Source organism: Myxocyprinus asiaticus, chromosome 22 (assembly GCF_019703515.2).
Source record: "Myxocyprinus asiaticus isolate MX2 ecotype Aquarium Trade chromosome 22, UBuf_Myxa_2, whole genome shotgun sequence".
Lineage (NCBI taxonomy): Eukaryota > Metazoa > Chordata > Actinopteri > Cypriniformes > Catostomidae > Myxocyprinus > Myxocyprinus asiaticus.
This window is the reverse complement of record NC_059365.1, coordinates 37,312,200-37,456,378: the sequence shown is the minus strand read 5'-3', so window position 1 is coordinate 37,456,378 and position 144,179 is coordinate 37,312,200.

Sequence of the window (144,179 nt, the reverse complement as noted above, 5' to 3'; positions counted from 1 at the left end):
GTAACAACAAAACAAACCATGACAGGTAGTTTACATGTCTCAGTCGCTTCACATGCAAGCAGGCGATTTTCTGCCAAATGGGAAAATTTATCGCCCGATGCTGATAATTAAAAAAGTCAGAATATTGGCCGATTTATTGGACTCGCCGATATATCAGTCGACCACTAATTTGGATGAATTAAAAAATATTATTTATTATCACTTTTATGTAAAATAAACAATTATCGAGATATACATTGAATGTCGTCAACAGACTAAAATATATAAATATAATTTTTGGAGCCATATTGCCCAGCCCTAGTCTGACGGCGAAAGGGGGTCCTTGTTTGGATGATTGTTTTTGGGCCTCAGAAATCTTAGCCCTGATTAAGATACCTTTTGGAACAGCCTTACGTCAGGAGTTTACTTCTGATACTGCTGACTCTTTTGTCCTCTCTGTTTTTATGTAATGCAATTTTAGATGCATGACAGCATATTACCATGTGTGGATAATGGATTCCCTTCCCCGTGTCATGTCACAGAGAAAAGGTATATTGTGACTCATTGAAACAAACAGATGTGATAAGCACCTTGGCATATGTTTCACTTTGCTGAGCCCCACAGTTTGTGTTCACTTTGAACCTGGGTACACATACAAAAAACAACTAGCCTCAATAGCAACAGACTGGCCTTGTTTTTCATTTATTTATTTATTTTCTAACATCTCTTGGTAATGCAGTGAGCAAATAACATTTTGTATGAAAAGAGTGGCAGACAAAGGAAACCCTGCTGGTGTTTGTCTTTTTATCTCCTTCGTTTAATTGGATTTCTTTGAAAGTTCAGATGAACCTCATGGGGCTCTCCACATTTTGCACCTTCACACTCGTTTTTTTACCTGACTCTGACTGACTGAAGCTGATTAAATCGTGGAGCCTTGCTTTAGGGGCCAATCCATGTGTGTCATGTCAGAGACAGCTATGATTGATTGTTATTTCTACAAACACAGAGCTAGGGCCTTTACTGGAGATCCAAGAATGTACATAATGCTTTTTACTGCATTCATTTCAATAACATTTCATTTTGAAACATCAGTAAACATTGTGCAAATTGACTGAGAAAGAGGTGTAAGCATTTTTTCTCTCTCTCATGGAGCTGTTGCTAACCTGAAAGGCCCACGCTATGAATATATTTCATATAACAATTTGCATATTGCTCAGGGCAAAAAATATATAAAAAATGAGTAAATACATTAAAACAAACTGGCAACTTAATTTAAAATGTACAACTAATTTAAGCTGACTTAATTTAAGCCAAAGTGTATTAAAGACCCCATGAAATGCCTTGTCGTGCAGTTTTCTTTACTGTGCTGATGTATTTACTATTGAAACAGGGAATTTACGTGGGAAATATCGAAGGGCCCAAGACTTTTTTGTTAAATACAGGTTTAGCTAAACAGCCAGTAAGACACATCCATTTGCTATCTGTTAGTCAGTTGTAAGTACATTGGGGAGAGACTTTTATTGTAGATAGCAGTGGATTTGGAAAAAAATTTTTTTTTTAAATGCATTCATCTGCTAAAAGTGAATTATGTCATGTAACCTAAAATGTGCATCTTATCATAACATATAAATTAACTGGCAACATATAGGAGTAAGCTAGACTATAGATGGCCACAGAGATAACACATATGGTCTAAAAACCACAAAAATATATACAGTTGTAACAGATCAGGTTCTTGGGGTGGAAAGGAGGAAGTGTGGAACGATGAACTTCAACTCAAAAAGGTATGTTTATTTTCACAACTCAAACAAAAACTTGCTTTCCAACACACTCATGCCACACAGGCTCAGCGGGTGTGTGTGCAGGGCTCTCTCTCTCCTCAGAGGCATCTGGCTCCCTCTTAAATCCGTTTCCAACTCACTGCAATGACAAACAGCTGATAGAGACAATCATTGCCAGGTGATGATTCTTACTTTTCTCATCTCCTCATCTCGCTCTCCATTCACAAGTCAGTGCTCAACCATGCCCCCACCACCACAATAGTATATAAATTATTTTAGGTTTTCTTTGTAGACACCTCTCAAAGACTTTCTTTCTTAAGTGAGTACAACTATCTGTCACTCACTCGAAGTTGTGTCGATGTAGTCACAATAGGGGTCACACTTGGGAGCCCCAAAAACCTCTGCTTTTTTGAAAAAAGGCCAGTGAGAATTGGCGAGTGGAATTTGCATGCCACTCCCCCGGACATACGGGTATAAAAGGAGCTGGTATACAACCACTCATTCAGATTTTCTCTTCGGAGCTGAGCGGTTCTATTCATTGAGCTGAATTCATCCGCCGAGTTCACTCACCTCTCTCTGCTGGATCTTACGGTGCATTTCAGCGGCTTCTCCCCCTCTGCGTCTGTGGTTTGCAGAGAATGCCCCTGGGCACTTCGGCAGAACATTTAAAAGAGTTTTTCTTTCTGAAAGAGCGGCACACACGGAACGTCTTTTTAAAGACACGTCTTTTTGAAGATGCCTTTCCCTTTGTGTGTAATTCCTGGTTGCGGTCGTTATCTCTCCGCTTCCGACGGCCACGATCGCTGTCTTACGTGTCTGGGCACTGCCCATGCAGAGACATCATTCGTGGATGAGTCATGTCCTCATTGCGAGAACATGACCATGGTCGCGGCTTGCTTTCGTAAGAAATTGCAATTTGGGAACATCAATGGGACCACCTCCGCTGGGTATCCCCCCACGGACCTCCCATTCCCCAGCACACTCGCTTGCCCTGATCAGGCTCTCGCACGAGACCGGCGGCTCATCTCAGCATGAGTTTGACTTCTCATACGGAGCTCCGGAAGACAATGAGTTATCGAGTGAAGCATCGGAGAGCAGTCTCCTCCAGTCTGATGCAGAGGCTTCGGCTCGGCTTTCTCCTTCGGGAATGGTCGCCCAGCCTGCACGAGGGTAGTTCTGACTCGGGATTGATGCAGGAACTGCGCTCAACAACCGACCTCGCTCTCCAGGCAACGAAGGTCACGGTGCGGTCTCTCGGGCAGGCGATGTCCACCCTGGTGGTCCAGGTGCGCCACCTTTGCCTCAAATTGGTCGAGATGGGAGAAGCAGACAAGGCATGGTTCCTTGATCCCCCCATTTCCCAGGTTGGCCTGTTTGGCGACGCCGTCAAGGATTTGCACAGCAGTTCTTGGCGATGAAGAAGCAGATGGAGGTTTTACAACATATCCTGCCCCGGCACGGCTTAAGACCCCGCACCCTGTCTGCTCGTCGCCAAGAGCGTCCTCCTGCAGCAACAACACCAGCTCCGCCGCAGCCCACCCCCGTGGCCCGGCTCCGGCATGGACCGAAGCAGACGCCACCTGTCTCACGGCCGGCCGCTAAGAACCTGAGGAAGGCTTCAAAGCGCCCCCGAGATGGGTGACCCAGGGGCGAGGAGATCCACTTCTCTGGGGCTGGTCGACAGACAACTCCATCTCCCGGTGGAGGGCCGGGAGGAGAATCTTTTGTCGCCGTATGCCCAGGAGGCTGCGGCACCCAAAAGTCTGACAAAAGAATGGTTCCCTTGTCTCCTGGGTCAAATATCTGGTGCGCACGGCCCATTTTGGCAGGTATAGCGCACAAACACGCCCACACGGGATTGGTTCCAGTGGACTACGGGACGAGATTCCTCCTCCCCCCTCCTTGACCAATCTTATGGTGGGCGGCAGGAGCCAGGTAAGTGCTTCGATGTCCTTGGACTCAGCACGGCCATGGGGCTCGAGTCCCCTTGACATGGCACCTTGAGCTCTGCCCCGCAGCGAGGCCCCACCCGCTGGTACGTCCGATGTGATCGTTCCCTTGGTCCCCCTCGTCCGGAGTTTGGCCGCATGGCTCGCGCTTTCCAACCCGTCGCGATGGCTGACCCGGACTGTCCGACTCGGCTACGTGATTCAGTTCGCCAGTTGCCCGCCCAGGTTCAGTGGCGTCTGCTTCACCTTGGTGAAGGGCGATAATGCCGCTACCTTGTGTGCGGAGATCGCTAACCTTCTGCGCAAGGGCGCGATAGAACCTGTCCCTCCAGCCGAGATGAAGAAAGGGTTCTACAGCCCTTACTTAATCGTACCGAAGAAAAGCAGTGGGTTGCGACCAATCCTGGACCTGCGAATACTGAACCGGGCTTTGCACAGACTCCCGTTCAAGAGGCTGATGCAAAAATGCATTCTAGCGAGCGTCTGACATCTAGATTGGTTCGCGGCGGTAGACCTGAAGGACGCATACTTCCACGTCTCGGTCCTACCTCATAACAGACCCTTCTTGCATTTTGTCTTCGAGGGTCTACGGGGAGCTCCCTTTGAGCCCTTGGAGTCAGCTGAGCTTAAGGCACTCTCTTTGAAGACTGCCCTCCTGACTGCGCTCACTTCCATCAAGAGGGTAGGGGACCTACAAGCGTTCTCTGTCAGCGAATCATGCTTGGAGTTCGGTCCAGGTTACTCTCACGTAATCCTTAGACCCCGACCGGGCTATGTGCCCAAGGTTCCCAAGACCCCTTTTAGGGATCAGGTGGTGAACCTGCAAGCACTGCCCCAAGAGGAGGCAGACCCAGCCTTCGCGTTTCTGTGTCCGGTGCAAGCTTTACGCATCTATTTGGATCTCACACAGAGCTTTAGAAGCTCCGAGCAGCTCTTTGTCTGCTTTGGGGGACAACGGAAAGGAAGCGCTGTCTCCAAACAGAGGATCACCCACTGGGTCATTGACGCCATCGCTATGGCAAATCAAGCTCAGGATGAGCCACCCCCTGCGGGGTTACGAGCCCACTCTACCAGGAGTGTGGTGGCCTCCTGGGCCCTGGCCTGTGGCGCCTCTTTGGCAGACATCTGCAGAGCAGCGGGCTGGGCAACACCAAACACCTTTGCGAGGTTCTACAATCTCCAGGTTGAGCCGCTCTTTTCCCAAGTAGTGGCAGGCATGAGCAGGTAAGTTCCGGGACAACTGGCCAGGTGTACCGCTTGTGCATAGCGCCTTTCCCCTCCCTTGAGGGGAAGACGTGCACTCTTGACTCCCTGTAGTGTTCACAGACTGTGATCCCTGGATGACTTTCCTCCTTAGCCCTGAATTTGTGGAGAAACTCGCTGCTGGCTCAGTAAGTAATGAGGCCCTGTACTGAGGTAGGTGCTCCGCATGTGCTGGTTCCCCTGAAGGCAACCCTGTGTGATATTTTCCACAAAATCATTTCCCTGTCGGTAAACTGTGTCTTCCTTGGGCAGGGGCCCCTCTGCCCCCGGTCGCTATGCTTTGTATAAACTCCTCCCCCTTTGTTTAGGACCTACCATGGGACCTCTCCACATGTCATACTTCCGACAAGGCTCAGTAAAGACCATGTGACGTATTTCCACTCAAAACCCCCCCCCCCCCTTATCTGGGCGGGGTGTGGTCTCCGCGGTGTCTTCCCCTTGGGAGGGACACCCCTTGACGCAGACACTTATGGCTCCCAGTCAGTTAACAAATTCCACACTTTTTGGGGAGTAAAGAGAGGGAAAAGAGGCCTCGGCTGGGCTAGCCTGTCCCTATAGTTGGGCAGTCGACTTGTTCCTGATGGACCGTTCGATGCTCATAAGAGCGTTGGGGGAGGTTACGTGACGGCCTGGTGCGCTGGCTACAAGGCACACAGAAGTCTGGCCGTCACACACCGCCAGTTCACGCAACACATTTCAGATAGTTGTGGCATTTTGTATAGGGACCCCTAGTGTCACTACATCGACACAACGTCGAGTGAGTGACAGATAGGGAACGCCCTGGTTACTTTCGTAACCTCGTTCCCTGATGGAGGGAACGAGACGTTGTGTCCCTCTTGCCACAACACTGAACTACCCGCTGAAATGGCTGGGACCTGGTCTCGGCTCCTCAGCACAAAACCTGAATGAGTGGTTGCATACCAGCTTCTTTTATACCCGTATGTCCAGGGGAGTGGCATGCAAATTCCACTCACCAATTCTCATTGGCCTTTTTTCAAAAAAGCAGAGGTGTTTGGGGCACCCAAGAGTGACCCCCTAGTGTCACTAAATCGACACAACGTCTCGTTCCCTCCATCAGGGAACGGAGGTTACGAAAGTAACCAGGACGTTCTCATGGCTTTTCAATATTTAACATCTGTAATTATCTTGCTCACAATTAAGTGTTATGCTCTCGTATTTAATTTAATCCTGTTAGGAAGAAGATCCATCTTTTTATCTTCAATTTTTTTTAACTCTCTGAGCAGCAGCTATTAATCTTCCGTTGATTAGACACAAGTGTCTCTCAGAGATATCTGTACAAAACAACTGATCTCCTGAGAGAAGTTATTCTCTGAATCTTCCAGCATAATCAAAGTCATGAAGAAACAGAGATATGGGATGTAGCTGTTTAACTTAGACATGTGTCTTAACAAAAAGGCAAGCTAATACTACATATATACAGTTGAAGTCAGAGGTTTACATACACCTTAGCCAAATACATTTAAACTCAGTTTTTCACAATTCTTGACACTTAATCGTATAAAACATTCCCTGTCTTGGATCAGTTAGGATCACTACTTTTTATTTACTCTAGAATTATTTATTATATTACACTACTCTAGAATTATTTCTTTCAGCTTTTATTTCTTTCATCACATTCCCAGTGGGTCAGAAGTTTACATACACTTTGTTAGTATTTGGTAGCATTGCATTTAAATTGTTTAACTTGGGACAAACGTTTTAGGTAGCCTTTCACAAGCTTCTCAAAATAAGTTGCTGGAATTTTGGGCCATTCCTCCAGACAGAACTGGTGTAACTGAGTCAGGTTTGTAGGCCTCCTTGCTCGCTCATGCTTTTTCAGTTCTTCTCACAAACTTTCTATCAGATTGAGGTCAGGGCTTTGTGATGGCCACTCCAATACCTTGACTTTGTTGTCCTTAAGCCATTTTGCCACAACTTTGGAGGTATGCTTGGGGTCATTGTCCATTTGGAAGACCCATTTGCGACCGAGGTTTAACTTCCTGGCTGATGTCTTGATATGTTGCTTAAATACACTACCGTTCAAAAGTTTAGGGTCACTTACTCATTCTTTATTTTTTATTTTTTTCAAATTTTAGAATAATAGTAAAGTTATCACAACTATGGAATAATAGAAATGGAACTATGGGAGTTATTTTGTGACTAAAAAAATCCAAAATAAATCAAAACTGTGTTATATTTTAGCATCTTCAAAGTAGCCAGATTTTGCAGAAATGTACTCCTAATGTTTTACCAACCAACTTCTTGAAGTATCACCCTGGGATGCTTTTTAAACAGTATTGAAGGAGTTCCCATCTATGTTGGGCACTTAGTGGCTGCTTTTCTTAATTATTTGGTCCAAGTCATCAATTTCAAAAACGTTTTATTTTTTAATTTTTTATTAAAATGTAGTTTTATAATGAAATAAGTTAATATGTTGGCACAATTATATTTTTGTCTACAAAACTCATTTGAAACATTTAAGCATATGCCTTCAGATCAAAAGATTTTTAAGATCATGAGAAACATTTCAGGCAAGTGACCCCAAACATTTGAACGGTAGTGTATATCCACATCATTTTCCTTCCTCATGATGCCATCTATTTTGTGAAGTGCACCAGTCCCTCCTGCAGCAAAGCACCCCCACAATATGATGCTGCCACTCCCATGCTTCACGGTTGGGATGGTGATCTTCAGCTTGTAAGCCTCACTCTTTTTCCTCCAAACATAATGATGGTCATTATGGCCAAACAGTTCAATTTTTGTTTCATCAGACCAGAGGACATTCTTTCAAAAAGTAAGATCTTTGTCCCCATGTGTACTTACAAACTGTATTCTGGCTTTTTTATGGCAGTTTTGGAGCAGTGGCTTCTTCCTTGCTGAGCAGCCTTTCAGGTTATGTCAATACAGGACTAGTTTTACTGTGGATATAGATACTTGTCTACCTGTTTCCTCCAGCATATTCACAAGGTCCTTTGCTGTTATTCTGGGATTGATTTGCACTTTTTGCACCAAACTGTGTTCATCACCAGGAGACAGAATGCATCTCCTTCCTAAGCAGTATGATGGCTGTGTGGTCCCATGGTGTTTATACTCGTGTACTATTGTTTGTACAGATGAACGTGGTACCTTCAGGCATTTAGAAATTGCTCCCAAGGATGAACCAGACTTGTGGAGGTCCACAATTATGTTTCTGAGGTCTTGGTTGATTTCCTTTGATTTTCCCATGATGTCAAGCAAAGAGGCACTGAGTTTGAAGGTAAGCCTTAAAATACATCAACAGGTATACCTCCAATTGACTCCAATTAGCCTATCAGAAGCTAATTGGCTAATTGCCTAAATGCTTGACATCATTTTCTGGAATTTTCCAAGCTGCTTAAAGGCACAGTTAACTCGGTGTATGTACACTTCTGATCTACTGGAATTGTGATATAGTTAATTAAAAGTGAAACAATCTGTCTGTTAACAATTGTTGGAAAATTACTTGTGTCATGCACAAGTAGATGTCCTAAATGACTTGCCAAAACTATAGTTTGCTAATATCTGTGGAGTGGTTAAAAAATGAGTTTTAATGACTTCAACCTAAGTGTATGCAAACTTCTGACTTCAACTGTATATATATACATGGGCGGATTATGACTAGCAAGGGCCCCGGGGCCAGTTTTATTTTAAAGTTGAGATCCACGCAATCAATTTTCAATCACACAGCATGGATGTGGTAAAGAAAGCGCTCAACCGAAACACATTTGCAGAACAGCAACTTTTCTTAAAGAGAAGGTACCATTTTAATTTTTGTTATACATAATGTAAACTCAACAATACTTGTAAATACTACAAATTATGCATACAAAAAAAACAAACAAACAAAAATAAAACAAGCATGTAACAAAATGTGTAATAAATGTTTAAACGTGCATATATTTAAAGTGGCAATAATGCATTATGAAATACTTAACTTCATCAAGCACTTTAAATATTGAAGAATTTATCAAATAGGCTACTACAGCATCTACGCATGAGTTCAGGCAGTTCTGGCTCATGCTGCCATATCTTTTCTACCTCATCTAAATGATGGGGTGCTTTCCATTCAGAAGTAATCATCCCTACACCCTTAAATTTCCTTAAAAGACTTTATCCTCCATTGTGAGAGCTTTGAAGGGCTGAAAGGTGAGTGGCTCAAAAATAATGGTCTTTTGGTCATTTTACTGTAAATTCTGTTTGCAATTACCCTACAGCTTGGCCACCATTATTATTCTTCCTTCAAAAAAGCCATGTGACGTCATCATTTATGCCAAAATCTCCTAGACTACATTACATGTTCATGATTTCACACTTTAGCTGTCAAAACTCACACACAAGCCATTTAATTTGCTTTAAGATGCTCTCTTCTTTCTTTCTTTCTTTCTATGTCTACAGTAAGACCTGTAAAACTTTCTAACTTAAAGCATTTAAAAGTATTTTAATTGTTCAGACAAGGTTTTGTCAAACCAACATTATAGTTTGTCTCAACAAACTTTACGTAGCAAGTTTAATCAATACCTTTGTACCACACAAAATAAAATATCAATATCTTCATATTCCCAACCACTTAAGCCCAGTTATTTTTTGTAATGTAAGGCAAACTTGCAGTTGTAGCAATGAACAGTATAATAAATGTTTTTGTTCGACAGCACTTTTCATACAAAGCATAAAGCTTAATCCTATAAAGCCTAACATATGAGATAATAGTCAGAAAATATTTTTAAACCTATTTAAACCAATTTTTCTATATAAAAAAAAAATGAAATTTTAAGTAAGCACATGTTGCTTCAATTCAATAAATACTCATTTTGAAATATCAGTAACAATATAAACATTATTGTTAATTTTACTTTATCAAAATCAGCAAAGATTTTACATCAAAAAGATGAGTGCATCACAATATGAAGGTAGGCATTTACAAAATTATATTACAAGGTCTTCTACTTTCACCAGGAGGCAGTAGAAATCTACTGCATTAAATAGAAAGTCATGTATCAAATATGCTATGCATCAAAGGATTAAATGAGTGGCTTAAAAAATATACTTTGAAACAGTAATGCAAAATGGTCCTATAACAGGGCTGGGGGCCCTCATAATTAAAGGACCCTATTGAGGGGGCCTTGTATAAGCTGTGGGGCCCATATATTCAAGCGTATATTAAACATTTGTTTTCAAAGTTGATAGGCTGCGAGAACTTACAACCCAGCCAATCGTATGGCAGCAGTGCAATGCATAAAATCATTCAGATATGGGCCAGGAGCTTCAGTTAATGTTCACATCAACCATCAGAATGGGGAAAAATGTGATCTCAGTGATTTTGACCGTGGCATGATTGTTTGTACCAGATGGGCTGGTTTCAGTATTTCTGTATCTGCTGATCTTCTGGGATTTTCACACACAACAGTCTCTAGAGTTTACTCAGAATGGGCCAAAAACAAAAAACATCCAGTGTGGCGGTTCTGCAGATGGAAACACTTTGTTGATGAGAGAGGTTAATGGAGAATGGCCAGACTGCTTTGAGCTGACAGAAAGGCTACGGTAACTCAGATAACCACTCTGTACAATTGTAGTGAGCAGAATAGCATCTAAGAATGCACAACACATCAAACATTTAGGCGGACGGGCTATAACAGCAGAAGACAATGTCGGGCACTTTATTAGGACCATAGTGTTCCTAATAAAGTGCTTAGTGAGAGTATATAAAAACTCAGTAACTAAATGTGAAAACAACTCACATGATCAAAGATTTCAGGAATTCCTTAAATATCTGATGAAAAATATAAGCAAAAATAATATTTTTTTATGTAAATGCACAAGCAAAAATCACATAAAATAACTTCACACTTCAGCAATTCCAAATCGATGTAGTGCTGTTCCTTTAAAACTGATACTAGCTCAGCTGTTGTCAACCCATGGTTTTGTACATTCCTGATATGATTTGCTTGTCAGTGACACTACACTCTAATTTCCCACGTCCCATCTGTTACTGACATTTCAACCTGGCTCTCAAGCTCACTATTGACAAAACTGAGCCCCTTCTCCTCCGGGACAACCTCCCCCACCACCACTACCACCAATTTCTTAAAGGGATAGTTCACCCAAAAATTTAAATTCTCATTATTCATTATTCACTTTACTCATTATTCACTTACCCTGATGCCATCACAGATGCGTGTGACTGTCTTTCTTCAGCAGAACACAAATTACGATTTTTAGAAGAAGATATTGCTCTGTGAGGTCCTTATAAGCGAAGTACATGGGTGCCAGCACTTTGACTGTCTAAAAGTCATATTAAGGGAGCAATTAAGTAATCCATGCAACTCCAGTAGTTCAATGATTGTCTTCTGAAACAAATCGATAGGTTTATGTAAGAAACAAGTCGATAATTAAAACATTTTTAACTTTAAATCTGCGCTTCCATCCAGGGCACTGTTTGAAATGGCTGAACTCGCGAGTGATGTTCGTTCTCACGTGAACTCACCAATGCTCTTACGTCATGCTTCGTGTCAACTGCTGGAAGGAAGCACTTTTTCAAAGTTAATAACGGTTTGATTAGCGATTTATTTTTTACGCACACATGTCGATTTGCTTCAGAACACATTCATTGATCGACTGGAGTTGCATGAATTACTTTATTGCTGCCTAAATGTGACTTTTGGACTGTCAGAGTGCTTGCACCCATGTACATCCATTATAAGGACCTGACAGAGCTCTATCTAATTCTAAAAATCTTCATTTGTGTTCTGCTGAAGAAAGACAGTCATGCACATCTGGGATGGGATCAGGGTATGTGAATAATGAGAGAATTTAATCTCTGTTGAAGGACACACTGTCATTGCTTCCTACTACGTTAAGAGCCTAGGAGATCTCCAAGATGACCTATTGACCTTCACTGATAGCATTTGACTGTCAGACTAAAGTCTTGTCACAACTGCAGCTTCTAGACTTTTTTGATGACGTAAACAAAACAGAATTGTCAAAACAAAATGTCTTGCACATACCTTTTAAGTGTAGCTAAAAAAGAACTAATGAGATATATATATACAAAAATGTAAAAGAAACAATGAGGTGTTGTTACTGGATCCTTTAAATAAGACTTTGAGGCAACAATTTTTCTCAAAGAACATCAGACGTTTCCCTAAAGTGACTTATCCAGATGTACACTGTCATGTTGAAACTAAGCTTGTCTACATGAGAATGGCAATAAAAACAGATTGCGGTATAGTTGCTTACAATTTTTTCCTCAGTGAAAAGGTCAGGAATATTTGATTACTCCCATTATAATCAATGAAGCTGTTAGCATTGCAAGCACACAACTTGCAGCTTCATTCATTAATGGGAGCGATTTACCATATATGGTCACTTTTAGAGTCTGTACAGAAACACTTTGATTTAACTAGCCAGCTAGACTCTACCTATTAAACTTACAGTTTATTGACAACATTTCTGTTAACTTACCAGAGATCAAATGTGCTACATATCCCACAGTTTTTAGTACATATCCAGCTGTCTCGCTTCAATGCTGCAACCCAGGCATCCATTTGTGTTTTGTTTTTTGGAAATCTAAACATTTCAATTTTCATTAGTTCCAGGCATTCAGGAGCATCCAGCCACTGAGCAACATGGTCAAAATTTTAATGTTGACATTTAATGACAATCATGTCAACGTATCCGCTACAAGTCACAAATTAAGTTCTTAATGTGTTCAACTAACTGAAAATATTCTAGGAAGATATCACTTCCTAAACCAACTCTTTGAATTGGCCTATTCCAGCCAAAGAACTGCCCTCTTAGAGAGGAAGAGACCAGGTGTGTCCAACTTCATGCAGTGCGTGCAGACGAATCGGCACCGGAGTTCCGCGCACGAGGCATTAAGGACATACTTATTAATATTATGCCCTTACCCAAACCAATTATCTAAACTTAACCAATCAGTAGAGCGTGTAAACATGATAGGAAGCTGTTGTGTGTGACAGAAGCAAGTAATTGTCATGTATTAGATGGAAATGATGTCCAGCGATGTCATTGGCTGTAGTGAAAGTCGTAGGAAATCAACCGAGTGCAGTCGCATGATATCATATGAATTAGCCAAATTTAGAAAAGTCGTATGAATCCTGACAATTTTGCAGTGAGAGTGTGTTGAGTAGTATGGTATGATATTACCAAGGTGTTTATTCTGACACCCTCTGTTTCGCTCTCACAAATCCATGTTCTTATTACAGTACATCATGTTTATATTATGTTATATTATAGCAATATCATGTTTATTCATAAAAACAATTGAAAATTAATAAAAATACTGTCTCCTTTATTGTTATTAAAGTAATACACTCTTTTATTGGACTTTCTTCTTGTACACACAGCAGGCACTGTATCAAGCACCACATAAACCTTTCAAATGGCTAATGTTTCTGGTTATTATATGTCAAATTCAAACCTCTGTCTATCTGAGGCTACATCGACATTAATCTGGACACATCTGAAAAAGGCGTTTTCATTTTCGAAATGCTCTCTATCCACATTGCCGTTTTCAAGCATTTTCCAAAAGTTGCCCATCCACACTAAAATGTATGAAATAGCTTAAATCCCCTTACTATGCCTGCGAAAAATTGTTGTTCAATTAATGGGCAGAGGTTTGAATTTGACATATAATAACGAAAAACATTAATCATTTGAAAGGTTTATGTGCTGCTTAATACAGTCCATGCTGTGTACAAGAAGAAAGTCCAATAAAAGCCTGTATTATTTTTATACAATAAAGAAGTCTCAGTGTGGACGAAGGGCCAAAACGTTAAAAAGAGAAAGATGCATTTTCAAACTAAAATTATTTCACTTCGGCTGCAGCAAAGAAAGCAAACATTGTGCAATCTTTCATGACTGATAGCTTCAGCAGATGACAGGAAGCACAAAGTGTCTGGCTTGACTGCTCTCTTTTGCAACCAGCAAATCTCGCCAAACGGTAAGTCGAGGTGCAGAAAGCACCTACCATCTTTGCGACATGTAAAGCGACCAACCACAGATTGTTTTGTGTTTACATGCCATTTAGGTGCATGTAAATCTAAAATTGAATACACTGTAATCAGTGTTGCGTGTAATCTAATTACAAAGTAATTAAGTATTGTTATCGAATCACAGTACATTCTAAGTAAAACTGTAGGGAAGTGCATTCTAATTATTGTAAACTGATTACAGTTGCTGACTTTCAATTAACTACTTTTAAGTACATTACTTGGGTTACACATATTTCTAAAATAACAGTATTTATGTATAATACATTTAAAACATGAGTTACGTTAATATGTACATTTGTTTGCATTTCTGTGAAAGCTTGAGGGCATGTGCCCCATAACAATCAATGAACAAGTAGGAAATATAGACATTATTTTGAATTTGTTGAGCGGAAAAACCTTCAGTAATTTACCCAACACTGACTGTAATAAAAAAAAACATTTTCAACATTTTGTCTGTATAGTATTTGTCTAGTACAATTCTGCTCATGGATATCTAATTTCCTTGCTACTATACTTAGTACCTCAAACAAAACTATTGAGTATCTTTAAACATTTGATTCCTCTAACCTAGCAAATCCAATATTTAATTTGTCTGCAAAAGTGCATTTTGTAGCTTCTTGTAAATACGATTTTGACTTTTTTTCTTGTGGAAGGTTTCTAGACTCGTGGAAATAATTCTGTAGCCAAGCCATCGGGCAATATGACTGGAGCTTGTAATTTTTCAAGTGCTTTCAAGTTCTGTGTGCAATATGCATCAGATGGTCAGTGAAGGGACTGCAAGCAGTCAACAAATAGCCATAAATGGGGCATGATACTCAGACTTGACTCAGACTTGTCCTCGGCCACCCGGATTGAGGTGAGTAACCGCGCCACCACGAGGACCTACTAAGTAGTGGGAATTGGGCATTCCAAATTGGGAGAAAAGGGGTTAAAATTAGAAAAAAAACAAAAAAAAAAAACATTAATGTGAAAGCAGCACAAGATGTCCCCATTGTAACCCGCTCTCTGAGAATCACTTTAAGGGCCAAGGGAAGTGAGAATACTACAGCTTATTACTTATGCCCAGAACATCTCAGCTAACACTGCAATGTTTTGATGTTGTTAACAAATACTCTTGCAATGTTAAAGAAATCTCACTTAATAAAAGCTAAAAAATTAAACTCCAGTGTATATAAGTAATTTGCTGTTCTGAAATTAAAATATGTCAAGGCTATTCAATTTATGTAAAAGTGAATAACTGACTTGTTACCAGCAATCTAGTTGTATTTATTTATTTATTTATTTTTTATTAATTTTTTACTCACATTATTTTAAATGTTTAATTCAAATGTACTGTACATATTACGTTATTTTAAAACCTAAATAAATGAGCCACAAATGTTGCAGTTTGGTGGAGGTTTTTATGGTAACTTAAGGGTAGGTATTTTCTTTTTTTGAAAACCTTTTATTTCGTTTAAAAAAAATATTTTTATGATTATTATCATTTGAGGAAAAATTTTGTTCCCCTGCAGTGTTCTGCAATCAAGATGCTATGTGAAATGCTGCAAAAACATTTTGTTCTTGCTAGAAGGCACCTCTCTCTCTTTTGCTCTCTGTCTTGTTTACGAGTGAAGTTCACCAGTTCATTGATGCTCTTGGCAGAAGCCTTCTTACATAAGCAACAAACAAGAACAATTTGATAAAAATGCAATTTAATTAGCTTTTTTAAGGATAAAAAATCTATATAATCTCTAACTAGCACATGAGGAGATGAAAATCAATAGCAATTTGCAATTCATACACTATGCGCTGTATAATATTACTGAAGACATAAGTGAATATAACTGCTGTTACTAAAAGAATTTCAAGCAAAAAAGTTTCTAACAAACTGCAACTTCTCACATCATCACACAACTTAAAGACCCAAAAGAATCAAAATTGGAGTTTTGTGTCTTTTAACCACTTTTTCAGCCTTCTTGGTTCCGGAAGTATTTTTCCCATTCATTTCTTCAATAGGGATTTCATGAAGTACTTCATAACAGTTCTAATCCATGAACTAAACCAAACACCAATGAGTGAATCACAACATTAAAAACTTTAATTTGAAGCAAAAAAGCTTTTGAAAATAGGACATATAAAAGACTGTGTATTATGTCTTTCATGAAGGAATGAACTACAATCTCATGAAGCATTGCGAATTACATAATGAATTAAAACAATGGAAAAATATAAAACTATTGATTTAAAGTTATTGATTACAAGTATAAAAATGATATATTTTAAGTTTATTGCAAAATATTAATATATACATTACATATATACAGTATATATTTGTGCTTTTAGTTGTTTAAAATCTTTAATTGCGATTAATCCCAAATTTTGATAGTGCTGAAATTTTACTCTATATATACTTCTTTTTCTGTCAAAATGCATTTTGTTACTTCTTTGGAAAGAATAAATAAATAAAAATATTTACATTTTCCAGACAAAGCCTTCCTCAGTATAAAGATAGAAATGCACTAAAACAAGTTAAATTCAAGTAACATTAAACATTTTCCAAAGTCTAAGTAGGCGTTTGACTAATTAAAATAACTAGTCCTCATAGGTTGCGTATTTGTTGCAATGTGCAATAAATCTCTTAAACCTTCATCCTCCACAATATTAATCAGCTGGCAGGTTGTGGCTGTACACTTTGCCACAGCAGTTGTGAACCCACATTCACAAAATTCACGAGGGCATCAACGCACTGCTCAACGCCAGCATTAAGCCCCGCTTTGAACTCCACATGAAAAGCCCTGCAGAGAACATCCAAGTTCGGAATGGCATCCATACTACTCTGTGCTTCTGCCATATCTTTATACAACCGTTTGAAAGATCAGCAGTACTGGGTAAAAGTTGAAATTGTGAGCGGCACTTCAGCAGGTCTTCCACTGGAAAACTCAAACAAGCTAGCCGGTCGCAGCAGCCATTTATCATGTGTTTGGCTTTTGGCTGATAATTAAGACTCTATGTGTTTCTGTGGTAATTCAATTACAAAGGACGGAAAGTACTTTATTTTTGTCAAGTCCCATCTGGGTCCTTTTTTCTGTTACTTGATCACTAACCTAGTTTCCATCCACTTTTTGCACTGTTTTGTTATCGACAAAGTGAAATAGATGTCCCTAATTTTTTCACCCCTGAAGTTTTGGTAAAATGGGGAAAGTATTGAGACTATTCATTGAAATTAGCCAGCTTACTGTCATTTTTTTTTTTTTTTTTTATAGCAATTTTTGGCAATTACAGTGATAGTTCAGAACAAATAAATTTAAAAAGAAACAAGACACAAAAGGGAGGAAGCACATATAACATACAGGTTGTACATATGGAACCTCCACCTAAATCCCTTATTTGTATTCCTTGATGTGGAAATCTGCTCATTGTACATATCAAACTCTAAAAGAAGGATAAATCACAGGGTACACAATCAATATATACCAGTCAGAGAAAACTTTAAGGGATATGTGTGTAGATATATAAATGCCCACAGGTGCTCATACACACATATCCATACATACATAGTACATAAGTAGATAAAAAAAAAAAAAAGAAGAAATAGAACGAAAGCACCAAAATCAGAGATCCAATCTATTAATCTGGCAATAGAATTCTGTGGTGAATCTAGATAAATAAGGATGTCATCTTCGTAGAGTGAGATTTTATGGACTTTTTTCACTAAGAAAATCCCCTTAATACCAGAATCTTCTCTGATAGCAATCACTAATGGCTCTATAGCCAGTACAAATAATAATGGTGACAGCGGGCACCCTTGTCTAGTACCTCGGGATAAAATAAATTTAGGCGATCGGACACCATTTGTAATTATACTAGAAGTCGGGAGTGTATATAAAATCTTGACCCAATTGACAAAAGTACTCCCCAAATTAAATCTGTCTAACACCGAAAATAAATACGGCCACTCAATCCTATCTAATGCCTTCTCGGCATCTAACGAAATGACTATACCACCTTTTGCGCAAAGACCTGAATGATTAATAATATTAAGTAACCTCCTGATATTATGGGATGAGAATCTCCCCTTAACAAAGTCCGTCTGATCTGTGTTTATCATAGTGGGAAGCACCAACTCAAGATGAGTGGCTAGAATTTTCGCTAGTATTTTAAAATCTACATTAAGCAAAGAAATAGGATGGTACGATCCACACTCCTCAGGGGGTCTGCCCTTCTTTAAGAGGACACAGATATTACCTTCCAACAAAGAACTAGGCAGATTACCAGAATCATAGGAGTACTGTATCATATCGTGCATAGAGGCAACCAAACAGTCTTTAAATGTTTTGCAAAATTCCACCGTGAAGCCATCCGTCCCAGGTGCTTGCCCATTAGCCAGTCCCCTTAAGCAGTTAAGAATTTCACTGATTTTGATTGGCCTATTAAGAACCTGCCTTTGCTCATCAGACAGTGTCAGAACAGACAAATTGGCAAAGAACTTATCTAGTAATTCACCTGGATCTGACTCCAGTTGGGAGGTGTAGAGTTTTTTATAGAATGCCCTAAAGACTCTATAGATTGCTTCACTATCGTGACATAAATTCCCAACATTGTCTTTAATAGTGGAAATAACCTGAGCCTGAGAGCACCGGCATAAAAGGTTGGCCAGATACTTATTCTGTTAATTCGCAAATTCATACAACCGCTGCCTTGCGAAAAAATTATGATTTCTCCGCCTTTTTTGTAAGAATTGCCTCAAGGGAGATTTGTATAGTTTTAATTTCTGCCAGCAGTTCATCAGAAGGGGAGGAGCTGTATCTAGAATGACGATCGTGAAGCTTCACTTAAAGTCTTCTTTGATCTGCCAAATTTTTCTTTTTCAGGTTTGAAACATGTTAAATAAATAACCCCTAATATACGCTTTTTCAGTGTCCCATAACAAGTTAGGAGAGATCCCAGGGGTTTTATTGTCTATGAAAAACAATCCGATTTGTTGCTTGAGTTAAGATTCGAAATTTGGGTCATGAGCAAGCCAGGAAGGGAATTTCCAGGCACCCATGATATTTGACATTAGAAACGGTTAAATTAAGGACTATGGCCACGTGATCAGATATGACAATATTGCCAATCTCACAGTCCAAAATATTATGAAGGGAAGCTTTAGGTGAAAAACTATAATCTATTCTACTGCTGGTTTTATGTTCTCTGGAAAAAAAAATGTATTCCCTCTCCCCAGGGTGTAGAACCCGCCACATATCTACCAAACCCAGTTCCTGACATGTCTCATCCAGGACACAAGCCCCTCCAGATCGTCTTTCTTTCGAGGAGGTGGATTTATCTAATTCAGGCAAAAGAATACAGTTAAAATCACCGGCAATTACGCTACGCTCGCATTGCCATTCAGCGAATTTACAAAAAATTGTGTAATGAAATCATTAGATTGAATGGGTGGTATATATACATTCATTAAGGTGATAGATTCTCCACTGAGCCCCCCCTTTAAGCAACACATACCATCCTGAACTAACAGCCTTGACTCTAACACTTGAAAAAGGGACATTTTTGTGAACGAGAATGGCCTTCAGTCTCCCCTACTCTTACTATTAAATGATGAACAAAATACTTGCCCAACCCAGTCACCTTTCAGCTTGGCGTGTTCACTTGCTGTCATGTGCGTCTCCTGCAGAAAAGCAATATGTACTTGTTCTTTTTTTCAGATAATTCAGGATCAAATTTTGAACCCCCCTTACATTCCAGCTGCAAAGTTTCAATTTCAGATTATTTGTAGACATAGCAGCTATATAAGAAGTTAACAGCACGTGTATTATCCTGTATGTAAAGTACCCTCGGATTAGCCAGTATTATATTGTGATGAGTAAAGAACATAAAGCCATCAGATTAGAAGGGGTAAAAGAAAGTTGAGTTAAAAAGAAAATAGAAACACATTATTGAATACATATAAAAATAATACAAAAATAAATTTTCCTGCATGCCGTACAAGAAGTTAAAATTATTTACACTCCTCAAAACAAATACAATTATGTAAATCAAAAGACAGAGCCTGACGCCGGTCAGTTTCATATAAGAGATCCATGGGTAAACAGCCCCATGTTCAATAGAAACCTCACAGGACCGGTAAGTACAGCAGATAGCCGGTTCAAAAATTAGAAAACATACAAGTAACACAAATACAAGTTGTGCAGTCATGGATGTTAAAAAAGCCGGCAACAACGGTAGGCCCCGCCATAACAGTTAGCCCTTTACGGGTATTCAAAACATATTTAATCAGACTTAAGGCAAAATATTATAAAAGTCAAAATAGTCTTCCTTCTTCCTATCGTCTCTTAATGTCCCCCATCAGTTTGTATGTAACTCTTACAGAACAGAAGATACAAAAGATAATACTGTGCCTGGCTATCTGCACAGGTAATATATATTGGCCAGTCCTGTCTCATTAACCATCACAGAAGTGGGCATCACTAATGTGAAATTGGGAAATCTTCATACCTTATTTCCACTGAATAATCAAACTTCCTTACGTGCAGAACATTCGGGTCCCTTGGAAAAATATTAGCTTAGTTTGGTTTAAGAGTCATTCAGCCACTTCGAGACAGGATGTATCAGTCTGGTGAATGGGAGTCGAGACAGGCAGGTTAGATAGAAAATGCTCCACGTCACTCGGCTGTTTGAAGAACTTGGCACCTTCATACTGCACTCTGAGGACCGCCGGGTAGATCATGGCAAAGCCCACTCCCTTCTCGTGGAGGTGTTTTTTAACTGCCCCGAATGCCTGCCTTTTCCTAATGATCACAACCGAGAAGTCCTTGTAAATGGAGATGGTATGTTGCTTGTACAGTAACTTTCCGGCAGCTCGAGTAGCTTGTAAGATGCGGACTTTATCCTGAAAGTTGTGAAGTTTCAGGATCACAGCGCGGGGTCTCTCATCTGGGGCAGGTTGGCGCGTCGAGATGCGATGAATGCGTTCTATTTTAATCTGGCCATGCTTAAAGTCAATATTCAGCAGGCTAGGCAGCCAGGATTTGAAAAACAGAACAGGGTTAGTACCTTCCTCGCCCTCGGGCAGGCCGATTATTCTGATGTTGCACCTCCTGCTTCTATTTTCCAAGTCATCTATTTTGTCAAAAGCAGCCTCAAGGGTCGCCTTTAACTTGACCAAATCAGCATTATCTTCGGCAACTATGTCCTCCATCATGGATATCTGTGACTCAGCTCCGGCAATGCGGTTTTCTACCTCCACGAAATGCGCCATCACGACAGAAAGCTTCTCCATCAGTGGATCAATTTTGTTTTCAAGCGCTTTGTCTACTCCTGCGAGGACTTCCGAAGTAATACGCTTAACTAGCGCGTCCATTTCGCCAGTCGTTAACGATACATCCGCCATTTTAGGTATATGCACGGGAGTCGATAATTTCGATTGTTTTCGTCTTCTGAGCGTGTAATTTAGATTCAGTCTTTTCTCTGTCATATCTTGCATCCACCACGCCCAAATTTTCCCCGATTAAGGAAGACTACTCAGTCTGAAAAAGTTAAAATCAAAGGGCTCCACTGCAGCTCGGCAGAAATATGACTACTCCGCCATCTTGGGTCACATGACTCCCAGCTTACTGTCATTTTAATTTTACAAATAAATGCAATCAGAAGATGAGTCCTGATGTTGCGCCTATCACAGGTTGCCACCAAAAGCGAATCATCGTGGCCCTGTTCAAGCTGGAAACCTGGTAGTGAGAGAATCTTTCGGTCTTAGTAAAAGGACCATCCATCGATGTGTATATGCTGTGTGCACAGCTATTAAACAAAAACTGATGCGGTGTATTATCAGAGTTTACATATGATTCCTTCCTGATATTCAATAGACTATTTTGAACAAACATCTAATCTAAAGTATTGCCATCACAACTGCATTATGTCCCGCATATTTGTCCAGCAACCTTTAACGACCAACTGAACTTGATTGTCATCCAAAATTAATTTTAGCGTCATAATGCAGTTTACATTTTCTGAAGAAGCTCAGCAAATGTGATCCAAGGTAAAGAGGGTTAGATTTAAAATATTTAAAAGTTTTAAGATATTCAGAAGCTCATTTTCTGAAAGTGAACTCAGCATTGGACAAATAGTTCTGATAGTTTGTAGTCTTGAAAAAAGTGTAGAACATTCTGAGAATGTCATTCAGCCCACTTTTTCATCTACAGATCAGGGTAAGACTAATTTAAGTTTGTGTAAAGATAAGGCAAGTATATAGGCCTAACAATATTATTTTTTCATTTGGTAATTTTTTAATTTGTAATTTTTTTTTTATTTAATGCTTTATTCGTTTGGTAATTTATTTAACTGAATACGGGGAATTTTGCCAGCATTTTTTCAAAAGTAAGCTACACAATAATTTTCTAGATTTGAGGGTAACACTTTATAATAATGGTCCGTCATTAATATGTAATTATGCAGGCATTAATGCAGGACAAATGAGTTGTACTACATTAACACTTTAGTTACTACTATTAACTAATATGGAAACACGATTAACCTAATCAGTAAGTAATAGCGAATTGATAACTGAGGTAGTTCCCACTTAGGTAAGCAATAATTACTGAATTTGATCTGCCTCATTGAGAACTATTAACTAACTATGGCTAATTTAAAATAACTACTAATTAATTACAAATCAAAACATTAACATATGTCTAAAATGTGAATATTATGTTTTTATTGTGAACAAGATCATGCATGGGTTCTTTATGGGAATTAATTTATGAATTTTACAGGTCACTAAATCAAGGCTACAGTGTCTGGTAGAGTATCATAGTCAAGGATGTAACCACATAATACGAAATACGATACGTAATAAAACAAGATTTAATTAATGGTATATTTAGCCTATGTAAATAACAATAATTAATATCTAAAATGAATAAGGGGCAATAAATAAATAAGTACTAATACAACAGGCTTGAAAAATAGACATTTATTCATTTTAATATCTATTTTGTATGTTGAAACTTGACACTGGGCGGCGTACATATGAAAGTGCATAGTTAGATCGGTTTCATGCTGAAGAAGTACGTTTTTCACATAATGTTTTCTCCCGTCAATTTAAACACGTGTTATGTAACATCATCATATATGTCTAAAGGACTGAAGTCTGTCAACCAAAACATGAGCTCATTAATATCATTAAATGAGTCTGCTTTTTTTCCATCCGTTACTCCTGGTCGGAGGCTTCCATAAATGTTTAGTTTATACGTAGGGTTACATCCTACTTAAGTTTAATGGTGCAACGCTCAAATATTTATTAGTGCGTAAATTGTGACTTAGTGCCCATTTACGCCACAGTTAGGCTAAGTTGTAAGGTACATATAGCTGGTGCATCCGGCCCCATGACCATTATTCTAAAGTGAAAACACATTATAAACCATTAATTGTAACTGAGGTGTTACTTGTCAGTTAGTAATGAATACTCAAGTGTTTGCTACTACATTTTATTCATTTAATCAAACAGATAGTTAACAAACATTCACAGACACTCAAAAAAAAAAAAAAAAAAAATCTGGCATTGAATAATGAATCATTGAAATAATTGAACATAATTGCATAGGCTACAAACCTTTAGCAGGATAATGCTTTTAATTGCTGGTGCTCACGGTTACTACATGTTTTAAAAGTCTTTTCTCTTAACATAAAGTAAAATAATAAAATTATGTGTCTAAAGGACAAGTGTGTTGATCATAAGACTTCAATAGAAAACGGATGGAAAACCGGTGTGCAGCATGAGGGCGATTCCACATATGTACTTCCACCCTAGACAGTACACTCTGTAAATATGTACAGTTTTTTATCAAATTAATTTGACATGTTTCCTCTGCCTATGTTCGATATGAACAGAACAGAATGTATGTTAAAGTTTACCGCTTGCAGGCGGATCGACGGGAGGGCAGAGCAAAATCACACTCGCTCTTCTTTCAGTTTCAGCGCGAGCATTGAATATGGCGAACCCTGAATGGATTAGAGGCTTGATGGACATGACACTCATTCTTTTTTTTAATTGGATCCATTAAGTTACTCAGAAAAAAAAATGCACTTCACATAAAATTAAACACTTCTTGTAAGATTAACCTACAGTATCTATGATAAAAAAAAAATCATTTTAAAAATGTTTTGTAAAAAAAAAAAAAAAAATGTTGTGTATATTCAAGTGTGTATTCATTAATTAATAATGCATTATCATGACCCTCACTTTAAAATAATTAGTAATTCCATGTATATGTGGTAACACTTGACTCATTACTTATGGGTTACCAAAATTATTTTAAAAAGACCTCCAGCAATATCAAACCTGCTGAAGTTAATAATTTGTAATGAACAGAAGAGATATACCAAGGAATACACAGGTTGGGCACATACACCTGTATGCTGACTATGATACTCTACTAGACACTGTAGCCTTGATTTAGAGAGCTGTTATGTTCATAAATTAACTCCAGCAAAGAACACACATGAGGCGCATGTTTCTTTGAAGGTGCATTTCATGATCTTGTTCACAATTAAAAACATAATCATTCACATGCTAATATTTTGATTAGTAATTAATTAGTAGTTATTTTAAATTAGCCATAGTTAGTTATAAGTTCTCAATGAGGAAAATCAAATTCAGTAATTATTGATTACCTAACAGTGAATACCTCAGTCATCAGTTCGCTATTACTTACTGATTGGTTAATCATGTTTCCATATTAGTTAATAGTAGTAACCAAAGTATTAATGTAGAACTACTCATTAATCCTGCATTAATTACTGCATAGTTACCTATTAATGATGGACCATTATTATAAAGTGTTACCGAATTGGGCTATATGTTAGTGTTCCAAAAAAGCACACTGATGCTTTTCTCCTAGTATTGTGTGTTTATTTTTAATTTAAAACATCTTTGTGCACATAAATGATCTGTTTTTTGTATTGTGAGCTAATTCCATGACTGCCATCTATTATTTTGAATGGTGTGGAAAAGCAATTTTAATAAATAAACGGATGGCTACCGTGATTAAATTAATCAAAAAGAGTGGCCATTCATTTGTTCTCCGTGCACTTGTTGATGACAGGTGCATGATACGAGATATTTGTGTTGGCACTCCTTGAAGTGTCATGATGTGTTTGCAGTATCGGATCTGTGCAGGCATGCCATTGAGACCAATCTATAACAGTGCGAGTAATGCTTCACGTACAATAAATTGGCCTTCAAGAATGTATATCTTGTCGTCATGATTAACACAGGCTAACGATTGGGGTAAATTCTGTCATGTGACACTATATTTTTGCATTAATACCTATTTTCTCAACAAAAAGTCTTTCCAAACCAGTTTTTCGCATCATTTGAAGTATCGACATAGAGTTTATGCGCTACAGTTAGAAGAAAAAATATTATGCCGACACTTGTGAAAATTTTGCGATAATTTGCATTTCCATCAGCTATATAGGTAAACTATTTGATGCGCTACACTTTTTGTTGCCAAAAAACCCTTGGATGGAAACGTAGTTAGTGTTAACAAACACACACGGAATCGCTGTTATGTGTGTATTTGTGGTGTGTACATCAGTGTAAATGACTCTGGACACATTGCAAAGGTTCCACCCTATTCAAACCAGTGTTCAGAACTCACACAGATAGTTTTTATATACGTTAATCTTGTAAAAAAATAAATAAAATAAAATAAAAACAACAACAACAAAAAAAACATATTTTACATTTTAAAGTATTTGCATGAGTTAACGCGTTAATATTTATAGCTCATATATATATATATATATATATATATATATATATATATATATATATATATATACATTAAATCTATATGATAAAGTTGTTTGAGAGTGTAGGGAGGCTGAAGATACACTCAGAGCTTTTTTGGCCATGGTTATCTGATTGGTGGATTGTTTCTCTTTAGGATTACTGGTAGTGTAGTTCTTCAGCAGAAATTCTGCTATTAATTCCTTTAAAAATTATAATAACATGGACAGTTGGCTTCAACAGAAGCATTACAAGTTATTGTTAAACATGCATTCCACTATGGGTTTTTATTTTTTGTATTTTTTTTATTTTTTATTTTTTTATTTCTAGAATCAGACTTTTATACTCTTACATTTGAGGCTCCTAAAATTACTCCTAAAGTTGACAAAACAAATGTTTAGGAGACATACACATTTAAAAATTACAGTCTTTGTCTGGGAACTGAGTGCAGAGGCAATTTCAAAAAGGCTTTACTGATATAAACAAAATACAAACATAAACTCTCACGAGGGAGAGGAACAACAAAGCACAGCAATAAACAAACTATAAAATGACAGAGGAACGGGAACAGAAACTACATTTCACACATTCACAAACTTTACAAAACAATCTGGCAGAGACATGAGGGAAGAACGCACAATATATAGGGAGGAAAGCACATGAGGAGCAGGTGAAACTAATTAATACAACAAGGACTAACGAAGGAGAGTGAATAGGGAAATGAGCAGGGGTGCACTGGCCATAGGGAGAACCGGGACTTATCCGCGAAACGTTGCCGAACGGGCGACGATAAGCTGAAATGTTTAGGCCAGTGACCCCCCACCACCCTGCTCAACAACTTTTGTGCCAGCGACACAGCGAAAAATTACTCATATTGCCGGACACAGATTTTTAGTGCAATAAAATGCTCTCTAGAATTAGAAAATACCTCCTTTTAATACAGTACAACCTGCAAGTACAGCAGAAAATCATGGTTCATGGCTTGACATAACTAAAGCTCATAGGCAATTTATTTTTTTTTTTTTAAAGAGATGATATCTCCTGCCCAAACTTCAACGTTTCAATACGAATTGTCAACACAGTAGAGAAAACTCAGCTCATTAAGTGATGTCGTGGGGTATTTAATGTTGTTAAACCAGACTGATCTCACAGTGAAACTGGAAAATAGACTTTTCCTTATCTAAAATCGATCTGTGCTGCCCCCAGTGGCCAAAGCAGAAAGTGTTGTTGGGAGTATGGGCATGTGTGAGCTACATTTTCTGGGTGTAATGTCCATGTAGGGGCACCAGAAGCAAGTTGTGAAGAGAGTTGTTTTCAGCTGTAGAGCGAATGCAACCTGGGAACTTGGGAACTGATTATGCGAGCACAATTACTTTTTGGGTCCAACGCGGGATCCAAACCGGGTGTCCTACGCTGCTGAAACAATGAGCTTTCGGTTACGTCACAAGCTGAAGTAAACACACTGAAGTCGATGTGTAAATGTCTGATGGGAGATGTCAGTTAGTCGACATAATGTGTCCGATCTAGGGTTCTAGAACTCTTGGAAACAACATGCCGACTTCCTGTGTGATCAAGTTTGTTTGAGAGGGGATTTTCTAACCATAGATTCTGCACCTGTGGAACGCATAGCTTCCACATTAATGTGTTGCTGTATCTCATTAATTTTGGAGCATCACACTCTGTTGGGCTCCAGATTTCATTTTGTTCTCCATGCTGAAATATGACAGCTGCCAAGAATCTAAAAAATCACAGGGTGGAGGAAATCCCTGTGCTCTGTTGTTTCAGTCTAAAAAAATCAAGAAAAGAAAGAGAGAGGGAGAGAGAGAGAGAGAGAGAGAGAGAGAGAGAGAGAGAGAGAGAGAGAAAGGGGGCAGGGGACACATAACCTAGACCCCTTTTTTCTCGAGAGTGAGGAGATGAAATTCAGAAGTAGAAAAGTAGCAACAAACACTACAAAGGTTATTAGATAATATATTTTTCTGACTTGGGTCATTAGTGACAAATGATGTTTGCAACAAACTGTGGGAGAATGAGAAAGACACAAAATATATGCGGGTAATTTCCAAATAGTACACTTAGTTGTGTCCTACATTTTGCGCTCAAACCTTTTACTTGGTTTTTAAGCTATTTCAAAAAATGAAACATTTCTTAAATTGTGACAATTCAGCCCAACAAATATTCCCACCCCAAACCAATGTTGAAACAGAATCCCAGTTTCAACTGTTGAATAAAAGATTCTTTGTGAGTACCTAAAGGACCCACTCACTTCCCATGAATTAATTAGATAAAAAAATATATGATATGTTCTGTATAAAGGTCAATGGCATGAATCAGAAAGGCTATTTTCGGTCAAGTGCCCTTTATGTAGGAAGCATGAAGGACACCCTCACATTTGCTCCAAGTGAATATGATTTACATTCAAAGTAAACACAAACAGGGCACTCAGAGAGACAGATCGAAAGGATTCTTATTTCTGGTAGCCTGATTCCAGCCCACTCTCTTTCACCCCTCTGCTGTGAGAAAACATAATTCTTTGGCACCAAGATCAAGGCTTTGTGACCTCCATCTTGAAGTGAGCTTTCAGTTATCCTCTTTCTAGTTGCTCTGTCTCTTTTGATATTTTAGCACAGTGTCACACAGATCACTGCTAACAGAGCATGTGAGCTGAGTGGTGATAATTCCACCTGAGCGGAGAGCGCCTTTTTGAAGATTCCACTCCGCTCGCTTAGGCCGCTCAGCGCCGCTCACTTAACCCAGAATGCACTTCGTGATATGCTGGTTTGGGAACCTGTGAAATAAGCAATAGGCCTGAGGGAGTTCAAAAATTGTTTTAGTGAAGTTGCAAACCTTATAGCCTACATAAATGCGAAGTATAAATCAAAGTTAAGAACGAGGAAATCGAAAGGGAGTGTGGAGAGACTGTGAGAGTTAGCAAAGATTCCTTAATCTTACACGTCGCATTGCCAGAAAGCATGAGGATGTGCTACGCAAACATGGCAGCAAAAGGTGAGCTAGTAGGCTACACTACCATTCGATAAAAAATTAATAGATAAGTAGATAGTAAGGAATCTTGTTGTTTTGCAATCATATCAGTGCAGCAGCCAGCTTGATGCAGGGTTTGACGTTAGAGCACCCTCAATGAATATGTAAGCTTAATAATAGCTTACTGTATATTGGCAAAGCATATTTCCTTGAATCCTGGCAAACACACACAAAAGATCCCTGCATCAAAACTAATAAACATGTATGATCTTGCAGATCAGTGTGTCCTAATTTCAGGCACAGCATTCTGCTTTCATGCCTCCATTGTACAATTGAGCATTTGATTGGTAAAGATTTACAATCTCACACAGGGAATTTCATAGCAGAATTATCTCACTTAATCGACCGCCTGTTGCTGTCGTTCTGCTTCGGGATAAAGTGGCACATAACTGCTGGGCAGTTTCCCAAAGCCAAATCCACACCTTAACGATGAGCGATCAGTCTGGGGTGGCACAGAAATTTTTGGGCAGCATTTTCATATCGTGGGCAGCATTCACGTATCGGAGGTGCATGGATACAGTGAAGGGGGGCATATGGTATCTACTAATATAATAATTATTATATAAAGAACCACAGTCCTTTAGACTGCATATGATTCGTACATATAAAATTGTAGGGAATATTATTAAAGCAACAACACTGAATAAGAGAAAAACATTCACTTCTCTTTTCTGGATAACTTAATAAAACTGAACACAAAATTAGGATGAGATATTGCTCATGTTAATTTGGGTAGCTCAGTGGTAAAATACACTGGCTACCACCCCTGGAGTTCGCTAGCTCGCTAGTTCGAATCCCAGGGTGTGCTGAGTGACTCCAGCCAGGTCTCCTAAGCAACCAAATTGGCCCGGTTGCTAGGGAGGGTAGAGTCACATGGGGTAAACTCATCATGGTCCCTATAATGTGGCTATAATGTGGTGGGGCACGTGGTGAGTTGAGGGTGGTTGCCGCAATGGATGGCGTGAAGCCTCCACACACACTATGTCTCCGTGGCAACACGCTCAACACGTGATAAGATGCGCGGGTTGATGGTCTCAGACGCGGAGGCAACTGGGATTTGTCCTCCGTCACCTGGACTGAGGCGAATCACTGTGTGACCATGAGGACTTAAAAGCACACTGGGAATTGGGCATTCCAAATTGGGAGAAAAAGGGGGAAAAAAAATAAAAAATATCAAATCTACAGTAGCCTAATAATCATTCCATGGAGGCAACTGAAGAATAATTCTGAATTTCACTTTTATCTGTATTTCCTGATACCAGTCCATGTTTTTATTATTGCCATAAACGACTCAAACAAACTTTAAAGTTGAAAAGGTTGTGTTTTTCTGGGTTGATTGTGTCACTCAGATCCAGTTTAAACTGAAAACGCGAATTTGTGCATATGCGAGTTTCTGCGCCACCGCACACGTTTTATCACTTGTAGAGGCATGTTTGATGACTTGTTTAAGTATATAAAGGTAATTTAAAACTGAAAAAAATGTTAAGGCATTATTTGAAGATGTTCAATGGCATATGTTCTAACAGAGAAGGTCTGGTACACCCGATTATCTAACAGTCGTTGTAAACCATTACAAAATAAACAGCCAGATTTTATATATATTATATTTTATAATTTCAGATGTGTACGTTACTAAGCAGTTGATAATTTAATAAATATCGGCCTATAGCCTATATAGCCCCACGGCCACTGAAGTCAATCCCCCACCGCTCTGCTTCGCTCACATGCTCTGACTGCTAAGTGGTTCAAAAGTAAAGTATTCCTTTGAAACATCTCTAACAGCTCAAGATTTCTCTTACTTACAAACATACAAAAAGTTCTTAACCAGAACAGCTCAAAAAGAAAAACAAACATTAACTGCATCCTCATTAAATGGATCACGCTCCTTTTATACAGATGGAAAATGTGGTTCAGAATATGGATGTAGGCTCCGTTTAACTACAGAAAATGTAAGTATTATTAATAATATTAATCTGCTGACACACAAATCATGGCTAGTATTAACAGTGATTTTATCGGTACGCACTTCACTTCTTATACCGGACAATTTTGATTTAAATTATTTATTTATTTTTATAGAAACAATAAAAAAATTCTACCAAAAATATTTCTTAATTCAAATTACACTTCAAACTAAAATGTAATCAAATTAATGAAGTGGCAAAAAAAAAAAAAAAAAAAAAAAAAAAACATCATACCAAATCCAAACATTTTACCATCAACATCTGCCACCGGCCCATTTTGAAGTGATTTAAAAATCACTCCACGACAGCAGGTGGGAAAATACCAACAAAAAGTTTGATCATAAATACAATTGTAAATATAAAAATAATAATAACTGAAAAATATGACCTATAGATAGTTTAAGACAAATCCCATAATTTTTTTTTTTTCATAAAACAGCTACTGTCAGGGAAATAATTTGATGATCCACCATATTTTCAGTGTTTGAACATGAACTTTATTACCACCTGCTGGTGAAATCTCCAAACTGCAAATGCAGGGACTGAGTTTAGAATTTGCCCTGAAAACAGCCGTAGTATTGAAACGTCTTAGCGAAATGACTTATTTTCAGGAAAATAGCTAATTTTGCATTGCACCACTTCATTACCATACAATACACAAACAGTTTGTGCTCATACACCCACTGATAGTGCACACACTCCCACCCACGCCCACTTGTGATTTGCGCTGGCATTGCACATTGCGCTCTCATGGAAATTGGATAAGGCGTAGCGTACGGTCGTAGCATGTAGCGCTGCGCTTACGAAAATACAGACCCAATGCGGTTTTCTTGTGTTGTTTATTGATTGACTTCCTTTTTAGCTGATATCACCATGCCCTCTTATTTTTTAACTCCTCCCCTCCAGTCACCTTTTCATCCAATCAACTGCAATGAATACATCCATTTTTTTTCTCTCATTTTCTTGTTTCATTCTAAAATATGTCCCACTACAGAAGTAAAATGGGATGCAAATGCTGTTTCAACACTGACTTTAAAAGAGTTTTTATAATGAAATGGATTTTTGATAGTTATCAGTGTTTTTTTGTACATGTACTGTACATGCACTGTTAAGCCATTTCAACATTTTCTGTAATTGGAAAAACTATACAAGGCTGCTTTTTTAAATGATCATAGCCACTGACCCTGATTTTAAATTGACAATGGCGTGTGCAAAGACCGCTGTAAGATAACAAATCACAGTCATTAGCAAACTCATCTGCGGCAGAAAGATGACACTATGAATGTATTGAACATCTCATCTCATCCATCATTCAGAGCAGCTTCAGTGTGTGTCTCCATTAGACGGTGAGGGCAGACTCCTGTTAGAGAATGACGTTTGGCTTTAGTAGTCCGTCTCCCAGGATTGTCTTTCTCCTCCCGCCTGCCTCTCAGGTATGAGTCTGATGAGCAGGATTACCAGTGAGGCGTGGAGAGCAGTGGATCATGAAGGACAGGAAAGCATTACTTTCACTTCTTTCTTCTATCTTACATCATTGTGACCTCTTCTCTTCCCCATTTTCTCCATTCCAGAGGCTGTGGCCGGTTAGCATGACACAGTTAGCCCCTGCTGGTATATGCTGTAATTACACCATTTTGGGGGGCATAAAGCATCTTTCTGGCTGTGTCTAGAAGGTAACTACTGGGCAGTCACAGTCTCTTGAGAGTCTCATTCGCTGTTACTAATGTTAGAGTTAAGGTTTGATTTAGGGGTAGGGTTAAAGGTTAAGTTCACCCAAAATGAAAATTCTCTCATTATTTACACACCCTCATGCCATACCAGGTGTATATGACTTTCTTCATCAGAACACATTTGAAGAAAAATATAAACATATTTTAGCTCAGTAGGTCCTTAAAATTCAAGTGGATGTTGAACATTTTGGTGCGAAAAATATAAATATTTAAGTACTTTTTAACTATAAACATCACTTCCGGTCAGCAGAAGTACGCGCATGTGACGTAATTGCATTGGCATCTACTTGCATTTTAAGGACCTACTGAGGTGAGATATTTTTCTGTTTTTCTTCAAATGTGTTCAGCAGAAAAAAGAAAGTCATACATATCGGGGATGAGGGTGAGTAAATGATGAGAGAATTTTCATTTTTGGGTGAACTATCCCTTTAAGATTAGGGTTAGGTGTAGGGGTAGGTGAATTTTGGGACTCCAAAATAAACACAATAAAATGTGTGAATATAAACTTCTAGACCCATTTTTCTCCATTGACAGCCATTCCAATTTTCTGAGAATATTATTTTGGAAGTAAATCAAAAATATTTCATTAAATAATAGTAGTTATTTACCAGTGACCAATTTAATCTACTGTACATAGCACTATGCATGCGCATGCAAGAACTGCATTGTATTCAGTGCTAAACAACATAAGTACTCTCATAAACATGCGAGTCACTATCGCAAGCCCTTTCGACATTTAATAATGTCCATAGGTCCATAGCACCCCCAGCAAATGTGTGTAACAGCCAACAGATTATCCTCTGTATGAAGATTGTATGAAGAAACCATTTCATGACGTGTGTACCGTATTTCTGTCGCCTGTTTAGAATCAGAGCAAGTGAGGCACAATTTACGAATGAATTACTCATTTGAGTCGATTCCTTCAAAACAATAAGTCAAACGGTTTAACAAAATGGTCAGAATCATTCAACAGCTCACACACTGTATCGTATGTAGCATTTCTCTCTCTGTAAAAAAAGAAATAACATAAATAGAACAGAAAACAATCAAGTGGAATATTTACTGTCATGATACACAGAGCAGATGAGGAGGTAAACTTAACTGTTGAAACTTTATTAAGCACACTCACTCCAACTGCATGTCTCACAACAACTCTCTCTCAGTAATGGTGGAGCAGCCCTCATAACCTAACAACCCCGGACCCTGCTTTGTAACAACCTGGCCCTTCTACCAAGGTGAACCTGCACAGTTAGCTAAAAAAGCATAATGCAGTGGCCCCATAGACATTCTTTTGGCAGTTCACTGGCGAGTAGACAAGATACAAGTATAATAAAGTGCTTTTGTAAGGAAACAATGCATAACATAATGAACTGGCAACCTGTCCAATAATCTTCAATATGTTTTACACTCAACAATCCTACTGGAGTGATCAATGTGTGGAGTTTATTACAGTTTCATAAAAATGGTTGTTTTTTTTTAAGAGAAGTCACAGACAATTTTGAAACATGTAGGTGTCAGTTTATAGCTCTCCCCTGTTCATGCGGTGACGGCAATATTTTGAATCAAAACCTGCAAGTGCATCCTTCGTTTGACAGCGATGAATAATGTCTTTATTAAGTTCAACACCTGCATGTGCAGCTTTTAAACAACTCAAGGTAAAGCCATTTTTCCAACCAAACATGTATCAAAAATTATCATTGCGTGTTTTTTACATGTACATTGGAGTGCTATGTAAATACCATGGTGTACATCAATGCACCGCAGTATCACCATCTGATGCCATCACAATACCATGGTCCTGCCACAGCAGGCAATTTTTGAAATTTTGTTTTAAAGGTAGTTGATTTTGAGAAACTTTAGCTAGTGCCGGATGTGCTGTTCGAATAAGGGTAAGTTTACATGACAATGATGTACTAAAAACAGAAAAGATTTTCCTTTGCGTTTTTGAAAAGTTTGACAACATTGTCAAAACGATCCTCAATCACACGGATCCACGAAAACGACTAAAAAGCTGTATTATGCATGCCAGGCCAGAAGTTGGCGCTGTCACTTTGTAAAGAAACACTACGTGCCTGCGCACATAAGCAATCTTCCACAGAGCGGTGAATACAAACAATGAAGATGCCGATCACTGATCGTAGTAAATCTACACTTTGCTGGAGAAGCGTCAATAAACTCAAAATCTTGAGCAGCACAAACACAGTCCTGTAGTCCGCCATTGTAGTTTTGAATGTCTCGTGCATTGTTTTGAAGTACTCGCACGCATGCCTATAGACTAAACAAGTAATACGCATGCGCATGACGTCATTGTTTTCCAAAACTTGCACTTTGAAACCCGTTTTCAAAAGTTTGCGTTTTCAGGCCCCAAAATGCTGTTGTCGTGTAAACAAACAGCCAAAACGCATAAAAAGTTCCCTATCTGTCACTCACTAGATGTTGTGTCGATGTAGTGACACTAGGGGTCACTCTTGGGAGCCCAAGACACCTCTGGTCTTTGATAAAAGGCCAGTGAAAATTGGCGAGTGGTATTTGCATGCCACTCCCCGGACATACGGGTATAAAAGGAGCTGGTATGCAACCACTCATTCAGATTTTCTCTTCGGAGCCGAACAGTCACGCTCACTGAGCTGAATACTACTGTTCATTCACCTCTGCTGGATCTGATGGCGCATTTCAGCGGCTTCTCCCCCCTCTGCACTGGTGCACTGCATAGAATGCCCCTGGGCACTTTGGCAGAAATAAAAGAGTATATTTCTCTAAAACAGTATATTTCTCTAAAAGAGTGGCACACACGGAACGTCTTTCTAAAGATGCATCTTTCTAAAGATGCTTTTCCGATTGTGTGTTATTCCTGGTTACGCTTGTTATCTCTCGCCTTCTGACGGTCATGATCACTGTCTTTCGTGTCTGGGCACTGCTCACGTGGAGACAGCATTCGTGGATGGTCATGTTCTCATTGCGAGGATATGTCCATGGCAACATTGCGGTCGCGGCTCACCTTCGTAAGAAAGCAAGCCACCCCAGAGGCTCCCCGCCTCGGTCCTTTTACCCACGGGTATGAGGCCAACGCGGCTAGCACTGGGGGCGATTTGGGGACCCCAATGGGGCCGTCTCTGCCGGGTATTGCCCGCGGACCTCCCATTCCCCAGCACGCTCATATGCCCCGATCGGGCTTCCGGATGAGTCCGCCAGCTCGTCTCTTCTCGACCTCTTATTCAGAGCCCGCGAAAGTGATGAGCTCTCGAGCGCAGCATCGGAGAGCGGGCTCGTCCAGTCGGAAGCCTCAGCTGGGATCCTCCCTTCAGGGATGATTGCCCAGTCACAGGCTGATGCGGAGATGACGACATGCTTTCCCAAGCAGCCGTGAGTGTCGGCTAGAGTGGAACTCACTGCTATTCCCTGAACCCTCGCGGCTCGGTGATTGGTTCCTGGGCTCGCGGCACCGCTCAAAGCCACGCCCCGCCCCATTTCCTTTCTTCCCGGAAGTGCATGAATAGCTGACAAGGTCGCGAGAGGCACTTTTTACTGCCCGGTCCCGATCTTTTCAGCTTCCCCACCCTCACTACCCTCGATGGTGGGGCGGCCAAGGGCCATTCGGCAATCCCCCGGTGGATAAAGGCGCTCGCAGTGCACCTATGCTTGCAGAGCGCCGCCACCTGGCGTGGGTGCCCAAAGTCCCCATCCAAGGCCTGTAGGTTGACGTCATCTCTGACGGCCAAGGCCTACGGTGCCGCTGGACAAGCCGCCTCCGCCCTGCACGCCATGGCTCTCCTGCAAGTCCTGCACAAGGGTAATTCCACCCCGGGACTGATGCAGGAACTGCGCTCGGTGACCGACCTCGCTCTCTGAGCGATGGAGGTCACGGCGCAGTCTCTCGGGAAGACGATGGCCACACTAGTGGTCCAGGAGCGCCACCTTTGGCTCAACCTGGTCGAGATGGGCGAGGCCAACAAGACACAGTTCCTTGCTGCCCCCATTTCCCAGGCGGGCCTATTTGGAGACACCGTCGAGGACTTTTCCCAGCAGTTCTCGATTGTTGGAGCAGTAGACAGATGCTAGCCAGCATATCCTGCCCCAGCGCGGCTCAAGATCCCGCACCCCGTCTACTCATCGTCAAGGGCGTCCCCCTGCGGTGACTGCACCGGCTCCGCCGCAGCCCGACCCTTCGGCCCAGCCCCGGCGTAGAGCCCACTGCAGGAAGCAGACGCCACCCGTCTCGCGGCCGCCCAGAACCCGTGAAAGGCTTCAAAGCGCCCCTGAGATGGGCAACACAGGGACAACGAAACCCGCTGCTCTGGAGCTATTAAGCAGATCTCTCCATCTTGTTACCTTTTGCATTTAATTGCGCTGCATGCCCAAGTGGCTGCAGTACTCAAGAGCTCAGCAAGAGCAGTTTTCTTGTCCCTGGGTCACATATCCGGTGTGCACGGCCGTCATCATGACCGTCATCCACGGTCCCTCTATTTGGCAGGGTTGGCGCTCCAGCGGCGGTCTCCCGCCCCTGAGCACCCAGCTGTGGCACAAATCTGCCCCGATGTGACAATCTCCACGGGTCATGAGGACAGGCCTCTTCCTACCCCATCCCAGGCTGTTCCGGAGGTGGTCACAAGGAGCCAGGTAAGTGCTTTGATGTCCTTAGACTCAGCACAGCCATGATGTGGTGTGGCACCTCGAGCTCCGCCCCGCCGTGAGGCCCCACCTGCCGGTACGTCCGATGACGTTGTCCCTTTGGTCTCCCTTGCGTGGAACTTGGATGCATGGCTTGCGCTTTCCAATCTGTCGCGAGGGCTGGTCCGGACCGTCCGACTCGGCTATGCGATTCTCTTCGCCAGGCGTCCGTCCAGGTTCAGCGGTGTCCACTTCACCTTGGTGAAGGACGAAAACGCTGCTACCTTGCATGGAGATCGCTACCCTCCTATGGAAGGGCGCGATAGAACCTGTCCCTCCAGCCGAGATGAAGTGGTTTTTCAGCCCCTACCTCATCGTACCGAAAAAAGGCGGTGGGTTGCGGCCAATCTTGGACCTGTGAGTACTGAACTAGGCTTACACAGACTCCCGCTCAAGATGCTGATGCAAAAACGCATTCTGGCGAGCGTCCGGCATCAAGACTGGTTCGCGGCGGTAGACCTGAAGGATGCGAACTTCCACATCTCGATCCTACCTCGACACAGACCCTTCCTGCGGTTCGTGTTCGAGGGTCAGGCGTATCAGTACAAAGTCCTCCCTTTCGGCCTGTCCCTGTCTCCTCGCATCTTTACAAAGATCGCAGAGGCTGCCCTTGCCCCGTTAAGGGAGGTGGACATTCGCATTCTCAACTATCTCGACGACTGGCTAATCCTATCTCACTCTTAAGACATGTTGTGCGCACACAGGGACCTGGTGCTCTCACACCTCAGCTGACTAGGGCTTCGGGTCAACTGGGAAAAGAGCAAGCTCCTCCCGGTTCAGAGCATCTCTTTTCTCGGTTTGGAGTTGGACTCAGTCTCCTTGGCGGCGCCTTACGAACGAGTGCGCCCAGTCGGTGCTGGCCTGTTCAAACAGAGAAAAGCGGTTCCACTGAAACTTTTTCAGAGGCTCCTGGGGCATATGGCGTCCTCGGCGGTGGCCAGCCCGCTCGGGTTGATGCATATGAGGCCGCTTCAGTACTGGCTCCAGACTCGAGTCCCGAGATGGGCATGGCACCACAGGACACATCGTGTGGCCATCACGCCGGTCTGTCGCCGTCTTTTCAGCCCTTAGACCGACCTCTCCTTTCTACGAGCAGGTGCTCCTTTAGAACTGGTCTCCAGGCGCGTCGTGGTCATAAGAGACGCCTCCAAAACGGGCTGGGGCACTGTTTGCAATGGGCACGCAGCTGCCGGCCTCCGAATGGGTCCGCGACTGCATTGGCACATCAGCTGCCTCGAGTTGTTGGCAATTCTGCTCGCCCTGTGGAGATTTCGGCCGTTGATCCAGGGCAAGCATGTGTTAGTTCAGACAGACAACATGACTACGGTAGCATATGTCAACCACCAAGGTGGCCTGTGCTCTCGTTGTTTCACAACTCGCCCGCCGTCTCCTCCTCTGGAGTCAGCAGCACTTCAAGTTGCTGCAAGCCACTCACATCCCGGGCAACCTCAACACTACAGCGGATGCGCTGTCATGACAGGTTACCCTCAGGGGAGAGTGGAGACTCCACCCTCAGGTGGTCCAGCTGATTTGGAGTCGATTCGACAGGCACAGGTGCACCTGTTCGCCTCCCAAGAATCCTCCCCACTGCCCGCTCTGGTACGCCCTGACAGAGGCCCCACTCGGCATAGACCTAAGCGGTGGTAGACATGATCAATCAGGCTAGGGCCCCCTCTATGAGGTGCCTGTATGCCTTTAAGTGGCGTCTGTTCGCTAAGTGGTGTTCTTCCCATCGGGAAGACCCCCAGAGATGCGCAGTCGGATCAGTGCTTTCCTTCCTGCAGGAGAGGTAGGAAGGGAGACTGTCCCCTTCCATCTCAAAGGTGTACATTGCCGCCATAGCAGCACACCACGACGCAGTTGACGGTAAATCCTTAGGGAAGCACGACCTGATCATCAGGTTCCTAAGAGGTGCCAGGAGGCTGAATCCCTCCAGACCGTGCCTCATTCCCTCATCGGACCTCTCTGTAGTTCTTCAGGGTCTACAGAGAGCCCCCTTTGAGCCTTTGCAGTCAGCCGAACTTAAGGCACTCTCCTTGAAGACTGCCCTCCTGACTGTGCTCACTTCCATCAAGAGGGTAGGTGACCTGCAAGTGTTCTCTGTCAGCGAAACGTGCCTGGAGTTCGGTCCAGGTTACTCTCACGTGATCCTGAGACCCTGACCGGGCTATGTGCCCAAGGTTCCCACCACCCCTTTAGGGACCAGGTGGTGAACCTGCAAGTGCTGCCCCAGGAGGAGGCAGACCCAGCCCTGTTGTCGCTGTGTCCGGTGCGTGCTTTATGCATCTATTGGATCGCACGCAGAGCTTTAGGATCTCTGAGCAGCTCTTTGTCTGCTTTGGTGCACAGCAGAAAGGAAGCGCTGTCTCCAAGCAGAGGATCGCCCACTGGCTCATTGACACCATAACTATGGCATATGTCGCCTTGGACATGCCGCCCCCTGTAGGGCTACAAGTCCATTCTACCAGGGGTGTAGCGGCTCCCTGGGCCCTGGCCAGGGGTGCCTCTCTAACAGACATTTGCAGAGCAGCGGGCTGGGCAACACCCAACACCTCTGCAAGGTTCTACAACCTCCGGGTGGAACCGGTTTCATCCCAGGTAGTGGCACGCAACACAAGCGGATAAGCCCGGGATAGCTGGCCGGGTATATCGCTTGCACATAGCGCTTTCCACTTCCCTTGGAGCTGAAGATGTGCGCCATTAATTCCCAGTAGTGTTCACAAACTTTGTTCCCTGGTTGACTTCCTCCGAGCCCTGTGGCAGTCGAGTTTTCAGAGAGACTCGCTGCCGGCCCAGTACACACGCTAACTAAGAGCCCTGTTCTGGGGTAGGTGCTCCGCATGTGGCGGTTCCCTGTAAGGCTAACCCCATGTGATTATACATCTTCTGCTAATTCGTTTCCCTGTTGGCAAACTGCATCTTCCTTGGGCAGAGCCCCTCTGCCCCAGTCTCCATGTTTGTAGTAACTCCTCCCCCATTGGGCAGGATCTACCTTGAAGACTCCCCACATGGTTGGAAAGACCATGTGACATATTTTTCCACTTAAATATCCCCTCCTCTCTTTGGGCGAGGTGTGGTCTCCGTGGTGTCTTCCCCTTGGGATGGACACCCCCCGACTAGACCTGGCGGCCCAGTCGGATAATCCCCCTTCTTTTTTATGGAGTGGAAAAAAAGAAGGGGAAAAGAGGCCACAACTGGGTAAAGCCTGTCTCTATCTTTTGGGTAGTCGACTTGTCCCCAAAAAGGGCCGTTCGACACTCATAAATATGTTGGGGGAGGTTACATGTCGACCTGGTGTGCTGGCTATGAGGCACACAGTAGTCTGCCCACCACACACCGCCAGTTCACGTAACACAGTTACTAGGGCTTTTAGGGACCCCTAGTGTCACTACATCGACACAACGTCGAGTGAGTGACAGATAGGGAACGTCATGGTTACCTGATGGAGGGAACGAGACGTTGTGTCCCTCCTGCCACAACGCTGAACTACCCGCTGAAATGGCCGGACCTTATATCGGCTCCTCAGCATAAAACCTGAATGAGTGGTTGCACACCAGTTCCTTTTATACCCGTATGTCCGGGGAAGTGGCATGCAAATACCACTTGCCAATTTTCATTGGTCTTTTATCAAAGACCAGAGGTGTCTCTGGCTCCCAAGAGTGACCCCTAGTGTCACTACATCGACACAACGTCTCGTTCCCTCCTTCAGGGAATGGAGGTTACACAAGTAACCATGACGTTTTCCGTTTTTAGTTGAAAAAGTTGTCGTGTATAAATGAGTCTTTTACAAATTCTTTGTAGCCCATAGTTACATTAATTGCTACATGAGATATATACTTGTGAAAAGGTAAATATCCTGCTCCTAAAGTCACCAGAATTAAATGCTTTAGTGCCATTTTTGCTAAAAGTTTCTCCTGGGGCAGCATGTCCCCAGACCCCCAAAAAGGGTACACTGTTTTATTGGACCTGTGCTTCAGACAATACTGTAAAAAGATGAAAACACCCCTGAAAGTGTGTTGCCTGTTATATTGAGGCTGCAGCGTAGAGATTTCAGTTCTGTTGACCCCACGTGCAAACTGAAGTTAATAAAATCACTTGGCCATGCCGGGTTTTACACATATTTAGTGATCAAAGCTCAGCTCCCCCTGCCAATGATTTAGCACCTCTTCAGCACCAGCAATCAAAATTGGCTGGTGCCTCCCCTGGCTTGATGTGAATTAAAGATATTTACAATTCAGTTTTCACTAGTTTAAAAGGCTAATTCTTGATATCACCAATAGAATTACTACTAGTAATAATGCTAATGTTTTATACCAGTTATTACATTTGCATTTTGAACAGGAGTGATAGACAGATAATAGTGAAATTGTTCTAGTAAAATTGCAATTACAGATATCAATAATAGTGTTTAATACAGGTTAAAATTATATATATATATATATATAAATGGGCATTTAGGTGAGTTATTACTTAATTTTTTATATCAAGAAATAAAATAAAAATTACTAGTGCAAATGTAATTACTCATATCAAAAATGAGCATTTTTACTAGTAGTAATTTCATTGCTAAAAAGGCTGTGCAATAGAGCCACTATGACCAAGTTTCTCTCATGGCGCTCATGAACGTGCAAGGGACGTCAAGATTTTAACTGAAAATTGACTTACATTTTGGGTTGTATCTCACCAAAACCTTTTGTATGCAGAGCCATAGCAAGGAATTCTGGACCCTCTGACTGTATATTGCTCTGGGCCCCTTACCAGGGGTGTTTCTAGGCTCTGTGGGTATTTGGGGCTTAGCCCAGACCACTGTGGATACGTAAGACCACCTTTGATGAAATATTGAAATATAAAACACTTTATAATAAAAGTTTAAAATGTTACATCTGCGAAGTGTCATTAATATAATTAATATTTAAATATTTCTGAAACTAAAAATAAAATGTCCTATTAACTTTTGTCTTAGCCTCAGATATGCTGCCCAAAATCAGAAACTGTGCACTTTTAATACTATGTATTTTAAAATGTGGTTATTAAATTAAATTAAAAACACTATTTTGTCCCTTTTACCTTTCCATAGTTCAATGCACATTGTGTACAATGGACCATTTTATGGCTTATTATTGATTTGTCTGGTGTTTTCAGCTTAGTTTAGAAGATAACAGGCTGTAAATATGCTAAAATATTTCACAAAAAATATTTTACATTTTTTTTTTTTTTTTAAATGTTGCTAGATTTGGCAAAGTTTTCGAGGTTCATGGCATTGTTTTTTTGTTTTTTTCATGAAAGAGTTTTGCAAAAAACACAAATGTCCTGGCTCGAGACTTAAAGTTAGCAAATTCCTCAATCACACATACAGTATATTACTCTTTGTTTTAAGGGTTATATATCTAAATATTTGTAACTGACCAGAGTAATATTGATAATAACAGCTTATATTGTGTGTTTAGTCCTCACACTGGCTTCCAGTTACATTTAGAATTGATTTTAAAGTACTACTACTCATTTATAAATCACTCAATGGCATGGGCCTTAAATACATTGCAGATATGCTTGTTGAATATAAACCTAACAGACCTCTCAGATCATTAGGATCAAGTCAGTTAGACATACAGAGGGTTCACTCAAAACAAGGTAAACAGCATTTAGCTATTATGCCACTCGCAGCTGGAACCAGCTTCCAGAAGAGGTTAGATGTGCTCCAAAAGTAGCCACATACAAGTCCAGACTGAAAACACATTTGTTTAGCTGTGCATTTATTCACTGAGCACTGCTGCACTTACTGATTGCTCTGTATCATTTTATTTCTGTATTATGTATTATTTTATTCATTTTAATAATGTTTACTTTTTTAAATGTATTTTTTTTTGTTGTTTTTTTTTTTTTACAATTTGTTCTTATTTCTTGTTCTTAATTGATTTTAACATTAATTTTATCTTGAATATTGTTTAGCATTTTAATGCTTCATTCGTTCACAAGCGTCGAGGAAGTTAGCTGTCATTTATACACTGTATATGCCTCGGGTTTTACTGTCTCCAGCCTAAAGCTGCAATGGAACAACATTAACCTACCACAAATAGTCTACCAGGGCTAGATGAACCTCGGGGCTGGGGCTGCAGCTGCCCGAACCCTGAGGAGGTTTTTACTGCTTCTTCATCCTTTTTCTCATAACACGAATTGCGTGGTGTGTTTTTTAACAAAACTGTCAAATATACATTTTAGATTGCCTTATTTCTCCAATACCCTCTGCTTTCAGTTTCTCACTTAAATACAAGAGAATGATGGATGTATGCGCCAGTGTCCCATACTAGCATACTACTCTTACTAGTTCGGCCGATCTATATATTGCAGAACAGTAAGAGTAGCATGTTTGTATGCTGCTGTGAACACAGCCACTAAGTCCGCACGGTGGCAACTTTCTGCTTGTATGGGAGGATGCGATGCCACAGCTCCAAGCAACCATAGAGAAAATATTAGATGCATGGCTCAGCGACGGCCTCTGAGTTGTGGCCTCTTTTCCCCTTCTTTTTTTCCACTCCCTAAAAAAGAAGGGGGATTATCCGACTGGGCCGCCAGGTCTAGTCGGGGGGTGTCCCTCCCAAGGGGAAGACACCGCGGAGACCACACCTCGCCCAAAGAGAGGAGGGGATATTTAAGTGGAAAAATACGTCACATGGTCTTTCCAACCATGTGGGGAGTCTTCAAGGTAGATCCTGCCCAATGGGGGAGGAGTTACTACAAACATGGAGACTGGGGCAGAGGGGCTCTGCCCAAGGAAGATGCAGTTTGCCAACAGGGAAAGAGTTAGAGAAAAATTATTCAGGACTATAGTCCCAAAAGCCCAGGGCTAACTACACCTCTGCCCCTTACCTTTTTAAAAAATACAGTTTAAAATTTGTTGTTGGCCACCCTGGACCTTTGGGCCCCTAGAATTGTTACCACCTTTCACCACACTAGCTACGGCCCTGTTCGTATGCCTACAGAAGACTTGGAATATGATGCAGGAGTCATTTTACCTATTTGAATAATTCCTTTAGTGATTCACGCACTAAAACAATACAGACCGGGTATGCATTTTAACAACGTGATCTATGCAGGGCTACAGACTGTGACTAAAATAGTCAAAAATATGACCAAAAATAATTAATTGCAACTATTTAAAAACTATTTGCCATTGGCGATAGTCGGGAACACTTTCAGTAACTCACAAGATGATACTGTATCTGACCGAACCACATATGAACAGGACTTTGATAAGTGTGTGTTCATTTCAAAGTCCCTGTTAGATATCAATCTTGTGAGAACTGAATTACATTAGTGTCTTCTGCTGCTTTTCAACTTTTCTGTTGAGATGAGCTCATTGAACGCAAAAACAAACACAGCACAAGCCATGTGAAGATACATATAGTTTTCTTTTTCTTGAAATGAACTAATAAATGGATCCAATAAGTTATGAAAAACATTATTGATTATTGTAGAGCAAAATGAATAAGATGACTTGGGAGATTATTTAAATAAACTTTATTGATTGATGAGATTATGTTGATTTTGACTGGTGGTGTCGCTTGAAAAAATAAAGGACAAGGTCTGTTTAAATAATAGCGGATTACTGGAATACCAGACATTTTTGACATGTGATTTCTAATAATCTACTGTTAATAAATTACTGCTCATTTTGTTATATAAAAATGCTGACTTTATAGTGTTTATATTGTAATATATTGTTAATGACTGTAAGAGTGCCTATTCTGTTTCCTTTATCTGTTTGTGTAAGCTAGGACTGGAACTGGGAATGCAGCAATGTCAAAATAAGAGTCCCCATTGTATTTCGGGCTTGTATATAATTAAAAAATGTCCTGCATTATGCACCAAATCTTATTTTTATTGGGATTTTGGTTGCACAGTAAACTGCAACTGGGATATAATTTAATTCTGAGTCTTGCAGCCTCTGTGTCTGGCCGCCCTGTCACAGTAAAAAAAAAGACTAACAATATTTTTAACACTTTATGTTAAGTAATTTTAAAAACCAATCGTCCGATTAATCGGTTATCAGGTTTCTTTCTTTTCTTTGGCTCTCTATCTTGCTTCTGAATAAACATCTAAATCGAGCAATTCAGTAATTTGTCAACTAAAAGCATCCATTTGGCTCGTTAATTATTCGTTTTAGGAGCCAATGGCTCCATAGTCAGGGCTGGAGCCCTGCTATGGAAGTGCAGGATAAAGAATGACTGGCGTGACAAAGCCTACAACACCAAGTAAGGACCAAAGCCTGGACTCGCAAAGAAATTCATGCGGAGTAAGAAACCTTGAAGATGACTGTCATCTACATATGACCTTCAGCTGCTCTTTCTATTCCCCACAGACAGCGTTTAGACAATACCATTCCCGCAGGAAGCTTCTGATTTAAAAAGCTTTAACGAATACAACTGAAAGGTCACACTTGAACTAGAAGTTCAGTTTGACAATTTGTTAAACTAATAAAGGTTAATAAATGTGTCACAAATGCACTAGCCCAAGGATAGCTCCAGCTTGCCTGTGCGATTGTTTGTGACACAATAAAGGCTTTTTCACCTCTGATATATTTCCCGATGTTGCCATAATTTGGAAAATTGGCAATTAGCTAAATAACAGCAGCCTCTTACGGGTGGACAGCGAGATTTAATTAGCCCGGCTACATACTACTGTGTTTGACCACACCACATGGATAGTAAAACCTGAAATCACATACATTGTGTGGAGCAGAAAACAGTCCCCACAAGAAAACTGATCATTAAACATAAAGAAATAATGTTTTAATTAAAATCTGTGAGGTTTGGGGACATACAGGGACATCCTCAATTGGAAATACGAGTCATGCATAAAATAATGTTTGTTTGTTTTTTTTTATACTTAAAATGAAAAAAAAATATATATATATTTTAAGGTTAGGGTGTGTGTGTGTGTGTGTGTGTGTGTGTATGGGTGGGTGTGGGTGTGTGTGATTTTAGCATCTGCTATGGAGTTGGTCTTTTATGATGGATGGAAGATGGTTAAGATCAGCCCTGTTCCTCCTTTAATTTTATGCCTCAGCCCCTCCCTGAAATTGGATATGCAGACAGACAATGATGTCATGCCTCGATGAAAATGATCGATGCCACTGCGGGTTTGTGGCCAGTTAAACCTCAGTGCTGGCAGGATATTGTGACTGTATGTACAGTATATATCCATATCTAAAACTGACATGATGCAGCATGTGATGGACATATCACACTGTACTACATGTCTCACACTGATTCATGCTGTGATAATCATCTGACTGTAAATTCACCTAAAAACCCCTTCAAAGTACATATGTCAACAAAACAATAATGCACCGAATTTATGCTTTAAAGGGGTCATGACATGAGGAATACAAATTCCCCTTGATCTTTTGACATTTAAGGGGTCATTGTACTATAAAATCATTCTGTATGTTTCAGAACTCAAAACTTCCTCCTTGCTGCAAAAAGAGCATTTATTGAAAACAAGCTGCCAAAACGACTTATATACCAATCATCTGAAAGGTCCTGCGACTTATAGTCTGAAGCGACTTATATAAATAATTTATTCCTAGATAATTAACGTCAGCCATTCAAACGCATGCTCACTAAAACACATATGCTTACACACAAACAGATGAAAACATCTACCAAATCGAAGGTAGCAGTGATTTAAAGGGGCCAATTCAGAGTATTTTGCCTTTAAAAAGTATTTTATGCGACCAGCTTAAATATTCTGTCCCAACAACATTATTGTTCTAACAAACTCTAGAACACTGTCAAACACAACTCCTCACGGACGTATGCCATCTTTGGGAGCTCAATTCCGGAATCAGGTGTCAGGTTACCAATCACTTAAAAAAATATAAGTCCATTTCACGCTGAGCCCTTCAAAAACAATCTGTCCCTGGAAAAAGATGGACCATAATGTAATTAAAGAATCAGAGTTAATCTTTCTTGGGGGAAAAAATATATTATTTTGTCAGAATACACAGCTACTTTTGAATGGTAGTCAATGGGGAAACATGCTTTTTGCCTTCACCAGGTTTAGCTCCAGCATCTAACAACAGGTGCTAACAGGGACCTGCTAACCAGCTAATTCCTGACCCCTGATCACGGCACATATTTCTGGAGTTTTTTGTCAACTGGATTTCTTTTGGCATATTTTTAACAAATGATCGACACAAAGATATTAAACAGTACAACCCATTCATTAGACTGTACATCTATCCCACACAGCCTCATTTTAATTTGTGGGGGAAAAAAATTGCCCTGACTAATGTTCATTGTTGAATCTCCTGTATGTTTAAGTGAGGAGTGCTATTTGTGTGCCACATGGAGTTACTGCCTGTGTAGAGCATTCCAAATCAAGGTAGAGCATTCCATCCCTGTTAGGATACTGCCTTAAAAGGCAGCTGCCTGTGAAAGCAGTATACAGCATATTTTGGAACAGACCACCTTCTCATCTTCTCCATGTTTCTGTCTGCCGTCTGACCTTCCAGCTTTACATTTTGACTTGCGAGAGACTTGTCAGTTCAAAAGGAATATAACTACTGGAATGACGCTCCTTGCTTCCCAGTGCCCCTGCTGCTCCTGTCAACAAAGACTCAGGAGATCCAGGGAAACAGGAAGTGAGGTGACAGGCTCTCTGCCAAAGAAAGCTCCTATATGTGTGTGCCACAGCTTCTGTCTGAATATGTGTGTGTGTAATCATGCTTGGCGGGTTTGTGGGTGCTGTCAGAGCCCAGCATATTGTGCAACAAGCCACCCTTTGCCAAAGACAGGGGAGGAGATGACACAAGGTGGGGGGTCTTTTCTCGGCACATGGGTCGGCTCTCAGTCCTGGGGCTTTTGAGTGTACAAACACAGAGCTGACAGTGGCACTGAAATGACAGACACAGCCAATGAGCCAGCCTTTTTGCCATGGCTGATTTTGTCCCCACCACTTTTTGAAATAGTTTGCGGCAGGGATTTGTGTAATACAGAGGAAAGATCTCCAGCTCTGAAACAGGAAATTGTTAGTGTGTAGTAGTTTGTTTGCATTTTGCATATGTGTGTGTTGTAGTGAATGGCGATCTGGCACTGGAATGTGTTATTTGTAGAGCTGTGAATCGATTACATTGTTTATTGATTAATTAATTGGTACGCCGATTAATCAATCAAAATAATCGCAATTAATCGCATACATAAATATTTGCTGAGAAAGCCCCTCACATAACAATAATGCAATGTATAGTATAATGATTAAATAATTATAAATAGTTATATTTAAACAATTATAAATAACAGCTCTGGAAAAGAGACCACTGAAAAATTATGTTTCTCTGCATTTACTATTTATAGGTATGTGTTTGAGTAAAATGAACATTTTGTTTTATTCTATAAAGTACTGACAACATTTCTCCCAAATTCCAAATAAAAATTTTGTCATTTAAAGCATTTATTTGCAGAAAATGACAACTGGTCAAAATAACAAAAAAGATACAGTGTTTTCAGACCTCAAATAATGCAAAGAAAACAAGTTCATATTCATTTTTAAACAACATAATACTAATGTTTTAACTTAGGAAGAGTTCAGAAATCAATATTTGGTGGAATAACCCTGATTTTCAATCACAGCTTTCATGCGTCTTGGTATGCTCTCTACCAGTCTTTCACATTGCTGTTGGGTGACTTTATGCCACTCCTGGTGCAAAAATTGGTGGTATTTTGAAATGTTTGCACTTCACTGCTTCCATCTGCTCATTCAAATGTGCATTCCTACAATAATCTATAATGTATTATATTATAAAAAAAATTTCATTCAGTCATATTTCATCAACATTACATCATCATCATCAACAGTTGATCTTTAGTGATAGCTTGTCATAAATTTCTGACAGGGCTTAATGATTTTGAAATCACTCACAAGCCCCTCACGTGCTTGGAGAAAATACAACAGTGCCACATTTTCACTTTGAAGGATGCAGCGCGTGCACTTATATAATAAATCATATTCTTTTGAAGTCTGATAATCACATTAGGACATATCACGATCCCTGTCTTTCCACCCCCAAATTTAAGACCTCTTTAAATAAAAATTAAGAATTGTGTGGTATCATTTAAGATATTTAAGACTTTTTATGACCTTAAATTTGTGAAAACTGAATTTAAGACATTTTAAGACTTTTTAAGGATACACAGGAACCCTGTAAATCGACAGCCCTAGTTATTTTTAATGCTGAGTGATCATAAGGGTTGTGGAAAACAAGGGAAATGTTCTCTTTAGCACACAAAGCGAACTCACAGTCTCGCATTTTTCAATGGATCGCTATTTATTCTATTTGTTAATATCATTCTAGACATTCGTTCTTTTTGTATCTATAATTGAGGATGATTGAGGATTGATTCTTATTGTCTGTATGAAATGTTTCTATATTTTGTACAGAGCCCCTTAGAGGACAGGGTGGGAATTTGTTTATTTATTTTTTTAAATAGTTTTGCGTTCCATCACAAAATATTTTGGATTAATTGTTAGAATCAGTTTTATTATAGTGAAACCATGGTCATTTTTGTAAGGGCATGTTTTTTTTTTTTTTTTTTTTTTGTGGAAATCATGGTTCTAAAAAACATGATAGGCCTACAAGTACCACAAATTAACAATGGAACATGAATTTTATTACCATAGTTTAAATATATATAGTATTAATACTAGTACTATAATTACTACTATATCATAGGTCAACTATGGTTACTGTAATAAAACCATGGTTAATTTCCATAAGGGATGTATAAAGGTATTGCAAGGGAACCTAAAACTATTTCAGAAAATACATTTAAATCAGTGGTGTAGTAGTGTCTGAAGAGGTGGGCATACAGTGAATTTATGAAGGAATACCCCCCCCCCCCCCCCCCGTACATATACATATACAGTACATATGTTAAATGTGTAAGAAATATATTTTTCCAATTAATAAAATAAAATAAAAAAATACATTGGGTGTTGTAATTATAATCCCACATGAACAAAATGTATATCAGAGTAAGTTTCTTGCTGGCATGGTGTACAGTACACTACTCTGAACCATGGTATGGTAACTTGATGTTAAATATGTTAGATTAATAGGTGTCATTAATGTTCCTTTCATTAGGCTACTATGAAAATTGTTAATACTTTATAATGACTCTACTTAATAAACTAATACATACATAATACACAATAAACTGTTAAGCATTGTATAGCTAATATGAGTGTAGTAATGTTCACGTTAAAACATTATCTTGTATTACCATATGTAGCTTATGTAAAATGAATGGCTATTTGTTTTATATGTGTACTATAATGTGCTTTTCTGTGTATAGTGAAATTGTTTTCCTATTTAGAAATATAAATTGAAATGATTTGATATCATGAGAAAAAGGCACCACCGAAAGCAGTAAAAGGCAAAAGAAAAAAAAAAGAATAAAGAAAAAGACATTTGATGTAATAATTACAGGACACAGTTGTCCAGCATCTTTGAAGAGAATCAAAAACTAGCATGAAAAAATTCAAAAGTTGTATATGTTAACATTATTTAATGCACTATGAACTAGCATGAACTAATAATGAACAATTGTATTTACATTAACTAGGATTAGCAAAGATCGTGGTCATTGTTAGTTCACGATAATTAACTAATGTTAACGAATGGAACCTTATTGTAAAGTGTTACCATTTTTTTGGGCATAACCTCATTAATATTCATGAGCTAACCCTTCACCATTCGATTTTGTGAGATCACAACCAGCCCCCCTAACTGTTCCTATACCACTTTTTAAAACAAAATGATGCCCATGGCACCAACACAAATAGAGAAAACTTTCATTTGGCTCCTGATTAGACCCCCCTGATTTCCAACAATGTCACGCTGGGAGACAGCAGATAATTGTGGGTCAATCACAGCATAGAGACATCTAAAAATACAGCTCCACTGCCAGTCTCTGATGCTGACATTCAAGTGTCGTGAAGCAGCTCTGGCCCTGGTGCCAGTCGGCACAATAAGGGTTTAGGGGGAGTTGTGAGTGCCACAGAGACATCAAGGGTTGATTTCTTCCCACCAGCAGACAGGGAACGTTGTCCATCTGTCTCTCAGAGAGACAGAAACAGCATGCCACAGTGCTACAGAAAGAGACCATGTCCCTCTGAGATAATGAGCCTGGATTTATAGGCTCTTTTAGAAGGAAAACCTCAACCATACAGGTCTGACATATAGGTGTGACCAGGGCTAGATGTCACATTTTTTACTCCAGTGAATATTTCTTAGGGTAGGATTACTTTTGAATGTCAATTTCTGTATAGCCACATACCTTAAAGTCTTGGCTACAAAAAAGCATTTGAACATATTCACTGTTATTGCCCAGGAAAAAAAGATAAGAGTTCACTGAACACACATTGACCATTTGTGAAAATATGCCACAAGGTAATTTGTCATGATGGGAACCTGTCATTAAATAGTATATTATAGTTTAATCATCAGAACACAAAAACACGAAACAAATCATGTAAAGAAAACATTAAAAATGGAAAAGGTAACATACTGTAACAAGGTTTAAAATGAGCAAGGAGGAGGACCCGGACGAAGCATCAAAGTAATATTTTAATGAAAATTAAATAAAAAGACACAAAACACAAACACACACATGGCAGCTGTGTGCGGCTCTCTCTCCCGAACTGCCGCATCCGGCTCGGCCCTATCCCTCTCCTTGGCTGATTAGCCCAATTTGGGGCCGGCCGTGCAGACTCACGGCCCGGCCCCGCCCTCCTCCTCATCACACTCCTCCCTCCTTTGCCTCAGGCCGGGGAACTCCCGGCATGACGTACAACCTCCCCCCCTCCTTCCAGCCGCACCTGCTGGCAGGCTTTCTCCACATTTTGAGACCTGGGAGGGAGACAAGGGGAGGGAAAAGAGGTGAGGGAAAGAGCGAGGTGGAGCGACAGTGAGAGAGAGAGAGAGAGAGAGAGAGAGAGAGAGAGAGAGAGAGAGAGAGAGAGAGAGAGAGACACTCTGTCGCCTGATCCTTGACCACTCCTCCACCTTCTGGTGGATGACAGCCGCTCCTCCCCGGCAGACCGGAGTGAATCCTCCGACCCCTGGCGAATGGAACGCCCCTCCGCGTTCTGGTGGCTGGTAGCGAGCCCCTCAGCCCCTGGAAGCGGCTCCACCGCTTCAGGCGGCTGGCAGCGAGTCCCTCCTCCCCTCACGGATGGCGGCCGTTCCTCTGCGTCCAGGTGGCCACATGGATTTATCCTCCGTCCCCCAGCGGACGGCCACGGCTGTTCCTTTGGGCGGATGGCAGTGGTGAGGACTCCACTACAGCACATCCCTCCTCCTTCCTGGGTTTCGGCACCAATGTAACAGGGTTTAAAATGGGCAAGGAGGAGGCTGGAACCGGCTGAACAGTCAAAATAATGTTTAATGAAAACTTAAAAAGACACAAACATCAACACATATGGCAGCTGCGTGTGGCTCTCTCTCTCCTGAACTGCTGCATCCAGCTTGGCTTTATCTCTCTCCTCGGCTGATTAGCCCGATTGGGGGCCGGCCATGCGCACTCACGGCCTGGCCCCGCACTCCTCCTTGTCACTCATATAAAAGCAACACCCAATTATTAATAAACTGTATTTATTACAACATATAAAACACATTTCACCTTGCAAAAAAAAAAACCCTGACATTTATGAAAAATTACCTTGCCCTGAGCAGTGTTGGATGTAATCTGTTACAAAGTAATTAGAAGCTGTAATCTAATTACTTTAAGTCAAAAGTAGTGCAATGCATTACATTTTAAATTCTTATAGTCAAATTACTGACTTTCTGTGACAATGAACAAGGAGAAAAAATTATATATTAGGCTATTTTGAATTTGTTGAGTAGAAAACCACTTAATTTTTCAGTGAAAAGTGTTTAAGAAAGTAACTTAAAAGTAAAGTAACTAGTAATGTGATTACTTTCTTTGCCATGAAGTAATTAGTAAAGTAATCTGATTACAACTTTAGAAAAGTTTTTTTGTAATTTGTTGTGGATTGCTTTTTTGAATAACTTAACCAACACTGGTGCTGAAAACACCAGTTTAACCTTTCAGGTAGAATCTACCTTCATTATACTTCAGTGAGCCAAAACTTTTTGACCGCTCACAGATGAATCGAATAACGTCGATCATCTCCTAACAAGGCCACATGTTAAGGTCTGGGTACATTAGATGGTAAGCGAACAATAAGTTCTCGTAGTCAACATGCTGAATGTAGGAGTAAAGACTAGAGCAACTTTGACAAGTGCCAAATTGTTATGGCCAGACGACTGGATCAGAGCATCTCTGAAATGGCAAGGCTTGTGGGGTACTCCCGGTCAGCAGTGGTGAGTACCTACCGACAGTGGTCCGAGGAGGGACAAACCACAAACCGGAGACAGGTTGTTGGGCGTTCAAGGCTCATCGATGCGCTAGGGTAACGAAGGCTATCCCATCTGGTCCAAACCAACAGAAGGGCTACTGTGGCACAAGTCACAGAAAATTGTAATGATGGTTACAGTAGGAATATGTGTCACAACACACAGTGCATCCCTCCCTGCTGTGTATGGGGTTGCGTAGCCTCAGACTGGTCAGAGTGCCCATGATGACCCTTGTCCACCATCGAAAGTGATTACAATGGGCACGTGAGCATTGGAACTGGACCTTGGAGTAGTGGAAGAAGGTCGCCTGGTCCAATGAGTCCCGTTTTCTTTTACATCTCGTGGACGGCCGTGTACATGGGCACGGTTTACCTGGTGAAGTGATGGCACAAGGATGTACTGTGGGAAGATGATAAGCCGGTGGAGGGAGTGTGATGCTCTGGGCAGTGTTCTGCTGAGATACCCTGTGTCTGGCCATTCATGCGGACGCCAATTTGACACGTGCCACCTACCTAAATATTGTTGCAGACCAGGTAAACCCCTTCATGCAATGGTATTCCTAGATGGCAGTGACCTCTTTCACTATGTGTGTGACTACGCACGCCTGGCCCCCAATCAGGCTAATCAGCCGAGGAGAGGGATAAGTGCAACGGGATGTGGCAGTTCGAGAGAGATAGAACCACATGCAGCTGCCGTGTGTGTGTTTGTGTTTTGTGTCTTTGTGTTTTATTAAATATTACTTTGACTGTTCAGCCGGTTCCCGCCTCCTCCTTGCCCATTTGAACCGTGTTACATTGGTGCCGAAGCCCGGGCACTGTCGTGGAGTCCTCGCCATTGCCATCCGTCCAAAGGAGCAGCCGCCTGCCGGGGGACGGAGGAGTCACTACCGGCCTCCTGGATGCAGAGGAAAGGCCGCCATCCGCGAGGGGAGGAGAGGCTTGCTGCCGGCCGCCTGGAGTGGTGGAGCTGCTGCCAGGGGCGGAAGGGCTCCCTATCGGCCGGCAAGATGCGGATGGGCGTTCCATTCGCCAGGAGCTGGAGAACATGCTCCGGTCCACCTGGGGAGGAGCGGCTGTCATCCACCAGCAGGTGGAGGAGTGATCGAGGACCAGGCGATGGCGGGTCTGGGAACCGGCGAGCAAGTTTTTTCTCTCTCTCCTCTCTCTCTCTCATTGTCGCTCTGCATTGCCCTTTCCCTCTCCTATTTTTTTTTTTTTTTACCTCCCCTCGAGAGGTGGGGAAAAGCCTGCCGGCAGGGTTCCCTGGCCTGAGGCAAAGGAGGGAGGAGTGTGACAATCGGGCTAATCAGCCGAGGAGAGGGATAAGTGCAGTGGGAACCAGCAGTTCAAGAGAGAGAGAGCTACACGCAGTTGCCGTGTGCGTTTGTGTTGTGTGCCTTTTTGTTTAATTAAAATATTACTTAGACTGTTCAGCCGGTTCCCGCCTCCTCCTTTCCCATTTTAACCTTGTTACACACACATTGTTCGGGAATTGTTTGAGGAACATGATGAAGAGTTCAAGGTGTTGCCCTGGCCTCAAATTTCCCAGATCTCAATACGGTTGAGCATCTGTGGGATGTGCTGGACCAACAAGTCTGATCCACGGCAGCTCCACCTCGCAACTTACAGGACTTGAAGGATCTGCAGCTAATGTCTTGGTGCCAGATCCCGCAGGACACCTTCAGGGGTCTTGTAGAGTCCATGCCTCAGTGGGTCGGTGCTGTTTTGGTGGCACACGGAGGACCAACAGCATATTAGGCAGGTGGTCATAATGTTTTGGCTCATCAGTGTATATCTAATGCCTGAAATTATGCCATGGTTTTATTTTCTTTACGTTTACCCAATAATTATTACAAAAATGTAACATTATTGGAATATTGGAATGCAAAATCACTGAAAACAAGCATTTGTGTAACTGGACTCTTGATTCAAAACTTTATAGTTACTAAGATATAGCCCTTGTGACAACTTCCCTGTGTGATAGCTAGCCCCAGCCTCCTCTATTGGAGATCTAGTGATATTTTTAGAACTTTCAGAATAGTTTTAAATAACAATCATGACTGTGCTTTTTGAGTGAGTATTGAAAAAGCATGGTATACAAACACCTTTTTGATAATCATCTTCTCACCTTCTACACACACCTTTTTCAATAGCACCGCTGCTCCATTTGTATGGTGTTTCAAAGCTGTTCTTTTCAGTCTATTTGTAATAATTTGTGTGCAGCACAACACAAATACCTGCCACAAGCACAGCATATTTCTTAAGAGTGAAAAAACCCCTTTGTGGCATTTCTAATTATCAATCTGTTGTTCTTCTACCCTTGTTAATCGACTTGGACTATGTTCGGAATGGAATACTTGCTTACTATGAAGACTTACCAGTATGCACTGTATACTCAGCAATATACTCTGTATAGTACTTCCTATTTTTCAAAAAGTAAACATTATTCCATGATAAACGTTTCAAACCATCATACTCTTATGACAACTCATAATAATTCATACAAGACACCAAAATCTTATTACATTACATACATTTATGCATTTGGCAGATGCTTTTATCCAAAGCAAATTACAGTGTACTTATTACAGGAAAAATACCCCTGGAGCAACCTGGACTTAAGTGCCTTGCTCAAGGACACAATGGTGGTGGCTGTGGGGATCAAACCAGCAACTTTCTGATTACCAGTTATGTGCTTTAGCCCACTATGCCAACACCACTCCATGATATTGTACAACTTGGCTCGTATGAAAAGGACCGATTTGTTTTCCCATACTCACCAATCAACAAACAGAACTTCAAATTGATACAATACAGGCATCAAATTTTATCTAGCATCATTTTCAGCAATTTATTTTAAGGAAACATCAGTGAACAAATTCCATTACTTTTTCCATATTTATGCTATACAAATGACTGATGTATATGTCTTGTAATACGCTCCCCTCATCTCATTCCAAACCACGTTTCTTTTTCTTCCATGGTTCAACAGTAATTTTCCTATTAAATTCATGGTTAGGTTTAGGTTTGGGTTAGGGGTTAACCTCGTGTGACCCCGCGTCCACATGTGTGGACATATTTTGGCTTCACTATAAGCAACGCATAATTTAACTTATTTAACCAACTGAATACTGTTCACAAGACTCTAGACTGTCATGTAAGGGTTACATTTCTGGTGCAACGAGTTACGTGAAACAACAACATGACATCGATTTCCGTGAAGCGCTTCTATGGGCGCAGAGCCAACATAAGTGCCTCTGGTAAGAAACCTCTTTAGGTTTTTTCATTGAAACCTGTTTGGGTGAAAAGAGTAGCGTCTCTAGTTTCGTTTGATATGCCGCTTTAAAAAAATTTATTATTTTTTTGTGTGTCAGCACACTGATAAACATGATGTCCACATACGTGGATTTTGGGACATTATTCCCTCAAAAGTTAAAAAAGCATGTTAGTAATTTTGAATAATTTTCAACATTAACACATCTGTGGGTCATTTCACTTCATTTTAAGATACATTTTGTTATATTTAATTTTTTTTATAACTCTACAATACAGTTCTATTCATTAACATTAGTAAATGCATTCCTATATTCACTGTGCATTTTCACATTGAGAATCAACTGGTTAATCCAAAATCTAAAAAATGTTGTTTTCAGAGGCTTTATATGGAGTTAGGATGAAAATAACATGCATTTCGAACTGTTCTGAGACCAATGCAGACAGACAGCACACTGGAGGTTAAGTCATTCACTAAATAGGGTGCAAGGGAGAAAGTGCATTCACTTCTAAAATTCGACCAAAAGTCCTGTTTCAGGCTGCAGATTATGTTTGGACCACTCAGGTAGACATGGGACAATGGTAATCAGCATAGTTTCAGAATTTATACAGTGATTGGATGATGCCGGCCATTACTTTGAATCAGAATTAATTTTGATAATTTCTGATATAATGTCTGTAATGTCTCAAAAACATGAAAAACCAACACTTCTGGGAACATAATAAACAATCTGATGAAAATAAAATCTGACCTTCTATAGCTTGGTATTATTTAAATTTCACAAGTTCACACCGAAGCTGAATGTGGCCCAAATCAGATTTTTTTCACTCACATGTGATTTGTTAATTGGATGAACATGTGAACAGCCAAAAGCGCTTTGAATCTGACATTTTCAAATCCAGTCTGGGCCACTTTTATATGTGGAAATAAATATTCATCATTTGCACGTTTGATTTCCAGTGTATATAAACTTGATATATTTTAAAACTTTTAAGTGCGAGTAATATCTGTCTAGTTAATGCATTCATTTTCTTTTTAAGGAATGAAAATAAGTAATAGGATAAGTATAGGCTTCAACAGTTGGGTTCAGTGATTTGCTTGGATTGGGCATTAAATATGCATATGAAAATATACAGATGTAGATTTATTTAACGACGCTCTTTGCTTGTGTCACTCGCTCAGAAAACACTTATTCTATATTTCTCAAACTGTATCAAAATACGAATGTAAGCCAGTCAATGGAAATATGAAATAAAGATAACTCTTTTTACCTTACATATATGTAATGCCGTTTTTCCTGCTGTCTTTCGATTACACATGTAATGCATGTCTTTAATATTACACATGATCTTCGATGATTATTTAATTCCACCTTTCGAAGGCAAATGACCACATGAAATTACTTTCTCCATCACTCATGGACATATTATCAGATAGGAATGTGTCCGGATAATTACATTTTTAATTATAATTTTATTCATTATTCATAATATAATGATACATGCCGGAGCAGTGGTGGAAAGAGTACTGATTTTTTTTACTTAAGTAAAAGTACTGCTACTGAAGAAATAATTAACTTGAGTACAAGTAGAAGTACTAAGAAATATTATGACTCAAGTAAGAGTAAATAAGTAGTTTGCTGAAAAACTACTCAAGTAATTACATTACAAGTTACTTTATGAAAATTATATTATATATAGCATATACGCTTCCATTTTTAGAACACAAAGACATTTTTGTTCTTGAAAGAAACTTATGCTTCCTTTCACCAAGGATGCATTAAATTTATCAAAAATACTGCCAATATGATTACGGTTTGAAATAATTGTTTTAAGTGATATTTATTAATTTTTTTCTTTAACCATGATGGCAAACATATACTGTGTCACCTATTCCTTACAAAAGGAATTCTAAAAGGACTAGCATTCTAAAGAGCTAATATGGTACTCAAGAAAATTTTCTTATTATTAGAGCAATTGAAAATGATTGCGCTACCATGTGGAAATCACAATACAGTGGGGGTTTTTCCCTATTTGCTGAGGTATTGAGTTCTTACAAGTTGTTTTACACTTGCAAGTCAAATTTTGGTTTTAAAAATAGGCAAAAAGAAACTCATTTCTCCTGAAATTGTATTTTCTCCTAAAGTCTATTGTTTTAGAGAGACTGTGACGAGAAGGAGGGCAGGGCCGGGCCATAACTACACTAGGCTAATCAGCCGAGGAAAGGGATAAGTGCAGCGGGATGTGGCAGTTCGGGAGAGAGAGAGCCACACGCCGCTGCCGTGTGTACATTTATGTTTTGTGTCTTTTTGCTTAAGTTTAAATTAAAATATTACTTTGACTGTTCAGCTGGTTCCCGCCTCCTCCTTTCCCATTTTAACCTTGTTACATTGGTGCCGAAGCCCGGGAGGGAGGAGGGATGCGCTGTCGTGGAGTCCTCGCCGCTGCCTGGACGCGGAGGAACGGCCGCCATCTGCGAGGGGAGGAGGGGCTCACTGCCGGTTGCATGGAGTGGTGGAGCCGCTGCCAGGGGCAGAGGGGTGTTCCATCTGCCAGGGGTCGGAGGACTTGCTCCGGTTCACCCGGGGAGGAGAGGCTGTCATCGGCCATAGGGTGGAGGAGTGATCGAGGACTAGGCGATGGCGTGTCTGGGAACCGGCGAGCAAGTTTTGGTGGGGTAAAGCCTACTGACAGGTGGGGCTGGAAGGGCTATATATCGATGCGCTATTGTTCTATAATAATAGAATGTATATGTTTTCTGTATAACCAAGTTACGTTACACTAATAAATGGGTCTTTTTGCATTATCTTGAACACTGTCTAGCATTCATTTCATGTGTTATTGTAGTTTAGATAAAATTACACAGATCAATCCATATGGCACTATATTTCACATGCTTTGCAGTTATGTAAACTTACCTGTCCAATAAGAAGAACGCCAATTCAGGGTCAGTTTTGATCCCCAAAACCGAATGAAGGACCCTCCTGGAATCAAATGCCCTGCCGATGTTCACTCTAGTTTTCGCTCGACCACGATCACATTCCTGCTTAACCAGATGGGATTCAGTAGATAAATGTCTTTTTTTATTTTTTATTGCTTACTCAGAGTTTGTGTAGGAGTCAGTGTTGTGCTGGGAGCCAGACGTTTGCTGGATTCCATCTCTAAGATAACGTTACCTAGTGTTGCAGTTTGTTGTCGCTGTTAAATAGTGGAAGCACTGAGGCAAGGCTCTCGGGAGCGTGCATAAACGTCACACCCTTTGGATTTTCCCGGCAAAACCGACCCACTCCCTTCACATAAAAATCAGTCTATAGGCTTTAATAGGCAACCTAGGAAGTCCGGGAAGGGCTCATTTTTTAAGTTGCGTTACAAGCTATTCACACACTGGCAAAAAAAAAGGCGAATAAAACATGAAAATTGTTACATATTGTACCTTTAAATAGAAATAGCCATTTGTAACATTCTAAATGTCTCTAAATCGTCTATAAACTACATAATGTGCATTGTGACAGAAACACATTCCTATTTCAGGTTTATTTACATCCACGTATGTCTTAGTATTTTGGCTATTAAATTAACATACTGTACATAACTAATATAATGCAATATCATAGAGGAGGAAATTTATCCTATGATATTGCAGCAATTATCCAGATATGGAATGAGATTATTAAGCAAACTGTTATCAACTCCTACATGCCAACTGAATAAAATATGGCAAAAATTCATTTCACACAGTGTTTAGTGAGAGATATGATGGATTCAAACATTAAAAGTGGTTGTTCTGTATATGTATTATTGTATTACAGTTGTAATAATAAAGTCTTAATTAACATTATGGTTATTTAACATATTGAGATATTATTATTATTAAGTAAATTGTAGCATTTGGTTACATTATGTTTTGTGATTTCTCATTCCTTCTTTATATTACATCCAAAAAAATGGATGTAATATAAAATTATGTTCAGTGAAAAGTCAAAAGAAGATCGTAATGTATGTAACTGTAACTATATCAGATATTATTAATAAAACACGGGAATTCATTGCGTGGGCATTTTTTGCCCCCATATTTTGAATTTCAGGGATATTTTTGTCAATTTCAGCGGCATTTTTGCCTTGAGTCCCCGTTCATTTCCGACACTATTGGCATTGTATCTTTCTAAGGTATATGAAAATTTTTTTTTAGACATATAGTAGCAAGTAAACAAGATATCCCCACATATATGTCAAACTACATTGTGTTAAAGTTTGACACAGTTAAAACATTGCCTACCTTAAAAACAAGTGAAGTTTGATCAGTGGTTAAACGTGTTCAGACGGTTCCCTCGTACCTGAATGAACGGCTCCTTTCCAGAATAAAATGAAATATGCTGAAAATCACAGTATACAGTTCTTGTATAGTGACAGGGCACAGTGGAGGTTCTGGCTTACTTGGTGCCCTAGGCAAGATCGGACGTGGCACCCCCACCCCCCCACCCCACCCCCCATGCCCCTTTTATATATATAAATAAATGGCACATTCTATTAACATTGACATTATATACAGTACATAACTTAAATTGCACAATTAAATTATAGAGTCAATAAATAAAGTATATGGCAGAATTCTTACAAATTGCTGCTACTCTGTACTATTACACCTAATCCCTAATTTAAAATTGAACCCTCCCCTCCAAGTTCCTCCTCCCAGCAATCACATGGTTGATACTAATTATTACAAGACCACTAAGAAGATCCTATGTCATGGTGTAGCCTACCTATAGACCTACTGTTTATCATGGTTATCTTATGTTTGTTCATAATGTAAGAATACATTATGAACATCCATAAACCTAACCATATAGAGCCTTTAAGGCTGGGAAGCCTGTCGGGGCACCTTTCTCCCATCATGATCTTGCAAGCCAGGGGCGGGGCGGGGCGGCACAATTCGGGACACCTTTCTCCCATCGCGATTTTGTGAGCTCTGTTCAGAGGCGGCCTGGCAGGTACCCTGTCGTGCCGCCCCAGAGAGCGTTGCCACCTTAGGCGCCTGCCTATATCGCCTATGCCAGGATCCGCTACTGACAGGGCAGAAAGTCTCAGAGAAGCTAGAGAAGAGAGGATACCAGCGGCAGTTTATGAGAGCTGCTGTACCCTGTGGTATTCCGTCATGCCGCGCACAGTGTGTTTTAGTTTATAAACAGATTTAGCGCTTAGATTGTATTTTTTTTGTACTTTGTTATTATGGTGAAAAACAGTTGTAGCAAAGTTGAATACTTCATTTTTAATCAACTAGTAAAAGTACTATTATTTATTTATACTTAAAAAAAGTTGAAGATTTTTAAAAATTTACTCAAGTACTGTAACGAGAGTAGTTGTAATTCGTTATTTTCCACCTCTGTGCCGGAGTTTGTTATACACATGCTCAAGGAGTGCTACATGCATGCGGGTCAGTTTAGGAGTGTTGGCTGTTCAGACCAGTGTCTGATATGGGCTACATTTAAAGTGTCATGTGAACAAGCTAACAAAGAAAATCGGATTTGAGCAAAAAATCAGATCTGGGCCACATTCAGCTGTGGTGTGAACATAGCATTAGTCCTGCTGTCCACATATTTGGACATCCATTTTTAGGAAAACTATTTGCTCTAAAAAAAAAAATTCTTGTTTATTAGGTGCTACTAGTTACAAATAAAAAATGGAAAATGCACACAGCAGTCACGCTCTGGTCATGTGAGGTTAGACTTAAGAAAAACTGATATAACATTGTTCTTTTCTTTGTCATGAGACCGAGTTGTTTCAAAGAGTAATGTTTCATTGCTGTCACATGACCTCATCATTTTACATGTTTAATTAAGCATTTTTTTGTCATTTTGGAAATAAAAATGTTAATTTTATGTATAAATGTTGTAACTTTTGGCATGCAATAAAATAATGAGATATGTTAAAAATCGTGGATGTTATTACTTCTGGTTATTTTGTCACACATGGAAATGGAAGGCGAATTGCCTAGAAGGATACATAATTTCACAGAGCTCAGTCGCACAGTATACTGCTCATTTTGACCAATGTAGTAGGGCATCTAGGTATTCTATACAGAAAATTTGCATACGATTCACAGTATATTGTACATACTATATACAGCAGCAATACTGAAAGTAGTACTGTGTGGTAGAGACGCTTCTTCATACGCCATCGCTCCATTCTGATGTTGACTGAACATTTTTTAGACCGTAATTTCTGCAGCAATTTTAGACACCTTGCCCTTAGGAATGTTTACTCTGTGAGTGGCATCAAAATAGAGACACACTTCCTAGTGGATTTGCATCAGGCTGCCAGACAAAGTTGATAAAAGACAGAGAGTGAGAAAGGCCAGACGAAACTCTTACACTTTCTCCTCATCAGCACTCAGACTTCTCCAAAGCGTTCAAACATCTAAGACTCCCCAAAGTACACGTCAACCGTCTCTGAGTACACAAGAGCGAAGATGAGCAGAAATGTACAGAATGTTATGGCCTAGTTGAGGCGTGCAGTGAATAAAATGACAAATTTATACCAGGAAAAAAGGCTCGTCTCTTTATAAATTGTATTACATAAAATTCAGTATTTGTCACATTCGTGTGAAGTTGATGCATTAGGGATTTTAAAAAAAATTATAATTTAACAGGTCAGACTATGTGCAGCCTATTCTTATTCGTTATGGGTATATTCATTGTATCTAATAGATTGAATAGAAGTTGTTCTGTAGGATCGTAGGATCTAATACAAATCAGGTTATAATATAACTAATGACTATTATCTCCTGAAGTTTTATCAGACTATTTTATCTATTGGATTTTTAAGGTATGTTCTGAAGATAAAAACAGCCTACTTTATATGCATTTTTGTCTTTTAAGTGATTACACAATGCTTTGAATAAAAAATATTCTTAAGGCCCTGACATACTTCTGGAGAAATTCTTTTTCATTCTTCATTCAGGGGTAAAAAGAAGTTCTAAACAGCCGAGCAACGGTGTACTGTTTGCGAACATTCACACATCCACCACACCACTGAGGGAGGCGTTTAGAAGTACATTTAAATATGAGGATGCTCTGTAGAAACTTAACTAATGTGACATTAAAATGTGTTATCAATGACTATATGCCTTATTCTATGATTATAATTCACACCAGATCAATAAAAGATGCTTTTTTTAACCATTCGATGATGATTTAAAGTATAATACGTATATATGCGTAGAAAATGCACAATTTGTCTTGTTTACATTCTGAACTCATGACACTAATACGCTAACACTCTATACGTGGCCTATAATATGCGCCAGTTACACTCTATTATTGTAATTGTACTACTGCAAAGATTGGTGTATAAAAGAGTGTTAATGTTGAGAATACAGACAAAAGAATGATAATAGGCATATCTTACTTTGGGCAGATGTAGATCATACAGATGAAGGTAAATTTGCACCAGCTCGCTAATAACTGCACGCCGGTGTGTTTGTAACAGGAGCCAGCTGGTACGTGATAACTGAGGCACACTAGCGACTGACGATAGAGGCTGTAGCCTTCAGGTCACACCTACCAATGACATGGACCAATAGTAGTAAGAAAGTGTTTAGCAGCCAGTAAGTTTTGCTAAAATTTCGCCTAGGCGAGCTGTTACAAACCACCAAAATGAACGCAAAAACACCTTTTTGGCCAGATTTTGTTCTAAATAATGTCACACTTGTTCGTTCTTTGATTTCATTCGAAGTATATTGGGGCCTTTATGTCTATCATCCCAGTTTAAACCAGCCTAAAACCAGTGATTTGCCTTTCTTAGCTGGTCACAAGCTCCTTAGGCTTTATGGTTATAGAGGTTTTTGGGCACTTGTCAGCTGGTAAGGCTAGAAAACCAGCGAAACCAGCTTCAACCAGTTAAGACCCACAAACCACCTTAGGCTATTGCAAGCCCTTTTGACATTTAATCACATGCAGGATATGAATTTTAGATATCAACAATCAATTTTTACTAGTTAAAATGCTAATTCTTGATATCATGAATGTAATTCCTACTAGTGAAAGCGCTAATTATTGATAATTATTAGTGAAAATGCAGTTACAGATATCTGATATCAAGTCTACTGAGTGTCACAGCTCACCGTAAGCAGTGTGTCACAGCTGCATGCTGCCCAGAACTGGAACTGTTTAATACTGCCTGGTAACTGCCATCGAGACCGAAGCCCCAAAACCCTGAGTGTATTCCCACCACCGCTGCACTGAGGGAATTTCTTTCATCTCAAAGACTTAAACCTATTGTTCTTTGATCTGTACATTGACTTCTCAAAGGGAGACTTAAAAACATGTCTTTACATGTTTTCTGTGGGAAAGAAAATTATTTGACTTCCAAAACTCTTTAAATAACTGATAATATGTGAGGACATTTAGGATGCAAAAAATACATTTCTTAACATTTGTATTTTTGCCTTGTTTTCCAGTAAAAATATGTAAACATCATTAAAACAAGATATACTTTAGAAGCAAAAAGTTAGGCCTAATAAGCATAAATCTCACTATTTTTTTATTTTTTATTTTTATTTAATTTATTTATTCATTTATTTTTTTAGATTTATGTTTAAAAAACACACATGTTGGTGCAGCTATCTTCTCCATAGATATAATGATTTTTATACTGTACAAACTATAGATTCTATCACCTAACCCTACCCCTAAACCTAACCCTCACAAAAAAACTTTCTGCACTTTTACATTTTTAAAATAACATCATTTAGTATGTTTTTTAAGTGATTTGAATTATGGGGACACTAGAAATATCCTCATAAATCACATTTACAGTATAATATCCTTGTAAATACCAGTTTGTAACCTAAAAAATGTCTTCGTAAACCACCCAAACCCGCCCCCCACACACACACACACACACACACACACACACACACACACACACACATACACACACATGTTGGTCTTCCTATCATTATGAGGACTTTCCATTGACATAATGATTTTTATACTGTATGAACTATAGATTCTGTCTCCTAACCCTAACCCTACCCTACCTGTTTAGTTTGTTTTTTAAGTGATTTGAATTATGGGGACACTAGAAATGTCCTCATAAACTATATTTATAGCATAATACCCTTATAATTACCAGTTTGTAACCTAAAAAACCACCCAAACCCACCCACCCACACACACACACACACACACACACACACACACACACACACACATACACACACAAACTATTTGCCAATGGGGTATGACATGTAAACTTAATTCAAGATATATTCCAATAATATTCTCCAAGTCTTATTATCTTATGCAATGTTGCTTCTCATGTATCGTGTTTAAAATGAATTTTTACTGCATAACTTTGCTAAGTATAACAGTAAATCAATTAATGTCAAGAAAATATAGTTGCTTTACCATTTACCAAACTGAATTGTTTAAGTTTTAATGATTATGCACTTCATTCATTTTAATTAAATCCTTCTCATTTATTTGAATTCATAATATGTACAGCATTTAAAGATTAATCAATTAAATTTTATGGAAATCTGTCATACAATTCAAATGTGTAAATCTTAAAACAGACCCCTTTTTTTTTTTTTTTTTGGAGTGCAGAATTTGTTTTCTTTGATTACACTCTTAGGAGAAAAGGTTCCATATAGAACCCAAAAGGGTTCTATCGCTAGCTTCATTTCTCAACCCCTAAATGGTTCTTTGAGCCAGGTGGAAAGTTTTTATATAGAACCTTTTAGGTTAGGTTGGTAAGTGGTTGGTGGACATTGCACAGAAACCTCCAAACTCCCTGAAATTGACATATGTGACCCCGTCTGTGAAATCCCGGCTAAAGTCGCATAATCTAATTATGAGATTAAGAGCGTCAACGTAGTCATAGCCATAAAAATGACAAAAATAGGTAATGTGTGTTTATTGCTGTAAATGATATATTATACCAAGGGATTTGAGATAAAATACACAAATTTTCATTTATAACATGATAAATACTGAAATTACTGATTTTATTGACAGTACGTTTTATAATTTTGGGAAACAAAATACAGAATGTGGGTTTCCTAAACATTGATTTCAATCATCTCTGGGTTTATTTCGGCACAAAAACACCTGCTGATTCTTGTATCATTCGGTTCAGGAACTTCTTTTCTACCAATAGAAAGTGTACATAGACCTTAATATCAATCCGCATGAGCGGCAATCAGGTCAACACTAGTTAAGGCAAAAAAATCTGACTTAAGCCAGGTTCCAATGTCTGTGGAGATTTTTTCGTGTCATCGCTGATATTTTAAGAACAGCTAATTTGTTTTGTAGCTCAACATTCTGTCAATAATAATTATCTTATTTTAAGGACATTTTTAGTCCTGCTACGTGTCAAAATAATTAGTTTTCTGGATGCTGATGCGTTGGGTTGATGATTTAACTATCTGACATGGCACCTATGAAGCGCGAACAGGAACAGAAAACAGCTGATTGCTTAAAAAGCTTGTATGATATTAATCTCGGTGGAATTGCCCCAAATTATGATATAACCGGTTTTATAGCGGATTATTTTCTGGAGGATGATGGTTCTGTGTATACAAAGTTTGAGACTGACCTGTTAAAGGTATAGTTCACCCAAAAATGAAAATTCTGTCATCATTTACTCTCCCTCATGTTGTTCCAAACCTGTAAAAGTTTCTTTCTTCTGTTGAACACAAAAGAAGAGATTTTCTACCGAAATTTTATATATTTATGAATTTATATATTAATGACATTTTCTACTGATATTTCATTTTACTAATAAAGTTATACAAATCATTCCACTGAATTGACTTGGTAATTGTTGCTACAATCAAGCTCTTGTGGTACCCCCATTCATTTCATTGTTTTTATGCTTGTTGGACATGCGCATCATAATAAATAGGCCTATTTTACAAAACTTTAATAATTGTCCCATAAATGTGTCATATATCACTGAAAATCGGAGAATCTCAGCTTTAATGTGGTTTATGGGACATAGTCAGGATAATTATAGTTCAACTGTGTTGCAGTTTTAAAAATAAGCTTGTTTTTACATTGGAATTTCTCAAAAACCTGATTTTCTGAGCCCGAAATTCAGCAAATTTTTGACATAGCCTTACTCAGTCAATATTAAAGATATAAAGGTTATATTTTCACAGAATGTTCTTTACATTATGTAGGATGAATTTATGTAGAAAACAGTGAATCACAAAAAAAAAATTACTTTAGCCGGGATTTCACAGACGGGGTCACATGTGCATTTTGGATCAGTGTCCTTGGACAGCGTCCAGAGTTCCGCGACATTTCAACCTTTTTTTACACATATTTGGCCCATTTAGGGATGGTGTGTCCATAAATCCATTATGAAAAATGCATTGGTTTAATGGGAAAGTGGGACGTCTAGAAAGGAGGGGTCAAAAGGTCACAGGGTTTGGAAGTACGGGATCCTCGTAGTTTTGGCAGCCCCCAATCAAGACCCTAAATTTGGAGTCTCTAGATGCTCGATGAGCATTATGAGCTCTGATGAAAACTCTTCTGCACAAAGGCCTCACAGGCAGAATGTCTCAGACTCCTCTGTCAGACATAGAGATCCATTGAAAATTATGAAAACTACTCCTCTGAGTATGTTGCTAAGGGGCAGTTGACGTGTCACAGTGTGAAAACTGGGGTCCGTGGAACCTCACGGAGTGACGCTAGAGTGAATCCCATGTACAATTTATACCACTCATTTTCTCTAGCAGATTGGTGGACACTTTAGCTTCTCAGGGGACCCTTAGTAAGTGTGCAAAGTTTGAAGTCTGAATGACTTTGTTAATGCTTAATTGCCTGACTTATAAATGAAAAGTGACAGTTAATGTTTCTATAATATTATCCTTGATTTTTTTTTATAATAACTTCCAAATCACTGAGAGATTTTTAATAGGTTATTTCTGAGGGCCTGACGATAAAGCATCCAAAGCCCCCAGGTCTTAGCACCAAATTTAAGGCTGTCCATGAAACCCCTCTGGAATTGCATTGGTTTAACTGGCAAGTGGGATGTCTAGAAAAGGGGGTTCTGAAGGCCATAGGACCTTGACATTGGACTTCTAGAACCTTCCTGAGTGTAGATCCCAACCCTAAACCTAGTTGTCTCTAATCTAATTCAAGAGGATCTGTCAAGCTGAATGCAAGTGGCCTGTGTGAGAGAATCTTGCATAAACTCTAAAAAAGACTTTTCCTTTTTTCTAGAGCCTCGTGCTCTCAATATGTCTTTTGAGGGACATCGGGCTACCACCGTGTGAAATTTGGGGGCCGCGGGACCTTCCTAGAAAAGTCCCACCTGCAATTTATTCCATTCGTTTTTGGTAAGTGATTGGTGGATGGTGCTCAGAACGGTCCAAATGCCCCGAAATTGACATATGCTTCTTGTTATGATGCTCTTAGGCCATGTCCAGAGTTCCGTGACCCTTTGACCTTTTTTTACACTTAATTGGCCAAATTAGGGATGTCGTCCACAGACTCTTTATGAAAATTGCATTGGTTAAATGGGTGAGTGGGATGTCTGGAAAAGAGGGGTCAAAAGGTCGCAAGAACTTGAAACTTAAGATCCTCAACTGTCAGGGGCCCCCAAATCAGGTTCTAGAATTTGGAGGTCTAAGTATTAAAGTCTCTGATGAATGTACTGCTGCACATGGGCCTACATGGCAGGCTGTCTCATTGATTGACAAGCAGGGAGATCTAATGAAAATAATGAAAAGTACTTTTCTGTATCCTAGGCCTTAGTCCTCTTAACATGGTGTCGAGGGGCACTCATGGTATCACGTGTGAAATGTGGGGTCTGTCGGACCTCTGGACATGCTGCCAGGGCACATCCCACATTCCATTCATTTCTATAGGTGTTTCATGGACACCCCTCAGAAAGCTCCAAATGACTCCAATTTGAAATCTATAGCTTCTCAGGAGGCCCTTAGACAGTGTGCAATGTTTAAAGGCTGAATTAATTTGTTAAGTGCTTAATTAGCTGACTTGTGCACCTAAAATGACAATTATTTTTCCAGAAGATTTTTTTAAGTATTTCCCAATTGGTGTGTTGTTTATGAAGGCCCAAATATGAAGTATTTAAAGCCCCCAGGTCTTAGCATCAAATTTAAGGTTATTTTCACTAGGACACACAGGAAGTGCCCACGTGCAATCTATTTCAAATCAAATCAAATCAAATCACTTTATTGTCACACAGCCATATACACAAGTGCAATGGTGTGTGAAATTCTTGGGTGCAGTTCCGATCAACATAGCAGTCGTGACAGTGATGAGACAGTACCAATTTACAATAACATCAAATTAACACAGCACAATTAAACATCTGTTATACACATAAATACACTCAACAGTATACAAATAATAACATACACTGTACAGTATACAATACGCACTATATAGATACACATTAATCAATAAAAATAAAAAATAAAAATATATAAAAAAGTATATATATATATATATATATATATATATATATATATATATATATATATATATATATATATATATAGAATGTACAGTATTGTACTGTATTGACATTCAGGCTGTCGGTTGATAGTCAGTTGTTAAGAGAGAATATAATATAATAATAATATAATTTATGATAGTCCGGTGTGAGATATAAGAGTAAGGGGAATAAAGTGCAGTGCTGATGTATTTGATCGTGGGAGATCAAGAGTTCAGAAGTCTGATTTCTTGGGGGAAGAAGCTATCATGGAGTCGGCTGGTGCGGGTCCTGATGCTGCGATACCGCCTATCTGATGGTAGCAGTGAGAACAGCCCATGGCTCGGGTGGCTGGAGTCTCTGATGATCCTCCGAGCTTTTTTCACGCACCGCCTTGTATATATTTCCTGGAGGGAGGGAAGCTCACCTCCGATGATGTGTCTGGCAGTTCGCACCACCCTTTGCAGTGCTTTGCGGTTGTGGGCTGTGCTATTGCCGTACCAGGCGGAGATGCAGCCAGTCAGGATGCTCTCTACAGTGCAGGTGTAGAACCGTGTGAGGATGTGGCGGTTCATTCCAAACTTCTTCAGCCGTCTCAGGAAGAAGAGGCGCTGATGAGCCTTCTTCACAACGACTTCAGTGTGGATGGACCATGTGAGTTCCTCAGTGATGTGGACACACAGGAACTTGAAGCTGCTGACTCTCTCCACCGGTGCTCCATTGATGGTGATGGGGCTGTGTTCTCTGTCTTTTCTTCTGAAGTCCACCACAAGCTCCTTTGTCTTACTGACGTTGAGGGAGAGGTTGTGCTCCTGACACCAGTGTGTCAGAGTGTTCACCTCCTCTCTGTAGGCTGTTTCATCATTGTCAGTGATCAGACCTACCACCGTCGTGTCATCAGCAAACTTAATGATGGCACTGGAGCTATTGTGTTGCCACACAGTCATGTGTGTACAGGGAATACAGGAGTGGGCTGAGAACACAGCCCTGTGGGGCTCCAGTGTTGAGGGTCAGTGATGAGGAGATGTTGCTGCCTATTCTAACCACCTGGCGTCTGCTTGACAGGAAGTCTAGGATCCAGCTGCACAGGGAGCTGTTTAAGCCCAGAGCCCGGAGTTTCTCATCTAGCTTGGAGGGCACTATGGTGTTGAATGCTGAGCTGTAGTCTACAAACAGCATTCTCACATAAGTGTTCTTTTTTTCCAGGTGGGAGAGAGCAGTGTGTATTGTAGATGCAATGGCATCATCAGTGGAGTGGTTGTTGCGGTAAGCAAACTGCAGCGGGTCAAGAGAGAGAGGCAGTACAGAGCAGATGTAATCTCTGATTAGTCTCTCAAAGCATTTGCTGATGATGGGGGTCAGAGCAACAGGACGCCAGTCATTTAAGCAAGTTATTTTTGATTGTTTTAGAACAGGCACAATGGTGGATGTTTTAAAGCATGTGGGGACTACAGACAAAGAGAGGGAAAGGTTGAAAATGTCCGTAAAAACACCAGCCAGCTGGTTCGCGCACGCTCAAGGCTGCCAAATAGGTGGTTTGTGGAAACTCATTTATTTTTGTTATTTTTTATTTTTTTGCTAATTATACCTTTTTCAAAGTTGTAAGTTACATAAATGCATTTATAGGAGTGCCCTGAGTGTTAAACATGAAGTTTGATTGATAATATTACATGAAAATGGCAAGAAAAGCAATAAACATGATTGTCCACAAACCACCTATTTGCTGCACTTCAAATAAATTGCACGTGGTCACTTCCTGTCTTTTTGCTTAGTCTTGTAGGAAGTGCCCTTGTCCAAATTATTTTAATGGATGCAAATACATGGTATGGTGGACAGTCATTTTTTTAAGCATATTATACACATTTATGAGTTACAAATTGCATAGATATGTTACATTTAGTATCTACCTTATTTGCAACTGCACTTCACCTGCATCTATATTTTATAATATATTACAATTTGCACTTCTGGCTGGATGCTAACTGCATTTTATTGGCTTTGTACTTGTACTGTGCACAATGACAATAAAGTTTAATCTAATCTAATTTTGAGAAAAACAGCTGTACGGCACTCAGCACATCCCCCCGGTGCTATTGCACCCAATTACAAATCGTAAATACTTTAACGTGGTCAAAGTGGACAAATAATTTGTTCTTGGACAGTCCCACCGCCTCCCAGACACACACCGAGTTCTGAAGTACCAGAACTTTGACTGAAGGGAGATCTTGGCACTCCTGTCTCCAGCACCAGGGGGAAAAAAACATCCAAAAGTTAACCAAAATACACATTTTTACCCAATCAATAAATCCACACAGCACTCCCCAAACCCAAATAGGCCCAAGTTACAATCAATAAAATGCCATTAAATGATTGACTTGCCAATTAGTAAAAAGGCCCACCCAAATATTCCAAACCTACACTAATACAATACCTCTCACGTAATGTGTTGTGAAAAAAACAAATATTCCCAAGGGCATTACTGACCTGATCCCAGCTACAATCTCAGACTACGAGCCCCCATATGTTACAAACCACCCGGCTCAAGGCACAGTAACATGAAGGGGACACACGTGGATACAATTTAAACAAAAAATATTATTTAGTTCAAAGTAACAATCAAAATACGTAATAAGAAAAAGAAATGAAAAGAAGAACAATAAATCAGAAAAAGCAAACAAATCAAGGTGTTGGTGAGGGGAGGCAAAGACATTGGGGAGAAGAGCCTTTTTCTAGGCTGTTCATTCCAGCTCTCGTCTCAGGTAATTCAGAACACCTGCTCCTAAACTCCACCCTGGAAGAGATAAAGCCATCTGGTCGACAAAAATGTACATCAACACCCAGGGCCGTAACAATACATACTCACATTAAGCAATTGTCAGCCTTTTTTCTGTAAATCTTTGTAAATTTGTAAACTTTTTGGCATAAAGGGTTATTTGGAGCTGAGTAAAGAACCCTATGGTTCTAATATATAGAACCCCAAAGAACCTTTTTTTTTCTAAGAGTGAGTTTTTTCCAAATTGGGGTCTGCTTTAAAAGTTGTCCAGAGGTTTGGATAGGGTTGCCACCTTCAAAGTTGAAAAATATAGGACACCCCCTCCAGTGGCACTGGCATCCAGGGAGGGGTCCCCCTTCAATGTATAAAACCATGGTCAATCTGGGCCCGGCTTAAAAATACAGGACAAATCGTGTCCTGTATGGTTCACCATTTCACCTTTAATTACGGGATGATCCTGTATTTTACAGGAGGGGTGGCAACCCTAGTTTCTCATCGATCATTTGAACTCTGATATGGTTTGGAATTGGTGTGAATGCAATCCGTCCTAACTCAGAAATAGAAACCAGTATTGATCTCATATAATCAGGGTTGAGAGGGTTACTTTTGAAATGTAAAGATCACTACAGATTACAGAATACATGCTGTAAAATTTCATTTGTAACATATTCCATTAGATTACTCAAGGTCAGTAACGTATTCAAAATACTTTGGATTACTTCTTCATCACCGGTAGATTTTTTCACTTGTTTTGACTATAAAAACTCTCTGAAACATTCTCTGAAAAACCTAAATATCTTATGCAGTGTTGTTTCTAAAACAATATAAATCAAATTGATCTTGTTTAAAGGATTTTTAGATATTTTTACAAGACAACAATGCAAAAATTATTATCAAGAATACGATTTTACGGTCTTACTAGAAAAAATAAATTATGATCCAACGTGAATTTTCTTGATAAAAAAATATGAACGTGCCTGGTAACATGTGCATGTAAAATGGCTAGAAATAGCATTTTAGCTTAGCGTAAAGCTGACAATTTACACAAGGTTTTTTTCTATTTCTTCTGCTCCAAACTTACTTCAAACTTACTTCTCTGTCTGCTCGTATGAATGTAACACATCATAAGAAAGTGTTTCACTGCTGTTCAAATGCACTTTGGATCGCATCAGTTATATGTATACATTTTTCCATCAGAAATGACTAAATATTAAATGAAACAAATTACAATAAAATGCAAAATAATCTCTTCAGTAATCAAAATACTTTTTTAAATGTAACTGTATTCTAAATACCATTGATTTAAATTGTAACTGTGGTGTAATACAGTTACTTATATTTTGTATTTTAAATACATAATCCCGTTACATGTATTTCATTACTCCCCAACTCTGCATATAATGTGTAGCTTAGAATGCTGCAAGTCACACTTATTATTGTATAATGCATTTGCCATAGCTGCTTGTTTAGAATACATTGTTTAGAGTGCAGCTTGCATTCTTCACATCTCTTGCAATGGCTCTGTGGCAGACAAAAGTCTTTATGTGCAAAGTTTTGTGGTAAATCCAAAGGAACAAGTTCCTCAATTACACAGTGAAACATTTTTTTCCACGTGAGTGTGTAACAGTCTAAGGACAGGCAAGGAGGAGGCAGGAACCGGCCGAACAGTAAACATAAACTTTAATGATTTAAATGAACTTAAAACAACATAAAACATAAGGACACAGACACACATGCAACGGGGCTGTGTGCGTCTCTCTCTCTCGAACCGGCATCTCCGGCTGCCCCTTATCTCGCTCTCCTGCTGATCAGCTGATTCAGTGCTGGCCGTGCTCCAACACGGCCTGGCCACGCACTCCTCCTCATCACAGAGTGGTAGCCTTCAGTAGCTATATAGTGGTAAAAAAGATACTGCTAGTTCTCACATTGATGAAGCAAGCGTACCACAGTTCTGACCCAAATAATACAGTGTGAAAACAGCCTTTGGTTAGGCAAGCAACTTGCTACACTTGTGCTAGCTGTGTTTTTAGCATCAAGGAATTTTGAAACCACATTCTTTTTCAAATGATTTTCTCACTCTAAATGGTGTCATATTTTTCCCCATCATGCTTTTCATGAGCAAGATGGAGAACATGGTTTGAAAGACTCATGCAGACTGAGGAACAAGAGAATACGTGTGTAACAGACTAAATAGATTGTTCTAGGGAATACATATTATTACGCACAGAGGGAACCTGTCTGAATAGCAAATCCCACACACCTTCACAGTAATAGCAATGTATGTTTTCTACTCCTACAAATCGTCCACGGTGACTGCATGGAAATCTTGCCATCTAATTCCATGTGAGTTGATGTATAGTTATGTGAGGACATGTAATCTAATAATGTACAACAGATAGCATATATATGTATTATTATTGCTTATAGAAACCACATTGTTTTCATTCATGTGCAACCTAGGAATAATATAATGTCACCATATGAAAAAGCAGTAATATCTATTCAGCCATATTCCTTAAATTAGATAAGATCACCAATAATGCCAACTGAAGAGTATAACAATACCCCAGCTTGGTGAACATCTTGTCATGACAAAAAGAGAGCTCTCAACCATCATACGGGTTAAGGTCTGGGCTCTCAAAAAGTTGGATTTTCTTTTTTTAAGCCATTCTGTAGTGGATTTATTTGATGTTTAGGGTCATTGTTCTGCAGCATCACCCAACTTCTTCTGAGCTTCAGCTGGCACACAGCCACCCTGACATCATCATGTAGGATATCTTGATAAACAAATTTTTCCCTCGATGATGGCAAGTGGTCCAGGCCCGAAGCAGCAAAGTAGCCCAAAATCACGATGCTCCCTCCACCATACTTCACCGTTGGGATTATGTTTTCATGTTGGTATGCGGTGCCCTTTTTATGCCATACGTAGTGCTGCATATTCTTCCCAAACAATTAAACCAGAGTTTTATTAGTCCACAAAATATTTTCCCAGTAGCGTTGTAGAGTGTCAAGGTGGTCTTTGGCTAACTTCAGGCGCGCAGCAATGTTTTGTTGGAAAGCTGTCCTGCCATGGACACCGAGCCTGTTTAATGGGGCCCGGCCCCACCCTCCTCCTGGTCACACCATCCAGCCATTACCCTTACATTAAATTGAATGGGATCACAAATAATGGCAACTGAACACCTTGTCAAGACATCAACTGAGCTCTGAAACAACATAACTGAGATCATAAAAAAAAAAAAAATCCCACTTTCATGTCATTATTTGTGTTGTTCTGACAAACTATCCAATTTCTGAGCTCATGTTACAGGCCAAGGGTCTCTATAATGAATCTGGTTATGAATGCAGTTTAATCAAGGGACTTTGCAAAAAGATGATGGCATATGTCTATAAAGGGCTGACAGATGGGGCCCATGGGAGTTCCTGAGACAAACCGTGATAGAAATAAAAATCGTGATAGATGGCGGTGCATACCTCTGAAAGCTTTCGGTATGGAGAGAAGAGAAATTGGAAAGATATATGGGAGGAATTATTCTTGTTTACTTGCAATAGATTTTCCAAGAAACCAATTGAGCTCCACATTAGAGCTTTTGGAAACATGGCCAGAAGGTTGAGTACTTACAATGCAGCAAAATGGAGCAGAGAAAGTAGATGTTAAAAAAAATCCACCCAGTTACCTTTTTATTTACTCTGCCACAGCTGCAGATCACGTTTCCATTTCAGGGAGCATCTGTCAGATATTTCTCCAGTGCCAGTTTGATCAAATACTCACTGGCCAAATAAACTCCTTTTAGCTTTGATATAGAAAACAGCTCTTTTTTTAAAGGAGAGTAAAATACCATGTTCAAATATAGGGGCTCAAGGTTTTGACTGAGGTTTAGCTGTAGATAGCATCAACTGACAGTCGAGATACAAGACCTTTGATGTGCCAGAACTGTCAACTCTGACACTCATCTAAAGTCTTTTAACTTAAATCCAAGGACTTCAAGTCAGCCATCAAAGCCACTGTCTGTTTGGGAGACACTCTCATGTGTGCAGAAGAGAAGGACTTGGGAAGAACTAAATCGATGAGACAAAGCTGCACTTCAATCATTAAGATAAATCCAGGAGTGTCTACTCTAAGAAAAGCCTTGCGAACAATTGGAATGAAATTGCATGACCCCAATTTTGCATGAATATTTCAGGTCAATGTCCTCTGTGAGGATTTTAGTACCTTTTAGTACATTTAAGTAACTTGACACTTTGCATTTATCACTTAAATATTAAAAGTCTATAGGTGTAGGGGTTGTCATATTTAAGGTTGTCCCCACGGTTGGACTGCAGTAGTCAGCTTGACTAGTTCTTGTCTATTGTGCATTTTGATCTCTATAGTGCATCCATTTCTCATTACTTTGTACAAAGGAAATATACAAACAATAATATGCTTAATTGTGATTGTATAAAAGAACAGCAATGGAATCTCCAACACTGCTTCCTCCTGTAATGTCAGTCTATTGGGATTTTTATTTGTACTCTAAAAATAGCACACCTTTTTCAACAAGACATATGTATATGCACAAATGGTGAAAGACTAATTTTGATACAGTTTTCCTTCAAATGTCATCATATATGTTCAAACTAATAACAAGCCAAGTAGCAAAATGGTAATGTAGTTCAACCTGTTGGAAAGAAATACAATTTGTTTTAAAAATGCTAATATGCTAATAATAAATGCTAATAAAGACCATTCAAGTTGAACAGAAATATAACTACACATGAAATATTTGTAACACTTACATGAATGTTCCCTTGTTTAAGGGTTTACTGTATAAAGGGGTTCATTAATGATTAAGTCTTGTACAAATAAATTATGATTCATTTATATGCAGTTATAGCAACATGCGTAAAAAGGGAAACTTTCATTCGAAACTTGCCAAATAGTGAGATTTTAACTTGCAAGTTATAAATGCTTAATAAATACACTTATCCATACTTATTTTAATCAAAAACATAAAATGCTCTAATTCATGATTTATGTCACAATACAGCAAAAATAGACTGTTATTGTGAGATAAAAGGAGGGATTATGTCAAGCTGCAACATTCTGCTTTATGTTTATATTAATAACTGTAATGTCTTGACTCACTTTTGTTGTCACTGTTCTTATCACTTTGATGTCAAAAGAATGGTGATACTCTGACTGCTTTTTACCGAGTCCTAGTTACGTAAAGTCCTCTGCAAAACACTTTTCAGGTCTTCATGCTCATTCACAGCATTTTTCATATAATAAAGCCTAATGACAATTAAAACATACTGAATTGTATGTACACTGCTGTCTACTTTATATTGAGGTATATTTTCATTGGTTATTATTGTTAAATAAGTGTCATTAAGCATTTGTAACATGGTATGTACATGTAAAATGGCTCACTATTTGGTAGGTATTGCATATAAGTCACCCTTTATGTGTAATAGAAAAGCATAATGTAATTACTGCACATTATGTTACAAGTTTAATGTAATACATTTTCAAAATATTATAATTTTCTCAAAATGTAATAAAAGTACATAATGTAACAACATTTTTGCATAATGTAATAAGGTAATATAATATGGAACTCACTGTAGCAACTAATGACATAATCACAGTACAACAGTGCATGTATGTGAAACATAATGTTTATAATATCATCTTTTTTTCTTAACATTATAAAGTTTTAAGCACAAAACTTAATAATAGTTTTGTGTCAAATGTAATAGGTAACTGCATTAAGAAAAAAGTATTAGGCTACATTGTAAACTCACCAGAAACATTTTCACAAAAAAATTATAATTTTGTGATTATGACCTGCTCCATCATTTTGGACTCTCTAACCAACCCTATCACACGATAATTCACCACAATAGTACAATGTGGCAAATTCGTACCAATTCGTTCAAGCTCATTCATACTAAATCGTATGAGTTATACAACAACCAATGAGAAACACTTTCCTCGTGTTCTTGTAGTTCCCGATGTTGTGTTTGTCCTGTGTTGATTAAAATGTGTGTTTTCTTAACTTTAACCCCTAACCTAAACCCCATCCCTAAGACTAACCATATAGTGTAACACCTTACCGTACCCAGAGCATAAACATAACCATGATATTAATGTTAAAATGTCTGATGTGTAATATGAAAGAAAGCGACACTTCCAGGACACTTTGTAAAGTGAATGTGATTGCTTGGTGTATAAGTCGTACTAATTAAATTGCCACCTCATAGTATTGTGACAAATTCTCGAGAGACTATGCTCCTCTAACATATCTAACAGTACTGTGCAAAAGTTTTAGGTACTTCAAAAAAATTTGCATAGTGAATATTTATTAAAAAATAATCCCATAAAAAGTTTTAATTTCACTTCATACAAAGTCCAATAAACAGAGAAAAAGTTAAATCAATATTTGGTGTGACCACCTTTGCCTTTAAAGCAGCACAAATTCTTCTAGTTACTACTGGACACAGGTTTTCTTGATTGTTGGCAGATATGTTGTTTCTTGGAGAATTCTCCACTATTCTGTATGGAATACCAATGTTTTTTTTTTTTTTTTTTTTTTTTTTTTTATGATTATAAAAGGATACTATTGTTTTTTGTTTGTTTGTTTGTTGCAATATGACAAAATTATACAAATTTTCATGAAAATGTTTTTGGCGAGTTCATAATATCATATATTTCTCATAATCTATTACATTTTGCATAAAAACCTTATTACATTATGCTCTCACAATTTTATTATGTGTTGAGCAAATTACAAAATTATGAACATTAATAACATTTAACTTAATACATCATATGCAGTTATTACATTATGCTTTGTTATGAGTTCCTACAGCATATTAATATGATTTATAATGCATTTGTAAATGTATTAATAATCAATAATTAAAATCCCTTAATAAAGTCAACATTAATGTTAAGTGTTACCATAGACCATAAACATTATTTAAAAAAATAATAAATTAAAGAAACTGAATCACAGTTTATCACTCTTGGAACAAAGATACTCTTCTACTGTTGGCACACACATTCAGTTCAGTACACAGGCTAAGTGGGACAATGTAATTCATGAATACCATAAATGTACATTGTTCTTCTCACATTTGACGGACAAGCACATAAATCAATGTTAACTAGGTGGAGTCATGTCGGGGTCAGTTTTTTGATGAAACAGCAAGTTCTGTTGGCTAAGAATTGTGGCAACTTTCAAACAGACTTCTAAAAGCAGTTCACCCTGTTCTAACAAGGACAAAATGACAGAGCACACTAATTAAGACCACTGTCATTTAATATAGAGTTGTTAAATGCTTTATTGACTTTATGACTTGCTGTCCTCAGCTGACTCAATTGTTAAGACCAGATCTTCAATGTGATTCTATTTCTGCTACACAAAATAGAAACAAAATAGAAAAAAATGAAAGGAAAAGAGGGTAACAGCATTGAAACATCCCTCAGGTAAATAATGATGATCTCTCCCATCACAGCTGCAGATGCACACCTGCGTGTCTCTTTCGAGAGAGAGAGAGAGAGAGAGAGAGGGAGCCCAAGGATGCTTTTCAATCGAAACTGAAATAAATGTAGGATATTATAGACATTGTTTGTCATTCTTATCCAATGTACTTAACCAGTGTCTTTGTTTTAATTGATTATTTTGTTGTGGTTGCCTGTAGGGCTCTTTGAAATAACTGAAATAATTTGGCAAAGTGATGTGGAACTGTTATGTGGTCAAGACCTGGATCTACTTCATAGCCGTGCATTTTCTTGAAAAATAATTACACACCTTAGAACGTCCATCAACCAATCAGAATCAAGCATTCATCAGACCCATAGTATATATATATATATATATATATATATATATATATATATATATATATACACACACACATTACCAGTCAAAAGTTTTGAAACACATACTCATTTTTATTTTTTTCCTTAACATTTTAGAATAATAGTAAAGTCATCAAAACTATGGAATAACATAAATGGAATTATGTTGTGACTAAACAAAATCCAAAATAAAACAAAACTGTGTTATATTTTAGCATCTTCAAAGTAGTCACCCTTTGCCTAGAATTTGCAGAAACAACCAATTTTCTCAACCAACTTCTCGAGGTATCACCCTGGGATGCTTTTTAAACAGTATTGAAGGAGTTCCCATCTATGTTGGGCACTTATTGGCTGCTTTTCTTTATTATTTGGTCCAAGTCATCAATTGAATTTTTTTTTTTTATTATTACATTTTAGTTTTATAATGAAATAAATTGATATGGTGGCACAAATATATTTTTGTCTACAAAACTAACTTCAAACATTTAAGCATACACCTTCAGATCAAAAGATTTTTAAGATCATGAGAAACATTTCAGTCAAGAGTTTCAAAATATACAGTTGTGCTCAAAAGTTTGCATACCCTTTTGGAATTGGTAATATATGTACCATTTTGAAAGAAAACATGAGTGAGCAGGTAAAACACATTTCTTTTATTTCTTATGGTGTTCATATTCAACTGTAGGTTATAACAGAATGGCACAATCATAAAACAAAACATGGCAACAAAGAAAAAAATGAAATGACCCCTGTTCAAAAGCTTGCATACCCTTAGTTCTTAATACTGTGTATTGCCCCCTTTAGCATCAATGACAGTGTGCAGTCTTTTGTAATAGTTGTCTATGAGGCCCCAACTTCTTGCAGGTGGTAAAGCTGCCCATTCGTCTTGGCAAAATGCCTCCAGGTCATGCAAAGTCTTTGGTCATCTTGCATGAACCGCACGTTTGAGATCTCCCCAGAGTGGCTCGATGATATTAAGGTCAGGAGACTGTGATGGCCACTCCAGAACCTTCACCTTTTTCTGCTGTAACCACTGGAGGGTCAACTTCGACTTGTGCTTAGGGTCAATGTCATGCTGGAAAGTCCAAGTGTGTCCCATGCACAGCTTTCATGTAGAAGAATGCAAATTGTCTGCCAGTATATTCTGATAACATGACATTCATCTTGCCATCAATTTTCACAAAATTCCCCGTGCCTTTAGAGCTCACACACCCCCAAAACATCAGTGAGCCACCACCATGCTTCACAGTGGGGATGGTATTCTTTTCACTATAGGCCTTATTGACCCCTCTCCAAACGTAGCGCTTATGGTTGTGACCATAAAGCTCTATTTTGGTCTCGTCACTCCAAATTACAGTGTGCCAGAAGCTGTGAGGCATGTCAAGGTGTTGTCGGGCATATTGTAACCGGGCTTTTTTTGTGGCATTGGCACAGTAAAGGCTTCTTCTGGCAACTCGACCATGCAGCTCATTTTTGTTCAAGTATCGGTATGTTGTGCTCCTTGAAACAACCACACTGTATTTTTCCAGAGCATCCTGTATTTCTCCTGAGGTTACCTGTGGGTTTTTCTTTGTATCCCGAACAATTCTTCTGGCAGCTGTGGCTGAAATCTTTCTTGGTCTATCTGACCTTGGCTTGGTACCAAGAGATCCCTGAATTTTCCACTTCTTAATAAGTGATTGAACAGTACTGACTGGCATTTTCAAGGCTTTGGATATCTTTTTATAACCTTTTCCATCTTTATAAAGTTCCATTACCTTGTTACGCAGGTCTTTTGACAGTTCTTTTTTGCTCCCCATGGCTCAGTATCTAGCCTGCTCAGTGCATCCACGTGAGAGCTAACAAACTCATTGACTATTTATACACAGACACTAACTGCAATTTAAAAAGCCACAGGTGTGAGAAATTAACCTTTAATTGCCATTTAAACCTGTGTGTGTCACCATGTGTGTCTGTAACAAGGCCAAACATTCAAGGGTATGTAAACTTTTGATCAGGGCCATTTGGATGATTTCTGTTATCATTATGATTTAAAAAGGAGCCAAACAACTATGTGATATAAAATGGCATCATATGATCACTATCCTTAAATAAAAGACAGTTGTTTTGCATGATCAGTCATATTTTCAAAATCAATGCCAAAATTTCACAATTTCTGCCAGGGTATGCAAACTTTTGAGCACAACTGTATATATAGTACTCTGCAAAAGTTTTAGGCACTTGTGAAACATGTTGCATAGTGAGGATGTCTTCAAAATAATGCCATAAATAGTTTTCATTTATTAGTTTTTCATTTAAATTCATTATATTTAGAACAATTCCATTGTTTACAAACATTGCAGCCCATGCGCAGTAAGTGGTGGCAGAAAGGCGGCAAACTGTTGTGTTATATTTGACAGATTAGACAGCTAGCGCCAGTGCTAGCTTGCTCCTCTAAATATCACTAAAATATAATATGGAATAAAATTAATCTTCAGATTCAAAACTAGATAGTTTTGGGTGCACTATTGCTAGTAAAACTGCTAGTTATAATAATTGGATTAAACAAAAGTATGACACAAAGCCATAATAAATTCAGAAATATTCTTAGCTATACTATTATAATGATAGGAATTAATAGGATACCTGTAATAAAATGTTCGCTGCAAAGCCGTGAGTTGGAAATGATCTCCTAAGTCCAGTCAGCTCTGTTGAAGGAATCCAATAAAAGTGAAGCCCTCAGTTTTTTCCATTGCAATTTTGACAGCCAACAGACCAGCATGACATTTCATTTAGCTTAACCAGACAATTTAAAGGTAACAGCTAACTTTTTGAGGACTGTTGGGTCAGCTAACTACAGGTTTGTTGTACTGTTCGAGCTGGTCTTTTTGCTGCCACTTCTGATTGTGATGTAGGCGGTGACGTTGCCAAAGTATTGGTCTATTGTTTCTATACTTATAATAAACCACTTTAAAATAAATAGTTTGATATTTTTTGATTTTCATTTCAATTACTTCATTAGCAATGCTTCATGGGATTGTAGTTCATGCCCTCATGAAAGACTTGTACCTTTGTCTTTTTATCCTATTTTAAAATATTTTTTGTTTCAATGTCAGTTGTCAATTTATTTATAAAGCATGATTAAAAACAACATGTAAAATACTAATAATTAACTAAACTCTGTTGTATCAAATGCCACAGAAACAATATGAGTTTTCAGCTGTGATTTAAAAATGTATAAAGAAGGGGCAATTCTTATGTACAAGGGTAAGCTGTTCCAGAGTTTTGGGGCAGCTACTGCAAAAGCCCAGTCACCCTTTTGCTTTAACCTGGACCTGGGAACAATCAAAGTTCTCTGTTCAGAGGACCTAAGAGACCTTGTGGGATTATATAGCTGCAGTAGATTAGAAAGGTAAAATGGGGCCAAACCATTCAGCGATTTAAAAACAAATAATAAGAGCTTAAAATCGATTCTGTAGCGCACCGGTAGCCAGTGGAGAGAGACCAAGATGGGGGAGATATGATCTCGCTTGTGTGTACCTGTCAGGAGCCAAGCAGCAGCATTCTGAACCATTTGCAGATGAGGCAATGATGACTGACTGACTCCTACATAAAGTGAATTACAGTAGTCCAGTCATGTGGAAACAAATGCGTGAATCACTCTCTCAGAATCTTTGTCCAGTAATCTTAAATGAAAAATGCTAGATTTGAGTAAATGTGTTTGTCAAATTTAAGAGTGTTATCAAAGAGTACACCTAGGAAAGGGCCCAGGTTTGAGGAATCGAGGATGTCCGAGCCCCCAAAACAAACAATCTCCATTTTACTTTCATTTAGATTTAGAAAGCAGGCCAGTAAGGATTCTATAGCACTCTTAATATTTTTTCTCAGCGGCAGATAAATTATCATCCGCATAACAATGAAGAGAGATGCCATGTTTATTAAAAATGGACCCTAAGGGCAGCATATACAGTGAAAACAAAGTAGGACCAAGGATGGACCCTTGGGAAACCCAAAAAGTGAGGGGGGCAGAAGAGAATGAGACTTGACCAAAGTTAACTGAAAAACTTCTATTGAACAAGTAAGATTTAAACCATTTGAGAGCTGTTCCTTGGATACCTACTGACTGTTTGAGGTAGGAGAGAAGGATACCATGATCTATGGTATCAAATGCTGCACTGAGGTCCAATAACACAAGAATCACAGAGTCTCCAGAATCAACAGATACAAAAATGTAATTAAGAACCTTTAAAGTGCAGACTCTGTGCTGTGGAGCGCTCGAAACCCAGACTGGAAGACTTCAAAAACAGCATTTGTATACAAAAAACTAAGAACTGAAAACTGAACTGAAAACTCTGCAATTGACATTCACCACAAGAAAGCACCAAGTATGACTGCTGCACTGCAAGCTCCAACCCAATGTTGTAGTTTTTTGTTTGTTTTGTCTACAATTCTTATTTTTCATCTTGGATGTTGTCTGCCTTACTGTCTAGACAAACACTTTTGGACATTGGTTCTTCAATCGCACACCAAAAACCGGACTTTAAATTCCTCAATGCCGACCCACTGTTTTCAAACACGACAGCGAAGCCCTTTGTCTGGGCTGCCTGGTCATGTAAGCATAGCCGGAAAAGGGGAAGGAGAGCTGGACTAAGACGTTCTCATCAGACTAAGATGTCGCGCAAATCGACCCCCACTACCCAGCATTCTACTGGCAAATTTTCAGTCTCTGGACAACAAGCTGTGCGAGCTGAGAGCGCAGATCTCTTTCCAATGAGAGACGAGGGACTGCTGCATTATCTGCCTTACAGAAACTTGGATGTCTGCGGAGGTTCCAGACTCAGCCATCGAACCCATGGGGTTCTCAGTGCACCGAGCGGACAGAGTGAAAGACCTCACAGGTAAAAGTAGAGGAGATGGTGTATGTTTTATGATCAACAAATCCTGGTGTGATCAGAAGAATGTACATTCCATCATTATCACAGCTGTGTACATCCCCCCCACAAGCCTACACAGACCGGACACTCAAGGAACTGTATGGGAGTGTAAGCAGGAAACCGCGCACCATGAGGCTGCGTTCACTGTGACCAGGGACTTTAACAAAGCCAACTTCAAGTCAATCACACCAAAATACTTCCAACACATCAGATGCAACACAAGAGGGGACCGGGTTTTAGACCATTGCTACTCTCCCTTCCGGGATGGCTACAAATCCCTCCCCCGCCCACCATTTGGCAAATCGGATCATTCTTCCGTTCTGCTTCTAGCTGCTTACAGGCAGAAACTTTAAATATCCGTAAAGCCGTGGGTTCAGACGGTATTTCGGGCCACGTCATCAGAGCATGTGTGAACCAACTGGCTGGTGTTTTTACAGATATTTTCAGCCTTTCCCTCTCCTTGTCTGTGGTCACCACATGCTTTAAAACGTCCACCATTGTGCCTGTACAGAAGTAATCACTTGCTTAAATTACTGGCGTCCTGTTGATCTGTCCCCCATCATCAGCAAATGCTTTGAGAGGCTAATCAGAGATTACATCTGCTCAGTGCTGCCTGCCTCACTGGACCCACTGCAGTTTGCTTACTGCAGCAACTGCTCCACTGATTATGCCATTGCATTTACACTACACATTGCTCTCTCCCACCTGGAAAAAAGGAACACATATGTGAGAATGGTGTTTGTAGACTACAGCTCAGCATTCAACACCATAGTGCCCTCCAAGCTTGATGTGAAACTCCGGGCTCTGGGCTTAAACAGCTCGCTGTGCAGCTGGATCCTGGACTTCCTGTCAGGCAGACACCAGGTGGTCGGAATGGGCAGCAAAATCTCCTCATCACTAACCCTCAACACTGGAGTCCCACAGTGCTGTGTTCCCACTCCTGGACTCCCTCTACACACGTGACTGTGTGGCAAAATACAGCTCCAATGCTATCATCAAGTGTGCTGATGATACGACGGTGGTAAGTCTGATCACTGACAATGATGAAACAGCCTACAGAGAGCAGGTGCACACTCTGACACCCTGGTGCCAGGAGAACAACCTCTCCCTCAGCATCAGCAAGACCAAGGAGCTTGTGGTAGACTTCAGGAGAAAAGACAGAGAACACAGCCTCATCACCATCAATGGAGCTCCGGTGGAGAGGGTCAGCAGCTTCAAGTTCCTCGGTGTCCACATCACTGAGGAACTCACATGATCCATCCACACAGAGGCCATTGTGAAGAAGGGTCACCAGTGCCACATTTTCCTGAGACGGCTGAGGAAGTTTGAAATGAACCACCACATCCTCCCACTGTTCTACGCCAGCACTGTAGAGAGGATCCTGACTGGCTGCATCACTGCCTGGTACGGCAACAGCACCGCCCTCAACCACAAAGCCATGCAAAGGGTGGTGCGAACAGCCAGGCGCATCATCGGAGGTGAGCTTCCCTCCCTCCAGGAGATCTACACCAGGCGGTGTATGAGAAAAGCTCAGAGAATCATCAAAGACTCCAGCCACCCTAGCCATGGTCTGCTCTCACTGCTACCATCAGGCAGGCGGTATCGCGGCATCAGGACCCGCACCAGCTGACTTCATGACAGCTTCTTCCCCCAAACAAACAGACTTTTTAACTCTTAATTGCTCACAATACATACAGTATATCAGCACTGCACTTTATTAGCCTCAGACTGGACTCTCACATTTTATACTTCTCTTAATAACCCAAGACTTTCAACCACTGTTGCACTTGTGTATATGGATGAGTGACAATAAAGGGATTTAATTTTATTTGATTTAGAACAATTTTCTCAAGAACCTTAGAAAGGAAAGGCAGTTTCAAAATCGGTCTAAAGTTCAAGTAAACTATTGGGTCCATATTAGTTGTTTTTTTTAACAATAGGCTGTACCACAGCATGTTTAAAATATGCCGGCACAGACCCAGTTATAAGACAACTATTAATTATAGTCAGGATACTAGGCCCAATAGTATCAAAAACTAGTTTGAGAAACCTACAGGTGCATCTCAATAAATTAGAATGTCGTGGAAAAGTTCATTTATTTCAGTAATTCAACTCAAATTGTGAAACTCGTATATTAAATAAATTCAATGCACACAGACTGAAGTAGTTTAAGTCTTTGGTTCTTTTAATTGTGATGATTTTGGCTCACATTTAACAAAAACCCACCAATTCACTGTCTCAAAAAATTAGAATACATCATAAGACCAATAAAAAAAACATTTTTAGTGAATTGTTGGCCTTCTGGAAAGTATGTTCATTTACTGTATATGTACTCAATACTTGGTAGGGGCTCCTTTTGCTTTAATTACTGCCTCAATTCGGCGTGGCATGGAGGTGATCAGTTTGTGGCACTGCTGAGGTGGTATGAAGCCCAGGTTTCTTTGACAGTGGCCTTCAGCTCATCTGCATTTTTTGGTCTCTTGTTTCTCATTTTCCTCTTGACAATACCCCATAGATTCTCTATGGGGTTCAGGTCTGGTGAGTTTGCTGGCCAGTCAAGCACACCAACACCATGGTCATTTAACCAACTTTTGGTGCGTTTGGCAGTGTGGGCAGGTGCCAAATCCTGCTGGAAAATGAAATCAGCATCTTTAAAAAGCTGGTCAGCAGAAGGAAGCATGAAGTGCTCCAAAATTTCTTGGTAAACGGGTGCAGTGACTTTGGTTTTCAAAAAACACAATGGACCAACACCAGCAGATGACATTGCAACTCAAATCATCACAGACTGTGGAAACTTAACACTGGACTTCAAGCAACTTGGGCTATGAGCTTCTCCACCCTTCCTCCAGACTCTAGGACCTTGGTTTCCAAATGAAATACAAAACGTGCTCTCATCTGAAAAGAGGACTTTGGACCACTGGGCAACAGTCCAGTTCTTCTTCTCCTTAGCCCAGGTAAGACGCCTCTGACGTTGTCTGTGGTCCAGGAGTGGCTTAACAAGAGGAACACGACAACTATAGCCAAATTCCTTGACACGTCTGTGTGTGGTGGCTCTTGATGCCTTGACCCCAGCCTCAGTCCATTCCTTGTGAAGTTCACCCAAATTCTTGAATCGATTTTGCTTGACAATCATAAGGCTGCGGTTCTCTCGGTTGGTTGTGCATCTTTTTCTTCCACACTTTTTCCTTCCACTCAACTTTCTGTTAACATGCTTGGATACAGCACTCTGTGAACAGCCAGCTTCTTTGGCAATGAATGTTTGTGGCTTACCCTCCTTGTGAAGGGTGTCAATGATTGTCTTCTGGACAACTGTCAGATCAGCAGTCTTCCCCATGATTGTGTAGCCTAGTGAACCAAACTGAGAGACCATTTTGAAGGCTCAGGAAACCTTTGCAGGTGTTTTGAGTTGATTAGCTGATTGGCATGTCACCATATTCTAATTTTTTGAGATAGTGAATTGGTGGGTTTTTGTTAAATGTGAGCCAAAATCATCACAATTAAAAGAACCAAAGACTTAAACTACTTCAGTCTGTGTGCATTGAATTTATTTAATACATGAGTTTCACAATTTGAGCTGAATTACTGAAATAAATGAACTTTTCCACGACATTCTAATTTATTGAGATGCACCTGTATATGGAATAATGTCATTTGGACAGTTTGAATGATTCAAATCATCTACTATTTCAGCCAGAAAAGAAATAATAACAGGCTCAAACTAGTTAAAAGCAATGGGACATATAAAAGGAACAGGACCCTGAGCTGGAGATAAAATAAGTGATCTAATATTATTAATCCTATTAAAAAAAAGCTTAGAAAGTTTTCACAGGTATCTTGAGACACATTGAGACTGGCAGTATCAATAGGATTAATAAAAGCATTTATAGTGTTAAGTAAAACTCTGGGCCTATGACAATTTTTAGCAATTATGTCTGAAAAATATTTTACTTCTTTCACTTTCTTCTGGTAATTTGACAAAGAATCCCTTAAAATTTCATAAGACACCTGGAGCTTATCTTTTTTCCATTTGCGCTCAGCTCTCCTGCAAGCTTGTCTAAGACCACGAGTAACATCACCTAACCAAGGCTCAGATTTGGGTTTATCATGCTTAACCTTTAAAGGAGCGACAGAGTTTAAAATATTGAAGCAAGAAGAGTTAAACAGATTGAGCAGAGCCTCTGCACTCATGTGAGGAGGAGGGCTTTCAAGAATGGAAGTAATTGAAGCTTTTTTAAATGAGGTTGCAAAAAGTGTCAGGGTTTATATTACGAGACATGCAGGCAGGGGAACAGGGTTTAATTTTTTCATAAGGGAAGGGGCCACTAAAAATAACAGGCTTCTGGTCAGAAAAAACTGCATCACATATTTCAGTATAACAGATATATAGACCAAATGATAAAATTAGATTTAAAGTATGACCGTGTTCATGTGTTGAACCTCTCACAGACTGAACAAGGTCAAAAGAGTCAATAAGATTTAAAAGGTCTTTAGCCAAAGAGTTAGATGGGCAACACACATGAATATTAAAAGCCCTAAGAATTAAAAGTCTGTCATACTTGGGCATGATTCCTCCCAAAAATTCAGAAAACTCTTGAATGAAGTCCTTGTTGGATTTAGGTGGGTGATAAAACACAGCACACAACACAGACTCGGGCAAATCTATTTGAAACAGTTGTAATTCAAAACTGGAAAAAAAACATCAGTCATTAAAATCCAGCAGTGAAAATTCTTTTTAAAAATAGATGCAAGTCCTCCACACAGACCCATAGTCCAAGGAGAGCTAGAGAAATTACAGTCTGGAGGAACAAGTTCAGAAAAAGGGGTCAAATCACAAGTGTTCAACCAAGTCTCAGTCACAAATAAAAAATCCAAGCGTTGTGAAGTGAAAAATTCATTTACAATTTTTTATTTAGAGTTGGGGTACTCCAGTTCGTAGCCCGAGTCACGAGTCCAATTTTAATGGACTTGGACTTGTCACGGACTCAGACGCACTTTTACTCGGACTTGACTCGGACTCGAGCCTTTGGGACTTGGTATTTTATTTGTGATGCAATGAACAAAAGAAATAAATAAAAAAACGAGGCACGAGGGGGAGGCACCCCCCCCCGTCAACAACTTCACCCCCCACCCGGTCAACAACTTCGGGGGTGTTCTCATTTACAATAACAAAATTGGGGTCATGTTGAAGCGGGTTTTGCCCAGGGCGCCATTCAAGCTAGAACCGCCACTGTGTATAACATCGATTACCGAGGTGGCTGGCACAATGAACACATAAATCAGGTATGTAGCCAATGTACTAGAAACTACAAGGCAGTTTCGCACAGCACGGGACCTGACAACTGGTAAACACAGCGTTTGTGCAGCAAAGACGGAGCTCGCATCGCAGTTTTGTCGTGGTTAAGAACGCAAGTCATCCACATCATGTCTCTCAAAGTTTACTAAAACAACATATAAAAAATAATATTCAGAAAATTGTATTGAATATTGGGCTATTTAGTCTTTTTAGGTATAATGTATCCACACATGTAGGCATCTGTAGTCTCGTGTGGTCCACGCAGTGTTGTCAACTTAAACTGGTCCTTGATGAATTAACTGTAACTTTTTAAATAGTCGGGGGAAAAAAATTATTGCTAAAGCAGACTGCAACTCTGAAAAACATTTCTATTTTAAAAGCATTGACGAGCAGCTTAAAATGTTCTTTAAAAATTTTTTACCACAATAAAATGTTATTTTGGGCAGAAAAATGTTTTGTTTATAATTTATTTATAGATTGGGTGACCAGACAGTCCCAATTTTTTGGAAGGGTCACTGATTTTTTCTTCTTAAATCTCCTCATTGTCCTTCTCGCTATTGTCTCTGGTATCATTTGCAGAGAAGAAAATACATTTTGTTGCGTCACACATTGATTTGACAATTCATTCATTCTAGTCTTCAGCAAATCAGCTAAAATGTATCTGGTTACCATGGCAATGACTTCATGCACTTAGCGCTCACACTCTATGTCGTCCTGTCAGTTGCATAACTTCACAGCGAGTGCTAATTTCTACTGTGTTGACTCATTATTTTCCCAAACCAGTCGGCAGACAGAGACAAAAAAGAAATCTCAGTATATATTATTTCTTTAGTTAGGGATAATTTTAGATAAAACTAAACTAAATTGAAAGGACAAATTGAAAATGAAAAACAAAATTAAAATTTGAAATAATAATAACTCTGGTTTTAATGAGTAATGCAGCTTTCACTTTCTTTAGTCTATGTTTGAGTGTAGGGGAAAGGCAACAAATAACTGAAATGTCAATAGAACACAATAAGAAGTGTGTTGAAGGACAGTTTTGTCTTCATACACCTAAAGCATATGCTTTCATTCTGAAACCACTTTGAAGTTTGTTCATCAGGATACTAATCGTTTGTTTTTATTGCATTTATATTGAGAAACTGTTTTTCTTAGTTGTGAAGGTTAAAATAAGCTTAAAATATTGATGTTGAGTTTACGGTTACATTTTGAATTCAGATTCATGAACAGATTCATTCGGACTCATTATGGACTCGGTCTTGAGTCTGACTCTGCCCCTTTTGGACTCGGACTCGACTCGGACTCGATTTTTTAAAGACTCGGACATGACCCGAACTCGACTAAGGTGAACTCGAACCCAACACTAGTTTTATTTAGTAGCAATCTTGCATTAACCAAAGCCAACCTGGTAATGATTGGGTCGCATTCCACCTGTGATGCACAACACAGTGGGCGTAGATTTCGTGGTTCCACTCAACCTCTACGAAGACAGGTGCTGAGGGCACTCAACAAAGGAATCAGGAGCAACAGGCTGAATAGTTAACAGAATGGGAGGAAGGTAGGTACACAGTCCTCTCGGAGCATGTTTAAAAAGCTCTTCAACTGTGTTTTTAATGTTAAACAGTGTTTGGTGGTCATAAACCAACAGAGTGGATACATTTTGAATGAAAAGAGACGTAAACAGAACAAAAACACAAACAAACAGACCAGGTAACAGATGGCTGGCCACACACACCGGCGCTTTCTTTTTTCGGGAAGGTTTAATCAATCCTACAAATCAAAGTTTGAAATGTTGTGATTCACCTCCAAGATAGTTGGTTTGGTTCATGGCTTAGAACTCTGTTTTGAAGGATTTTATGAAATCCCTATGGAAAAGAATGAATGGGAAAAATACTTGCGGAACCAAGATGGCTGAAAAAGTATGCGGGCACTGTTGTAATCTATGCAATCTATTGGCTCTTACTGTAAGGCAGGACTTACTTTCCTACAGCATCCATATTAAGCCTGATGATTTCTCCCAGTAATATGTATACCAGTGTCCCATCTCATCCTATAATGGCTGGACTCAACCAGGTCAAACAATTTCATGAGCTCTTCATATGGAAAAAGAACAATTCTACACTTTAGAAAAACACAGATCATATCCATTCTGGTAAAGCCTCTGCTTTTGGCAGAGCAATGTCTCCAAAAGGAGCCATATTTGAGATTTAATATGAGTACTCCTTCAAGTTTTTTTTTTTTTTTTTTTTTTTTTTTTTAAGCTGCAAATAAAGATCAAGAAAGAGAGAGTGGTAAAACGAACAAAATTCCCAAGTCACATTACTCTAATTTCATGTTCATGAGCTGGATGAGGATGTATGGTCAAATCTAATTAGACATGAAGACTTCTTGTGCTGGTCCAGTTCTACAGAGGCTATGGTGTCATAGCACAGAGGGCATTGGGTTTGGATGGGCACTTCTCGAACAGGCAACAGCTGCATTTGGAGAGGATGAGACAGTGGCTTTGTAGCTTCTCTTGTGTTCATAAAGACTAAATCAGCAGCTGCCAATGAGTGATGAACATCAAAGTGGAGAATTCTGTGAATTATTCATGCTGCTTTGAGCTGCTGAGTGTTGCATTTTTTAAAAGTTAAATCCAAGCTGGACTGTTTTAACTAGCAATTTATTTCAATGAACCCATGATATTATTTAAATGATGCATTTTATTGTTATTAATAGTTTAATTTAGCAAAAATGGTTAGATGTTTTGAGCTTTTTATGTGTACATCAATTATGTGAAACCAGAACCTACATATTCTATGTTCGAGTTAGATAGGTAGATGACATGAATACTTTAGGGAAGTTAAAATGTTAGGTATCATGATCTAAAACTGAACAATCAAGCAAGCATATACATTCTAACCTTAGATTTTGATATTGATAAAGAAAATATTAGATACAAAATCAATTAACGTATTAAAATGCTATTAGAGCAGTTTCTTTTAAATAATTTCATTATATTTTGAATGTGGTCCCATGGCTAATGTGATTTAAATGTGATTCTTTCTATTACATTCAGACATTCTATATGCATTCAGGAGAGACATTTGTATTTTAATGCCTCTACATGAATGAAAAGGACAAAGCAAAGAAAAGGACAAAAAGTCTATAAGAAAGTAATTACGCTCTTTCAAGAGATTGTAACGCTGAGAACTGGAACTGTGAAAAACCTGTTGAGTCCTTCAGAGAATCAGTGTGTCTCTCTCTCTGCTTGACACCACCCAACATTGCATGAGTGGGTGGCAGCTTTCACAGGATGCATTGCAGGAATAGGGTTTCACACTCTAAGGGAAAACATTCTATCTAAATAACTTCTGTTAAAACTTTTACTTGTGTTTCATCCGCCGACCCAGTTTACGTCTACGTTTGTGAGCGCTGTCAAATGTTTATCTATTAATGTTTCATAAACAACAACAGCAGCAACTTGCAAAGAAAAGATCTAGAGTTGCAATATAGAGAGTGGAAGTACACTTTCTTTGAAATAACAAATAGGCCTGCAAATGTCAAAACTTGTTTCTGCATATTTTATTTCCTGGAAGCAAAATAAGATACAGTAATAGAAACCAAAATAATCTATTATTAAGCCTGTAAAAGTGTGTAAATTAAATCTAGTGAAAATCCATAGGAATCACCCTGTAGGAAAGAAAAATTGCAAATGAGATCTCTTTAATATCTTGATTGTTTTTCAAAGACAGCAATGAAATAAAATAGAGAGAAAATTGAGATTTTGTTTTTTCTTGAAGGAATTAGATACCAAATAGAGCATTTGCAAAGATACCAAAGTCTGTAATCTAATATCAGAAATCTGAATATAAACTCAAACAATTCTCATCAAATTCTTTAAGACCACATTATCTGAACTTTGCTTCCACATTTATTTTATAGCTAGCTTTATTATATAATTATCTAATTTGCTTCTAATATTACACTATATGGCCAAAGTACAGCTCTGGAAAAAATTAAGTGGCTACTGCAAAATTATCAGTTTCTCTGGATTTACTATTTATAGGTATGTGTTTGAGTAAAATGAACATTTTATCCCAAATTCCAAATAAAAATATTGTCATTTAGAGCATTTATTTGCAGACAACTGGTCAAAGTAACAAAAAAATGCAGTGTTGTCAGACCTCGAATAATGCTAAGAAAACAAGTTCATATTCATTTTTAAACAAAACAATACTAATGTTTTAACTTAGGAAGAGTTCAGAAATCAATATTTGGTGGAATAACCCTGATTTCCAATCACAGCTTTCATGCGTCTTGGCATGCTCTCCACCAGTCACATTGCTGTTGGGTGACTTTATGCCGCTACTGGTGCAAAAATTCAAGCAGCTTGGCTTTGTTTGATGGCTTGTGGCCATCCATCTTCCCCTTGATCACATTCCAGAGGTTTTCAATGGGGTTCTGGTGGCCACCAAGGAGGCCAGAGCAGATCAGGCGGACGGCCAGGAGACCAAGGAGACCAAAGTAGATCAGGCGAACAGTCAGGAGACCCAGAAGACCAGAGCAGATCAGGCAGATGGCCAGAAGACCCAGGAGACCAGAGTATATCAGGCGGATGGCCTGGAGACCCCCTCAGGGTAGGGACTGGATCAGGAGGCCTGGTTGGCAGCCACAGGGCTGAAACAGGGTCAGGAGGCCTGGGTGGTGACCACAGTTTTGAGATAGGGTCAGGAGGCCTGGGAGGCAGCCACAGACTCTGGAGCTGTGGAAGACTCTGATGGTGGAGCTGTGGAAGGCGGAGCTTTAGTAGGCTCGGGGGCAAAGCCGTGGCAGGCGGAGCAGTGGGAGGCTCGAGGGGTGAAGCCATGGCAGGCGGAGCCATGGGAGGCTCGAGGGGTGAAGCCGTGGCAGGCTCGAGGGGCGAAGCCATGGAAGGCAGAGCCATGGGAGGCTCGATGGGCGAAGCCATAGGGAGCTGTGGGAGGCTCAAGGGGTGGAGCCATGGAAGGCGGAGCCATGGGAGGCTCGAGGGGCGAAGCCGTAGAAGGCGGAGCTGTGGCAGGCTCGAGGGGCGAAGCCGTAGAAGGCGGAGCCATGGCAGGCTCGAAGAGCGAAGCCAGAGAAGGCAGAGCCGTGGCAGGCTCGAGGCTAAGAGTCTAGGATGACTGGGAGATGACCTCAGTGGTCATGAACATGAGCAGAGTCTCGGGAGTGACCTCTGTGTTCATGGGCATGGACAGAGACTCGGGAACAAGTTCTGTGGTCGTGGGCATGGACAGAGACTCAGGAACGACCTATGTGGTCGTGGGCATGGACAGAGACTTGGGAACCACCTCTGTGGTTGTGAACATGGACAGAGACTTGGAAATGACCTCCGTGGTCATGTACATGGGTAGAGACTTGGAAATGACCTCCGTGGTAGTGTACATGGGCAGAGACTCGGAGACGACCTCTGTGGTCATGAACATGGGCTGAGACTTGGAAATGACCTCTGTGGTCATGTACATGGGCAGAGACTCGGAGACGGCCTCTGTGGTCGTGAACATGGGCTGAGACTCGGAAACGACCTCCGTGGTCGTGAACATGGGCAGAGACTCGGAGACGACCTCTATGGTCGTGAACATGGGCTGGGACTCAGAGACGACCTCTGTGGTCATGTACATGGGCAGAGACTTGGAAACGGAAGCCTTTCTCCTCCTCCTCCGGGAGGCCGATGTCAGAAACGTGGGCTCTGGGACGGACGAGGCTGGCAACGCCGGCTCTGGGACGGATGAGGCTGGCAGTGCTGGCTCTGGGACGGACGAAGCTTCCAGCTCGTTGACCGTGGCAGGCATGGGCTTTGACTCGTTGGCCGTGGCAGGCGTGGGTGTTGACTTGTTGGCCGTGGCAGGCATGGGCGTTGGCTCGTTGGCTGTGGCAGGCATGGACATTAGCTCGTTGGTCATGTCAGGCGTGGGCAGCATTTATTAATCTTGGTTGATGATAATGGTATAAATATTCAGTATTATTGTTCACTGTAAGTTCATGTTAATGTATACAACTTCAATGTTAAAAATGTATTAGTATATGTAAAGAAAATGGCTGTAAAAATATTGTTTATTGTTAATACAAGCACTAACCAATGTTAACATATACAACCTTACTGTAGAGCCTTACCTAATAATCAATTGTGCATGAATGTTGATTTGAGATGTAATTATTTTATTATATGAGATCAAATAAACAACAGAGTGATACGAGAGACCTGAAACTATCACAGCTATAAATAAATCGGTTGCCTGGGACAACAGTCAATTACACAGTTTCATTATCAGTAGTCATTATATAAAAATATATTCTGGCCACAGAATGCCATAATTGACCAATCAGAATTAAGTAATTCAGATAGCTTTGTAATAAAGGCAGTAAGTTGTGTTAAAACTTTGCTTTTAACGCAAACAGATCACAATGGAGAGGCAAGAAATATCTGAGAATTCAAACTGATCTGAGCTATCGTACTGTTCATCTCTCTGTCCCTTTCTTAATTTCTTGTGTTCTGACCACAAATCTGCATAGACATGAGATAAAGTTGAATTGTTTTTTTTTTGTTTTTTTGTAGAGGAAGGAGATGGGAATTAGACATTTCCACAAGGAGATCTAACTATATATATATGACTATATGCCTTTGCCAGAGGCATCAGCAAGTGTGGAACAGCATTGAACCATTCTATGTGTGCAGCAAACACACCGTCCCTTATCACTTTATTCTCTACAGTGGAATACTAATGCACTCTCACTGCAGTCCTGCATGTGATGCATACACAAACAGTGCTTCCATTAGCTCACTGTACATTCAAAGAATGAGGCATCACATCACAGACAAAGAGAGGGTGGGGGGTGAGAGAGAGAGAGAGACAGAGAGAGAGAGAGACTGTTGAATCTATTGGAAAGAAAACACAAAAAAGCAGAAAATAGAATCTGTGTTGAATGCAGTGTTAAGTGAATGTAGGTAGCCTACAACAACAATTTATAAAGCAGTAAACCTCATGAAAATATGTCTGGGTGACACTCACACTCACACACACACACACACACACACACATATATATATAGAGAGAGAGAGAGAGAGAGAGAGAGAGAGAGAGAGAGAGAGATCCTGTATATATATATATATATATACACACATAATTTTCCTTCCTCATGATGCCATCTATTTTGTGAAGTGCATCAGTCCCTCCTGTAGCAAAGCACCCCCACAACATGATGCTGCTACACCCATGCTTCACGGTTGGGATGGTGTTCTTCAGCTGGCAAGCCTCACCCTTTTTCCTCCAAATATAACGATGGTCATTATGGCCAAACAGTTCAATTTTTGTTTGATTAGACCAGAGGACATTTCTCCAAAAAGTAAGATCTTTGTCCCCATGTGCACTTGCAAACTGTAGTCTGGCTTTTTTATGGCAGTTTCGGAGCAGTGGTTTCTTCCTTGCTGAGCAGCCTTTCAGGTTATGTCGATATAGGACTAGTTTTACTGTGGATATAGATACTTGTATACCTGTTTCCTCCAGCATCTTCACAAGGTCCTTTGCTATTGTTCTGGGATTGATTTGCACTTTTTGCACCAAACTACGTTCATCTCTAGGAGACGGGATGCGTCTCCTTCCTGAGCGGTATGATGGCTGCGTGGTCCATGGTGTATATACTTGTGTACTATTGTTTGTACAAATTAATGTGTAGGTGCTACTGGTTGTTTAAATCAGTTTTACTATCAGAAATAATCGATAATTAATTGTTATTAATTATGGAATAATCAAATAGCTAAATAGTAATTAAATAGAATTTAATTCATTAAACTCTATTCTCGGGGCACCACTCTTTGAAAAGAGAAAAATGATAGCAAGTTACTGACTGAGTCTCATAGAATAAAATCTACCCTGTAGGTTGAGTATCTTAATTGTTAATCAAAATAATCAAAGAGGAAACCTAGTTCAATTATTTTGATACACAAATCCAACAGTAATCTAGTTACAGTTAGTTTCTAATACCAACAACATAATAGTACTCTGAGGTAACTTGGGAGTTCTTCACGTGGCAGAGGTTGGCTTCAACACAACATTCAAACAAAAACAAATAGGAGTACTTATAATATAACAAGATTTATTATAAACAAGCAGTAGTGAACACAGCCAATACTATCCGAATATAATCCAGTTAAAATCAACGATATCCTAAGCTAACAGTGGAGCTATATGCTAGTGTGTGTGTGTGTGTGTGTGTGTGTGTGTGTGTCCCGGTGTGGTAACCAAGGAATCAAAATGGAGGATCAGGTTCAAAATGGAGGGTTAAATCCAAAATGGAGCTAATACCACTTGCGGGTGGAAATGAGCGGACACACTAAGGGACTGACGGAACAGGCGAGAGAATTTGGCGGCCAGCCAGTGAACACAGCCAATACTATCTGAATATAATCCAAAAATAAAATCAATGATATCCTAAGATAACAGTGGATCTATATGATAGTGTGTGTGTGTGTGTGTGTCCAGGTGTGGTAACAAAGGAATCAAAAAATGGAGGATCAGGTTCAGAATGGAGGGTTAAGTCCAAAATGGAGCTGATCCCATGTGCGAATGGAAATGAGCGGACACACAAAGGAACTGACGAAACAGGCGGGAGAATTTGGTTCACCAGCCTGAGTCGAACACGAACTGAGGCGCCGCTCACTCAATGAATATCAATGAGAGAGAGAGAGAGTGAGAGCGAGCGGGAGCGAGGAAGAATGCATGCAGTTTAGTTAAGGGTAACCGCTCGTAACAGCGGGACTGAATTACTAGTTCAAATCACTCAACAAAACAAACATAACCCCAAATGAAACTAAAACAAATATCCCCACTTGAAACAGCAAGCAGAGTTTAACATACAAATATATATTCAAAACATCAGCATTTAGAATCAAAAATACGATTTAGATTCACAAGAAAAAGTCACAGTTTCTAAACTAAATCTGCCCAGATATCAAGCCTTACTTGGGAAATCCTGTGTGATTTCAGTAGGTTTGTCCATTGGAATTCCTGTTGCATTGAGCGGTCAGGAGAAACGGTCTGGATGGCTCCTTGTCTTATGCTCGTCAGCGGAAAGACGCGTCTCTGCTTTATTCTTCGGATCCAGCGGTGGGGAAGAATGCAGATAGTCAACGTTGAATGAAAAAGAGGGAGAAGGGAAACTGGTCGCCTTTCCGTTTTTCAAAATAAATTCACTGTTGCTTTACAGTGAAACTGAACCGGTTGATATAAGTATACTATAAGACTTGAACAAAGCTAAGTTAATCTTACTCTACCGTGGCCAAATGGCGAGGTTAGAAAAACGTGGTCTCTTTGTTCTCAGTCCAAACGGAGGGAAAACTCCTTCAGTACGTGCACAGTACAGATGTCCCTTTAGAGCCAGGCAGAGCTTAGCACAGAGAGAGCGAAATTCATCTGTCCGCGGGTTTTGTTGACGAGATGACGTCATCGGTCGTAGGCCACTCGACCAATGGCGTTTAAGCCTGGGTCCATGGGCGGGACTTCGCATCTAGTTGTGAATTTGTGAAGGACCTTGGGAAACTGAGTTCAATGTCTCTCCTTTTGACCATAGAACAAAGGGCCATGCGGTCTCTGCTGCCATTTTAAGTGGGCCAAGGCCCTACAAATGTGATACCTTCAGGCATTTGGAAATTGCTCCAAGGATGAACCAGACTTGTGGAGGTCCACAATTGTTTCTGAGGTCTTTGCTGATTTCTTTTGATTTTCCATGAATGTCAAGCAAAGACGCACTGAGTTTGAAGGTAGGCTTTAAAATACATCCACAGGTATGCCTACAATTCAGTACACCTCCTATCAGAAGCTAACTGATGGTCACACATCATTTTCTGTAATTTTCCAAGCTGCTTAAAGGCACAGTTAACTTAGTGTATGTAAACTTCTGACCGATTGGAATTGTGATATAGTCAATTAAAAGTGAAACAATCTGTCGGTAAACAATTGTTGGAAAAATTACTTGTGTCATGCATGAAGTAGATGTCCTAAACAACTTGTCAAAATTATAGTTTGTTAATATTGAATCTGTGGAGTAGTTAAAAAATTAGTTTTAATGAATTCAAACTAAGTGTATGTAAACTTCAACCGTGTACTGTATGTGTGTGTGTGTGTGTGTGTGTGTGTGTGTGAGTGTGTGATATATTTAGGTAATGTACTTAATTGTCTCTTAATAAACTATATATATATATATATATATATATATATATATATATATATATATATATATATATATAGGGGGTGGTGAAATATGACTTAGAAATGTTCTTAAAAGTTTCCTGAAATTCGCCCAAAGCATCCTTCCTTCAACAGAGCTTTTCTTGGGGAAAAGCTGTTTTTGATGTAGAACATCCCTCATAATTATCTTGTCATATAATATTTTAAAATTGATGTATGGATAGCTTCCTTGCTTATGTCACCCTAAAACGTCATGGTTACTGGTGTAACCTCTGTTCCCTGATGGAGGGAATGAGACGTTGGTGTCGATGTAGTGACACTAGGGGTCACTCTTGGGAGCCCGAGACACCTCTGGTCTTTGATAAAAGGCCAATGAAAATTGGCGAGTGGTATTTGCATGCCACTCCCCCGGACATACGGGTATAAAAGGAGCTGGTATGCAACCACTCATTCAGGTTTTATGCTGAGGAGCCGATATAAGGTCTGGCCATTTCAGCGGGTAGTTCAGCGTTGTGGCAGGAGGGACACAACGTCTCGTTCCCTCCATCAGGGAATGGAGGTTACACCAGTAACCATGATGTTCCCTATCTGTCACTCACTCGACGTTGGTGTCTATGTAGTGACACTAGGGGTCCCTATTCAAAACGCCACAAGGCTGAACAGTGTTACGTGAACTGGCGGTGTGTGGTGGGCAGACTTGCTGTGTGCCTCATAGCCAGCACACCAGGTCGACACGTAACCTCCCCCGACACAGTTATGAGTGTCAAACGGCCCTTTTTGGGGACAAGTCGACTACCCAAAGATAGAGCCAGGCTTAACCCAATCGTGGCCTCTTTTCCCCTTCTCTTTTTCCACTCCCTAAAAAAGAAGGGGGATTATCCGACTGGGCCACCAGGTCTAGTCGGGGGGTGTCCCTCCCAAGGGGAAGACACCACGGAGACCACACCTCGCCCAAAGAGAGGGGGGGGGATATTTAAGTGGAAGAATACATCACATGGTCTTTCCAACCATGTGGAGAACCTTCAAGGTAGATCCTGCCCAATGGGGGAGGAGTTACTACAAACATGGAGACTGGGGCAGAGGGGCTCTGCCCAAGGACGATGCAGTTTGCCAGCAGGGAAACAAACTAGCAGAAGATATAGATCGCATTGGGTTAGCCTTACAGGGAACCGCCACATGCGGAGCACCTACCCCAGAACCGGGCTCTTAGTTAGCGCATGTACTGGGCCGGCAGAGAGTCTCTCCGAAAACTCGACTGCCACAGGGCTTGGAGGAAGTCAACCAGGGAACAAAGTCTGTGAACACTACTGGGAATTAATGGCACACGTCTTCAGCTCCAAGGGAGGTGGAAGGCACTATGTGTGTAAGCGATACACCCGGCCAGCTATCCCGGGCTTTTCCGCTTGTGTTGCATGCCACTACCTGGGAAGAAACCGGTTCCACCCGGAGGTTGTAGAACCTTGCACAGGTGTTGGGTGTTGCCCAGCCCGCTGCTCTGCAAATGTCTGTTAGAGAGGCACCCCTGGCCAGGGCCCATGGAGCCGTTACACCCCTGGTAGAATGGGCTGGTAGCCCTACCGGGGACGGCATGTCCTAGGCAACATATGCCATAGTTATGGCATCAGTGAGCCAGTGGGCGATCCTCTGCTTGGAGACAGCGCTTCTTTTCCGCTGTGCACCAAAAGCAGACAAAGATCTGCTCAGAGATTCTATAGCTCTGTGTGCGATCCAAATAGATGCGTAAAGCGCGCATCGGACACAGCGATAACAGGGCTGGGTCTACCTCCTCCTGGGGCAGTGCTTGCAGGTTCACCACCTAGTCCCTAAAGGGGTGGTGGGAACCTTGGGCACATAGCCCGGTCAGGGTCTCAGGATCACGTGAGAGTAACCTGGACCGAACTCCAGGCACGTTTCGCTGACAGAGAACGCTTGCAGGTCACCTTCCCTCTTGATGGAAGTGAGTGCAGTCAGGAGGGCAGTCTTCAAAAAGCTCGGCTGACTGCAAAGGCTCAAAGGGGGCTCTCTGTAGACCCTGAAGAACTACAGAGGTCCGATGAGGGAACGAGGCGTGGCCTGGAGGGATTCAGCCTCCTGGCGCCTCTTAGGAACCTGATGATCAGGTCGTGCTTCCCTAAGGGCTTACCATCAACTGCGTCATGGTGTGCTGCTATGGCAGCAACGTACACCTTCAAGGTGGGAGGGGACAGCCTCCCTTCCAACCTCTCTTGCAGGAAGGAAAGCACTGATCCGATTGTGCATCTCTGGGGGTCTTCCCGACGGGAAGAACACCACTTAGCGAACAGACGCCACTTAAAGGCATACAGGCGCCTCATAGAGGGAGCCCTAGCCTGAGTGATCTTGTCTACCACCGAGGGGGCCTCGGTCAGGGCGTACCAGAGCGGGCAGTGGGGAGGATTCTTGGGAGGCGAACAGGTGCACTTGTGCCTGTCGAATCTACTCCAAATCAGCTGGACCACCTGAAGGTGGAGTCTCCACTCTCCCCTGAGGGTAACCTGTTGTGACAGCGCGTCCACTGTAGTGTTGAGGTTGCCCGGAATGTGAGTGGCTTGCAGCGACTTGAAGTGCTGCTGACTCCAGAGGAGGAGACGGCGGGCGAGTTGTGACATACAACGAGAGCGCAAACCACCTTGGCGGTTGACATATGCTACCGTTGTCGTGTTGTCTGTCTGAACTAACACGTGCTTGCCCTGGATCAACGGCCGAAACATCCACAGGGCGAGCAGAATTGCCAACAACTCGAGGCTGTTGATGTGCCAATGCAGTTGCGGACCCGTCCAGAGGCCGGCGGCTGCGTGCCCGTTGCAAACAGTGCCCCAGCCCGTTTTGGAGGCGCCTGGGGACCAGTTCTAGAGGAACACCTGCCTGTAGGAACGAGAGGTCGGTCCAAGGGCTGAAAAGATGGTGACAGATCAACGACGAGCTGGCGGACTCACCCGGAAGCCCGATCGGGGCAGATGAGCGTGCTGGGGATGGGAGGCCCACGGGGGGATACCCGGCGGAGGCAGTCCCATTGGGGTCCCCAAATCACCCCCAGTGCTAGCCGCGCTGGCCTCATACCCGTGGGTAAAAGGGCCGAGCCTCTGGGGTGGCTCGCTTTCTTACGAAGGCGAGCCGCGACGTTGCCATGGACATATTCTCACAATGAGAACATGACCATCCACGAATGCTGTCTCCGCGTGAGCAGTGCCCAGACACGAAAGACAGTGATCGTGACCATTAGAAGGCGAGAGATAATGAGCCCAACCAGGAATAACACTCAATCGGAAAAGCATCTTTAAAAAGACGCGTCTTTAAAAAGACATTCCGTGTGTGCGCTCTTTTAGAGAAATATATACTCTTTTAGAGGGAAAAAATGCTCTTTCAGAAAATATGCTCTCTAGTTTTTCTGCCGAAGCGCCCAGGGGCGTTCTCTGCAGTGCACCAGTGCAGAGGGGGGAGAAGCCGCTGAAATGTGCCGTCAGATCCAGCAGAGGTGAATGAACAGTAGTATTCAGCTCAATGAGCATGTCCGGTCGGCTCCGAAGAAAAAATCTGAATGAGTGGTTGCATACCAGCTCCTTTTATACCCATATGTCCTGGGGAGTGGTATACAAATACCACTCGCCAATTTTCATTGGCCTTTTATCAAAGACCAGAGGTGTCTCGGGCTCCCAAGAGTGACCCCTAGTGTCACTACATCGACACCAACGTTGAGTGAGTGACAGATAGGGAACCACAAACTATCAGCACTAAACTTTCTTTAACAACAGAACTACACTTGTTACATAAAACAGCCATTTGTGGTCTTACGGTCTGCTGAATGAGTGGTGTCACTGTACAAGAGCAGATACTTTCTGAAAACCCAGTTCCTAATCACCCAACAGACAAATCCACAATATGGCTTCCATGCCCTCAATTTGACATTCTCTGACACTGTGTTAGTTGATGATATTATCATTTTCAGTCAGTATTGGCCAGTGGGCTTTGATTTGCAGTGTCTTTACTTGTCTGCACCATTTGAATATTAGACATCAATCAACATTTTTTTACACTCACAATCTTCAGAGCAGTTATGTAACCCACATCCCCACTCAACTGCAGTACCTTTGTATTTTTGTAAAAATCTATATTTTTGACTTGTGTTCAAATATCCATAAAACAAGATCAGCACAAGACATGCCAATTGCACCACAAGACCTACCATTGCACCACAAAACCTGCCACTGCACCACAAGACCTGCCATTGAACCACAAGACCTACCACTGCTCCACAAGGCCTATCTTTGCACCACAAGGCCTACCATCCAACCATTGTGCCACATGACTTACCATTGTGCCTCAAGGCCTACCATTGCACCACAAGACTTGCCACTACTCAACAAGGCCTATCCTTGCGGCACAAGACCTACCATTGCGCCCTAAGGCTTACCATTGTGCCACAAGACCTGCCACTGCTCCACAAGGCCTATTTTTGTGGCACAAGACCTACCATTGCAGCACAAAGCCAACTATTGTGCTACATGACTTACCATTGCGTTACAAGACCTACCACAGCTCCATAAGGCTATCTTTCCGGCTTAAGACCAACCATTGCACCACTAATGCTCAAATTGAGGCATTAGGGACCCCCCATAAGAAATAAAAAATAGACTTTGGTGGGGTCCCCAAATATTTTTATTTTAGTAAAGATATAAATTCTGTGAATTAATTATTTACAAAAATTAATGTCTTTTAAATGTATTTTCAGGCTATTTGTCATGTCTCTTTAAAAATGTAAATGCCACACACCAAAAGACCACTTAGCACACGTCATCATCACTGCGTGCTTGGCTAACCTGATCAATTTATTACAGCTCATACTTACAGGGTATCCGTGGGTCATTAAAAAGTAAATTACTTAAATTACATATCCCGAGGTATTTTTTGTTTTGTTTTGTTTTGAAATTTCCCTCCTTGGGTCGTAAGTTTGAAAGAAAACCTTCCACACCTCACAGATAGCAGCAAGAGTGGGCGCACGATTTTCACTTGTGTGTGTGCGTTCAGTGTACATGTCATCATGCACTGATCCTGTGAGTGCTCTGGGGCATGAGATATTCCCCATTCATTTTCTCCATTGTCATTCCAACATTAACTGAATGGGTGATTACATGAGAGAAGACACATTTCACTAAGTTGTATGGTATCTTTCATCAAAATCTCAGATGTTCATTCGTGTTTTTTCATGCTTTAAGTTGGAGAGAGAGAGCGTTGTTCCCTGCTCTGTTTGAATGGCCAGCTGATGCAATCTGTCACACACACCATTAACGAGCATGAATACAACATTTATCGTTTGAATTTCGAGATGAAATAACATAATGTGAAAGCTGAGACTAAAATCGTGTTTCTCCAAAAAACTACATCTGACTCAACTGATGGAGCATGTCACAGTTTGTGCATATGTAGCTGTAACTGGCACTGTCCTGTCCTTTTACTACGTTGGGGTGTGTGTGTGTGTGTGTGTGTGTGTGTATGTGTGTGTGTGTGTGTGTGTGTGTGTGTGTGTGTGTGATGCCGGCAAGTGCTTTTGGACATAATTTTTTCAAAATAAAAGTCTCACACTGAATTAACTCATTCAAGAGAGAGAGAGATTTTGTTGGAGTGTCTGAATTCTGAGTGAGCCACTCATTTCCTAATTTTGTTCGCTCTTTCTTACCCACAATGCATTCTAATTTCGAGTGTACATTTGATGTACACTCGATGACGGTTAATTGCCCGTTATCCACCGCGGGGAAGACGTACGAGCTGGGAGTTTACTGCTTCCTTCACTCTAGCAATGTTTTATTTCATGCTGAATGTATTAAATTACTTTTTGACAAATCATTACTTGATTAAAATAACATAACATATAGAGAAGAAAAACATACAGATACATTTTAAAATGTACTCTTTATTTATATTTATACAGAATTTTGCCGTTAAGCTGAAGAATTCTTTATTTACTAAATAAATCACTGAGGTGAGACTGCACACAGTAAAAGTTGTAATTCTGTAGATGATTTAAATATTCTGTTATAACCTGTAGGTTAGGATAATTTGGTCAGATGAAACACTATCCAGCTTGTATTGGAGTTTAAAGATATTAAAGTATAACAAATAAATACAATAATGTACATTTGATAAAATGTGTTTACTCTTTATATTAAAATATATATTAAAAATGACAAACAGAATGAAGATTTATTGTATTAATATATCAATTAATAAGAATAACAAGTAAGGCCCAAGTAGTTTAAAAGTTGTGACGTTGTTACTGCGACAGCCCCAGAGCTCTGACTCTCGGAATATACTGTTCGTCAACGTCCGAATTCACACTCTTATTTCATTCACTCACTGCTGAGATATAGTGTACTCACTGCCATTCACTATATAGGAAATAGTAAATGAGTGAACGATTTTGGACACAGCCATTCTCTTCGCCATACTATCGCCTCGCGCCCAAACATCTCTCATCTCAAACACTGTGCACACGCAGAAATGCTGTCTGTTCGCGCTCCAGTTGTCAATCACGCAAACGGCAGAGCAAAAGGCATTTATTTACACTTAACTTGGATGTTTACATGGATTTATACAGTTAATCAAACCGATATAGCTGCGATAGCTGTGTGGGGAAAATGTGTAAATACTGCTCATGACATGCGGGACAAAGCGCACTGATATATTGCTGCACTGATTTAAAAATGTACACTCACAAACTGATGTCTTAAGAGCCCATATTTACAGAATCACCCTGAAAATGACCACCACCTTACACAGAAAAGCCAGCATTATCATTAGAGCCACAACTTACCTCAGAGTGCTGCCATAAGTTGGAGCTTCAATTTTAATCTTGAAATATCCACTTGTCTTGGTGTTAAATGAAGGAATTGCATGACGAAACTATTCTTTTATCACTGTGTGGAGCGAAGAAAGTGTTTCACTTTGAAGAGCTTGATGATGCAGCAGTGTGGACTGGGCTTGAGTGACAGTCTGTGACAGCGCGCGCAGCTGTGTGAACTTCCGCTGTCGTACAAGTCCTATTCAATAATCTCTCAATAAATTACACATTAAATTATAGTTACTCAAGTAAATGTAACAGAGTAAATGTAGCACGTTACTACCCACCTCTGCCATTGTGCCACATTAATTACCATTGCACCACAAGATCTAACATTGTGCCACAATACCATTGCACCATAAGACCTACCATTGTCCCACAAGGCCAGCCACTGTGCCACACGACATAGCATTGCACCACAAGACTATCTTGAATAAAATTGAAATGCTTAAATTTAAACAGATTTATGCTTAAAAAAAAAAAAAAAAAAAAAAACATAAACATGGGGAAAAGAATACACCTACTGTACTACAAGATATACTGTATTTCTGAAAAGAAGTCTTATTATCTTGCTTATACTAAGTACATTTTTGTATTTATTTATTTATTTATTTATTTTCTGGAATATTTTATTTTATTTTTTTACAGCAAACCTCCTGAGTTACAGGCCTGACTTTCACTTTCCAGCAGTTTACATACAAAAATAGAAACAGACATGCAGCTTTGTAATAGCAGGCAGAAGAATTGTGTTGCTGGTAATGAAACGTGCAGCACAGCTGGATGTGTTCATGAGGGAGCATGTGCCATATGTTTATTGAGGGGACTGAACCAATTAGGGTGTCACACAACACTGTTCATCTAGATTGTCATGGTACTATGATGGCCTTTTTTACGAATGGCTCCAACCACCTGCTGTGATCGTTAAGAAAAATAATGCACCATTAATGCAGTGCCAGTCAGAGTACTTCAGGGTTTTCTGGTTTGAAAGAATTTGTTAATGCATTCACAAAGCTGATAATAAAAGAAAGTTTGTAATAGAAAAAGACATTAATTGAACGGTTCATTAACACTTTCTTCCCACACAATAACTTGATGATTCAACATGACATTATTTAAAGGAATTATAGGCTGTAAGAAATATAAGAAATACCTAGTCCTTAAAACAAGAACAAATTCCTTGAGAAGCAGAATGATGTAAGATAGTATGACTCATTTTCAGAGAAATCTAACAAAATTAAATGGGTTTTATGCAAAATAAACAAATAATAAATAAGTAAATAAAAAAATAAACTATTTACCAATAGGGTAAGAAAAATTAACTAATTTTCCTTTTAAATCAAGTTTTCTTTTCTTACCCCATTGGCAGATAGATTTTTTCTTGTTTAAGAATAAACATTAAAACATTTAGTTCGATTTCTCTAAAAAAAACAAGACAACATATCTTTTTGCTTCTCGAGTAAATTTATCTAGTTTTAAGAATGTTTAGGTTTTGTTTAAATCATCTAACCAGACCAGCCTGAACTGGAGACCACCAAATACCAGCAAAGCAAGCTTTGAATGTTTTAAGTTGGGGGGGGGTTCAGCAAAGTATAAAGAAAATGTTCTTGTTGGGCCTATGCAGTTCATGGTAATATTTATAAATTATATATATTTTTTTTATTTTAAGGACATTTTTGTTTATGTTTGTATAATAAACAAAATTTTCATTATGATACTGTGTTTGGTCAGCACTTGATGTCCTACTCAGGGCCATATTAATGCATGGGCTTACCGGGGCTTAAGCTCCCAGGCAGGGACCCAGTCTCGGCATCCTCCACCGTATTCTCCCCTGTTGAAGCCATCCCCCCCCCCCCCCACCGACTGACAGGGGCCCAGTGAAACATTAAGCCCTGGGGCCCCGGAGCACCTTAATACGGCACTGGTCCTACTCTGGTTTCTAAAACACACCTGAAGCCTAATTAAACTCCAGAAAGAACAGACCACCTCTTTTGGTAAAAGTACCAAAAACTCCTTGTTTATGTGTGTGGAGGAGGAAGCAGCGGTGTAAACATGTCGCAAATGGATGGTGATCACTGCTGGATGCTCGAGGTTGGTTGCTGATTGCTTTCCTTCTCACACTCCCGAATGAAAATGTCAGCCATCGTGAGCAGGGCTCCCATGCTGTGTGTAATGATAATTAGGACAGCTCTGGTCTGGCTCTGTAACCAAACACAAGCACATAACCTAGGCATGAACCACAAGGTTTGTGTGCAGTAAAGTTAACAAGATCACTGACAGGTCGATGTAACTAAATACAGTTTATTTTTAAATTATCATTAGGCCTGTGTGGAATCTGCACCCACAGAATTCCACCGAAATCTGTACACATCACCGACCCTTTACTTTTTTGTTTAATACATATTATACTAATTTAATAATGCTTTCATCGACCAATAGTGTAATACTGTCTTACTTAACAAAGAGATATTCATTTCTCAGTTATGTTTCAAAAGTGAAAATGTGAAAACAAAAATTGCATTTCCATGTATACAGGTACCAAGGGTGATTAGAATTAAGTATTGTATATCAATTAATAAGACCCGAATTTCAGTGCCCATTTTACTGGCTCTGCTGTATTGATTTCCACACACAGTACTGTAGTCCTGCACATCCAGAAAACAAGCCCTTCCTGATATCCCTGTATCCTGGAAAATAAACATAGTATCATGTCAAGTGTATGTGTAAAAGGTTTTCTTCAACAACATTACCACAGATATTACAGTCCCAAAACCTGCAGGTGAGGAGCGACTTTACTCACACAGTGCAGGCAATGCAAACCTCTCCCTGCAAAGCACAGGGTCAATGAACAAGACCATCTGACACCTCTGTATAGTCTTCCCACCAGGGGATCACACTCGGTCAGATACATAATTTCGTAGCGCAGCATGACAGACTTGGAGAAAACCTGCGATGAATCCAAAGCAGTAGAGCTAATCTAAAGTCTGTCTGATGTGTCCAATGGCTACATATCTACTGAAGTCTCAGGATGCTGGGAGCATTATATGGTAAAGCAAAACTGATGTCTACAGTCTAGAGCTTCTGATGTCTGATTGTCAATAATTTTTAATCTGTCCATGTATCCACTCCCACCTTCTATTAAGTCATCCGTCCGTCCATCCATCCATCCATCCATTCATCTCCCTTCATGCCCTCATTAGCCAGGCTGATTTTAAAAACACACCACCTCAGTTTTAAAGTGTTACATAAGACGTGTTCTGTATTCAAATAAATGCAGACTCTAATCTTGTCTGCAGGCAGCATTGATGTTCTCTGGTGAGTCACTAAACCATTTTCACTAGTATTCATCGAACATTTCCACAAAAGTGGCACAGCGGAAATGAGAAAATTAGGCCCTGGATAGTAACCGTAATGACTTTGCTATGGTCAATATAATTTCAAGAACAACTGTGTTATGCAATTCATGTCAAGTTCATCTTGGAACCATTTTTTTCTTTGAGAAAGAGTGAAAAGCTACATGACTACTGCATTTTGTTCAAATGGAAAATAGCTTATAAAGCAAGACCTCTATTCTTTTTTATATTGCCGAAAAGAAGCAGAACCGAAATGTGTCTAGTTAGAGGCAGCAAGCCTAGAGGTCATCAACCATTATCATTAGCTTTTGCGTTTTGCTATGTTCTTGTACACTGACTGTATTCTGCAGTGTCCTTGTACACACTTCCTTCTGAATCATAAACATTTCTGCTTCAGAAGTCTGCATAGAATTGGACAAGTATTGAATGTTTGCGAGAATTGGAAAGATATATCAGAAAAGATTCTGGATTATTGGAATTAATATGAACGTAGAGATGCTTGTATATCATTTTACGTAAGCCCCTTCCTAAAGTTCTGCACTCGCATACTTGCTTGAAACGTCAGATGGAACTGATGACGGCAAGGGAGCGGAGCTTACCTCCACCCAGGATGGGACCTAAACTTGTGGTGATGGGTTGGAGGGGGATGAAAATAACGAAAGTAAGCCAGCAATGAGAGACAGCTGAGAGGGCTTATAAAGGGGAGGCTGTATTGTGATTGGATGGGATGCCTGATAGAATGAATCCTGAGATCTTCCCCCTAGATCTATGTGATCAGATACTTGCTTGAACCGTCAGATCCTGCTAGAAGTGATGATAGCAGGGGAGCAGAGCTTACTCCGCTCAGGATGGGATCTAAACTGGTGGTGATGAGTTGGAGGGGGGTGAAAACCATGAAGTAAGCCAGCATTGAGAGACAACTGAGACGGATTATAAAGTAGAGGCTGTATTGTGATTGGATGGGATGCCTGATAGAATGAATCCTGAGATATTCCCTCTAGAACTAAGCAATCAGATACTTGCTTGAACCTTCAGATCCTGCTAGAAGCGATGACAGCAGGGGAGCTGTGGTGATGGGGTGGAAGGGGGTGAAAACAACGGAAGTAAACTGAGACAACTGAGAGGGCTTATAAAGCGGAGGCTGTATTGTGATTGGATGGGATGCCTGATAAAATGAATCTTGAGATCTTTATGCTAGAGTTCAAAATAAGTTCATTTTATTCATCTTGAAGGTAAATACAAACACAATCACGTTTACAGTAATGTACTTGCAATGGAAGTCTGTGGGGTCAGACTGATCTCACTGTGAATTCAGCAACAGTAAGTCGACAGTTCTTGACCAAACTCGGTCTGTGCTTTCAGAAATTCAAACTACTGCCCCCAGTGACCAAAGCAGAAAGTGTTTTTGAATGTAAGGGCACATATGAACTCCATTTTTCAGGTGAAATGTCTACAGAGGGGCACAAAAAATGAGTTGTAAAGCGAGTTGTTTTTAGTGGTAAATTATGTAATTAAGTTTAGAGGAATGCATATTTTATTAAAACTACCTCTAAACCTAAACCCCAACCCTAAACCAAACCATCAGTGGAGTAATAGTGTAATTTTAGAGGTAAAACGGAACCTCAGAATCATGCTTGACATTGATTTTGTATCCGCGATCACTTCCTGGTTTCCACACTGGATGAGAACCCAGATCTCCGACACTGCGGCCACATGGTGCCACCTCTCCTGCTGCCACAGGAGAATGTAAACATGCTGGACTGGTGCAAAAATGTCTCAGAAGAATGGGGTCAATATCAGGGTACTGGAACATTCAACATGTCAACTTCCCATGTGATCATGTTGGTGGGGTAAGGCATTCCAGAGGGTTTAAATGTGCAGCTCTTATTTTTGTTAAAGTGGTTATATTAATTCTTCCATTAATAAAAGTGTCTAATTTGAGCTATAAAGTCTAAATCTTTTTAGTGGTGTGATTATTTTTCTTGGCAGATGAACTTCTGGTTATGTGTTACCGCCGTATTATCCTTGATTAGATGGGAAATCGACATTTGAATTACTGACAAGCACCTTTCCCATCACAAATTTTTGCATCAGTTGAAACGTACTTTCCTTTCCCTCTGGCCCAACCAATAGCATGTTGTGCGAGCAACCTCTGAAACAAAGGCTCTGGTGCCTTTTACTAAGGCTTAATATAATTTTTATGCCATGTTGCTCATAACAGTTGTCAGTTGAGGGCACTCAAATTTGCTGCTGTTGTTTTTGACAACCGTTTCTGCTTGATGTCGGTCTCGATAAAGCTCATTTAGTATCATTGGAGTGTGTTTTGGAAAGAGGGTCCATGGCTAATCCAATGGCTCAGCTAGTGGAAATTCAAGAATGGCTAAAATTGCTTACAGCACCTTTAATAAAATATGCATTCCTGTTGACTGTCTTACATAATTAACAACTAAAAACCTTCTTTTGGTGCTACTTTGTGGACATTTCACCTCAAAGTTATCAGCTTTTTTGAGCTCAGTAAATGTACCTCTAATTCAAAGCTTCCATTCAGAGTAGCACTAGCTTTCTCTGGCCAGATAAAAGGCATCAGGGCTATTCGAGCAGAAAGGGACTGATGTGCTATGGTTGTAGGTCTCCACTTGATACTGCTTGAGTCCAGCTAAATAATGTTTTTCTTGTGGCAATTTACAAATGATTCTCCCAGGCGTAGAGAAAAAACAGTTTCAGTGTGCCTTCTCCATAGATTACATTGACCTTTGCTAGAAACATTTAATAAAAATGAAAATGGTATAGGCACACTTAATCCAAGAGATATCAGGTCTGCATCATAAAGACTTGGAAGTCTATGCATAACCAAACCAGACACAGTGGGATGCAGGTTAATTATAGACTTTAATGCTTTCTATAAAATGCACTCATGCTGCAGTCGCTTCAGTTTTGCATTAAGTCGCTGTGCATAAATGCATTTATACTGTATATGAGAGTGCATGTGGAATATGCAGCAGGGAATGGTTTGCCATTTGCCCATAATATTGAATTCACTTTAGAGAACACAGTAAAGAACAGTTGCTTTCATTGGGCATTACTATATCACAATTAGTTCAGTGGTTTTTAACTGGTTTTGCTTCAGGACCCAGATTTTGCATTGGATATCAATTACCAATACAGTATCAAAATTGTTTATTGTACAAAATATTTCTGATGGTTTCCTGTTGTCACTGCATTTTGGTAGCCAATGTATCACCACAAAAACTCAATGTGGTGAGCACAAGCCATGTCCTCGCTGCACATGAACTTGTTTTTAATGTAGTGTTGGTCATTAAACAACATGATCACACAGGAAATCAATATGTTTCTTCTGAATGTTCATGTACGCTAAAATTTACCCCATTTTGTCGAATTACTGACAAGTGCCATCACCCATCATCATCACTGCATCAATTCTAATGTCTTAACATTTTCCTGTGGCGCTACTGATAGCATATTGTGCGAGAAACCTCAAAGACACTGGTTCTGGTTCAGTCGAAACCAGGAAGTAATCACATTCACGTAAAGAATTGAGAGCGCAATTCAGAGGTTGCATTTTCGGTCTGAAATAAATATTTTACTCCACTGACGGTTAGGTTTAGGATTGGGCTTTGGGTTAGAGGGCATGGCTAATAAATAAAATAAATATATAAAATATGCATTTATGTTAACTGTATCATTTACAACAACAAACAACTCGCTTTTGGCTCCACTCTGGAAATTTCACCCAGAAACTGGAGCTCTCACATTTACAAAGGTTCTACAACACTTCCAGCTTCGGCCACTGGAGGCAGTGCACTCAAAAAAAGGATTTTTGCTGTCAAAAATTTGTCACAAACTGATTTCATTGCATTTTATCCATTTAAATTTGTAAAATGAAAGTCACTTAATCCACATGTAAGTTGAGACTACATGAATACTTTTTTGTAGTGTTAATGTAGCATTGATGAAACTGGGCAAGGGATTTCCATTTCCCGGCAGGCTTTGCATGGGACTCAAAGGGAGAGTAAATTTTAAAAATAAGTGTTATTTTATGTGTTTTTGTGCTAGATGAAAGGGGGATACTTGTTAGTTTTATTATGTTGGAGTTCTGGTGTTTACCATTATGGTGAAGAGTGGAGTTTGAGCTAATGATGAAGACAGGTAAATGTTGCACATGAAATTGATTGCTTGCTTTGTTGAGCAAATGTTGTGCTAACCATAGCATAGTTACAAAACTGCACTCTGTAGTGCTTCCAATCAGCATGTATTTAGCATGCTAACATTCACTTTCTCTAGTTAGTACATAAATAAATACAATTCATTTATTTGAATTACACTGACATGTCTATTTTGTTGGGTTTACTAATTTGTGTGTGTGTGTGTGTGTGTGTGTGTGTGTGTGTGTGTGTGTGTGTGTGTGTGTGTGGTTCGAATTTCGGTGAGCACAGACTGATTTCAGCTGAAGAATGTTCAACCTACTTTTTCTGAATTCACAGTGACATCAGTCTGCCTTTTCTGAGTTATGAACTTCTCTGTACTAACATTACACTGAACTCTGCACTTTTTTGAAGGAAGGGATAACAGATTCAATATAGTTTCAGTCCACCATCTGGGCCATTGGACACAGTTTTGCACCCTCTTTAAAAAGGGCTGTTTGCATGTATGTCAGTCTAATATATTCTGTATTTTTAGTGCTAATTTGTATTGTTTTCTCATACTTATTCGTATAAGAGTGGGTTGTCGCCAACGCAGAGCTCAGATGCATACCAGAGTGCCTCTGCCATCTGTAACCCAAACACTGATATTCGATAGTGAGGCTGAAGGTTAATTAATGTAAACCTCTCATGCAAAATAATGAGCATATGCATTAATCATCCCTTCTGCATTTAATAGCTTTTCCTCACTTTCATAATTGCCTAGTGCATAGCACAGACAAATGGGACTTGCATCTATTCTCAAGAAGCATGGGCATAGAATACACGGAGGACCTGTCCCCCTCACTTTCAATAAAACATACAGTAAGTCTGTCCCCTGCACTTTTTCACTGGGAAAATATGTTTTATTTCATACAGCAAAGGTGTATATGTGTAAATACAGGTGTTTGAATGCACTGGTCTATCTCTGATATATCTGCTTAATTGCGCACATGAGCTCTTTATGCACTGCCGTTTCCATGGTGACCATGTCACTCCTAAGCTGCATGTCAGTGACAGGGTTAGGTCTAAATCCTGAACTCAACGTGGGAAAAATACCCTCCATTCATGTTTTTACTGTGATTCAAGAAATTCTTAATGCAGTCTCCACTAAATAATTATTGTAGGTTAATACATTCATTCTGATTCTTTGCTTTTACAGTGTAACTGAGTAGTTCTGTAAAATTAGCTGTAAAGTTTATGTATAAATGTTCTGTTTGAGATTGCTTATAAGTTATCCAGCCAAGAGTAAGCTCCTTTTGTTATCAATAGCCTATGCTGCCCCACAAGGGCAAAATGCAGTAACAAGGCCTACGCCAACACTGAAACTGAGAAAAATGGCTTTAAAATTGTTGATTGTCCAACCAAATTTGGATTATTACATTTTCACATTTTCAAAATGTGCTTCAAATTATTTATTTTTGTAATCAAAAATACAATTTAATATGACCGAATCAACCTGCGGTGGGTTTCCTGTACAACGACATAACTCACTGCATAACCATCATAGTACGATGCATCGTTGGAGAAATTAACTAACTAGTCACGACTGTTTCCTGAAACTGTAGTAACTATATCGCACATCCATCATTCGAACCACGTTGGTTGAGCTGTCTTTAATGAAGTTATTCGGGGGGGGGATTATAACTTCCACAGATATTAAATTATAATAGCTCATCTACACATACACTGCATGCCCAATTATTAGGCAAATTGAATTCCTCAGGATTTATTTTATTATTGAACAAACACAATGCTCTCAGTCAATCCAAAATGTTATTGAACATCAAACCTGAATGTTTAACAAAGAAAAAGTGAGTTTTGTCTTTCTCAGGGGAATATATAAGTGTGCTCAATTATTACGCAACTATTAGTGTGCACAATTATTAGGCAACTAAATAACAAAAATTATTTCTCTCAACTCAGTTGTTTATTCTAAATTTTTAGGGTAGGTGCAACAAATAAGTAACACAAAATGACAATTAAATAACATTTTTGGCCTTTCAAAAATATTCAGTGACAAATATAGCCACCCTTCTTTTCAATAACTGCCATGAGCCTTCCATCCATGGAGTCTGTCAGTTTCTTGATCTGTTCACAATCAACTTTCGCTGAAGCAGCAACCAGAGCCTCCCAAATGCTGGTCAAAGAGGTGTATTGTCTTCCCTCACTGTAAATCTCACATTTGAGAAGGGCCCACCAGTTCTCAGTAGGATTTAAGTCAGGTGAGGAAGGAGGCCAAGTCATTATTTGGGCATCTTTGAGGCCCTTGCTGGCTAGCCAAGCAGTGGAGTACTTGGATGTATGTGATGGAGCATTGTCCTGCATAAAGATCATGGCCTTCTTGAATGCTGAGGACTTCTTCCTGTACCACTGCTTGAAGAAAGTACTTTCCAGAAACAGTAGTTTTGAGAGTCGAGTTTCAGTCCATCTTCAACTCGAAAAGGTCCAACTACCTCATCTTTAATGATAGCAGCCCATACCAGTACCCCTCCTCAACCTTTCTGGCACCTGACTCGAAGTGGTGCCCTGTGCCCATTAGTGATCTGGTCAATCAAGAGTCACTCTCATTTTATCTGTCCATAAAACTTTTGAAAAATCTGTCTTCATGTATTTCTTTGCCCAATCTTGACACTTCAACTTGTGAATACATTCAGTGGTGGTCATGTTTCAGCAAACTTGACCTTGGCCATGTCTCTGAGCACTTGGCACCTTGTACTTCTGGACACTCCAGGTAGGTTGCAGTTCTGGAATATGGTAGCATTGGAGGATAATGGGTTCCTGGTAGCTTCACATTTAATTCTTCTCAAGTCTTTTGCAGTTAATTTGCGCCTTTTCTTCTCCTTGCATTTTTTGCGCCCCAGTTGACTATTCGCAACAAAACGTTTGATTGTCCGGTGGTTATGCCTCTATAGTTTAGCTTTTTCAAGAGTGTTGCATCCGTCTGACAGGCATTTTACAATATTTGACTTTTCAGTGTCAGTTAAATCTCTTTTTTGGCCCATTTTACCTGAGGTAATGAAGCTGCCTAATAATTATGCACACCTTGATATAAGGTGTTAGTCACTTTCGCCACACCCTCCCTCATTACACAAATACATACCACCTGAAAATGATTGAATCCAATAAGAATTCAAGTTTATATGATACCCCTGATTACATTAGGTTACATAACAAAGTATTTTTAAGGTTATTAAGATGCAAAAAAAAACCCTTGATCTAAAAATTACACTTTTGTTTTTTGTATTTTATTGTTGTTGTTTTTTTAAATAGGCTAACCTATATTTTATCCTTATGGCTATATGGAGGGCCACCAATATGGGGGTACAACTTGACCTTTTGTTCTGGGCCTGGGATTGAAGGGGGCCCGGAGTAGAGGGGGGGTCCACAGAAAGGCTATTCCATATTGTAGAGCGCATCTAAACGCGTTCAGCAGGAGACGCTGATACAAACAAGGAGAACCGCGAAAGCCGTCCGGGTAGCACACGTTGATGGGATAACTTCGGACAATGGACTGAAGGGGGGCCCACCAAACGCATTTTGTACCGGGCCCAAGAATTCCTACCTGCAGCCCTGGCTATATGAAAAGCCTTATGGTAAATTAAATTAGCAAATTCCATCCATTCCCTTTTGTTTAACCACAATAATGATTATCAACCCTTAAATGCTTCAGGATTTCACCAACCACTCTTACATAGTCAGGTCTTTAGAGACCCAGCACTTATATCTATCACAAATGGATCTACAAAATGTCCAGATGAAAAAAATATTTTCAAGACAATTTGTAAAGATTTTATATATTTGAATGTTTTATTTTGCATATATCAAGGAGATAATGCAACAAATCAGGACAAATATAGAACAGGTTTCATTACTTTCATAAAGAAAGTTCATGAGACGCAACTGGCTGTCAAAAACATATTGAGCTACACATAACACATAATCTACACATAAGCAACACATACTGTATGTATTTTCTCAGGCACTTTATGAATCTAAATAGACACTCAACTTACATAATATTAGTTGTACACCCAAATGACAATAGTCATATCATACTGTTCATGTGTTGTACTTACTTCCACGTTGCTTCTTCGTCAAATAGCAATGTCAAATGTAAATCAAGTCGATCACTGAAACATCAGCACCACATTGAATAAGAAATAGCATGTTGAATATATACGTGTACATGAATGGGATACTGATAAATCACCATGTTGATAATTCATTGTTACACAGAAAGTCAACGTGATATAGCATTTATTTGTATGAATATAGTACTCATTTCTCTTGTAATAAACAAAGAAATAGATATCATGTGAAAGTAAACTTATATAGATATGAATTAATCATAAAAATATAATTTATGGAAGTGCAAAAAATAAATAAATAAATAAATAAACAACACTCTTACATACCTAGGGTATCTAATGACCCTATATTCTTTTGGTGCTCAAGCCATTATAAATTATTTTTATTTATTTTGCTATTTTTCCATTGTGTTACACTATTTGTAATAGAAAAATTGAGGAATACTAAAAAAATGGATGAGGTGCAGGGGGTGAAATGAGGTCTCGGGCCACTAAAGATCTGAGGTATGCATTTAAGGGTTAAAGCAGCATGAAAATGATTCTGGACTTTATTTATATTTATACAAAATATCTATATAAATATTTTTGCAAGCATGAGGTGACGTTTTACCCAATCTGGCCATCAAAGTTTGAACTAAAATGAGTGCATACTATAAATACCATGCACTAATTCTCAACTGCTACGTAGTTCTACGTAGTGTGGCTCATGTGTCCGTTACAACCTACATGCAGAGATTTATTCATGGGAAGGCAGATTATTTCTACTTTTTAGAGCTGTCAGTTGATTAAAAGAGTAAATCATGTTTTTGGTGTTAATGTGACTGATCTCAAATTTATAATTTGCTAAAATCTGCCTCTAAATCTATATTTTTTCCTTTCCAAATGTAGCTACACTCAGCTCTTGAATAATAAATCAAACATATAGAATATATACTGCAGCAGTCTGGCCGTCTCATTAACACGTGTTTCATTCATTGATGATTCATACCTGTTGAGCTTTAACATTAAATTCTACCATACAACGATTGCAAATGACTTTACTTTGGTTAAATGTTTCAGGTAGATTGATTTATAAATACATTAGTCATTTTCTTACCAGGCTTTAAAAATCACTCAGAACAAAATGAAGCAGTTTTATGTCAAATTGAATAAATACATTAACTGTGCTAAAATCTATTTAACGGCACTACATTTGCATTTACATTAGTAATTTAGCAGACGCTTTTATACAAAGTGACTTACAACTGACACATAGCAAGCAATTTGTCATACAAAGTTTAACAACATCTGCAGTACAGGACTGCCAAGTTCTCACAGTGGCTGCAGTAGTAAAGATGCTAGTGCCGAAGAGACAGACAAGGATTTTTTTATTTTTTTTTTACATTAAGTGCAGGTTAAGTGCAGTAGTAAGTGCAATTAATGTAGGTTGGTTAAGTGCTTGCAGAACAGATGTGTTTTCAGCTGGTTCTTGAATGTTGAGAAGGTAACAGCAGAGCGTGTGGAGGTTGGAAGTTCATTCCACCACAGTGGAACAGAGAGTGAACGATCATGAAATAGACTTTGAGCCTCTTTGTGATGGGACCACCAGGCGCCGCTCATTCATAGATCGCAGAGAGCGAGTTGGAGCATAGACCTGGAGAAGTGAATTGAAGTAAGAGGGTGCTGTTCCATTGGCTGTCCTGAAAGCCAGAGTCAAAGCCTTGAATTTGATGCGGGCAGCTACTGGTAGCCAGTGGAGTGAAATCAAGAGTGGGGTGACATGAGCCCTTTTTGGCTGATTGAAGACCAGATGCACTGCTGCATTCTGGACCATCTGCAGTGGCTTAAATGTGTTAGCTGGAAGGCCAGCCAACAGAGCATAGCAGTAGTCAAGTCTTGAAATGACCAGATCTTGGACCAGGAGCTTTGTAGCATATTCAGACAGGAAAGGTCTGATTTTCCTGATGTTGTAAAGCACGAACCTGCAAGACCGGGCGGTTGATGAGATGTGTGCAGTGAAATTAAGCATGTCATCTACCACCACTCCCAGTTTCCGAGCTGTTCTGGTTGGTGTTAGTGTAGTTGAACCAAGATGAATAGTGAGGTTGAGGTCAACAGATTGGTTGGCTGGGATCACGAGGAGTTCTGTCTTGGCAAGGTTGAGCTGAAGGTGTCGTTCATTCATCCAGGCCGAAATGTCCAAGAGGCAGGCAGAGATACGAGCTGAGATAGTAGGGTCATCAGTCTGGAATGACTGTGTAATATCTGCGTAGCAGTGGTAGGAAAAGCCATGTGCCACAGTGACCGGGCCAAGTGATGTTGTGTACATCGAGAAGAGGAGAGGTCCAAGCACTGATCCTTGAGGAACCCCAGTGTTCTGCTAGTGTGTCTTTGACTCCTCTCTGGGAGACCTTAAATGATCTGCCACTGAGATATGACTCAAACCATCCAAGCGCAATTCCTGTGATGCCCAGGTCAGAGAGGGTGGACAGGAGGATTTGTGGTTCACTGTGTCGAAGGCAGCAGACAAGTCAAATAGCATGAGGACAGATGATTTGGAGTTAACGCTCGTCAGTCGTAGGGTTTCAGCTACTGACAAGAGGGCAGTCTCTGTTGAGTGTCCTTTTTTTAAGCCAGACAGATGTCTGTCGAGTAGGTTGTTCTGTGAGAGAAAAGCAGACAATTGGTTGATTATGACCCTCTCAAGAGTCTGAAGTTGTCGACTACTGTGGAGTTACTGTGGGCACAACACATATTTAATCATTTTCAAACGTTATAACTCATTATCTTTGACAGCTTTTCTACTTTGCATTTACATTTCAACATATAGCTATATACATATCAAAGACACAAAATAGAGATTAAAACATTTAAAGCTGAAGTATGTAATTTCTGCAACACTAGCACCACCTAATGAAATTGCAAAAATTAACAATGCTTTCAAAACAGCTTTCTGAATATGCCTCCTATCTGCTATTGGTAAAACAGTCAGATAGTCCTGCCCCCAACTCACGCCATTACCGTTAATTAACGTTGTTGGGGCGGGTCTAAGTGGGTCACTCAAAAAAAAAAAAACACTGGAATTTCTATAGCTCCACAGAGACACAGTGTTAACAGTTTTTGATAAAATTATTCTATGAATAAATTATAGTTGTATATTAAGTTTGGATAGAAGAAAGTATTTCAACTCTGAGAAAGTTACTTCAGCTTTAATAAAAAATGGGATGATACATGTTCGTCAGGTCTCTCTGTCCTACCTCACACATTGAGCATTGCAGTGTTTGAAGCTTGTAGTTGTTTAATTCAAAGAGTGCTGGCGCTGAATCTGCTGACACCATTTACTAGTCTCTTTCAACCTTCTGTCATTTGCGGTTCAAGCTGATCTGTTTGTATAGTCATTTGAGGTCTGCTACAGACCTCCGTGTGAGGAGAAACGTTATTTGCACTGATGGTTTACCAGCCATTGCTTTCTCAGATCTACTTGGGCTGAATTAAAGCTTTTAAATCTGTTATTTGACTGAATTTGAAAATGCTGTACACAGTAATGTTCAAAATATTTATTCTCCTGTCTCTGTAAATGTCTGGACTTTAAAATCTTCTTCCGAACACTAATTTAAAGTTGAGTTTTGGGAACTAGGCAACTACAGCACATTGTAAACACATATAACCAGAAACTAGCAAACCGGATTATATCAAAGCGTAAGTACGTCATGACGCTCAGTACAAGTAGTGCATTACATTAAAGACAAGACACAACAAAAAACTTGGTTACTTGGTCAAGTTTTTCTATTCTTACACTAACATTCTTACATTCTTTCCCCCTCACTTCTCATTGATAGCTACGCCCCTGTCAAGAAGTAGTAAACACAGGGTGGATTGAATATACGTGGGGTCCAGAAGTAAAGAATGCTTATATTTAGCAAAAAAATGTGACATTACAAATTGCTGTAAATTATCAGCATAACAATTTGAGTTGAATTTGCATAAATTTGAGGATTGCATCATAACATTTCTTTGTTTTTAATTTTTTAAAATCCCAAAACATTCTTTTTGTTTCCCCGTTTAAATGACATTTTGAATCCCAGATTTTCAATGTGGTAACAGGCATTTGGACTATTGTATTACCATTGTTTCCTTTCAAAGGCAAATCAGACAAACACACTCATGCACTTTGGAGAGAGTGCAGAAGTGGGCCTCCCCAGGGCTGGGATGTCGAGCCAGATTTAGAGCAATACGGCACCTCTCTTAGGTGCACCTGAGGTCTGTCCGCTGTCATTCTAGTTTCTGTAAGGGAAGATAGTGCAGATGGAGAAGTCATGGGGGCCCATATATTCCAGTAGCCATTAATTAAACAGAATACATATCATGTTATTGGGTGAATCTCACTAAAATCCTCTCACTATCTGAATTACTGATGCATGTCCTACCCATATGGCCAAATATCTGTTCTGTTTTGGATGATAAACACTGGTGTGGATGGAGTGTAGTACTGTCAAGAACATGTCCAGGTCATATTTAACCCCATAATCAAAAGACAAAATCTTTAGGGCTGTCAGTTTAACATGTTAATTCAGTGTGCTTAATTATTATTGTTATTATAACACGTTAAAAAATGAACGCAATTAATCATGCCTTCAGACCATAATAAGGAATTTCCCCATCATCTGAGCAATTCAAGCTTGAAGTAACACATTCATGTTTTTGCAAGTCCCTGTGAGCAGGGGGCAGTAAGCACAACTCCAGCTGAACAGGCAACATGCAGCTGTACAGGCAATAAACCATACTTAATGACAGCAGACAGAACAAAATGAGGATGCATTTTAGCGTTCAAACACAGCTGGACTGAGCACAGTTTCGATTGCAGCAGTCTCGAGATGTGTTTTTCTAAGTTTCAAACTACATTTAACTTTACATAACATAAATAAAGACGCTGTGTTTATGATGCGACACAACTAAAGGGAGACACTACAAAAGAATTTGTACATAGACGCGTCCTTAGAAAAGCACTTCTAATAAGTCTACCTCGGACAGATTGATGAATTCAATTGCAAAATGGATTGCTGTGGACTGTAGGCCAGTGATAGGCTTATGTTCAATGATATGGAAATAAATATATATATATATATATATATATATATATATATATATATATATATATATATATATATATATATATTTATGTATACTGCCTTCATATATTAATTCATATATTAATTATCAATTATTATATATCAATATATTATATCAATTATAATTAATTCATTATTATATATATATATATATATATATATATATATATATATATATATATATATATATATATATATATTTAAGCAATATCACACTATCAAGGAGTGCGATATGGCCCTAGATCAGCACTGATGTGATTTGGCCGAAGGTAATCACAGCAGTGCTGATTTAGGGCCATATAGCACGATTGTGAGTGTGATATTTCTTATATACAACAGTTCAATGAACAAGTAAATTTAAAAAAAATTTGTATCATGGTAAATTAGTATCAATAGTAAATAGTATCATGGCTTGTGCTGTTTCTAACAAGTTATTGGATAAACAAGGATGTGTGTGTGTGTGTGTGTGTGTGTGTGTGTGTGTGTGTGTGTGAGAGAGAGAGAGAGAGAGAGAGAGAGAGAGAGAGAGAGACGAAGCTTGTGCGGTCACCTGTTGCCACACCCAAGCAGAGATGCTGTCAGCTTTCTGAAGATCAGCTTTCTCAGTGGAAATGTAACCATACAAGCGGGGGTATTTCTCCCTATTTCGCGGTAGCCGGTGCACAAAAGTTTTTCACTATAGAAACCACAATCTTCTTTGGCATTTTAAACAGCACGTCCTCTCGAATGTGGAAAGTCCGGTAAGAGGTAAGCACCTTGAGTTGTGTAATTAATCAGTCTGTTGTGTCTCTCAGCTGTGATGAGCCTTAATGCTGAAGTTGTTCGTTTAAAGGCATTTAAAGCTATTTCCTAGCTTTAGTAGTGTAGTAGAAATATGAGAGATCACGTAGTGCTGTTGTATGTAAACATTGGCTGACGTGGATTCACTTCACGTCACCTAACTGGCTCATATTACACACAAAAAGATCTTTTGCCACCACCTGCTGGCTAACATATGTAATGTAAATAAAAAAAATGTAAAAAGACACATACAGTAGCTCTTAACACATATGCACTGCTCTTACACTTTAGTTTAGAAGGGCACGAACACAAGCGGAGTGACACACACAGTGAAGCGTCCAAGGGCTGATGGTGTGAGAACATCAGCGCTCATGGAACGTCTCTCGTCCAATCAGATAAGAGGACTGGAACTAACTGTTGTATATATATATATATATATATATATATATATATATATATATATATATATATATATATATATATATACTGTTTCTTGCCTTCTAAATTCACTTTTGGTATTGTCTAATCAATGCTTTACTCATCAGCCACAATCTGAATGATTTTATATATATATATATATATATTACATTTATAATTATGTATAATAATTTGATCATTATATACTTAATTTTTGTTATTTGGGGGCCCACCCTACATGGTAGACATACTCATGCAAAGGACTACTGGTCACAGTAGTGACTCATTCTATTTGGAACTGAAAGTTTGCTTCTGAAATTTTAATTGCAAATCGTAATTGCAAAAGCATTGATGCAGGAATCGCATTTAGATTGACTGAAAAAGCCAAACAAAGTTAAAGGAAGGTCTGTTTAACATAAGGCCCATGTCTGATCATTAATCCTCATCTCTATTGGACTGTGTCTCCCAAGCACTCTAATCACAAGCGGTACCATGTACAATGTCAGATTTTATCACTTGTCCACAAATAGTGCACTATAGCTACAATGTAAATCATGATTATCATTGTTAATAGGATTATAAATATCTTTCTGTAATTATTATATAATTATAAATAATTATTATATTGGCTAATGTTTATATCTCAAAAAAATGTGTAGAAAATAATGTGTAGTGAAATTATGTTGTATCATACAGAGATGCATTGGTAGTAAAATCACAAAAACAAATACAGAATACTGAATCAGGGTTTATTTGGAATCAGGATTTATTTTAATATTTAGCTTATTTCAGTTACATTGTGGTTACCAAGTGGGTTTGGTTGGGCCTTAAACGAATTTATAAATCATTTTCTTTGTTTATCTGTACTACCCGTTAGCCTTTATCCACAAGAGGCAATTTTGTGTGCTGAACATTCCCTTGAGAGCTGCCCTTTAACACTTCCTGAACCTCCAGTGTTATCAGTATTCAAGTTGCATACAGCGCAGATTCCATAACAAACGATTGGATTTTGCCATTGTGGAAAGCCTCCATGTGTGTCCTCCACATAAGCAGCCATTATCCTTCAAAACAAGCATGCAACACCAGACCAAAAACTCGAACACACCCACAATCAATTTTTATTGTTCCTGCCTGAAAACTCTTGACAAAAAACAAGATTATAATTATAAGGAAGTGTTCATCTTCTCTGGAGAATGGGGTAATTTGGCAGGTGGGAAACAAAAAACACAGATTTATTATTTTATTTGAGTGAATTGAGCAATATCAGCACTTTCCAAAAGCTTGAAAAGTAACCTTAAGGAGCTTAGTTTAGATTATCTATTGAGTACTACTGTAATGCATGAGCACAGTTTTAGCAGAGACTTCAAACCTTAGTCAGTGAAGACAAAATAAACCTTTATGTAATGAATGTTGCTAGATTTTGCTATTTCCATATGTAAATAAACATCAAACTGGAATCCAGTCTATACACATTACTTAAAAAATCAGTTTATAAGTAAAAGATAAATTGCACAGTTTTCGTTAATTACAGAAATGCATTAGGATCTGAAAATGCACCTTACACTTTAAACACTTTACATTAATGTTCCCTTTGTTAAGGGTTTATTAATGACTAATAATTCATTTACAAATGCATTATAAATCACTCATGTTCGATGTGCGAACAGCGTGTATTAAAAGGGTAACTTTCATACAACACCTCATGTTATAAATGCTTAATAACACTTATTCAACAATGGTAACCTATGAATATGTACACTGATGATAAGTGGATTCATATGAAGCATTAATTAAGCAGTTGAAGCCAACATTAGAAACCTATGTACATAAAGTTCAGTATGGTTTAATGGTCACCAGGCTTTATGCTGTAATATGATATATACTGTGAATGAGCAACCTGAAATGTGTTTTTGCAGAGGACTTCAGATAACTAGGACTAGGTAAGTTAGGACAGCTCTCAGAGTAGCACCATTCTTTTGACATCAACGTGACACGGAAAGTGACAACACAAGTGAGTCAAGACATTACAGTGATGAATATAAACACAAAGCAGACTGTAGCAAAAATGACATAATCCATCCTCTTAATCTATAGTCTATTTTTGATGCATTGTGACATACAGTACATTATGTACTAGGGCATTTTATGTTTTTGATTGATAAGTATGAAGAAGTGAATTTATTATACATGTATAACATGTAACATAAAATACTATTTAGCAAGTATTGCATGAAAGTTGCCCTTTTTATTCATGTTGTTATAACCGCATATCAATGCTTAAATTAATCATTAATAAGCCTCTTTAACAAAGGCAACATTAATGTAAAGTGTTACCATCCTTATAGACCAGGACCTTGGGCAGCGCTCCATGGTGCTGATATGCCTACAGTACATCAAGCCATTACCAATTAGTGGTGCTCCACTATTACTATTGCTTATACATGGGGTTAGAGTCAACAAACCTCTAACCTTAAGTATTTAAGCATATAAATTTGGGTCTTAAATTGTCATGTTTAGGAGAGTTGTGCTTTTACTTTTATAAGCAAGCAGACTTTCCACATGGTGGAGAATAAAATGGGTGGGAATAAATTAATTAATTTACATTGAAGGAGGGACCCAAAACATATCTAAGGGCCTTAATATCATAGCAACATCTTGGAACATCTTGCAGATATGGATTAGGAGCTTCAGTTAATGTTCACATCAACCAGCAGAATGGGGCAAAATTTGATCTCAGTGATTTCAACAGTGGCATGTTTTTTGCTGCCAGACAGGCTGGTTTGAGTATTTCTGTAACTGCTGATCTCCTGGGATTTTCAAGCACAACAGTCTCTAGAATTTACTCCAAATGGTGACAAAAAAAAAAAAAAACATCCAACGAGTGGCAGTTCTGCGGACGGAAACGCCTTGTTGATGAGAGAGGTCAACAGAGAATGGCCAGACTGGTTCGAGCTGACAGTAAGGCTACGGTATCTCAGATAACCGCTCTGTACAATTGTAGTGAACAGAATAGCACCTCAGAATGCACAACATGTCGAACCTTGAGGTGGATGGGATACAACAGCAGAAGACCATGTCGGAAACTTTATTAGGACCACAGTGTTCCTAATAAATTTATCAGTGAGTGTATTTTTATCTCTGTAACCTTACTTGGGGGCCTGGGTAGCTCAGTGGTAAAAGACGCTGGCTATCACCCCTGGAGTTCGCTAGTTCGAATCCCAGGGCGTGCTGAGTGACTCCAGCCAGGTCTCCTAAGCAACCAAATTGGCCCAGTTACTAGGGAGGGTAGAGTCACATGGGGTAACCTCCTCGTGGTCGCTATAATGTGGTTGATTCTCGGTGAGGCACGTGATGAGTTGAGCGTGGATGCCGCAATGGATGGCATGAAGTCTCCACATGCGCTATGTCTCCGTGGCAACGCACTCAACAAGCCACGTGATAAGATGCACAGGTTGACGGTCTCAGACACAGAGGCAGCTGGGATTTGTCCTCTGCCACCCGGATTGAGGCAAATCACTACATGACCACGAGGACTTAAAAGAGCATTGGGAATTGGGCATTCCAAATTGGGTGAAAAGGGGGAACCCCCCCCCCAAAAAAAGAAACACACTCAATACTGAAACTATGTTCTTCCAGGATTCACTCATTCAGTCTAATTTGGCTCACCAAAGACTCTCATTAACCATTCTTTAAATATGAGCAACACATCTTGTAGGTGTTGCTTATTTCTTTGTTTCAATACTTTTGAATTATTTGTTTGCTTGTTTGTTGTTGTTATTCCAAAGGACCTCATTAATAAAGGCTACAGCAGAGCCCAAACGGAATTTTGTCTTAGTCCCAGCGCGCTTGGATTCATTGAGTGGACTTCTGAGAAGATGGAAGACTTTGCTTTAGGGTTAGTGAGCATTGCCGTCTCCTTTCTCTTAGGCTGTTTAGACAGGTTGAGCTGCTCTCAGTAGGGAAAGCTGGTGGCTTTTGACTTAACTGGGCAAAGTTAAACTTCAGTCTGCTTCAGGCACAATAACATCACCATGAGACATTCAGGGGAGGCAGATGTGAGTTTTAACACACATGAATGACTTGATGAATAACAATCCTGCATAAGGCAAGCTCATCTGCTCTTTAGAGGTTTGTTCATGAGCAAACTCTAAAATCAGTTTCCTCCAAGGGGCCTATGATGCTGAAGGGCTAATTCTCACTCGTGTTTGTATTTACATAAACAGACTTATTTCGCAACATGTAGGCATTAAGTAACTGTAATGACAGCATGAGGAGTCAGTTACCTTCCATTAAGGACTTGTAAACAAAGAAAACTAAGGTAATCCAGAGAAAAGTGTTTCAGTTCACACCATGCACCTGATTAGATTCTGAACAGATGTATTAGCCAGTTATAATATTGTATTAAGAGATATAAATATAAGTATCTAATTCATATATTGGGATTGTGCTACTTTGTAATGCCACTTTTACATCAAATCGTCCGCTATGTGAAATATCTACCCAAACTTCTCTAAAAAAGATGTTTAACATTGGTTAATAGTTCCCTCAATCCTTTAGAGGCAAAGGAACAGTGCCATTTGTGCCCAAATACATCCCTAAATACGTCACACAGCCATTTTCTAGTAAAATACATAAATAATTGTATTCTTTTTTAAATAACTATTTTTAATAATTAGTATAACAAATATTTAATATTAATATTTATTTATATTTTTATATAATTTATCTATATAACCCATAAATGTAATGCTGAAGAGAGAGGACATGCATATTGAATTATGTTCTGATGAAAAACATTTAAAAATAAAATTAAAGGTTTTGGGTAAGAACAGACCAAAATATAACTCTTTTTTCACTGTACATCTTGACAGCAGTCTCCTTGGCAATCATGATTTCAAGCTCGATTTCAATCGAATGTAATCGAACTTGAAATCATGATCGTGACTAGTGACTGCAATGACAAGATATAAAGAGAAAAAGGAGTTACATTTTCATCTGTTCTCACTCAAAACCAAATTAATCACTTTAGAAGACATTGATTAAACCACTGGGGTCTTATGGATTAATTCTTGGAGCTTTAACCTCCTGAGACCCCTGCCCTGCGTGACTGCTGTGTGCATTTTCCATTTCCTTTTTTGATTTGTAAAAATTAATTGTCCACATATGTTTTTCTTCACACTTTTTCGAAGATGGCGCCAGCATGTTTCTCGGCTTGCCGTCGGACTGCAGTTGCTTTTATTATGTGTATGTGTATTTGGTACCAGTTTAACTCCATGGCTGTCTCAGCCTCTTTTTAGCCATTTGGCAGCTCTTTGCTGTGCTACAATTGTCAAACTCTCATTAACATCCAGACTTCTTTGTTATTATTGGAGCGCCGTGGCCATGGTTTTACCCACCCTGGACTTATTTTGTCAATTCCAGCAGAGCTTCTTCGGCGACACTGTTGTTCTCGGCAATGGAAGGGGTGCCACAGAAAACGTGGAAAGCGAGGAGGTGTTTTAATGAAAATGAAGAGAAGCTGGGCCGCCCGAATGTCTTCCCAATCAGCGCGTGTGGATTATCACGATCCCATGAAGATAAGACGCTCATGGCTTGTACCTGTTGTACCGGAGAGGTGGCTTGCTTCACATCAGAGAGTTCGGTTTGGCTCACACTACCGGAGTGGAGGATCTAGTCCTGGAAATCTTAGATCGCTGGAACGGGCAAGATTTCGGAACTGAAAACTCCATCTCGGTCAGGATGGCGCTAATCAACACGAGGTCCTTGGTGAATAAAACTTTTATATCTCGTAATCTGGATTTCCTGTTTGTGACTGAAACTTGGCTTGATGCTATGGACCTGACTCCTCTTTCAGAACTCTCTCCTTTTAATTATTAATTTAATTAACTCAACTAGAACCGCTGGGCGAGGTGGGGGTGTAGCAACTCTGTATACATTTTTTTTTTAAATGTTGTCAACTGCCAACTGAGATTTATACTAGTTTTGAACTGCAATTATTTAGGGTGGAAGTGGCCTCCCCAGTGCTTTGTGCACTTGTTTATAAGCCTCCAAAGTATAATAAGGATTTTATCAATACATTTTCAGAGATCTTGTCTGTTACAGTTCCTACCTCTGATAACTTTTTTATTCTCGGACACTTTAATATAGATGTGTGTTGCCCCTTTAAACCGTTGGCTAAAGAATTTTTACAGATAATTGATTATTTTCACTTTACTCAATTTGTATCAAGTTTTACTTATAGGGGCGGCCATAATCTTGACCTTGTATTGTCTCTGGGCCTTTCTATTACAAATGTAACTATGGATGATATTTGTTTATCAGATCATCTGTTTGTTTGTTTAGATGCTGCATTTCCTTCGCTGAACTCAATAACCACTAGGTCGGGCCGTTACACTCGCTTAATCAATGAATCGACATTTGACAAATTCTCCGAGGACTTTTTAGCTTTGACACTTCATCATATGTTAGAGTTGCCTCCAACTGATCTCAGTGTAGATTAACATTTTAATTTATTTAATCCTGTTTGTACAGATATGTTAAATGTGGTTGCACCGTTAAAATATAGGGAACAGAAAATGATATCGCAGCCGTGGATGAACAATGAGATTCGTGTCTCCAGACAATTATGCAGCAAGGCTGAGCGTAAATGGAGAAAGGACAGGCAGCAGGTTTCTTTCGAAATTTTAAGAGATGCTTTGGTATATTTTAAACACATAGAAAAAATAACAAAAGCAAACTATTTTTCAGATATAATTAGTAGAAATTCAAATAAGCCAAATATTCTATTTAACACTATCAATAAAGGGCTTTCTCCAACACCTGTAAATTGCCCTTAGGTCAATTTTTTATGAATAAAATAGCTAATCTTAGGGCTAAAATTACTCCAGCAATGTCCGATACGCCACATTAAAATTGTTTAAGTACATTTAGTAGTTTTGAGCCTGTTTCTTTACTACAACTGGAGAATATATTAATTCATACGAGACATTCTACCTATCCATTTGATACTATTCCACCTCGGCTGCTGTTAAATTTAATAGATTTTGTAGGTACTAGTATTCAGTTACTTATAAATGTCAGTTTAGTCAGTAATGTTCCAGCTTGTTTTAAGCATGCAGTAGTGCAGCCACTCATTAAAAAATCTTATTAAGATCCTTCTGTTTTGAGTAATTATTGGCCTATATCGAAGTTACCCTTTTTAGAGAAGGCTGTTTTATTGCAACAATCTGAATTACTCAAGGTTTTTAATGATATATTGTTGGCGGTTGACTCAGGGAAGGTGGTAGTCCTTATTTTGCTTGATTTAACCACCGCCTTTGACACCATTGATCATGATATTTTATTGCGGCAGCTGGAAGATGACGTGAGCATTAAAGGTACGGCCTTGGACTGGTTTAGATCGTATTTAAAGGATAGATCTTTATCAGTTTGTGTTGGTTATTTGTTTTCTTTATCAGCTTCACTAAACAATGGTGTACCGCAGGGATCAATTCTTGGGCCAATTTTATTTTCATTGTATATGTGTCCGTTAGGCTCAATTTTTCGCAAATACAACATCTCTTATCATTTATATGCTGATGATATGCAATTATGTATTCCACTTGATCCAAGTGGCTCTCAATCTCTTTGCTCCTTAACACATTGCTTAAGCGAGATTAAAGCCTGGTTGGCAATCAATTTTCTCCATCTTAATACTAATAAGACCGAGTGTATTGTCTTTGGACCTCCCTCGGCCACAAAGGAGACTATAAGTAAGCTAGCCACTATTTCACTAAGCGTTTCTGATCAAGTAAAGAATTTGGGTATTATTTTGGACTCTGCGTAACACTTTGACAAGCAGGTTACCAGTGTTGTAAAGGTAGGTTTTTATCAACTAAGAGTGATCTCTAAACTGAAGTTGATTCTTTACACTAAAGACTTGGAAACCGTTATTCATGCATTTGTATCTTAATGCACTGACTACTGTAATTTGTTATATATTGGCATCTCTCAGTGCCAATTATCCCGTCTTCAGTTGGTGCAGAATGCTGCAGCCAGGCTGTTGACCCCCACAAAGAAGAGAGATAGTATTAGATAGTCTTAGCATCCTTACATTGGTTGCCTGTGAGATTTAGGATTCAATTAAAAATTATTTTAGTTGTTTTTAAAGCTTTTCATTGCATTGCGCCACAATATATAACACACCTTTTAATTTTTCATCAAAATGCCAGACAACTGAGGTACTCTAACAAGATGGTACTCTTTGTCCCTAAATCTAGATTAAAATCTAAGGGTGATAGGGCCTTTTCTGTGGCTGCACCCTGATTATGGAACTTCTTCCATTGCATATTAAATTTTCCCCGACAATGGATATTATTAAATCGAGTTTGAAGACATATCTTTTCAGCATGTCTTTTACATCTGACCAGAGCTAATTGGCTGTATATGTTTTATAACTATAATATATAAGTTAAAAGGTTTTGAAGCTTGATCTTATGTTTTTTTAATATAATTTGAGTTTGATGATGTATTTGCATTTTAGGAGAGTGAACTGGTCCTATGTATTGTATGTGTATGTAAATGTTCACATTATTTAATTTAATCTGTTGGAAAGCACTTTGTTCAACTGCTGTTGTTTTAAATGTGCTATAGAAATAAAATGTGTATTGTATTGTATTGTATTGTATTGTATATGTGGACAGTGGGACTATGTTGTGAAATTTTAAATAAATTAAGCTATAGAGAGTCTGATTTTTATTTTATTTTTTCCATCACATTGTTTATTATGTTATCAGGAGTGTTGGTTATTCATGTTTTTGAGACGTTACAGACATTACAGCTGATTTTCTGTAAAGCTGAAAAAATTATTATTATACAAAGTAATGTCCAGCAGCATCCAATCACTGCCAACCAAACTATTCATTATAAAATTCTTAATCTATGTACTGATTACCATTGTCCAGTGGCGATTTCTCAGGGCCAGTAAAGCCTTCTCTGCTGGCGTAACATGCCTAATAAATAAATATTTTTTCATCCTTTCATTCTCATTGACCTTTTTGCCTATGTATTTTTAATCACTTTCCACTCTTAATTAATCTACAAATGAATAGCAATAACAAAAAGTTTATCCAATCAGAATTTATTCCTTGATGCTTACAAGCAAAGTGTGACAACTGTTTCACAAACTGCATGCCTGAAGCCAAGCTCCTTAGCCGAAGCAGCGCGTGAGTCTGAGCTCCACCCCGTCAGGCCTTCTGAATTTCTGCAGTATCCCTCAACACTGCAGTGAATAGGCATCTAAAGTCAGATTCATCAGCCAATCAGATTGATTTATTTGTTCTTGGTGGGAGTGGTCTTTAGGATATGTCCCAGTCCAGGCCTTCTAGCTGGACTTGAGTGATGTAATCACAGTTTAAGTGATGTACGTAATTTGAAAGCAAAGAGCGCGAGATCTTGCTGACGAGTCGGCTGTCACTGCCACATCACCATTGAGAAAGAGATTCTTATGGATTTAAAAACCTGAGATGTTCTGCATGATCATGCGATTGGATAATTATACAGGAAACGAGGACTGATTTTTACTTCAAGTAAATTGCTAAGTGCTTTTTGCACTTATATATGATGTTATAGCAACATCAGGAGTTTTCTAAGTGTAAATCAGGCTGTTTGAGCATTCAGTGTTGGATCAGGTTTTAAAAAGTAACCGTGTACCCTGACGAAACAAAATGTATTTCAAGCAAAATTTAAATTCGCAAATATTATTAGAGAGCTTTTTCTTGGTATTAGACCTCCTTGGTTCTGGCTTTTGTGTGTGGACGTGTTTTTAAAATGTCAGTTGGTATTATTAGTTGACTGCCACGTAATGTATGATAGGCATATGGTGTCTTATTCATTGTGAAACTGTGTTTCCTTAATTGCATGAATCGTATTGAAGGCCTAGACTTAAAATGCACGGGCCGCGGCTGCCATTGCCCCATGTCTGCCAAACATGCTGAGTTATCCAAACATCATCTGCTGCCTGAAACTGAACTTTTTGTTGGATTTTAGGATGGAATGCACTTTGCTGAATAGAAAGATATAGGATGCTCCTTTGCTCCCTATTTAGTGAATGACTTAACCTCCAGTGTGCTGTCTGTCTTCACTGGTCTCAGAACAGTTTGAAATGCACCTTATTTTCATCCTAATTCCATATAAAGCCTCTGAAAGCAAATTTTTTCAGCTTTTGTAAGAACCCATTTTTTCAATGCAGAGTAAATATATAGGAATGCATTAACTAACGTTAATGAATAGAATCATATTGCAAATTGTTACCAGTGATAACAAAATAAAATATAACAAAATGTATATTAAACTGAAGCAAAATTACCCACAGATGTGTTAATGTTCAAAGTTATTCAAAATAACTAACATGTTTTTTTCTGTTTTTGAGGGAATAATGTCCCAAAATCCTTGTATGTGGACGTCATGTTTATCAGGGCGCTGACACGCAAAAATGTATGGATATCAAACGAAACTAAAGACTCTACTCTTTACAACCAAACATGTTTCAATAAAAAACTTAAAGAGATTTCTTACCAGAGGCACTTTTGTTGGCGCTGCATCCTATGAGTGCTTCAAGGAAACGACAGCATGCTGTTGTGTCACGTGACTCTATGCGGCAGAATTTTAACCCTTTAAATGACAATCTAGAGTCTTGTAAACAGTTTTAAGTTGGCTTTTATTCATTTAAATTATGCACTGCGTATAGCAAAGCCAAAATACAACATCCACGCATGTGGACGCCGGGTCACATGAGGTTAAAGGCCTAATCACCATTCACTTGCATTGTGTGGACCTACAGAGCTGAGATATTCTTCTAAAAATCTTTGTTTGTGTTCTGCAGAAGAAAGAAAGTCAGACACATCTGGAATGGCATGATTGTAAGTAAATGATAAGAAAATTCTCATTTTTGGCTGAACTATCCCTGAAATGTTTCATTTATTTTGTTTGCATTTCACAGTTAAATTATCAAATAATGTGAAATAAAGTTCTATATGATTTTGTGCTGTTAATTATATCAGTAGTAAGTCAAGGGGACACAGCACTGTTTCTTGTGAAAAGCTATATAAAATGGTCAAAGGGATTAAACCATAAAGGCAGTTAAAAGTTTGCTAATAGAAACTGAAGCAATGCCACTAAACCAATCCTGATCCTGAGTAAAAGAAAAATGAGAAATCTTTTTTTCGAAATGTCACAGTTTCAAGTTCTGCAGGAGAATTAGCACTTAAATCAAAACTAATACTCATTGGATATTCATGCACCAGTAGTGGGAGGTGGTGGCTAGAAATGTGTCGTTTCATCTACTCTACTGAAATAGCAAGAAACTCCCCAATGCCAGCTGTCCATGATATAGGACTCGTCAACCAACAGCCTTATATCATGTATTGTTAACAACATGCATCCTGAGTGGGAACATAACACAAAGCTGACAGTGAATAATCATGATGGAAATAGCTCTGCCTTGGGTGGATTCGCTGCAGGTCTTTTTTTTTTTTTATCAGCGTAGTGTAATAATAGGCTGAGAAATGGCCTCTGCTGTTTATAATGGGGAAACATAGAGGTGGATTGTATCTGCAAGCATGTTTATCAACCTTCAAAAATACAGTAAAATTCATTTCATCGTTTAGCATTTCTGAAGTTGCTCCACTGGAAGAGGTAAAAGTTAATTGCTGTGCCATCTTCAGCTATTGCAGAGTTTGACTATAGGCTACAAAATGGTTGTCCAACACATTACCTTCAAAGACCCCATAAAATGTTCTGAAAAGAAAGAAAACAAGGAGGGTCACGAGTTTGGTATCATTTTAAAGAAACATTTTCCAATGTTTTAATTATATAGATTATGATAAATTCTGAGACTCTCAGCCTAAAAAAAACTGCTGAACAATTCAGCCAAAAATTAACTTTTTTACTAATTTGTCTGATTTTATATTGTATATCTCAAGGTGTAAATAAGGTAGCTCTGAAAAACTTTGTTCCCAATCATGTCACCTATAAATGAGTACAATTTTGTGTTGATACGACAAAGCAATCAAAAGTTATAGCATTACAAATATAATTTATCATAGTGTCCAAAAATATCTCCAAGTTTCCAAAAGCCTCTCCAAGCAAATAAAGCATAATAAGTGTGCATAAGAACTAATTACACATGTAAAACAATGACTTTGACAATGAAGGTTTGCACAGCATGCAGACATTATTTAAGTATGAGATTTCACAGAATGAGTTTCATTTTGTGCCATTTGAGTCATCATTGAGTCTGTGTCATGTACTTGCCGCCATCTCCTGGTGGCCATATGTAATTAAAGTGACTGATCACATGACTCTCTGCCCAAATATGGAGGACTATCACCACTGGTTGGATCAGTCAGAACCCAATCCTATTGGTTCAGTGTTCCATGATGCTACAGCATTTCCAATGATGTCATCTGATCCAGGAAAGCTAACGTAGCAAGCGGCGGCGAGCCCATCTGAGCTTAAAGGTTTAAGCTCAAATTTTTTGTCGATCATTTTTGTCCATCCTAAGTCAGATGTGGGATTTTCATACTTGAAATCTGTCATAAAGGTGTGCCACTTCCTGATGCTCAGAAGATGACATATGAAGACTGTCAACAAAGAATTCTCCCTTGTTGTAAATAGTTCCCCTTGAGTGCAAGATGAGTCATCAGTATTTTTGGTCCATATTCGAAAAGACTGTAAATCGTAAATTCGGATATCTGCTTACTTTTCTTATTTTTTATTTTGCCACATTTTAGAAGAACACTACCATATAAATTGCCTCAAATTGCTGCTGTGGCATACATGAAGTAAAAGCAGAGTAAAATCCAGAGAAAAGTTTTTCAATTCACATCATGCACCTGATTAGATTCTGATCAGGTATATTAGTTGGTGACAATGTTCAATCCCCACAGCCACCACCATTGTGTCCTTGATCAAAGCACTTAACTCCAGGTTGCTCCAGGGGGATTGTCCCTGTAATAAATTGCTTTGGATAAAAGCATCTGCCAAATGCATAAATGTAAATCTATCTAAAAATGTACTGAAGAGATGTTTAACATGGGTTAATAGTTCCCTCAATCCTTTGTTAGAGAAGAAGGAATGGTACCACATGTGCTAAATACATCCCTTAAATACATATTTTATTTAATTTTACTGAGCAGATAGTGAAAGCATAATACTTTAATTTTTATAAATGCAAAAATATTGGCTTTTTTCCTATAAATTCTATATGACCCAGTAATGTTATAAAACGTTAACAAACAAAACTCTAATTTAGATTTCATGGGGGGGCTATAATATTTTCATATTTAGGTTTATTTTCTCTAAAATTCTACAGGTGTTTGGAAGAAGTTGTTTAGAGTTTTGTTTTTGCAATGGCACAAACCCAAATTCTATGCTTTCTATATCAAACATTATTATTATGGCTATGGTGTGAGATGGGGCCGATCTCTGCCTTTGCAAGTCCTCCATACCAGAATAGATAAAGAAATCAATAAGATGTTTTGATTCACTGTTGTTTAACCACAGAGGTATGTGGGTGTTGTTTAGGCTCCGTAAACTTAGCCAATCTTAGGTAATACAAGCTTGATGTGAACAGCAGTGGAAATAAACAAACAATCACTTCATGTTTATTGCAGGTTCCTTAACTAGCATCCAATCCATCGGTCTGGGGGTCAGGAGGTCTGGTCTTGATTTGAAACCTCCATGGCTCTAAACCTGCACATCTCACCTCACTCCCCATAATCCTCCCTCCAGGGGGATTAATTAGTGGTCAGAGCGGATTAGAGGTGGTTTGTGTCTTCATCTGCTGTGGTTGGAGAGATGGGCTTGATTAGGTTATTAGCTGAAGTCACGGATCATTATGACTCATGCTGTAACACCCACAGACACACAGGGGTCCCTGGGGAATATGTGCAGAAATTATTTCATTCAATGCATTCTTGGGAGTATGGGAGTAACACATGGAGCTTTTCAATGTTTAAGCATCTACAATATCTGTTGCATTCTTTACATTTGTTTAAGACTGTCAAATCAAAATTTGAATATTCATAGAATTTAAGATAATAATGCACATTTGAATGCTAAAATGGTGCATAAGTATTTTGAATGTGAGCAAAGGTCTGACAATGAACTAAGGGACCATTCAGACCGATTGCGTTCTTACGCTAAAACATCTAGACGTGCAAGGAACCTAATAGAACGCAGGTGTCTCAAGATGTGTTTTTAATGGTTTAAGTTCTTTTTAACTTGACATGGCATCTAAAGTATTATTGGTGATTCTATTGTAAGGAACGTGGAAATAGAGACTCCAGCCACTATTGTTAAATGCATTTCAGGTACCAGAGCATCTGACATCAGATCAAATTTACAAGTGCTGGCTAATGCTAAATGTAGATTTTCTAAAATTGTTATTCATGTCAGCACTAATGATGTCCGGCTTCGCCAGTCAGATATCACTAGAGATAATGTTAAAGAGGTGTGTGAATTTGCAAAAACAATGTCAGACACTGTAATATGCTGTGGCCCCCTCCCTGCTCATCATGGTGACGAGGTTTATAGTAGATTAGTGTCACTGAATGGCTGGATGTCTGAGTGGTGTCTGGAGAATAGAATAGGATTTATAGACAATTGGAAGAGTTTTTAGGTAGACCTGACCTGCTAAAGAGAGACGGACTCCATCCCTCCAGGGAAGGTGCCGCTCTCCTCTCTAGTAATTTGGCTCATAGTCTTAATAATGATAGTATTTGATTAACTGGGGCCCAGGTCAGGAAGCAGACATCACACAGGTCACATAAACTATAACACATAGAGACTGTATCACCAAGATATCACATAGAGACTGTGTCTGTTCCCCGAACTACCAAACACAAAACTCTCACTAAATCATTTAGAAAAAATGTGATTAAGGTCAAACTTGAACAAAACAAAAAAAAATAAAGCTAAAAATCATATGAAGGTAGGGCTACTAAACATTAGATATGTTTCTACCAAAGCACTAATTGTAAATGAAATTATTACAGATCGTAGTTTGGATGTGCTCTGTTTGACTGAAACCTGGCTTAAACCGGATGAATATATTAGTTTAAATGAATCCACTCCCCCAGGTTATTGTTATAAACATGAGCCTCATCTGAAGGGTCGAGGAGGAGGTGTTGCTACAATTTACAGTGAAGTTTTTGGTGTTACTCAGAGGACAGGATATAAATGTAAGTCTTTTGAACTAATAATGCTTAATGTGACACCGTCAGATATAAATAAAAAAAACTCTGTTGTCTTTTACCCTTGCTACAGTATATAGATCTCCTGGCCCTTATTCTGATTTCCTTGGTGAATTTGCAAATTTTTTATCAGATCTTGTAGTTACTGAAAAAGAGCTTTAATTGTTGGTGACTTCAACATTCACATAGAAAATGAAAATGACACATTGGGATCAGCATTTATCGATATTCTCAACTCTCTTGGAGTCAGACAAAATGTAACAGGACCAACTCATCACCATAATCATATGCTAGATTTAATTCCGTTGATACTATAGAAATTCTGCCGCAGCGCGATGACATCTCGGATCATTACCTCATCTCTTGTATGCTGCGATCAGATAATGTTACTCAATCTACACCACGCTATCGTTCAGGTAGAACTATTCTTTCGACCACTAAAGATAGCTTCATTAATAATCTTCCAGATCTATCTCATACACTCAGTAAATCCCAAAGCCTAGAAGAACTTGATGAAATAACAGAAAATATAAATACAGTCATCTCTAGCACTTTTGATAGTGTCGCCCCCCTTTGATTAAAGAAAATTAAAGAAAAAAGCCCTGCACCATGGTACAATGATCACACTCATGTTCTCAAGAGAGCAGCTCAGAAAATGGAGCGCAAGTGGAAGAATACAAAATTAGAGGTATTTCGCGGTGCATGGAAGGATAGTGTCTGTAGCTACAGACAGGCACTAAAAGCTGCCAGGTCAGCATATTTTAGCAAACTCATAGAAAATAACCACAACAATCCTAGGTGTTTATTTAGTACTGTGGCTAAATTGGTTAGGAACAAATCCTCAACAGAACGTCATGGTTACTCTCATAACCTCCGTTCCCTGATGGAGGGAACGAGACGTTGTGTCGATGTAGTGACACTAGGGGTCACTCTTGGGAGCCCCAAACACCTCTGCTTTTTTGAAAAAAGGCCAATGAGAATTGGCGAGTGGAATTTGCATGCCACTCCCCCGGACATACGGGTATAAAAGGAGCTGGTATGCAACCACTCATTCAGGTTTTGTTCTGAGGAGCCGAGACCAGGTCCCGGCCATTTCAGCGGGTAGTTCAGCGTTGTGGCAAGAGGGACATAACGTCTCATTCCCTCCATCAGGGAATGGAGTTTACGAAAGTTACCATGACGTTCCCTATCTGTCACTCACTCGACTAACTATCTGAACGGTGTTACATGAAGTGGTGGTGTGTGACTGGCAGACTGCTGTGTGCCTCGTAGCCAGTGCACCAGGCCGTCACGTAACCTCCCCCAACGCTCTTTATGAGCGTCGAACAGTCCTTCAGGAACAAGTCGACTGTCCAACGAGTAGGTGGACAGGCTGGCCCAGCCGAGGCCTCTTTTCCTTCTCTTTTCTCCCCAAAAAGAGTGGAATTTGTTAGCTAACTGGGAGCCCTAAGTGTCTACGTCAGTGGGGTGTCACTCCCAAGGGGAAGACACCGCGGAGACCACACCCCGCCCAAAAGGGGGGGGGGGGTACTTCAAGTGGAAATACATCACGTGGTCTTGCCGAGCTTTGTTGGAAGTATGTCATGTGGAGAAGTCCCATGGTAGGTCCTACCCTATGGGGGAGGAGTTTCTACAAGCATGGTGACTGGGGCAGAGGGGCCTCTGCCCAAGAAAGACGCAGTTTACCAACAAGGAAACTAATTAGCGGAAGATACACGTCGCATGGGGTTACCTATGCACATACCCCAGTACAGGGCTTAGTTAGCACGTGTACTGAGCCGGCAGTGAGTTTCTCCGCAAACTCGTCTGCCATAGGACTCGGAGGAAATCATCCAGGGAACACAGTTTGTGAACAATACTGGAAGTCAACAGCGCACGTCTTCAGCTCAGGGGAGGTGAAAGGTGCTATGCGCAAGTGATACACCTGGCCAGCTGTCCCGGACTTACCTGCTTGTGCGTGCCACTACACGGGACGAAACCGGTTCCACCCGAAGATTGAAGAACCTCGCAAAGGTGTTGGGTGTTGCCCAGCCCGCTGCTCTGCAAATGTCTGTTAGAGAGGCGCCACTGGTCAAGGCCCATGAGGCCGCTACACCCCTGGTAGAATGGGCTCATAGCCCTGTCGGGGGCGGCACGTCCTGGGCGTGATATGCCATTGTTATGGTGTCAATGAGCCAGTGGGCGATCCTCTGCTTGGAGACAGCGCTTCCTTTCCGCTGTCCACCAAAGCAGACAAAGAGCTGCTCAGAGACTCTAAAGCTCTGCGTGCGATCCAAATAGATGCGTAAAGTGCACACCGGACACAGCAACGTCAGGGCTGGGCCTCCTCCTGGTCACCACCTGGTCCCTAAAAGGGGTCGTGGGAACCTTGGGCACATAGCCCGGTCGGGGTCTCAGGATCACGTGAGAGTAGTCCGGACCGAACTCCAGGTATGTTTCACTGACAAGGAACGCTTGCAGGTCTCCTACCCTCTTGATGGAAGTGAGCACAGTCAGGAGGGCAGTCTTCAAAGAGAGTGCCTTAAGCTCAGCTGACTGCAAGGGCTCAAAGGAGGCTCTCCGTAGACCCTGAAGAACTACAGAGAGGTCCCATGAGGGAACGAGGTGCAGTCTGAAGGGATTCAACCTCCTGGCGCCTCTCAGGAACCTGATGATCAGGTCGTGCTTCCCAAAGGACTTACCGTCCACTGTGTCGTGGTGTGCCGCTATAGCGGCTATATACACCTTCAAGGTGGAGGGGGACAGCCACCCTTCCAACCTCTCCTGCAGGAAGGAAAGCACCAA